The sequence below is a fragment of the Corvus cornix genome, chromosome 2 (genome assembly GCF_000738735.6).
Source record: "Corvus cornix cornix isolate S_Up_H32 chromosome 2, ASM73873v5, whole genome shotgun sequence".
Taxonomy (NCBI): Eukaryota; Metazoa; Chordata; class Aves; order Passeriformes; family Corvidae; genus Corvus; species Corvus cornix.
In genome coordinates this window covers 93,848,836-93,958,189 of record NC_046333.1, presented here as the reverse complement: position 1 = coordinate 93,958,189, position 109,354 = coordinate 93,848,836, and the positions used below count along the sequence as shown (strand labels likewise).

General features: G+C 39.4%; 1 protein-coding gene across 2 annotated transcripts; it reads right to left on the bottom strand.

The window, feature by feature from the left end:
- Positions 1-1,462: 1,462 nt before the first annotated feature.
- LOC104685804 (myelin basic protein) lies at positions 1,463-85,491 on the bottom strand. Of its 2 annotated transcripts, XM_010393828.4 has the most exons (8): positions 85,411-85,491; positions 54,253-54,343; positions 20,153-20,583; positions 7,965-8,072; positions 7,460-7,495; positions 6,855-6,887; positions 5,763-5,885; positions 1,463-3,260 (listed from the first exon to the last, which is right to left on the bottom strand). In XM_010393828.4, exons 1-8 carry the CDS (start codon positions 85,459-85,461, stop codon positions 3,204-3,206), a joined length of 930 nt encoding a protein of 309 aa, XP_010392130.1. In that variant the 5' UTR covers positions 85,462-85,491; the 3' UTR covers positions 1,463-3,203. The 2 variants fall into 2 exon arrangements, with proteins under 2 accessions (XP_010392130.1, XP_010392131.1); XM_010393829.3 differs by lacking the exon at positions 6,855-6,887 and having other exon boundaries at positions 85,411-85,480.
- Positions 85,492-109,354: the final 23,863 nt, after the last annotated feature.

Genomic DNA, 109,354 nt, shown 5'->3' with positions numbered 1-109,354 from the left:
TTGCTTGTACCATGTATGAAGTATTTTCCCTGCTATTTCAGGGAATACTTTATAAATGCACAAAGGGCTTGGAACTACGAGATCTTTAAGGTCCCTTCCAACCCTGTGATACTCAGTAAGCACAACCTAAAAGCTGATCTTGTGAGTAAAATATGCCATTTTTAAAGGGTCACTTCTCAAAGCGTTATGCCTTGGTTAGAGGCAGTGAATCTGTAGCAAGTCTTGGAAGTGTTAAATAAACAGTGTAAGTTATGGCATCAGCTGACATTTTTCCTGGATTCAGTTTGCTACTCCTTCAGCACTCGGAAATCCTGTCAGTTACAATAATAGACATTTTAAAAAATTCTTTTTAACATTGTATTTTATTTGCTTCCCTGCATCCTCTTCCCCCATGAACTTCAAGTGTCCTGACAGAGGTTTTTATAGCCTTGGTAAGATTGAGTTGGAGCTTTTCAAAGCAGTGTGTGTGTTGATGTTCAGTACAAATACAGACACGGTAACCAATATGTTGATATTTTCGAAAGCAGTGTTTAAGTAGGTGCATTATTTAAGGAAGCAGAAGAACTCTTGTTCTGAGGAGTACTTGGAGAGCCATGTTATATAGTGGGTAAGTGGACAGTGCTTAGAACAGCCTCTCTTCTTCCTGGTTTGATGCAGTAGTAGGCTTGTGCTAGCCTTGGGCTTTTTGGCTTGTGTCTGCTCACAATTTCTTTCAGTTTATGTCCATTCCTTCAGTACATTAAATTACCCACTCCTAGTATTGGTTGTGCATTCCTGTTTCAGGAAAAATCCTTTGCTTACAAATCAAATGGCCATTTAAACTGCTGGTTTTCATCAAAACTACTAGTGAGTAACTAAAAGAATAAATTTCAGGCTAAGTTTTAATCTCCTTTTGTGTTGGTAAAGCAATGCTTTCAAATACTGTACCTATTCCTCTAAAGGAAGTAAATCCAAAAAAGCCACTTCCACCCTCTGGGAAGGATGACTGAGGGGGAAAAAGAGTGATGAAGGCAAGAAAGAAGTTTTGGATAAATTCTGTTGCTCTACAGTGTAGTATTTTGAAAGACATATTTCTCTGGGTTTTTTCTTCAAATATTCTTTCACATTTTTGAGGGCTGTTTGCACCTCAGCTGTTCATGAGGGGGGCAGGTTTTCATTGCCTGTTCATAGACATTTTAGGCCTTGCAATATCCCTCTAACCTGTAGCTACCACTCCATAGACACTGGCATTCCATAATTCTTGTGTCCTGCTGTCAGCCTTCTGGGCCATGCAATGTCACTAGAAGCCTGTGTGCAGGGTCCCAAAGTGTCATTTTCTAGTATCAAAACATTATTCATAAACTCTGTATGTGTGTGGGGGGAAATAAACCAAACAGACCTAAATATATATGTATATACATAAATATAAATATATATATATATATGTGGCCTTTTACTATGTAAAAAACAAAACTGGCCCAAGTTTCGTTTCAAGTTGATTACTTTATTTCAATAATGACTATTTTTAAAAGCTGTGTTCCTATAAGAACAACACGTGTTCAAATTAAATTAACCATTATGTTGCAGAGTATACATCTGAATGAAGCTACAATAGAAAAATACACATAGCAACCAACAAAGGTAATAGATGTAATATGTGTGTGTATGCTTAATAATTTTGGCAGTTTTGTTTTCTTTAGTCTCTGTATTTTCTCTATGTATCTCATCTTCCATTGCTTCATATTAATGGACACTGATTTAAACCTACAGTAGTTTTAGATGTGAAATGCAATTAACATACATATTCATAGGTAACTTTCACTGGGCACTTATTAGGAGTGCAGTTTCAACCTAGGAAGCACTAACTGTAATCTACAGTGCATAGGCTAAAACTAAAAAAATAAAATAATTAATCATGACAGACACTTATATGACAGTTTGAAGAAATGGTAAGTTTAAGTAATAAAACAGTGCAATTCAGAAGAGCCTTTTATTTTCCTAAGTGTGGTTGGAAATACCGTCTCCACACATTCATTTTAGTAATTTGTGAACAATTAATATCTAACTCTAACTGAGCTATAATTTTATTTCTACAAGGCAACTACAATACAACAGTTAAATGTTCACAGTAGTTTACTAAGAGTTTGCTTTGGTGCACGGCCCTTAATAGGCATCCAGGTGTTACTCAGGCAAAAGATGAGCCAATCAAATACAACACTGCTGCAATACCGAGAGAAAGGTTTGACATTCTAATGTGAGATGTGCAGGACAATCTGAGATTCCAGTACTGAAGGGCTTTCTTTCAGAAATTAGACTTTTTTGTTTATATGCTTATTTACTTACTGTACTGCAAAGTTAACGCTGTTGCAGCAGAGTTTATGTGAAGCACCAGTGACGTCCACTGGTCACTTGTGCAATCTTAGATGTTTCTCTGGGAATATCCCTTATTTTGTAACATTAGTCTAACTCAAATTTGAAATCCTCTTTCTCTCCCTCATCTACTCTTTATTCTAATGGTTTGGATGCAATGAGCAATTTTTAGTATGGAAAGAATTTCCTTATTGCTATTGCTCCACATCGTATTGATTCTACAACATCTGCCCCCTCCCACACTTCACATACCTTGAACTCCCAATGTTTGTTAAACCTTTCCATGACTGCCTAATCCTGTTATGAAAATAAATTATTCTGTGAGTGAGAGAAGGAAGATTAAAACAAAACAAAACAAAACCAAAAAGAAAATTTGGATAAACAGTCCTTACAACTTCTGCACATGTTGGGGTTTTTTTTTGTTTTTAACAGCAGTATCTCAAAAATTCATTAACAGCAGTGCTCAGTATCCAAGACATTATAGCTCTTTATTTGTAATTCTGATGTTCACTAAAACGAAACCAGAGGAGTTGAGCTTAAATTAGGTGCTTGGGAGAAATAAAGGAGTCCAGCATACAGTTAGGGCATCCTGAAGAAGAACGGGTAAAGTCAGAGATCTTGTTACTTCACATAAAATAAGGAAAACATCTAGTAAAGCTACTTTTTGTGTTCCTTTCATTCAACTGTTGCTCAGGGATTGCCAATAGAAGTTTGTATAATCTACTGCATGCAGAACCTAATTGGCATTAAGTAATGGATTGCATCTATCTAGGTAATTGTGGCAGCTGTTACTAATTTTAAGGCAGTTACATTATGAAGCAGAGTACATGATCCTTGGATGGCATCTTGGAGCTTCAGCGCCTAGCAATGGGTGAACCAGACCGCGATCCAGGTCGGGACCCAGAGCCTCCCTGTGAAAGGAAGAACAGAGTTGTATTAATTAGAAATTAATATGTTAATTAATATGGGGCTGTGCATTGAAAAACATCAATCTGTAGTGAGTGTGACAGAATTTAAATACTATCTAATGAAGATGGCCTGCAGTTGCCTCTAGTACATCACTAAATATTACTGGGACTTTCACTTCAAAAAGATGATTGATTTTCCTATATTCTCACATAGGATTAATTTACTCTCATTAAATCTTCCACACAGGACGGTGTCTCTCATTAATTACTTCTAAGTGCATGTTCTTACTCAGGCCTTCCTAATGAAAACTATTTATTTGCTTGGACATAATGGAAAATTTCATTTTTATATACCCTGTACTGTGTGTATGCTTCAGAAAAACAAACAAACAAAATCTCCAAACCTTGCATATGAGGTGTAATAGTCTCACATCTGAAAGAACTGAAAGTTAATAGTTTCATTCTGCAGTAAATTCTCAGTGTTTTATCAACATGAGTCTTGTATGGAAAGCTCAGATGCAAATACAGGGGAAAGCTAAGAGAAGATGAAAGGGCTGAAACCTGCCCTATTCTTAGAAATAATAAGAAAGTGTCAAACTAGGAGGAAAAAACTGTGACAGTTCATAAATCTGCACTTGAGAAAATAAGCAGTTTTATAGCAAAGATGATCCAAGCTGCAATTTTGACATTTCATTTTTTTGAATTTAAGATTAGGCTGACTTGACATCATGTTCCCATAGCTTTAGCAACTCTTCTATAGGAAAATCTTGAAAAAGTACAGTTATGACCACAAATGTGAGATGGTGTGGTAATTGTTATGTTACTCTAATCAGGTGATGACTGAAATGTTTAGTTAAAAAAAAACCACGTGTGTACTTTGAGACTTAATGTTCTTTATTTATATTCTTCTCATCTATCAGTGCTGCCTCCTTAGTTTTATAGAACTGTTTCAAGGAAAATTCAGGCTAATTCATTAGGCAATAGGCTTTTTTCTTCCAAAAATATCTTAAAGAATGGATAACTATTTTACGAGACTGTACAACGATATAAAGAAATAGTAATTTCTGTAAACAATGGGGCTAAATCAAATGGGCCTGAATAAAACTCATATCAAAGTTCCAGAAATTATAATGGCTGGCAAAAGGCTATCTAAAAAGTAGAACTGGTGTATGTATCTCTCAGATATATATAAATCTAAGCTAAAATAGGTGTGATGATTATGCAGAAAAGGGAATGTTCAATTTCATGGAAGGTCATTAATGAGTATTTTCAGATGCTGAAATGATGAAATTTTACAAATAATATCAGTACGTAGCCATGGAATAGTTGATGTATCTGAACCCCACTAAAAACTACCAAGTGCATAATGTGAAAATAAGACTTGAAATGTGTTTGATTTTTACCTGGGCCTCTGAAGAGATCATTCATTTTCTTAAATTGCAACATAAGAATTCCTACTACTTCCTTGAAGTTTTTGTGCTGTCACTCACTGCTGCATATATTTGGAAAACAACTGTACAATGGGAGATATGTAACCTAAACTGTGTAAGAGACAAAAATGTGGATTTTGCTACAGATGAAGGCACTGTTACATCTCCTGTTGCAGGGAGGAATAGTAAGAATCTGAAATAATCAGCTCTGCTAAGGATCTCAGACCTTCTGACTTGAAGTTATGATGACTGCTTATTGCATCCTCATGTGCAAATAGTGCACCGGGTGATTTGTTATGAGTGAATTCACTGCCTTCTTTGCCTTTGAGGGAAAATACGGTGTTCCTTAAAGTATCTGCCAGCAGATACAGTCTGCTTTTTCATGTGTCTGTTTCCTGGCATAGAATATGAAAAATCCTCACCACTGACCTTTTTTTTCCTGTTCTGTTTTTGTTTATTGCCTGTGTTGCTGTGGCTGTGCTGTGCCTTGAAATGGGGAATTGAACCAGGCTAAAGATAATCTGACCAAATGTTTATTTCTAATATGACGGTTTTCTGATTTGCCTCACTTTCTAGTGTCGTAACTTGCGATACTGACATACTGTAGGAGTTCTCCCACCTGGGGTGGGAGCAACACGGACTTCTGGAGTTGTTACTGCATCCAAATACGTGTCCAGCACTTCCCTGTCTACCCTGCTGCAGTTTATCAGTTCTGTTTCATTTTCACTATCCTAAATAATTCAGCAGCAACAAGCTGTGTCATCTCTTTTGTCTTCTGTATTCCAGATCATTTTTGCATTCAGTAACAACACTGATCCTGGTGCAGGTCTTTGTGAGACCTTGTGGACTTACCTTCTTTCCTTATGGCCTCTAACTGTGTATTTTTACCTTTGTTTCCTATCATGTAAGTAGTCCCTAAGCCACAAAATAACCTTCTGGTTTATCCATGCAAATCTAGTTCCATCAGAAGCTTTAAGGGAATGTGGTTGTTTCAAACAAGGCAGGTTCTGGAGAGGTTTGGCTTCTCTTTTTCCCAGTTCAATTCTTTTGTACTTAAAATTCAGTTGTACATTACCAGTTTAAAGATTCTTGAAAGAGTGCCCTGGCCCTCATGATAGGATCCCTTGTGTCCCTTGTGAGCAGATTTATGCTCATAGAATTTTCCACTTCCATATCCTGGCTTGTGTCCTTCACCACCCTGCAAAGAAAGATTTTCATGTTTATTGCAAATTATCACATTCAAATTAACATATGCGTGTTGTAGTCTTTTTTTTGTGATCACTGAAATGTAATACTTAAATGTGGAATTTGGAGGTTGTTGGAATAAAACAATCTTTTATGTGATAAACAAGAATGAAGGAAAATGTTAGGAAATTATCTGAATACATTCAAATCTGAGGGAAGCATCAATCTGTAAAAAATGATTTATTAAATACTCAGAAGGTTAACCTGTGTGACAAAACTTAAAATGTTTTAATTTCATGAGTTCTAAGATGTCAAACACATCAGCTAATCTGTGGTGTTCTGATAGTGAAAGAAATGCTTAACAGCTTGAAGGCTTTGATATTTTGTCTTAAAGTGCCAGTAATTTACATGCCATCTCATATAAAATCAAACCTGTGGTAGAGAAGTAGAATTTAATTAGTTGTGAGAGAACTGTGGGAAGAACTTGTCTAGGAATTGCTTAGGCAGATCACTTCTAACTGACAGGAAAGGTGGGACAAAATACTGAGGTTAGTGACAGCATTAGTTTTGCAGACTTTGCTGTGTAAAAGCAGTTGGAAAAGTGGAGTAAGCACCTATCTCATCCCAGACCTCCCTCCCATTTTTGGTCCATCCCAGGAGGAGAAAAATGCAGCAGATGAGTCTTCCAGGAGCCTTTAAGGGAAGAGAGCTTTGCCATGCAGTGGATTTTGCTCCCTTCGTGCTGAAGCAAAAGAAATAATTGCTGCAAGGGCTGTCAAATTGCAGGATAAGAGCAAGCAACACAATTACCATCTTAAAGTGCTGTGGAAGGAGGGAGGAAGGTGGAACAGGAAAAGCAAAATAGCAAAACTGAGACAAAACAAAATTATCATGTTGCTGTGGCAGCTTGAGGCAATGGAGCAAGATATGCTTTGGCCTGGTAAATAAAAGGGCTGTTACCAAAAGCACATTCATCACCTACCCAGCTAAATCTGGTGAGGGATAATCCTCTTCCCTGTACATGCAAGAAATAGAAACAATGACATGATGATCACTATGGAACACAGCATCTGGGTCTGCCATACACAGAAGATGATGAAAAGACAGCCAAGATTATGAAATAATGACCAGGTAATGAGGCAGGCAGGAGTTGAAAACAACAATCTGTACAGTCATTTCATGAAGCAAAAAAAGGCAAGATTGTTTATTGTAATTACTAGAACTGACTTCACTAGCCATGGTTTGTCAGTATTATATATTTCAGAAGCCAGCTGAGTAAATGGAAGGACAGCTCCTGGTTGGAGAGGCTTGTTTGAAAGCATTACCTATTGTTAGTTCATTACATAAAGCAATCACAGCATAAATTGAATATAAAAATCCTTGCAAGTGGCTTCAATTAGTCATGCATGAAGTCAGGAGCTGTGTGAGGAAGAGAACCATGGCTTCTATGTCTTAGGCTCATACTTTAAATTGTTCCCAATGATACCTGTAGTCTTTACTTAGTGCCGTTAGAGACAATGAATCAGGCTCGCAGTTAAATTAGTGTGAATTAGCCCGTAAATGCCTTGAGCCCCTGAAACTGCTTACCTTTGCTTGCATTGGGGGAGGTGTACGGGGTGAGACCTAAAAACCAACACAAGGAGTTGTCAAACGAAGACAAAAATAAATGTCAGAAATCATCAGGCCTTTTGCACATTATCCATGAGCTAAAAATGGTAATTGCACTGAGAAGCTTCTCTGCTGTCTTAGGCTTTGCCTGGAAGACACTGGATTTATGTCTATCTTGAAACAGTAATAATTTCTGAATACTGCCAGTGTTGAAGACACAAGGACTAAACATGTATATGGTGAAGCTGTATAACTGACATGGTTAGCATTTGACTATGGTAATGGAGGTTTACATGCTTTTTTTGGTAGCATTTCAGTATTGTTTGTCTTCTATGTAAAAATTATTTTTGGCATTTAATGGCATAATGAGCTCAAGGGCACAGTACAATTTGGGGCTCAAAGGGTAATGATTGGTTAGTGTTTGTTACTGATGGATTCTAAAGAAAATATTTAATTTTGGTGCATAAGAGGAGGGGAGACTTACAATGTTCTTGAAGAAGTGGACTACAGGGTTGTCATCAACAGGCCGGCCATGCTGAGATCTCTGGGGGATGGACCCGACGTGGTGGCTGACCCTGGCTGCATGTATGTCCTGAAAAGCAGAACAGGCACGTGGCCCAGTCAGCTGGGAAGGACAGCTTATCAGCCATGGCATGGAGAGTCATTTTCACCAGGGGTGAAGAGAGGAGAAAAATGCCTTGGAAATCTACAGAGATTGCCCCCTATAGCTGTCAGTGCTGTGAAACGGCAAATACGCAGTATGTATATGCACATATGGTGTGCATATGCTTTTAACATTACAGCCCAGTGTGGAATTAAGCCTCTTGTTGGAAAGTTCAGGCAACAGAAACCTTGTAATTTTCCTTAAATAGGAATTTTTTCTCAAGTAGGATCTTAGGCTGTGATTTTAGAAATTAAACCAAAATGGAGAAAAAACTTAAAATTATGTTGGATCATTCTGCATGGGAAAGCAGGAATAGATCGTGTATCATTTTTAGTTCCCAAAGACTGTGTAACACTCATGAGCTGCAAGAGCAATGGGGTTTTTTTAAGAATGAGGGAATCAAGTGAGGCTGACAATTTCTATTCCAGTAGAGCTTTCTATTTTCAGTAGGGCTTCCTGAGCAATAGTCCAAATGAAGTCAGATATATGGTTTATGACACTGACTTCCATTGGAAAAGAAAAATAATCAATGCAAAGAAGTTCAGCTGGTTTTCATCATGGTTGTTTTTTTGCATGCTGAAGTGGACACTTACTGTTTTAAAAACTTGAAATTTATTGGATCTGTGAAATCTCCATAATGTCACGCAGTCAGTCCTGCCTAAACTTCTGCAGCAGTTTCTACTTGGTCGCTAGTTCCAGTGATGCCAAAATATCCTCTGCTGTCGTGATTAGGAAGAGAGAGCCAGTAGTATTCAGAGCACTTCGGCCATGTTTTTGTCTTCTTAATCTACATTCAAATCACCCAGTGCTTTGCCTTTGAAACCTGCTGACTGCCTTGTCTTTAGGATAAGTAATGTGATAAATACCATGGTGTTGCAGATCTGACGGGCTATGGATTGCCGCAGAAATGGAGAGAAACTGGAATAAGGTTTTAGAATCTAGATCGGGTTGAGTTTCTTGGTTTTGGCGTTCTGACCAATTATTAGGTTGAATTAGCACAATTATTAGGTGCTAATAACTTGGCTTATTGAAAAGGTTATTGTGCTGTAAATACAAAGTTTCTTCTGCCTGCAGTGCCAAATGTCATCACAGGCTTTGATTGTCCCTCCCTTTTAATGTGTAGAAAGCAGTAGAAAATCTGAAGTAATTTTTAATGACTGTTCTGGGTGAGTTTCCTGGTGTTTAAAATAAAGTGCTTTCCATTCATATTATCATCAGCAAACTTCACCTTTGAATGAAAAGGTCTTCAGAATCTTTGATATTATTCTTTATTTGTGACAGGTAATTCACATTTCCCTTCAATTCATTGTTGGAATTACTCTTTCACCTCTGGTTTGTTCTTTCAGTTTTTGGACTCCTAGGGGCAGAGAGCAAAATCCAGTGGTGTTTTTCGGAGACTGCCTATGTTTGTGCAATAACTGGTATCTGTAGGTGTTAAAAGGTAAAGTCTAATGGAATTGAAATGAAAAGAGAAATCTGATTTATACTGCTACGATGGACTAATGAGATGGTGTGATATGAGTGGACTTTTTTGAAGGAACTCAGTTTAACAGTTATCATGTGTTTCATTAATGCATTCAGATCATCACCATTTATCTGTAAGTATGTTTTAAGTGCTTGGCTTTAAATAATATTCTTGTTAAAACCTAATAGGAATAGAGAAGAGCAACTGTGTTTTAGGAAGGGGTGTAATATACTTCTTATTTCTTTGTGTTACTGGTCTCTTGTGCCCAGGGACTGCAGTGAACTCTCCCCATACCTCTAGCAATGTTGCTAGGAATTTCAGTCTTGAGAGTAGGGCCAATAAAAGGCATCCTTGGCTTCTATAACTATGTATTTTGAAATGTACTTGCCAAGTATGAGCCTGAATTCAGAGCCCTTGGGTATTGTTGGTGAAGTTTAAAATGGAGGTGCCTCTGTTTGTGCCCTTAAAGAAAGTTTAAACACACAATAATTCTTCAGTAACTGAAGAGGAGAGAACAGTCAGCTTTTCCTGTTCCCAGTTAACATTAATGAAATGTTTGACCTCAGTTAAGGATCTGAACTAACTCTGCTGCACATTCAAAAAAGCCAAGAAGAACCCTAAAGCTAAATAATACTAATAAAAAGGATTTGCCCGTGCTGGAAATTTAAGCAGTAACTGGGAGAACTGATTACAAAAACACAGTTTGCAACTTCACTTTGAAATCAATAGTTTTAAGGTTTAATAATCTAAATAAAAATTCTTAAAAAAATACCCCCAGTTATTCTGTAATGGGGAGTGATTTTTCTTGAAACAGTTTGTGGTTCTTTCTGGTGATGCACAGGAAAGTTGCACTGTTTCACTGTGTGTCACCTACCTTAGGTATGTTGGCCACTAAGACAAAAAAAAAGAGTAACTGTGAATGCAGTGCAAAGGAAACATGCAGGTATTTTAGTCTCAACATTAGCTATGTTTGGAATTGCGTTCCCTGTGTTAGCCATGTACTTCCACACCAGACTAATTGCATTTACTGGCACAACCCATATTAATATATCTTGAAAGAGCTGTTAATTAAAAAAAAATTAAAATTGCCACTTCTCTAACAGTATGGGCTCCTTCTGGGGTTTTGTGCAAGGTTATTACATTTCCAGTTGACCTGAAGATACCCAGGTGTGTGTTTGTGTGTGTGTGTAGATAGATATATATGCATACACACACACACACGTGTATATATATATGCATGCTTTTCAGTGTTGTGCAACAACTCACTCTGGGTATAAAATGTATAAAAACTGCAGTTAAGCAGTTACAGGCCTTTTTTTCAGTCTTGATATCCCATGAAATCCATCCCTGACTTTGCTTGCTGTAAACAGGATATGTCACATCTCGCAACTCATACGCATTAGGGGGGACTTTAAATGCATATTATAATCTGTCTCTGAGGGCTCTCATCCTCCACAAGAGGATTGCTTATAGCTGAAGACACCGTATGCATGTAAATAGCTCTAACTCCTAATCAGTCTGTGATACACATTTGTGACAATAACAGTATTAAGATGTTTTGAATACTTGAATTTTCAGCTTTTTACAGTTCCTTTCAGTATCATTATTATGTGGTTTTGTTGCCTACTTGGGGATGTGAGATGAAAGTCTAAAGTACATGCCATGTTGTTTTTCTACTGGCAAAATCCAAATACATATGAAATACAGAAATAGCTGATACCAAATGCAGTCAAACCAGGTAAAGATGAGAAACAATGGGCTTTTTCACGGGTTCAATGGGTTTCATGGTTTCCAATGGCTTTTCTTCACAAGATACCTAATGAGTTGCTGTGCATGAATTTAAAAGATATCCTACAAAATCAACACATTTCAAATTCACATGGACATGAAAATTGCATTTAGATTGCCTTAGAAAATCAAACTGTCCCACAACTTGCAGGTTGTCTGTAATGCTTAACCACCCCACTAGGACATTTGCAACTGCACTGGTAGACTAAAATTATTCTTTAAGCATTAGGTGATGAACAATTTGCTGTTCAGTGGGAAGAAAATGCTGCAAGTTCAACAGGCAAATTTTAAGCCACTCAGCTGATTCTGTGTTAGTCCTTGAAATGGACTCTGAATCCAAACTCTAATGACATTTCTATCCAGGTTCAAACGTACGTAGTCAGTATGGTTTCTAAATAGGTATGCCAAAGAGGAGTTGAGATGCATCCTTTCAGTTAATAGATATGTTTTGGGTTTTTTTTTTTTAATAACATGGAAATCTATTATATAGTTTAACGAAAAATCTGACAGGCACTTGAATACAGAAATTGCATCATCTTGGGATTTGGAGGGGCTTTGTCCATGGGGCTTTGTGTTCTGGGCATGGCTGACGCTTCGTCAGAACCTTCCAGTGCTGCTGCCCAGGCTCTCACCAGGCAGCGACAGAATACACAGCCCATGTGTCATGTGGGGATGTATTTTTCCATGCTTATTCTAGTAGTAATACAACTTCTGTGAGCATGCACTGCTAAACCAGAGCTGTGTTGTACTGGTGGTGTTGGTTCCATCTTCGTTCACATACAACCCAGGTAGCAGTTTGCTCTTGGTGGTGGTGTTTGTCCCAGGCTGTTCACGACTTGCTGATCTGTTGCCAAAAGTAATGGGAATGCTGACGTCTTCCCCACTGGCTGATCTGGTGATGACATTATAGCTAATTACCTAATTCAGCAGGCTTTTTTAATCACTTTAGAATGGATGAGCCACACATCCTTGTAATGGTCCTGTTAATTTTTACTAATGTGGAAGACAGAAATTAAATTACTTGCTCAAAGGTATAGAGGAGAATTGGCAGGAAGAGGGATGTATAGTACAGGAGATTCTGTCTTTCAGTGTTGTGCTGAGATCAATCTTTGTCTAGAAATAGGTGATGAACAAAAAGAGGAAGAATTCTTAGCAGAACGACAGGAATAACAAAAATGGCAGTAAAGAGCAGAGATGACTGAAAAGTAAGAAATGCAAGGAAGAAGAAGGAAACAACAGAGAACACTCCCCATCAAGAGAGGTGCCAATTGATAATCCAGAACCACATTTCTCCATAACCCTTTTACACCTTAGTGCCTTGATGATTAGTGTTCACAAATTAGCAGGTAAAAGAATTACTGGGGAAAAAAGAAGAATGGGGGCAGTTTTTCAGGATAGTTCTGTTTTATGATGGGACTCAAATCAGAGACCAGTGCCATTGTACCCTCTGGGTTTTTTCCCTGTGTCCAGTTTATTCCATTGTTGTGACGCTTGATAAATGGTTTCAGAGGCAAAACCCGATACTTCAATTTGACTTTGCTTTTTGAAGCACTTTTTCTGCCTAGCATCAATAATTTTATTCAAATATTCTTCATTATAGAAGTTCTTCATCTACTTGAACACAGTCTCTCATGCATACTCAGTATTGTTCTCTCTGTTACTTTATCAAGTTGGTATCAATGACGTAAATTAAACTTTGTTGAAATAATCCATGGTTTGGGTGGGGGTTTTCTTGGCTGGTTTTGTTTTTGATTTTGTTTGACAATAATCATTCCAGCAAAAAAAGGATTTTGCCTAGTAGGTATTCTCTGAGTAGCTTCTGCTACCAGCAAACTTCACAGCCTGAAGGATTTAACTGTACATGGGCAAGAGATGGAAGGCATCCTGCACTGGTATTCACCATGAGCAGTTTACTGATGGCCTGCGTATTTGGTGGAGATGCAACTGTTTGCTGCTGCTACAGCAGAAGAATTTAATGTTGTGGGTATGGCCATTGGTAAGAAAGCAGAGATTTATACAATTTTTACAAGTCCTGTTCCCTAGTATTTCAGTCATGAAGGTCACGCAATAAACAAGATGGGAATTATTTGGAAAACAAAGCTATAAATACCAGGCATACACTATCACTTTACAGCTGCTGGCCAGAAGAATGTTACTACAACCTTGATTTCTGAAAATCTCAGATTGCACACGCTCACCCACCCACCCACAAAATATTTGATCATCTTTGAAGGGATTGGCCCAATTCTATTTCTTTTCTGCCTTGCATAGGCAAGCAAGTGACAAGCTAAACCCTTGTACAGGTTGCTAAAAGCACTCCTGCTGGTATCAGCATAACTTGTGGAGAGAGCCTAATAGCAAGGTGAGTTTACTATTATGGAATAATTAGATATGGCATGGTTAACAGCATATTTCTTTGAAACAAATACTGTGGTAAAATTTCCAATAATATAAGTGGGGAAAATGGACCACTCCAAACCTGAGGCTTGTACAGTTTCCAAGGCACATTAATTGTATGATGTATCAGAAATGGAGAAGTAGATGCATCATAAGCAAAAGGTGAAAGAGAGCTAAGGCTCATCTTGGGTCTGCAGAAGTAATTCTTTTACAGACATTTTTTAAATTGTTTTGTAAAAAATTCAGTAAAATCACCTGAAAATGGCAGTGGATGATTTCTTGTACAGCTCAGAAATGAAACCAAGTAACTTGAAGAGTGTCATGAGTAACTGAACACAACTAACTGGAGACCATTTCAGGAACAAGGTGACATATTTTGCATCAGTACAGAAGCTGAAAGCCAGCAACTGTCACTAATGGTACGTGATGACAGAGGTAAAGAACAAGGTCAGGGAAAAAAAAAGTATTAACTTCTACTGCAGTTTTCTATTTGGCAGAATTTACCATTGTGTAATCTGAGAACAGCTGAAGAACAGTTATTTATTTTGGCATTCTAGGACAGAAAGTGCTAAGGATAATGCAATTCTTCATTTGCAAGGAATGTGATAGAAAAACCAATATAGCAGATTTTAATATAAAGCAATTTCTTACTTACCAAACTGATTAATCTGCAGAGAATAAACAGATTGTTTTCAGGCAGAGAAAATCCTTGTGCTAAATTTTTCATAGACCTATTTGACCATCTGTAAGTTTTGGGGTCCCTGCTGGCCCCTTGCACAGACACCTCCCTCTGGTATATGGTATTAAAATTAAATCCAGACCTTACTCTCAGCTGGGCTGTGGTGCCATGCAGGTGAACAAGAGAAGACTGGCTGAGAACAGAAGAGGCCAGTTCCCACTAAAAGACCCCAAAGCTGCCATCACTGCCCCACCAGAAGCTGTGCCATCCGGCTCAGGCCCAGCCAAAGGGCACCAGCAAGCCTTGAATTTCACCAAGTGCTCAAAAGAATCCTTGGAGCTCTTCTGCAGCTCCCACTTAAACATACTACTATTATTTTTATATCATACTAGTGACTAGAAGACTCCAGAAATAATCAAGTAGAGACTGAACTGAAAGATCATGTTTGAAGTTTAATGAAAGGGGGAAACCTTTTGTTGTGGAGTGATTAGAAACAGAGATCCTTCAAATGCTTCAGTTGATTAATTTGTATTTTAGCCTGAACATGTTACTAATACATTTCGGAATTTAAGAGGCAAAAACAACCATATAAAAGACAGTTAAAGCAGAGAAGCACATTGGCATTCTGCCCAGTCATGATCTCCTCTTAACCTGAAATACAAATCAGTGAGCCCTGAATACTTTGTCCCATTTCTGAACAATCCTTGCATGCAGCTGCTGTCAGGTGAGCACAAAGCACCACTAATACTTCACCAGCATTTAGTGCTTGCACTTCTAAGTAGCACAGAGCATTAAACCTAGTCCAATTCCCACATTCCTCTAGTAGCTTGTAATAATTGCTTCAAGCAGTAACTTCCATGAAAATGCAAGTTCCAGTGCATTAAATAATGTGTTAATTATTAGGCACAAATAACATGTATATGGTCATACCTGTGTTAAATGAACATGTCACAATCAATCCCATGTAATGTTGGCTCCTAAGCCTTTCACTTCTCACATGCTGTGTGTACTCACCATTTGATACTTTGTTTTGTACAGGTGGTATTTTTAAAACCAGGCAGATACAAAGTACTCTGAGGTTCTACCACTGCACAACCTCAATGAGCTTCAGACCGGCAGTTCTGATACACTGATTCGTTTTTGGGTATTCATCATTCCTTACTAGTGCTACAAAGGAGAGGCCAGATTCAGTTCCCATTATCATTAATTGAGAACATCAGATTCAGGAGCTTTGGTTATTCAAAGCCTCTCCTTTCCTTCCAGAAGGCAACCTCTGTTCCCCTGCATCCCATGCACTGTTCTAGCTGAATTTTGCAGAAGGACACGCAGCCTCTTAGTGAACCCGTCACATATGAGTAGTAGTAGTTTGTTGCAACTGCTGTTAATGGATTAAAGCATTTAAAACAAATTAAATCATTAGTACACTGGTTTTTGTGATGTAAACAGTTTAATGAATACATAAAGCACATAAAAAGCCAAAGATTAAAACAAAATTATTGTTACAACCACCATAAATTCTATAATTTTTTTTTACAAGCATACTGCTTGCACAGCAGGTTTTACAAAACAGTGTAAAGCTAAGACTTGGAAATTAAAATCACAGTAAGTATTTACTTAAATCACATCATATACTAGTCAGACTAGCACTGATTTAACTACTTTTCAAATTCTTCATGGTGCTGTAGTATACATTAAAGCTTCCACAGGAAATGCAAATAGAGTTCAAGTGCAAAAAAAAGAAAAAAAGATTCTGATTAATTTATCCCTCCATGGCATTATTTAAAACTGTGGTTCTTAAACTTTTTGCCTCTGCATGGCTATTGCAACCATTTTTGTGGATCCCCACTCTAGCAACTGCTTAGCTCAAGAGTGGGTTTGGAACGGCTGATTCTGAAATGCTGATCCCAAACCCTGATTCTGCTCAAATTGAGAAGAACTTCAGCCCAGTGATGCTCCTGCCTTGTATCTATCTGTAGGACAGGGAAGCCCCATCTCTACCTTCTGTATTTCTTGCACCCAAGCATATAGAAATTGGGAAGGAAATACAGGAGCAAGGCTTCATACAGGCAACAGGAGCATGTTACAAGATTGCATACAAAACTGAAGCAAAATGTAAAAGAGAAAGTGATAGAACCTTCCACTCAGCCTTGCCTCACCTACTGTTTACTGTCACATATTTTGGTTTGTTTCATCTGTGTCACAAATGTAGTTTAAAGTTTAGTACGTTAATGCAAAATGTTAAACCAGGACAGAAAAGTTCTTGTTTCACAATCCAAACTTTAGTAGAAAAAAAAAAAAAATCATAAACAAAAGGATTACAAAAGCATGAACAACTGCATCAAAGAAACAAAACAGCAGTCAGTACATACTGAAGTTGAATACAGGCTAGAATCTAGGAGGTGCAAAGAACATTTGATTGTTTTAACAAACTTGCTTCGACCAATATGCTACAAAGATTAGAAAGGAAACAATTTATTGTTATGCTACTCTCTCTTGCATGCTATTTAAAATGTCTGCACCACAGTTTCCTTCTGTCACCATTTTAAATTCTTTCTCAATACGATTAAATTTGAGCTGTGCACAACAACAGTTTTGTTTCAAATATTCTACCTTAAGAAGAACTTTTAGAAGTTCAAGCTGGTTTTGACTGAGTTTCAGCTATCCATAATCTTGATGGGGTTGGGGGAAAAATGGCAAATGCACTTGCTGCCCCTTAGAGGAGAAGGAGTACTTTTGTACACTCCAGTATTTCTATTTTTAACAACTCCCGTGAAACTCCCATGCACTCTTAATTTAACTTCAGAATTGCAGGGCAAGGGAGAACCTGCTCCACATGAGAAAAGGAGGCCATGAAACAGTCCCAGCATTGTTCCTACTCCACCTTTCTGGACACAATAGTGCATATTATTCATTAATGTACTTCTTAGCAATGGATGCAAGAAGAAAATGCCTCCACAAAGAATTTATAATATGTTTTGCTTGAATGTCAGCCCTAAATTTGTACAAAGAGCAAGTGTTGTCTTCGCATTCCAGTGCTTGCTGGTGTGGGTAGTTGAGATGCTCCCACTGAGGCATGGGCTGGTTGAAAAAGGAAGACTGCAAGAAAGGCAGCAGCAGAATTGCTTTGAAATGCTTCAAAATAAATAAAGAAAAAAGTGCAAGCAAATAAACAGTGCAGCTCTAGGAACTTTTCCTTTTCAAGCCTTTGAAATTCATCCTTTAAGGTGCTTTTAGTGGTATCTTATTTGCCAAAGACCTGTTTACTTAGTGGAGTCTGGAAAACTGCCAAGGGACTTCATTCTATTTTGGCTTGTTCATTAACACCTTCATCATCTATCAGTGATACTCTACAAAATTCAGCAAATGGCAACAACTATTTAGGGTTTAAGCACAAATTAACCATCTAGATTTCCTCTGTCTACACTTGTATAAATAAATGACACCACAAGCCTTTCTTGATACAAGAAACCAAAAGGCATTGTTTCAGAGGCTAAATAAATAATAGCTGAAATGACTGTCTGTGCCACTTGCTCAGTCCTTTCCACACTGAAGCCCTTCCACAAGAGAGCTTCCTAGGAATGTTTCCTAGGACATAAATCAATATTATCATTGTGTGGAAGAGTGCTAGAGATCCTTTGGCACGGGAAGTCGTACTGTGACTGACTTTGCCAAAATAATTCGACTTTTCTGTGCTTCCAGCTCAGATCTGCAAATCAGGACTCTCTAGCACTGTGAGTAGTCATTCTTACAGGAAAAAAAACCCCAAACAACTATTTCTGCTGGGTAAAAAGAGTCAGAGTTGTCCATAATTCTGTACTGTTTTGCAGACACTTAAGTTCTTCAGAATAGCAGTTTACTGAAGAGCAGAGATAAAAGAGATGATGTCCTGTCCTCTCATACATAATGACATAGAAATCTCTAGAGAATCATTGCAATTGTGTTCGCGCCAAAAGATAAAATACAGAATTTGTACAGCTTGCAGACATTTTTTAGTCATTACTCCTAAAAACTGAGTTGATTGGTTTGATTTATTGCCAAGCAGGAATGCACATACCTCTGTATATTCTGTATGCAGAATCTAACTTTTTGGTATTGTTTCCTTGGTGTACAAAGAACATTTCATATGCTATTTTTCATCGAGTAACACAGTACACGAACAAAACAGCAAGAGTTGAGCTGGCCAACCAGGTTCCAGAAAAGAGCAGCTGGGAACAGTCTCTGCTATTTGCAGTAACAGCAAGAAAAACACTTCTCTTCATGCTCACAGCAACTGCTTTTTGCATTTATGAACATTACACACAGGAACAATACTACAGAAACAACTGCCTGGCTGCTAAATCTTTTTCAATAGCATTACAGGCCCCAGTTTGTAAAGGTGAGAAATAAAAAGAACAAAACACCCAGCTTGCTTAGTACAGCCTACCAAGCATGAGAAGCTTCTGGTTTTAAGTTTCTAGAGTATTTTTCATCCAGAGGTCTCTACACTACAATGACTCTTGAGGGAAGGGCTATTATACATTGTGCTTCCAGATGTGGAGCTGTGACGGACACTGACAGCCACAGCTGTGGGACCACCACAGATTGGTTTTACACCACAGGGCAGCTCGTGTCCCGTCCCAGTGCAGCACTAAGAGACGGCACAGATCACAGGCTGGAACACTGAATAGACCTCAAAGGTTGTCAGAGGTTATCCAAAAATTTGGGCCCAGCCGGTAACTACGAATACTGCTTTTTGCTTTTGCAACACACAACTTGAGCAACTACAATAAATTCAGCTAAAAGAAAGGTTTTACAGCCCTACAGCAGTTCCATTCGAATGCTTATGTAGTGTGTGGACACACGAACACAAGACTCCACTTATCATTTACATGGCAAAGGGTACAGCGAAAATATGTTAAACTTTGCCACTTGAATAATAGTGAACTAATATGCCAGCTGCATAATTTATCAGAGGAGGCAGATTAATCCTGGAAAAGGAAAGAATTCAATTAACAACCTTTCACTGATACCTTGTTTCTGAATTCATAGTGTAGAAATGGTTTGTTATGCAGTTTCTAATATGAAATGCCTGGAACAAATCTCAACTTCTTATCAGAACAAAGCAGCTGGACTATTTTGTACACCTGGGATTCAGGATAATAACTGTCAAGCCATCTCCCTGGCAATGCTGTCAACTGACCTTAAACTTACTCTTGCACAAGCAGGCTGAGAATTTGGCCACAGTTCCTTTTCCAACATCTATTTCCAAGTTTGTTTAGTGCCAAGATACGAAGAGATTGTCTTGCATTTAGTGCTCTCATCCAGGTCCCTTATGCAAATATTTAAGAACAACACACAAAAGCAGACTGAAGTTTCTCTAAATGGCACAGCATACAAATGCATACAATGCACTACATTAAATGCTCATAAAAATTCCTCTTGGTAATGTTTCTAGAGCCCCCTGGATTTCTAATACTCCTTGTTACTACCCAGAGTAGCTCCTCTTGTTTCCCAGATCTTTGCTTTTTTTGTTGTTGCTGTTTTCAGTTTAAAGCCAAGCATTATATTACAAGTACCGTCCTGCTGGCTAGGTCAACTCTTGCATTATAGCAGCGAGACCTTTCTTTCAGACCCACCCTTCCTCTTTCATTGTACTGTATTTTGCTGTAGCCTCGCAGTTCTCTATTCCTCAGAGCTCACCTTGCCAGAGCCCCGCCGGGGAACGTGTCTTTCACCTCCAAAGAATCTGCCCAGCGAGTCAAGTAGACCCGAGTCTCTGTGCCGTGGGGATCCATGTCTGGCATGGTCTATAGTGCTCGCAGATGCCATTTTTGATCCGTGCCGGAAAGAGGAGCGTTTTTGTGAAGCCATCAAATCCGAATTCTCTGAAGCTGCTGCACTGTCCTCTTGGATGGTCTGTAGCTCGTCTGACTCTGAGGGCCGATCTTTGAAGGTGTTGTCTTCTCTTCCTGGGGCATCTCGGGAAAAGAGGCGGATCAAGTGGGGGCGACCAGTCCTGTCAGCTGGGTTGGCCTCAGGCCAGGCATTCTTCGGGTCTGCTGTGCCTTTGGAGTCTGTCACCGCTGGGCTCTTCGTGGAGGTCCCATTGTTCTGGTTCACATCTGCCTCTCCTGCAAACAACAAGGATGAGATATGAATACAGGCCTGTGAAAAACAGCCCTGGAACAATGCTGCTTTCTTTCCCTTGCCTTGAGATGCTCATTTCATACAAAACCCGTAATATGTGCAGTTGTAATGAAACTATGTTCTCTTCCAGCCTTAAAGAACATTAAGTTATCTTGGAACTGAAACCAGAATGATGTTCTCACACAAATTTGCAGTAGTTCTAGGTAGTTTTTTGCTGTGGGTTTTTTTTTCTTTTTTTAAATTTAACACATTTATAAATACATCGATAGATTACTTGAAGCATAACTAACTTTATTTACATGGAAGTTTTGGGGATGAGGAGGCTTTCAGTGAGTAATCAGAATTCCTGTACTTTCCCTTGAGAACTGCAACTCTAACTATGCCGTCTTTGTCCAAAACGGGGAAAAAATAAATAATTACAGTGACATTGCAGATCTGTGCCTTCACAAGTGCACATTCCCTCTCCACAATGCCAGAGCGTTTGGCCTCATTTGGAATCCCTTGCTGTAACTTCAGTATGGATCAAACATGCATAATGAGGGGAGGGGTTCCTTTTCCCCACTATTGAAATTGTCCTCACTTCAAAAAAGACAGCGAGCACTGAACTGCAATTTCTGCTTGGCCTCTCATGACAGTTTTTCTCCACGTAGGATGATCCTGGCACTCCAGGTACAATGTCCTAGCACTGATGCTGAAGGCCTAAAGCAAAACTGTCCAATTTGCATTTAGTGCTTGTGAGAAGTGACAAAAACAATTATCAGCAACTGACAAGCTTTTTTTAAGCCAAGAAAGGTGTCAAGACAGACCCCTGTGGTAAGTGAAATGCCTGCTGCCTTCTCCACAGTTGTGTTCTGATGCTCCAAGTAAAGTATCTAAGAAGCATCAGCTGCAGCACACTTAGCCCTTCACCTACAGTAGCTCCTTCTATCAGTGACAAAAAGATTTATGGAGGTTTCTATGATCTATACCACGATTCCTACTGTTCTAAAGGAAATGGCACCCACTGAGGAGTATGACTTATCTCCAAGGAACACCAAAAGAGTATTAGTAGGTCATTGCCTGAGGAGCAACCTACAGCACAGACACCTCCCACACACTCACTCTGTGTCAGAAATGTCTTTTGGAGTTAAGGGGGCTCAGAATTTCAGAAGTAAGTTAGTCATGTGTTACCTTTAGGGTCTCCTAATTACCCTGTTACATCCTCATTTGATTTGGTCCTTATTGCCCTGGGAGGGATAGGATCTGGCAAATACTGCTGTGTTTTTGAAGTACTCTGGGCTCAAGCACTTTGCTAATTCAGCAGAGCAATTTTAGACTTGACACAGTCATTTCATAGGGTTTCACCCACTCACAGGGCACTAAAGAAACCTTTTCTCAGGCTGAGAACAATTCTGAAATAATTTTATGAATAACAACACAAGACAGTAATGATGGCTTCTGCAAAACCTGTGTGTAGGTTACAACTGGTTGTAATCAGTCTGCTACAGTTTTTCATATAAAAACATAAAGTGCAGTTTTGTTGGTTCAATTTTTTTATTTCTTTTGTGAAAACTACCTAGAAAATGTTGGGGAACTTCAAGAAAAATTTGTTTGGTTAAAACATCTGTAAGTGTCTCTCAGGAATACAATTATTTAATCAGTGACTATCTGTCACTGAAGACCTCATCAGTGGGGAAAATACTCGCTGGCAACTTTGGGATTTGAGTTTTCCTGAAAAAATACTTTCAAATTTATTAGAAACCCTTAACATACCCAAATGATTTTCTTAACAGAACAAAAGCAAAGTAACTAACGTGGATATGGGACACATTCTGAAACTGCAAAACATTTTAAACAGCAACTCTAAGCCTAGATTCTATACCATAATACAAATCCATTCAAAGGCAGAAAGAAAAGCAAACAAAAGAGTTATTGTATTTAATTAAATGCATTAACATAACACCAGAGCATCTGCATACTAATATCTTTTACAACAGTTGTTCTTTGTGTCACTGAATACGGGTATTGGTAAGCAACAAAGAAGGGTAATTGTGCCACAAAAGTAGCTTCTCCCAATGCATAGGCAGCGAGCTATAAAGTAGAAATCTTTCTGGAGGCTTTATTTCAGTAGTGAAAGCACACATTTAAGTTTGCCTCTAAATTTTCTTCATGCTTATGTCTTCTCTAATATATAAAAACATGTAAGAGAGATACTGTTAATATTTTTGCTAACTAATCAAAGACTTCCAGTGCATTTGGAGAGGCAGATCACTTTAATAATGTCCTAAGGACATCCAGAATTAATGGACTATATTAATATATGCTTATCTTTTCATTTAAAAACAAATATTTAGACTTTTATTAAAACCTATTGTAAATGCTGTGTATAGCTATTTTTAAAGTTGTTTTTCTTTGGAAAATGAAGCTCTTTCTTAAAACAGAGTACCCAGCCTGTACCACATCACCTATACAAGAGAAAGTTGCCCAGGAAGGAAGAGATCTTCGGCATTTTTTTACTAATCCTTGTAAAATGAAATGCGGCAGAATGCATTGCCACAGGCATTAACTAGAGGGCTATGGCAGTGTCTTCTATTAATACGTAAGTGAATGCAGTCCTTGAGAGCTGCACAAATGAGGGCACAAGAAAAGCACCTCCTCGCATTAGCCCAAAAGCAGCAGGAGGGAGCCAGACCGGAGCAGGGATGTGGCACCCCAGGTGGGGCCAAGGACCACTCCCAAGGGCAATGCCACCTCTCCACTTCCCCTCACCACACGGTGCTCTGAGCCTGCTGCTGGCACAATGTTCCCTGGGCATGTTGGTCACAGTGAGCAGAGCCATTTGTTCCCTGTACACACAGTGACTTCCAAAATGAGGAATATAGACGGACAAAAAATTCTTAACAGTCTGTTAAAGAAACCAAAGAGAAAGTCCAAAGGTGCTCTCACTGAGACAATAATAAATCCAATCCTTCATTGTCTTTAATAAGAGTTAGGTCCCATATGAGTATTTTCAAAACTACTGTGGCCTTAGTGTTTGATTAGACACTGATAGTTTATCCCATTTCTTGAGCTAAGCTTCTAATTTCCTGGGACCTCTTGGCCCAGTGCTTCAAACAACAACTCCTCTCAGGACCATGGAAATTTGTTCTATGCAAAGTACAATTTCCAATTTGGATACAAATATCCTTCTCATGGGGCACTTGGAAGGGTTGCTCTCTGATAGTCCCCCCTTGTGTGTGCAGCAGTCTGTAGTCTTCCATACAGAGGACAACCTGGAAAGGGGTTCTTATGCTAAGAGTTTTAAAAAAGATTACAAGTTTTTCATCTCCTCCTACTCCTTTCCAGTCTTGCTTTCTTGCAGATACTTTTAATTCCTCTCACATTCCTATCGCTGCTCCCTCTACAAATGCTGTAAAATAAATGAGGAAGATGAAGCTGATAAAAGCTGAAGTCCATTCCCTTACTTTGGGTTCTCAAGAGAGGCTTAGATCAACTGCCACAGCATATTGCAAATATTGATCATAATAATACATGACAGCACCTTAAATATTTGTATGAAATCTTAAGTACCATTTACTCGTTACAAATGCCAAAAAGTACATTAATCAACTTTGTAACACTGAATATTGAATATACTTTTTCATAACTACAGGCTACTGTGATCAATTACACTTCCTTTTTCTCAGCTTTCTTTTCTCAGAGTATGAAGATGGAAATTATCTCACTGATCTTTTAAATCAACTTTTCATGCTAGCTTAAGTAATTTAGAGATAAAAAGCACTGTTTTTCACTACATGAAATATAATCTGTATTTGCCCTTTTCTGCTTTTTAGATCCTCTCTCTTCGATAAGATGTCAGCTTATAGACAGTTAAATGCAATGCAGTATAGTCCTCAATTCTGAGCTAAGTTTATTTCAGTATGTTTCCCAAAATATTGACAATAAAATATTAACTAAAACATCTGACTTTTTGTATTGATTCACCTGTTCTTAGTCACTTGAGCAACAAAAGGTAACACCTAGAAATTAATCAGCTTTGTCACAGCTGAGATTTCAAGATCTCTGGTAAGCTAAAGCAGTAAGGCAAATGTATTAGTAATAGTTTGCTTTGCATTATTTAAGAGGCCGAGACCACTGTTTTGGAATGTGTGGCTTCTAATGACACTTGTGGTAATATCAGGCACTTGAAAGAATAAAAGGCCAGAGAAAACACATCCATCATCACTACATACATGCTGCAGCTGAGGATATCTGGGTTCCAACTCTGCTGAGATGATTTCCCAACAGTCCAACTACTGGTTTGGACTTTTACTGCAGCACAGCCCACAGCACCATAGAGTGCCCACAGCCATTAGGCTTCACTACAGAAGTTTTGGGGAGACAGAGGGGGAAGAATTATGTCTGCATTGTTAAATCTGAACTGCAAAAGCTTGATTCATCCTCATTATGCTAAGACACTGCAGGCAAAAAATGGCTCTTAGCCTAACTTCACTAATATGGTTAGAAGGCAATATGCCATCAGACATTTCAAATTAACAGACCTAATTACTGGGCTTGTCTGATGCTTGTCAAACAGTTGGGAATCAATTTTGGACAAATATTTCTGTTTGAAATGGATGGCATGCAGTGTAATTGTGAAACAAACACTTGGTCATACCTGTGAACACAACCAGAACGGATGTGCTGGTCTATTTAATCTTTACACAAACATTTTCCCCATTTTCTAGCAGACTGAATGCAGAGAGAAGTGCCCATGTGTCTCATGATATAGATTCACACAAGTTCAACATTCCTACTGCACTTAGCCAAGAGATCACTTCCATTACAGCTTGCTCTCCCCTCCCTCCCTCCTTGCCAAAGCTTATCACCTCCAGGGAAAAAAACTTCCACCCAAAGGCAAATTTTCTTTCTAGCTGCAGCATAACTGAAGGAATGATACTTTTTTACACAAGAAATTCAGTTTGTTCTATGGGCTAACCAAGCTGCACCACACAAACGAGAAACCACCTGCTAAGCATAACATGCACTCCGTTGACTTCCCTCCCTCGCTTCTTTCATTAGACATTTTACAGCATATAAAGCTCTTACCAGACTAGAATGAAAGTTGTGAGAGTGTTTCCATTTCACTGATGAGTTGAGTACATTTCTACGCTGATGAAGCAGTGAATAAGGAATCTGCTATGGCATAATTTTCCTTACAATGAAACTTAGTACTAAAAATACAGTAAAAACTGAAAAACCTCACTTGGTCCAGTATTTATTTCTATTGAACTAAACTAAAAAAAGACCAAGTTTAGTTCTATACTACATCTTGGGTCAGTAAGGATCACTGGCTGAGCCTGCTGAAAGTTACTGCACTTCATTTTATTTAAAAACAACTTTATTGTTGGTAAAGGCCAAACATAGGTTTAGACCTTTAGACTGCATTGCTGTGGCCGAGTGAATGAAACTTCCACTTAAAATTTTACAATAAGTGCCTGAAAACTGCTGCTTTTCCTGCATCCCTGATGCCTCATGGAATACCAGCTACCAGCTGTTCTCTGCAGAAAGCATTATGCCCCCTAAGAGCTAATGCCAGACGGAAAGTTAATAGGTCAAAAAGGATCTATTAGTCGCTGGACCTTTGCTAATACCCAAGCATTGGCACAGTTTCTTTCAGACTCATGAAAGATCTCATTTCTCCAAGCCCTCCCTGGTCTTTTCCTGCTGAAGAAAAGCTGCTGAGGTAGCAGAGCTTGGCCTTACAGCAAAGCTCACATGAAAACACATGAAGGAGAGACAATAGGAAAGTATCAGGAAATATGATTTCAACTGTCTTTGCTAGACTTCATCACCCCAAAGTGTTTAATATGTAACTGTGAACCGCTGCTTGTTACAAGAGTACCAGTTTTATGGCACATACATCCCTTAAGCACTGCTTTGCAGTAAAGCAAACAGTTTTTGGGAGAAGGATCCCTATAAGGTGGTAGTGGCACAGTGGGGAATTGTTGCTGTGGTGTCTTTTTTGGTAGGGTAACTATACTGATTTTTTCAACTTACCAGTAAAACCATAACGTAACCAATCAAGGACTAGGTGAAAACACACAGCAATGTGACATCCAGCTGGAATGGTGACTCTCTAATAAACATGCCTAAATCTTATTTTGTGAATCAGTAAACAGCACAAAATTTTTAGTTTTGCTGACAGCTCCATGATTTGAGAGGGTTGGTCCTGTGAAACTACTACAAAATAAAAATGAGAAATTAAAAATAAGCTGTATACTCATTACAGCTTATGTTCAGCATTATCATTCTACTGAACGCAATTATGTTTTATGGTATCAGTGTGTAAAAAGTAGCAATAGTCCCTGAGTCAGAGATTTTTGATATATCAGGAGTCCTCTTGCTGGAAAGCTTTTCTGTATTTTCACCAAGGCACATACAACTCCTAGGATCTGCACGTCAGAGATGTGGAAACACTTGCAAGTCTGTGCAGTAATAACCCGAAGTCCATGCCCAAGAAGCATGTGTGGTTACTGTGGGCTGAAATGCATTAACATCCCCCTGTGAGGGGCTGCACTCCAGGAGCCAGCTTTCAGACTTGATGGAGGAAAGAGAAGCGAGGTGGGGGTCGGCCTCTCCTCCCAGGCAACCAGCAACAGGATAAGAGGAAATGGCCTCAAGGGGAGGTTCAGGTTGGACATCAGGAGGGATTTCTTCACTGAAAGGGGGATTAAGCATTGAATCAGGCTGCCTAGGGGAGTGATGGAGTCACTATCCCTGGAAGTGTTCAAGCAAGAACTGGATGTAGCACTTAGTGCTGCGGTTTAGTTGATGTGGTGGTGTTCAGTCAAAGGTGGGACTTGACCTTTGAGGTCTTTTCCAACCTCAATGATTATATGATTCTATGAAAGAGAAAGTGGCTCAGGGCTGCTATGAGCCTCATGGGTGTGTGAAGGTACTGTTTGCTTGTGAGGTCAAGTAAAGAAACCTGCAAGTAAAAAGAGGCATTCCAAAAAGCTGGAAACATCCCCTGCGCAAGAGCGATTTTTGATCTCGAGATTGTAACTAAAACCCATCTACTTGATTGCAGAAACTGCCTTGCACTCTGCATGCTTTCACAGAGTTGGGCACTTGGTTATCCGTGCCTCTGGTTCACAATGAAGAGCTGAAACAAAGCCCACACGGTGGCCTACCATTGCAGAGGAATGCAGCAGTGTAGGCCTGGCTCGCACCCTCTCGCTCTTGTTTTCCAGAACTTCTGGCATTGCCTCTACTTGCTGAGGGTTACAAAGGCGAGTACAGAAAACAAAAGAGCCTGTGGTTGAAACCAGTGGGACTTGCTATGGCAGAAATTTGGAATCTATGAGAAGCATGTGGCAATTCTCCATAAAGCCTGCAGAGTTTTTTAAAAATCTAAACAAAGAATTTTATCCACCCACCAATTTTCAAAGAAAATTGTTCCTTTGTGTTACTAGAACATATAGGTTTGTTTTAATCTTGAATATCTCACAAAAGATCCTCCTACAGCAAAGCAAGCTGGAGCATCATTTGTAACAAACAATTTCATGTACTTACGGAGGAGAAATTAAATCACCTGCTGACCCATCAGCATTAGTATTCTTTAAAGATCGTGCAACTCACTAGTATTAGACAAAGATTGTTTGGTTATTCATATTTTCTGCTTCAGTTGCATCGAGTCTGAATAATCGTTAGGTTGCAAAACTTGGATATATCCCTCCCCACCAAAGTAACAGTATGACAAAATGAGCAGTGCTTCCATCAGACCTCACAACTTCCACTATCTTTTGTATTTTCCACATCAATTATGTTTTACTGGAAAATAACCTACTTCCATCAGTGCAACTCAGTACCCGATTACAGTTAAATTTCTTTCATAATAGCATAGAGAAACAGGGCCTTAAAAGCAGCAGAAAACGAAATGTTCGTGAAGTGAGTGAAGTGAGTACAGTGACTGAACCAGCTGGTTCAAAGAAGTTGCTCAGACCACGATAAGCAGCACCAAAAAACCCCTATCTGTAGAATATTTTCTGTTAAAACCCATCACGTAGCATCTCCAAAAGAGGGCCTGATAACACTACTGTGTTTTTCATGACCAGGATTTAAGTTTCTGAGTGGTATTTTATTATTTAGAAAGCATAAACTGCAGGATAAAATACACTTGTAGTAATTTAACCAAATAAGCTACCTTTAAAAAACATGGTTTGATTGTGACCACAGGGAAAATTCTTACAGCATGAGGCTATAAACTCCAATTTCTAAGAGCTGCATTTTAGTCCTACAGAATAACAGTGTTTATGTGTGTTAACTTTTCCTGAGACCAACTAACCCAACTAAACCCAACAAAACACTTCACAGTAGTGAACACAGCCCAAAGCACTGTAGAGGAGCTTTTCATATGTTAAAATAAAAAGCGAATATGAATGCTTCTAACTTTCCCCAAAATAATGCACTGATTTGCTGGTTTGAGGACATAACTTCAAAGTTTGTTTTCCAATAGGAAACATAGGGCAGGTCCAGGTAAAAAGCAAATTACAGGAGTATGGCAGAGTGACAAGTGCACAATGCAAGCTGGGTTTCTGGAAGCTGTGAATCACCTGCATGATGATGTGATCAATAAGCCTGGCATTTTTGTGCATCTTTCAGGTGTACATTGCCATATCTCTGGATTTCTCTATTTTGCCCTGTTAATGCATTCTGAACTGAAGCTTTTAATAGCAGAAGTGATCTCAGAGAGTCATGGTTACAGAATCTGCAGTGAGGGGAATTACACTGGTAGTTTTTAGAAGACCTTTTTTTCCAGAAAATTCTGCAATGCACCACAATGGTATAAATGACACATTTTGAGTATGACACACATATTTGCCAATATTTCTAAAAATACATGAAATACCTGGGCACAAATAAGCCTGTAGACCCTTTACCGTTGTGTTGCATTCTTGCATATGTAAAACAAAATTGGAGATCTGGCTCTTCAGAAGCTGACAAAACAGACCCCCTAAACAAACAAACACACACACAAGCCAAAAAAGATGGGTTAGGGTTGTTCAAGCCTGCCTAAACTGCAGTTCTTTACAATCACCACAAATCCACAGCCATGGGTTGCTGTCTGACATTACCTTCACTTTGGAACTGATTTTCACCTTACACCTATGGGGAGAGGTCAGAGGAGCAAAAGTGAGCAGGAGCTTCTTCCAGTTGCACAGAGCTTGTTCACAGAGCTTGTCACATCTCAGAAACTGATTAATTCCTCTAAGGTGATGCAAGCACCCCTGTGCCCTGTGGGAGGCAGAGCCCAGGAGGGCAGCTTCCTGCCCTGGGAGGGTGTAGGGGACCATGCTGTGACCTGCATATCCAGCAGTGCCCAGGAGGTAGAAGATGAGCCCCTCTGTGTCCTGGGGGAAGGCAATGACTCACACCTCCAGCTTAAACCAGACAGTGGAAGAAGTGGAAGAAGCTCACACCTCGGTGGGGACAAGAGCCACACCACCAGCTGCATCCATGAGGTGGAAGCACCTCTGTAACCCTTTGGGGAAGCAGAGGACCAGGTCCTGAGCTTCACCTCCAGTCCACAATGCTGCCATGTCTCTCATGAGCACTGTGTAGCAGCCATGTGCAGCTCCAGCTCTGCCTGGGGTACGGATGGTGAGAAAGTCATTCTGCCTACAAGACTGGCAGCCAACTGTCAATTTGAAAAACACAGTAAATACTTCACATATGTGTCACTTCAGGGATGTTCAACTCCAGATCTTAGTTTTAGTCTGCCTGGCAATGCTTATTCTAACCATATTTTAAAATGTTTTCATGTCATGAAACGGATTTTAGAAGATAACACTCAAGGTGATTGTGACATCCTCTGAGCTCTTGAGCATGAACCTAAAAGCCTGGTTTCTCAAAGGACAAATTCCACATACCATATCCAAAGTCAACACAAGAAATCACAGCTGAGCACATTTATGGCAGGGATGCTGCTGGGCACAGACTCGGGAGGCTGCATTTGGAATCTCTTGCAGTTTCAAGTCTCTCTGCAGGCCCTGGCACAGGAGCACAGCACTCGAGGATGTTGCATCCTGATCACTGCTGTGAACGGAGGGAATGGGATTTTTGCCACCATGCTCTGTCCTGCCTGTCAAAACAGCTTTGTCTGGAAGCTGCACAATGGAGAACGTCAGCACAGACCTAGGAGCAGAGCCACAGAATTGCTGTGCAGAATGAGTGGAGGGTAGGAAACATTGCAATACATGCAATGAAAGGTGGGTAGCTTGTTAAATGCTAGCAAAAATTATTTCAAGGCCTTTACACTTTTACCATCAATACAATAAAACCCCCAAGAGTTTTAGAGGTAGTTTGCATTAAACAGCAAAATAAACTGTTTAGAGATTTCTTAGTGAAGCAATTTCCTCAGTGAAGAAATTTGGTATCCAAAGAAATGTTTTTTAGAAGGGAACTCTAACATATGCCTGAACAATTAATATGAGATTTGATTAAAATATCTGCCTGCCTAGCAGACAGATTAAAAGAAAACCTTATTCCAGAACTTATCATAGGTTTTACAGGAGGCAGTATCTTCTTCACCATAGCCTCCAGAGAAGCCCAAAAACCAGAAAAGAAGAATACTTGAAACCAAGCAAATAAAACAACAAATCCAAAGGATTTGTTCAGCAGTATGCACTGACTGAACTGGCACAGGGTCTAACAGCAGAGATAGTATTCCATAGAAATATTGGCAGAAAGCTGAGAATAAGATGTTCAGAAAAAAGATACCAGGGGGAAAAAATAAAAAAGAGAGAGATGAGTGGTTTTTTTTGATGATGAGCTGAAGACGTTTAAAGCTGGATACAAATCACCTCGTCTGTCTATACTGAAAGCAATGACCGGCACTTACCAGGCAATAAAGAAACGTTACCAATAATCACATGGAAAGACTTTACACTCCAAGGTGAACCAGAGAATCCACAGTGTTACAAGTCTAGATGCAAGACTTCCAATCCTGGAGGATAGGACAGTATTTGCTCTGCTCACACTATTCTGCTGTTCTCTCCTGTCAAGCACTGTCTCCCTCTCTGGCCCCCAGCAGTTTCCAGTCCTTCCTCCCACCTTCCCTTCCCAAGGCTCCTGGTCCAAAGCTGCTGTCCAAACCACTCTGCTGTGTTGCGTATCAGGTTCCCACGAGCTTCACCTCCACAAAGATCATGATGCCTTGCCAAGCTGCTGCAGGACTTGGCAGGCTTCTTCTGGAACAAATTCCAAATTATCTCTGCACAGGAATTCACCTCTGGAATCTCTGTGTCCTAAAGCCTGCCTGCCCAATACCAGTCAGAGCTGTCAGAAGCTAGTAGAAGCAGACAACAAATACTCACTTCTAAATCAACTGCAAGAGTCAAAAGACTAAAGTGCTACCTCTCCTAACCTACTCTGTCAAAGGCTTAAAACCCATGCATGTCTTATGATGATAACACAAAACATCTAAATTCAAAGGGTCCCCACTTGGAAAATAAACACTGCATGGCCTTTTGCCCTTTCTCACATGGTTCTGCTGCTCTGGATTACTGACACTTGTCCACATTAGCTAAGAGCTTTCAAAGTCATGTCAGGATACATTTCACAAACACCTTTCCAGCAGCAACCCCCTACAGCTCTGCTAACGCAGCACTGCTGGATGAGTTCCCTTAAACCAGCATTAAGTGTTGTGTGGTTGGTGCCACAGATTGATCTGGTTTGCGGAGTTTGCCTTCTCTGCATTGAAAGAAGAAATACTTCATTCCTCACCCTTCCCAGTGAAATTTAAATGGCTGTACTAACACAAAGATCATACACTGCTGCCTGCTCTATGTTCCAATTACAAACAGGATTCTCCCCATTTCATGCTACAAGCTCATCTATACAGGTACTGCTTGAAAGAAAACAAAACATTTCTGTATTGGCAGAAGGAGGGAGCAAAATTACAAGACTTCCAAAGTAGCCTAGGCCATTGGTATGATTTGTACAGCAGGAAATCCCACATTTCTAAAATGTGTATTTACATGGTGTTTGGTAGACTGAGAGAAAATGTGATTTGCTCACACACCAATTTAAAATAATCTATTACTTCAGTGGGATTTTACCTGAGATACAGTATGCTCTTAGTCAGAAAAAAACCCCAAGGAAATTATTAGGGAATCCCAAAGCTGTTAATGTAAAACTAGATATAAAAGTCCATTTCTGCCTCTGAGCTAAGCATCTCTCAGAACAGCCTTATAGATACCTGCTCTAATATTTCTAACCTCAGCTATTCTAGGTCTTTAGAAACTCCATTCCACTCTCCATCATTATAAACCACATCATACACTCCTAAATATATTAATGATTCTGTTCTCACCTATACTAGGCCACATCAGATATATTTTCTACACACTAACAAATCAATGATACCAGATTACAAATAATTAAGAGGTTTTTTACATTAAAAAAACCCAACACTCTTTTCCCCATGCTGAACACTTGTGAGCTGTACCATAGTTCTAAATGTGACTCAATGCTATACGAAGAACAATGGTGACAAACTGTATAAAACCGCGGCAGTGATCGATGGTACTTTACACAATATCTGCTTTTCAGTAGCAGCATTCTGAGAGTGAAAAACTGCTTGCACAGTACCAAGCCTTGTACCAGTTCGTGGGAGTTACTACCATTAAAAAAAGAAAGAAAGAAAATACAAGAATTCACAAACTTTATTTTGCTATTTGAGTACGTATAAAGTCACTTCTCATGTGATGAAGAAAGCTTGGTCAGCAAAAAGAGCTGTTAGTTCTGAAGACTAAAATGGCAGTATGATTGAGCTACACAGTATTTCAACAAGCAAGAAAGGCTATAAACATGTTTTTCCCAAGTGTACTTAGGTACGTTTCTCTCAATCCACCCGGCAAGCATGAGAGTGAGTAAAACCACCACTTCTAGAAAAGTTTACAAAGAGCCTAAGAGCAACTCAGTGGGTTACACCAGAAGGACTGTCATAGGGCAGCACTGTATACAGAAGATGCACACAGCACACAGTCCTGGTTACCCTAACTTAGGATGCAGCCCTGGGGAGGCAGGTGATACCATGCCTGCTTTTTGCAGGCAGATTGCTCCACTGTGCCCAAGGCCGCCAGAAGTCACATTGGAGCCCTCAGCACCATGCTCACTCCAGCCACCAAACCTGACTAATGCCTGGCTTGGTGCTGCACTGACCTGGGACTGGCAGCCTCCAGCTGGCACTTTCCTGGGTGCAGCAGCCCTGTGTCTGCTGGCAAAAGGCTCAGCAATTCATGGTTCTGGGCCTGTGTGTGCAGGAGCACCATGCACAGGCCATTTCAGAAATAAACAAAACAACTCTGCCTTGGTTTTCTCAGCAGGAAGTTTTCATTTTTCTGCCTCCTAGGAAGCTGTGCAGACAACTGACAGAAGGTAGAAAGTGCTCCAAAGACAGGAAAAAAAGCTGTGTTAATCTTATCTCTGAAAATAAAAATTCATTTATTTCCCAGGTAAGTGCTGTAAGAGAATTTCTGCAGCCACAAATTGTGAGTGGCAAAATGAGAAGTCTTTCATATTCACAGTCTGTGGTATCCCAGAAAGTTACTCAGCATCCTTTGAAATAAGTAAATAATGCAATCTGTTTATAAAATCTTTGCAACTTGGTTCGGTTCTCAATATAGGATGCAATCCATTGTAGAGAACCATGGACTTAACTTATCCTGAGAAAACAGGATAACCAGGACAGTCTGACAAAGGGGTGCCACAGGCTGCAGAAGTCAAATGTGCTGGAAGTAGCAGGAAACTGCCTGTGCCTCCAGATTTGTGTTCATGCTCTACAAGGTTTTTTTTTTTTCTCCCCACTGAAAGCCTGAAGTACTGGAATCAGGGATAAAACAAAAATACAAAGGAGAAAAAAATCTAACTCCATCTATAGTAACTGTGAAGAACAGTAGGAAAAACACATGGCTCAAGGATACATTTCCAGGTCCCAAGTGCATGAGCAGGCTCTGCAGCCTCTTCCCACTCGTCTGTGACTTCCCTGTCCCTGTTCAAGGTCAGCTCTAGCCCAGGTTCAGACTGCCAGGAGACAGCTGGGATGAGAAAAAAGCCTGTGGGGATCCTCCCAGGTGGCTGGGCTTGTGTCTCCCCCACGGTGGGACCTGCCAGGACTGACAGCCCTCGCTGCTCCCCTTGCTGGGTGCCTGCCTGACCGGCCTTCCTCGCTGTCACCCTGGTCCCAGCTCATCCCCACGCTGGGCAGGCCACTCCTGTTGCTCCCCAACAGCATGAAAGCATCAAGCTGTGAGAAGCAAATGCACTTAATTTTGAACTCTCATTTATTATCTTTGGCCTATTACAGGAGGGATTGAACCTCCAGGGTATCTCCTTCAGCAGTAAAGAAAGCCCACTGCAGACAGTATTGCCTGAGAAACAGAAGCGAAACAAAAAAGAAAGAAAAAAACAAATGCATGCAGATTAACAGACCAAGATACATTTCATAAAAATAAGAAAATAAGTAGTTCATGATAGGACAAAAACTTGCACTTGCAAAAGTCTCAGCTCTGACTGCTTGCCTTTCAGAAAGTGTCATAAAGAGGCATTTACTGAAACAAATCCCCTTCTTCCCACCCACATCTCCTGACAATTCTTTCAGTGACAATAAATAAGACAGGTCTATCACTCAGCCCATTTTCGATTTCTTAATCTTCTATTCTGGCAAGGAAAATATTTCTCACATACCTGAAAGGAATAAAATTAAGGCCCATATTCTTTGCAGGGGGCTGACACAACTTAGTTGAAATCAGCAATTGACAAATTATCCTACACTTCTACTGATGGCACAAGCAACATGTTGCAATCCATATTAAAAAAAAAGAGAAAAAACAATAGAGGATAACTTGATGTGGAGCTAGACCATGACATTATCTGAGCATTTATTCTTTTTCATATACATCTAATTTGATACAGTCTGACTAGATGATTGCAAGTTGAAGTCATGCTGCTTACATCTTTCTCTCATTGCCGGGTCTGCCACACATAATAAAAAGTGTCAGGCTTTCCAAATACAGTAAAAGTTAACTGACAGAGTAGTTCACACTTAATTAGTGCATACTTTGTGCAGTCCTTAGAAGCTGCACGGGGCTAGCTAAATGATAACTACCATTATCATCATCACAACTAACCAGCAGATAAAACTGCATCATCTTCAGCTATTACTCTTCTGCTTGCACTGCAGTATAGACCTGCTTTTTAAAAAAAATTATTTTGACTGGTATTTAGGTCAGTGGGAGCCACTTGAACTTTCGTGAGTGGCAGGACACCCAGACCAGTTCACAGGAACTTTAGCATAATTGGGTGGATGTACAACCTGTGTACCAAAGATATATGTCCAAGATTATCCAAAAAAAAAGCATCTGTATAGCTCTAAGTCAGCATGGATTCACAGGCAAGTGAGACCTACTTAATGAACAAACTATTAAGTTTTGTAAGCAGAATCCTTTTGTTAGCACTATTCTGCATGCACACGTACAGATATCTGATGTAATTAGCAAAAGCCAGCTTAAGTGGTGACGGAATAAAGGCAATTCCCTCAATAAATATAAACCCTTAACAAATGAATAAATGTCAGGAAAAGGCAAGGGTGGATGTACTGCAATGCAGAGGCACCACACCCCTGGAGAGTGCACCAGGTTACCTTCTGACAGTGCGGTTTCGCATGTGGCCATACACAGTTTCTCCAGCAACATCTACACAAACATGAGCATTAGTAACTCTGAGGTACCAGCAGCATTAAGCCTGCAGAAGGGCTAGTAACTAGATCAAATATGCTTTAAATGGTAGCCAGAAGAGGAATTGACATGAAAATGAAATACATTTAGAAGGATCAGTGATTCCATGAAAGAAATTTATCCAGACTGTCTTTCATGTTTTGTAACACAAAACAGATCAAGCAAGGCTTTGCTTCTGAAAAACACAACATTCAATGAATACCATGGCACTTGAATGCTGACTGGAGAGATGTCAGTGATACCAGAGAAGCAGTGTCTTTTCTTCCTCCACCAAAACACTGTTTGCCCTACACAATAGCTAAAAAGTCTTTAAAAAATGGCTGAGTGGAACTCTTTTACCTCCTACCAAGGATATGTATCATGGACTATGTGCTTCATCTGCCTTACAGGAATTACACAGTATATCGATTCAGAACTATGCTGATCAACCCTTGGGAAACACTATCACATTGTCAAAGCATTCCTTAGCCCTTCCTGCATCTATTTTACACAAATTGAAAATCTGTGTAACACACAATCTCCGAAGAACTAAGAGGCAGCCTTAGCCGTACCCCAAATGGCCTGAAAAACAGTCTGTTCTTTTTGTTTGCTCATACCAGATGCATTCTAGTGGTATAGCTGTGCCCCTGCTATGTGTCAGGATGTGAATTATGACATCCTCTGTCACCCAGCCTGCTCAGAATGGTTTTTCTGTCACGGGAACATAGACACAAAGGTGTGGAAGGGGAAAGCAAAGGGACTGTAAGCACACGAATACAGGAAAAAGCCAGGACCTAGCCCTAGGAGAGATGGAAAATGTTGCTGGGTTATGTCGCAGCATACAATGGAATGTGTTCACCCAAAGCAATTTAAAAGTGAGTGGTCTCCAAAAGTGAAATTAAGTATCTTTGTTGTGTGGTTACTGCCCCAAAATACCTTCCTTTTTGAAGAAAACCTTTGTTGTCAAATTGCTTTTTAGGGCAAACAAATTACTAGGAAGACAAATTCAGCCTTGTCATGGGTATGACCAGGTTGTTTTGGCAGTTAAGTCTAATGGAAATCTAAAGCAAACAAGCCAAATGTGCAGCCACTCTACTTTGGAATTAGGCTTTGTTTGAAATGGGGTGGGGAAAGGAGGTGGCAATAAAGCAGTGGCTGTCAAATTCTGCTTTTGGACTATTACTGCAAATTTAACCAACCAATGCAAACAGATTACAATGAGCCCAAAAAGAATTTAAAAGCAGAAGCAAAAATCAAATTAGTGCTTAGCCAAGTGGAACTGGATGTTACAGACAGCTGCTGTTTAAGAATATGTGTCCATTTATCCATCTTGCTTGGCTGTCCCCCAGTGTGTTCTTACAAAACACACACAGCTAGGGGCACTACTGCCAGCCAAACTGGAAAGGTTCAGTGGTGTCAGTATTTTGCCTGTCAGGTTAAAGCTCACATGCAGTCTGGCATCGGGTATTTTGACCTTCAGCTCCTGCAAAAGAACCCCCAAACCCTGTCCAAACTTCCAAATGCCAACAGTTGTTTTACACTTCAGGGTTCCCAGAACATGGTATTGACAGTGTTCATTACTAACACTTGCATGGACCAGATTTTTCTAGTCCTTCCCTTCCATTTACAATTTTTCCTTTGAGACTGAGCTGTGAATGTGAAAATGCTTTAGGATATTCTGCAGAGCTCACCACTGTGCTTAGTGTTCTTTATTACTTACAATACACTCAGGTCATGATCTTTGTCATAATTTTTCCAGAGTATTTAAAATTCCCTTCAGGTATTTCAGAAAATCCACCCACAACGTGCAAATTGCCTGCTTAAGAATTTTATGTCTGCTTCTTGTTTTCTACCAGTTTCATACTCTTAATAGAGAGGGTAATATGCTATCAATTTATCATGCACATTCATCTGGTTTTTGTTTTGTTTTGCTTGGTTGTTTTTTAAATCTGAAGCAAGATACTAATCCATGGTACTCAAAATAATTAAGAGAAAGGAGAAAAGGTCAGCAGTAGATTCAGACATTCAAAATACTTGACTCCATAAACAAAATCTCAGTGGGACCCTGAGACAACTGGCTTTGCTAAATACCCTCTGCAAGATAAAACCAGAACAGCTTTCCCACCTTCCCGTTCTTCCCTGGGACCACAGCTGGAACATTCACTGATACTCAACATTTAAAAATCAAAAAAGAAAATATCTAAGTTACTTTAAATTGACCCTTAGCATATGGACCTTTTTTATGCAGCAATTTGTTGCTATCTAAATAACCACTTGCTTTTGGACTCATTATCATATACTTTCTGCTCCACCAGGAGAAAATAAGACGGCAAAGGGAGAAATGTGTGCATCTTTTACTCAGCAGGAATATCAAATCAAGTGTCAAATTTACACATTCCCATTTCCAGCCTCTGGCCCTCCAATGATGTAAAATCTAACAAACTGTGTGTGCTTCCTGATTATAAGCAGCTCAAAGCCAACCATCGCAGCCTATTCTACTGGGATGAGCTGAAAGCAGTAGGAAGAGCTCATGAGATTCTAGACACAGTAATTGGTCAGATCTGAAATCCAGGGCTAAGACTTCTTCCCTTTCCTAAAAAGTACAGACAAACCTGAAGTTATAGATGAATACTACAAATACAAAAGTAAAAATAAGTTTCTTATGCTGACAGCATTAAGCTAATTAGCAGGGAGAAAAGGGGAAAAAGAAACTCAGCAACAAACCAGTAGAACTCTATGATGAGACTATAAATATTACATTGAGGCCCACTTCAGTAGCTGAGAACTAGCAGTTTTGCTAAAGATCATATGTTTTTTCCCCTGAGATTTTAACAGGGCATGGGCACTGCACCAGCAAAACCATAAACACCAGATCTTAATTATAAATTAATGCAATTTATAATCTTCAACTTTTATTCTTCTTCATCTAGAATGAAAAGATTAGGTAATATGAACATCCCAGAGAACACAGAATATATGTATTTGTATTTTTTCTGCTGCTGTGCAACACTTGTGTGCCATACAAATACTTGTTTGCACACACACATGCACAACATAAGAAAACCTCAGCTTTGTTACTAGTTTTCAAATTCAAAGAAAAGACAAGACATCCTCTTGCTGAATATGTCTCAGTCTTGACTAGAATTTGTTATTACAGCAGAATGGCCTCAGCAGCCCTGAGCAATGCTATTATGCCAGGTCATCTCATCAGTATTCATTTGTGCAAGGCTGGAATATTCGCTGATATGTGGCTTGCAGTGTCCCACATTCAACACCTACAAATCAAAAAAGGAAACATCTAAATTACTTTAAATTGATCCTTTTTCATCCCCCTTTTTTCTTTTTCTGATGACCAGGGATGCAAGAAAACAGATAGACTGGCTAATATTGTTTAGAATATTTGCAGTAACATGCAGGTTAATCATCAAGAAGCTCACCAGAAGGAGAACTTTGTGTGTTTGTCAGTAGAGAAGCTGGTAGAAAGCAGCTGAAGGAGTGACTCCTGGTAGTAAAGGAGGACCATGAAGAGGAGAAGAGGAAAAGGAAGAAAAGGAATGAACCAGCCAGATGGAAGGATGCAAACGCAGCTAAAGGTCTGGCAGAAAGAAATGGATCAGCAGGTGAGAAGAAAATGTGGTGAGAAAAACACAGGGAAAAAAAGACTGGTGGTAAGCAGAAGCAGACAGCAGCAGTAAAATAGAGTAGTCACACAGGAGGAATCAGTCACAGTAAAAAGGAAGACCACTGGGCTGGAGAAATGACCTGGAGCATAAGGAAAGCACAGTCCATAGTACAAGTTCTGTTTACATCAGGAGGATCTTTAAACTGCTTTAAGGAAAAGCAAGAATGCCAGACGAGATTGGGGGGCAAGAGGGGGGGAAGTTTAAAAAAAAAAAAGCACCAGGCAGGCTAAAACACAAAAAAATTCTGAACATTTATTTCTGCACCACCCTATTCCACTAAAATCAGGGATCTGGCACAGATCAGGCTGCATTTCTTGACTGCCAAACCGGTTTAGTTTGAGATAGTAACAAGGTAACATAAACTCTCGACTTTCCTCCTCAGAAATCACGGCAACCAGTGATCCTATTGTGCTTTGTTATTGCATAATTGTTAAAGAAATGCTTTCCGATGCCCTGTGAGAGGGGGTACTATCTCGAAAGCTCAAAGGGATTGTTCATTTGATCACTAAGCACAGTGTTATTCCAACCACTCATGCACGCAGAGAATGCCTCTATTCTTATGCTCCCCTGAGAGCTGAGATCATCTGAGATATGTCGGCTACCACATATAAAGGCTGAGGTAGAACTGCTGGCAGGACATTTTAAGTGAAGTATTTTCACAGACCTGGAACTTCTCTTCTGCCTTTTCGGATGAACTCGCTGACCACTGGGCTAATCTAAAAGGTGTGAGGATACAAGCAATCCTTTACTTAAGAGTTCCAGGCTCGAGACCTTGTGTGCTGAATGGGGAAGCAGTTCTAAGAATGACAAAACAGATACAGATGTGTTTCTAATCCCCATTCCATCTGTCTCTCCCCAAAGCCGTTGGCAGAAACCTAAAAGTGCATTTGATCCAAGGTTCTTAGCACAAGCAGATACTAACATATGAGGAAAAAAAACCAAAACGCCCCCCCCAACCCCCCTCCCCAAAAACCTCCCAAAAAGCCACACTCCAAAGCACAAGGAAAACCCCTCCACTCAAAACCCAAACACTAGACTAAGCAGCTGTGCACAAAGATAATGTAATTAGGAAAGAATAAGGTTATTCCATTCTTCACTGTTCTACCATCTCCTATACAAGATTTATTTCTTATCTCTTAAATTTTGTTTTATAATATTTCATTCAAGCCACATCCTTGTGATGCACTTTCATGATTCCTGAATTGCTTTGTTGAAAACATTAAGTTGTTTACCAGTAATCTCAAAAATGAGATGCTCAGCCTCTTACCCACAGGTAAGTTAATAAAAAAATAAACCAAACCCCAAACAACAAAACAAACCACCTCTGATTCACACCACTTTTAGCACAAGCAGCATATAAGCAAGAACTCCAATTGGTACTATGTGCTAAAATCTACAGATAATTATACACTTTCCAGCTTACACTTCAGAGAGACAAGGAAATTGCCTTTGCATCTCCACTGTGTGCACAGTACTGTTCTCTGAATTAACACACAAACCAGCACAGGAATTAAACAGATGAATGTACAGAGCATGAAAGGACATAAATATGCTTTATCAAATTCCTCCCCCTAATCCAAGCTGCAATTTTATCTTCCCCTCTGTGGAAGACACAGCTTACTAGCATGGTTCCTAATTTTTGTGTATAAATAACGTCCTTAAAATAAATGCACTATTGCAACCACAACATTTTAAGGAGATCTGAAATGTTATAAAACCCTACACTCAATACAAATTAACTGCAATTTTCAGAAAGATGTGACCTCATTAGCAATTCTACAAAGAAGAAATGTTAGGATATTTCACTCAGATGAAAATGCCACTATTTGCACAGATTTTTTATTTAACATTATAGGTAACAAAAAAATACAACTTTCCATCATCCTGAGAACCTCCAGATCCCTTTTTATTCTCTAATTAAAATAGAAAATTAAACAACTAAATAAAAATACCAGAACTATCAAATATTTACATATTTCCTCAATGAAAATGAATCTGCTAAATTAGAGGGGTTATATTTTTATTTAAATCAGGATATTGAATTACGAATCTTGCCTTTAAAAAAATACATGTCTTTATATTGCAGTGTTGCATCACAATTATGTCAACACAAACAGACTAATAGAGAGGAAGGAGAAAAGGCTCTAATTCTAAATAGCTCCCTATGTCAAACTATCTTATATTCTGACTTTTCTCACAATTCATTCCTGATAAAGAACATGATTATAATACTCTGAAAATACACAGGGAGTTGACTAGAAAAGCTAGGTATTTGAACATGCCAGTAGTGGTGGGGTGACACAATGACTAGCCAAAGCAGTGGGTGATTTTAAATAACATGCTGGTTTCAAGACATTCACTTCTGTTTTCTTGAGGGGCCAGCTCCACAGCTTTCTTTTTCTTATTTTCTTTTTTATCTTGAAATTAATTTGCAGGAACATTTCAGTCTCAGAAATCCTCTAATAGGTACATTTAGGTAGAGCTAAAAAGGGTCCTTTTACACGAGAACTAAGAAAATACAGTAGAAAAGGTCTCATATTTTCACTGCAGGAGACATTTTTAATCAGCACATACGTTACACAAAAAAACTCTGTGGGTGGCAAAAGTGTAACTCAGAAACCAGAAAGATATTTGCCCTTCTTCATAATTATTCAAAACTGAACAACAAATTACAAGTCAATATAGAAAGATTGTTGGGCTGGAGAGAGGAATAATTTAAAGGCTTGCCTTCGGGGAGCAGTCACTAGCAGAGCTGTATTGCTACAAGTATGACTCTGCAGCTGTAACTCTGTCAAGAGCAGCAACAGCATTGAGAGAGGCTGCTAATGAAGCACACATCCCCACAGAATAATTGTGCTGTTGAGATTCTGCTACTGAGTTTACCCACGTAGAACAGGTTTCATTGTGAAACCGAAGTTTGTCTGCAAAATCTAGAGCAATTTGGTTCTTGTCTTACAGTTAAGAGCAAAATACTGCTTGGTGTAAAAGCAGTCTGACTGGCAAGGAAACACCTACTCTCAGAAACAGGAATTGGCAGTAACACATGCAGAGCAACCTTCTTATGGTCTGATGTTTATAGATCAATAGGCTCAGTGAGGTCCAGTCCTCGACTGGGTGCTCCTGCAGTATGAATTGTAACTGAAATAATGCTGGCAGTGAGTCTGCATTTGGACATTGGTACTTTAGTAACAGAGGGAAAAACACCCTGTGCACCATGAAAATAATGAGAGCAGCTGAAAAGGTAAAAGAAAAATCCCAAGCATGAATATATTTAGAAATCTCAACTCCCAGGCTTCTCACTTTCAGAAAATTGCTCAGTTCAATCTCACTGACCACTCCAATCCACATCCTGAAAACAGGCCACTATATATAAATTACTACAATCAGGTGAGCACTGATTTTAAGATAGATGCCAGATTTATTGTTGCTGGCATATGGAAACAGAAGTCACATCTCTCTGCTGGAGCCTGGGGGAATTTATCATCAAGGGAAAAGTCACAAACAGTTATTTTGCTCAGTCTTCTGATTCTCACTTTAAGCCCAGATCCACCAAAGTATCTTGGTCAAAATCTGGATAGTATTTCAAAATGTTAATGCATGTTCCTAATTCTGATGAAATTTAGTGAAGTTCCTCAATTAATTTTCACTTATTATTCTCCCTCTCTAGGCTATGCAGCTCATGATAATGTTGGCCAGCCACTGATCTGTCAAAGCAAGGGTGGAAAAATTTGGTGGAAAAGGAAGAGGGAAGCTCTTATTTTTCAGGGATCTCAACAGTTTGTGGTTTTGGTTTTTATTTCAAGCAAAATCATTCAGGAATCTTGAAACAAATTTGCCTTCAGATCTTCATATCAGAATTATATATTCCAAAACAGAGCAGTAAAATTATTTCAAGAAATTTTGGCAAATATATCAAAATAAATAAACGTTCAGAATTTATATTTAATGCTGACTAGGGCACTCAGGCTTGTTGTATAATTAGTATCCAGACATCTATTGCCTATTTTGTAGTAGATTTCCTATGCTGACAAATGCAGAAGGAAAGTGATACTACAGTAATAAAATCTGGAGACCAAACAAGAGGGTCTCGTGGTCATTTTAAGGATGGCCTGTTTAGATACAAGACTGAACATGATACACAAAACAAAGGACAGCCTGAAAGTAAGGGAACAGAGTAACACTACAGCCTGCTCCTGCCATAGCCTTACCTTAAAAAATGAAATACTTGCATATTTTACACCTGATGAATAGGTGAAGCAACAGGTGAAAAAAAGGGGACAAAAATTTACCATGTCTATAGCTAATCCTGCCCAAAAAGGCTTTCTAAAGAATTCAGTTCACTCATGACAATAAATGTCACAACTGCAATTAAAACTTGGCCCATTCACTTCAGAATAGAATTATCTACTCCTATTTGACTTTGGGCTGCACAACATCAGTAGATCAGAAAATGGAAATATGTGCCTGCCTGAAGCTGCCCCAGTGGCACGCTTGATGCCTGATGTGAAAGACAGCTACCTCAAACCTGCTGGCTGAGCTGACGACTTCAGGTACTACAGATCAGCATCTTCCTCAGTAGGAACTTGGGTATAACCATAATCTTGGTAGGAACTCAGGCATAACCACTGCATGGCTCCATTAAAATCAGCAGAGTTGCTGTGTTGAAGAAGCAGGAGGTCCCATCAAGGCAAACAGAGACACCACATCCTGAGAAACATTCAGGGAAGCAGGCCTATTTCAAAGGAATCATTTGTGAAATGTCAAGTATTTCTTTTAGAAGCATCAATATTTTAATTTTGTCTCCACTGAGTCCAATGAAATGAAGTCTATTTATTGTAACATAACATGGTGGCTTAGTTAAGTGTCCAAAACCTATCACTTTTGTTTCAAGAGCCCATTCATCTACTTTTCTACGAGCAAAGGTTAAAAGAAAATCCTATTACAGATACTTCAGAACACAAATGAGAACTGTTGTGGATTTCTTTTATATGTTGACTCTTTCTATTGAAGTCACTTGAGATAAACTTATTTAGAATTATTTCTTAACAGTCCAAGCATATGTTTAAGCAACTGAGTTTAGTCTTTAAAATTCTGATTTTTACTGCAGTCCTCCTGCAGTAGATTAATATGATGCACAGAAGAAATTTTAAGATGCTACAGAAAGAACCAAAAAGAAAAGAAGAATTCACAATGGATGACAACTACTAGAAGTCACTCAAACTAATTTAAAGTTGCTGTTTTGATGGAAATACTTTGTATCTAAAAATGGTTCCTTCTAATTAAGTGGGACTATTAAAGGGACTAGAAAAGGCCAAGCTTTTCATTGGCAACAGGGAAGGGAAGCATAGGGAAGGCTCTAGAGAGGGTGCCTGCTCTGAACAGCACTGGAAATAAAGAGCAGCATTATCATGGCTGTTCTCTGCTCCTTGCAAGGCTTGTGAGCGACTGCAGTCTTGTCGCCACCAGGATGTTTCTGTACAAGTACCAGTGTGTGCACACCAGTAAATACTAGTCCTTTTCACTTCTATTTTCCTCATCAAAAATGGATTATCTCAGATGTGAATTTCTGCTCTGTTCCTCCTTGTCAGCACTTAAAGGGCCACTGTCCCACCCCTGAAACTGAGCTATTGCACAAGTGCTGCTGAGCTATGTGTTTGAAGGAGTTAAGCCAAACCACAGGCAGCCTTCTCGAACAAATGCGTAACAGAAAGCCATAGGTTCAAGTACGGGTTGGATTTCCTGCCTGACAGGGTACTGGAGCCCTGGAGCTTCACAGAGCTCCAGAGTACAGCGATGGCAGTGCCAAGGGGAAACTGACACATGCCAAGCCCTGCAAATTTTCATTCACTTGTTCAAATGCTGTGCATTCCTTCTTGCTTTCACTCTCCACCACCAGCAGAGTCATTTTCAGTCTTGTGGACACAGTTGCAAATGCCACGCACGAGGCTGAAGCCCAATTCAGCACCGGAATAAAAATATTTTGTCAGGGTCACCACCAAAACAGCTTGCATAGCGTGTTTACAATAGCTGTCACTCTCTACTTTCATAATCCTTCACGGTGGGCTTCTTGCTGCTTGGCTTTCCTTCCAGAGCTACACCCACCGCACACCCAGGCTGATATTTTCACAGAACTGCTGCTGGACAAGAGGATGCAGCTACAGTGGCTCTCTCCCTGCCCTTCCATACTCTTTGGGCATCAACCTGAACATAAGAAAATCCACAGGTTTTTCCACACTCCAGCCTGATCCTTTAATATTGGAAGGACAAGTCAATGGATTTTTGATTTTTAAGCTCAATTCACTATCTTTATAGTTTTGGCAAAGTCAATAGAGCTTATCACAATATCATGAGTGAACATGACTTAAAGGGGGGCGTGAGTGGGAAGCGTCATTAAGAATCCAACCCAGAATTTCTTAGGCCCATCAGATCCTGGCAAGGAATTGGAATTTCACCTGTTTCACAGCACACTGGAGGGGAAGCATCAACTTAGCACTGACCTACAGTATTTATGAGGGCAAGATGTTTACCTCTGTATCCCCTTTTTACCTCGATTTCTGTCTTCTGCATTCAGATAAGAAAAAATCTGGGTTTGTATATGTCTTTCATGATGTGTGCTATGGGCAGCCTAATGGAGGCCAGACACACAACTAGAGGTAACTATGGGGTGCAGACCATCAGCAAAGAGCCTCTTTCAAACCGGGGTAACTGACTGCTTAAAGTCTGAGGAGAATCCATTGTTTTTGTACAATTTTTGCAACAGGACATTATTCTGGCTCAAATCAGGTATTATGGATTTTATCCAGGAATTACATAATGAAATTCCATAGTTTCTATTATGCAGGAAGCCAAAGTTGATGACTTTCGTATTACTTATTTTTTTAAAGACACAGAAGTGTTATCAATCTTAGCTGTTGTTTTCATATTCTCCTAACGTATGGACAAAAACTCCTTCTAGTTCTCTTCTAGCCACTGCATTAAAAAGTGAGTCATGTTGTAATTAAACTTTAACAACAACATCTGTTTCAGCTAACCCGACAGAAGAGCGGTTGGCCCACAGAGAACTATTCTGCTGCTTCTTTCACTCAAACCAGAACTGAGTGGTTATTCAGCCTCAACAAAATTGGAAACGGGACAACAGCAACATTTCAGCTCCTTTCCCCAAAATAAGGATCTTTCAGAAGCACTTTTAATTCATTTACAGATAAAATCCTGCCTTAACCCAACTGGATGGTACATAAGAATCAGTGACAGAGAACACTAAGGACTTCTGTGCACACAGAATACTCTCTTGGGCTGCAGCCTGCTAACAGGACAAAGATAATAAAACACACTGGGAAAGGAGTAATTTGTTTCATGGCTAGCTAATTAACCATAGGCCTCAAATCACCATCCAGCAACATGTGACATTAGACCACCCTTCTCCATCCTCACTTTTACAATTGGATACCATGCTTGTTCTGGGTAACAATAGGATGGTAAATGCCTATTGTGCTGCCCTCCATCTTGCATACAGACTCACTCTTACTGAATAAACAAGGGGGGAAAAAATCACCAGCTCCTGTACATTGTATAGCAAGCATTAAAATCATGAATAAGTCATTTATTGTTAATGTGCTGATTAATTACAGCAAGCACAGCCCACCACTGCTAAAAATGCAGCAGGCATTGCTGTCTCAACTCCACGCCTATGCTAACCACCCAAGTAACAAATCCAGTCCCTGTGATATTAGGAAAATCCAGACCTCTGTTTTACATGTTGCTTGCATGTGGTACACACAAGAAAAAAATAAGAAAAATCGTACCAAATCAGAGTTGTTAAAATGCCCTTAAGTGCTTGTGCACTAATTTTGCAGCAAACATCAATGGCATACTAAAGGTAATCTTGAAGACTTAGTTGATGCTACTGTAGGACATTACATTACTTAATTAAAGGCATATTAACTAATTAGGTGTCCAAGAGCTACTGTTACTGTTTAAAGCACCAGACTGCTGCCAGGAAATAAATAATGTTTGAATGCTACTGTTAAATAAAGAAAATCCATAAAAATGAGCCATAACCAAACCAATTACAGAACTAATAGAGAAGTTGCAAATATCTATACATTATAAAAAGCTTCAAACTTTAAAATAACAAAACATCCCACCAGTTGGCCAGCTGCTGCCTCTGGACTCCTATAGGTCTCTTTCCACCTCAGCACTTCTCCAATATTCATCTTCGCTTGCCCATATGCAAAAACTACACATTGTTTGCAAAAACCACTTTATGATATGTGAGATACACAAGTTTCAGCCCTTTCCCTAAAATAAAGATCTGCAGGTGGGCATAAAATACCACACCAAAAAGGGAAAGCTGTGAGCTGTACCTCTGAGACCCAACAATTGCATAAAAAATAGCAAGTGGGTTTTTTTATTAAAATGTAAATCTATTCTTTCCATCTCAGAAAGCTAATCCAGGGTTGCTGTTGTAATTTTGATAAACCAGTGGTCTCTGGATGAAAGCAGACAGGCCAAGTCTTGCAAGAAACCAGGAAAAGGAAAGAAGGCTAGGGAAAGTGGAAATAGGTGGATAGCTGGAAAACCAGAATCATTACTTAGCTTATAATGAAAACCGACAGGACACTAAATTCCCCCATTTGCCTCTCAGGCAAGAGGAGATAACTGCACCATGGTAATAACACCTATTTTAGGACCATTTGCTGTCCCACCAGATTGATTTTTTTTGTGTGTAAGCTTGCCATTATTTTGCATTAATGTCATAGCTTGTATTCCACAATTGATTGTGTTTACAATGAAAGAAGCTTCCCAGTAAGGTCACTGAACTGCAATAACCTTCAGCTTTTAGCCAGCTCTTGACAGGACTGCATCACCTCCTGATAAAGGCATTGTGCCTTCCAGCTCCTCCCTTCACATTCTGCCCCCTCTCTTTCTTAAGCAAGAATCAAAAAGCAAAAATAGGTACAAGAAGAGTGAAATCCTTACAGATGTAACATTCAAAAACATATATATTCCCACCTCTATAAGTATATTCTATAAGACCAGAATACAAATTCTCTCATTTTCCCAGACAAATTTTATAGACCATCAGTAAATCCTCAGATAAAGAAAAAAACTCAACCAGAACAACCCCACAACCAAAGAACCCAAACTGGCATTCAATACACAGCATCCAAAAGTTCCCATGTTTGGATGCAGTGGGACTATGTTAAGGCAGACCAACAGTGAGTGTGACTAGGTCTGTCAAACCACTACAGATGGAAGTCTCACAGAGAGAGGAGCTCTTCATCCCACGTGGGTTTACACAACTCCCAACAGGACATTCTGTGTGGGACACAGCAGCAGGCATCAGCATAAGCAAGAATTGGGGTGAGTCAGGGCCACCGTGGAATTGTGCTGAATGTACATTTTCTTGCTCTATCGCTGAGCTCTGCACACAAAAAGATACATCAAGAGGTACCCAGTACTGCAATTTGAAACAGCAGAATGGCAGATGGTGCTGAAAAAGCCCTACAACAGGATCTCTCCTCTTAGAGGGGAAAAAAAATGTGTTCATTTTGCCTCTTTTTAGTAAAAAAACCCAGAGAACAAACAAACCAAAAACCAAAGCCAACCAAACAAAAAACTCACACCAAAAACAAATAACCAAAGCACAAAACCCCACCACCAAACCCAAACAACAACAAAAACCCAACACCTCACAGTACAACTTTAGGCGCACAGCATGGATCCCTGGAAAGCTCTAAGCCAGAAGAAAAATGGCCACATCCAGATACGAGCTTAGACCTGATCGACAAGATAGAAAGAAAATGAAGCTTCCTGTTTGACAAGATCAAGTCTTACTCTATCTTCCTAAGGAAGATGTTTTTTTACTATGAGGGTGGTAAAACACTGGAGCAGGTTACTCACAGAGGTGGTGGATGCCCCATCCCTAGACACAGTCAAGCTGAGGTTGGACAGGGTTCTGAGCAACCTGATTTGGTTCAAGATGTCCCTGCCCATGGCAGGGGATTAGGACCACATGGCCTTCAAAGGTCCCTTCCAACTCAAAATATTCTATGATTCTATGACAAAAAGTTAGCACACTTGACTTTCTTTTCCATCAGAAAGGGGAATATATTGTTAATATACAACAGTCCTCCCAAGGAAAAATCTTGCTTGTAATTTTATGCTAGTTCAACCCTATGGAAAAAAAAGTATAAAGTGTAATTAAAAATCTGCATTTGTCATTTTCCAGGTTAATGTAATAGGGGCTAAACCAAAGAAAGAAAGATCCAGTCATCCCAGTGGTCAGAACGAAAGGCAGATTTCCCCCCTGCTTCTGCCTGACAGTTGTAGCGTAGCATTGGATCAAATAAACTTCAGAAAATAATCTCTGGAAGTAAGGTGAAGAGTCCCCTCCTGATCCATTGCCTTAAATGCATAGCACCATACCCAGCAATTTCCTTCTTTCCCCTGGACTGTAATTCACAATCCTTTTCTGACTACATACTGGTTGCAACAGAGACCATGTTGACTACGTGCAAGTTCAACAGAAGTTTGTAGCAAGCAAGACATTCTAGCTCCACATCACAGATGCATATTCAGTATATATCAGACAACAGAACTCTGTTGGATGCCACAAGAAAATCCTTTCAAAGGGCAAACAAAACTAACTCTTGTCAATTCAGAATTTCATAGTTGCAAATGCCATCACTGTGATGTCTTTTCTCTCCCATGCCCTTACCCTTCTGCTTCATTTCTCCATTCCATCTTCCTGTATAAAAAGTTCATTGCCTTTGAGAATTACCTGTCTGAAACACAAGACACACCTGACTCATTTGCTTGTTTCATAAAGCAGCTGGTACGATGTGGCTTCATTGTTCGCAAGGCCATTTCATTTATACCCCAGTAAAACCCCAAATATTAAAGAGAAATGCAAAAAAGCCTTCTGGAATGGTAATTCCCAAATCCAACCCACAGAGAGAAGAACAACAGGAAAAGTATGACATTTATGTGTGTTCACAAGTGGCCCTTTGCAGTAGTGGATCAAACCTTGCTTGAATCTACAAAGTATGCTACCAGGTCTAGCAGACTTGAAAGAGAACCCCACACTTGGCTCCTTACCACCGTGATGTTTTCAATCAATAATAACATGTTTGCCTCCAAAACTGGATCCAGCTGATAGGGACTGCAGAAACCACATTTACTCTGAAAGGAAGCATTTTCAAAAAAACCCTGACATATTCAAATGGTACAGCTTCACCAGGTATCTTCTGTATAACAATTCTTAGCAACTGCATCTATTCCATGCTGTCCACAGCAGAGAAAGTTCCCGTATCCTGAGAAGTCATTACTGTCACCTGGTGCACGCCAACACTAACCTCGGAGAGTGGGGAGACAAGCACAAATCAAGAGATTTCTGTCTCCTTTGCTGCAGAGCCTTGGACCTGGCAGTCCAGGCGCCCTGGTGGCTGCCAGGGCCTGGCAGCTGCTGCCACCGGGTGGCTCAGCGCAGAGGGACAGCCAGCGCTGTCGGGGGACACGGCTCGTCCCAGCGCCTGCTGCGCGCCCACGCACCAGGACAGAAAAGGCAGGCGGCTCTCAAGGGATGCTGCCCCGCTTCAAAGGGGGCTCAGAGGCTGTGTCAGGCTCCTCTGCTGCCTGTGCTAACCTTTCTGTAGGGGGTGGCACTGTCCAGAGAAAGCTGGGGGAAGGGATGTCTGGGGAAAATAGTAAATAAGTCACAGAAGATAGTAATCTCTGTGAAAAGGGAAGACACTGCACCTGCTCAAAGAGACTGGAGGCTATTAAAAATTCTTCAGAAGAGGGATTCTAGTCAAAGCTGGAGCTATGAATTAACCAACTATTGGTGCATACTTGATGCTTGGTATAATTAGCATCACTGGGGAAAAAGAAGAAAGAAATGAGGGATAGCTTGAAATAGATCAAGCCAGAGTGAGCAGGATCTCTAATCATTTAAGTCACAGAACAACAAATAACTCATCTAGGGAAAACTGCTTCAAGCTTATCCTTTATCCCTGTAAGACGTAATAGAGTATTTTAAGAAATTGTCCAGAACTGCAGGGAAAGGCACACACAGCAGTCATTCTCAAGACACAAAACTTGTATCTGTCAAAATATTCTCCCTGATCCTTACTACAGTGATTTCACTTGCACCTTCAGTCCACTTTGATTTCCTCATTTGACCAGGGTAAAAGAAGATTACAGACTCCATTTGCACCATACTTCCTCTTTTTTTCTCCCCCATTTTGACCTTATCTTAAAATCAAAAAAACCCACACCAGACTGTCATTTGCAAAGTGGTAGGAGGGTTGATATAAGATACTGCAGTCTGACTGTTTTGGGGTTGGAAAAAAATTTTCCTCCTTGTTATGTCGAGTTATCAAAGGTTGATCAGTGTCTTATCTCAGATAACCAGTTCAGTTCACAGATTTGGAACATGGAAATATTTAGCAGTTTGTTAGTAAATTATTAGCTTTAAAGACCATATAGCATACTGCATGTTGACTTTCTTCAATTAGTAAAAGAATGTGTTGATACAGAGTATGGATCATTGGATGTTGAGTTTAAACCTACCAACAGTGAATTCCACGGTTAATTCCCATCTCTAGACTCACAGTTCCCACGTGGACCACAGGCTTGACTAACTACTGGGTTATCTCACTGGTACATGGGAGCAGTGATCACAGTATACAAATGTTTAAATGCTTGAGATTTTGCTGGCAGAAAGAGGCAGATGGAGATCTCCTTGCTTTGCTGTCTCCATCATTCTTGCAGAAAGAAAACGAAAGCTCTGCTCTGAGAAAGGACACAGCTTGAGATGCACATTACACTGTGCCATGGGGCTTTCTAACCAGTAATACTGGATCTACTGCAAATAATTGGCAGAGCAAATAGCGAGGAAATGAGGTAATAGCCTCAGCACCCACTTAATAAAGCTGAAAGCTAGTTCTAAAGTCCACTGGTGGATTCATCAGACACTAGCACTATGTGATCAGTGTTGGAAACATTCATGCCAGGAATTCAGGCTCATGTGCCAATCACACTATATTATCTCACTGAGAAAAGATGAATTGAAACAAAACCAGTTTAAATGATTTCCATATATAGTGAAAAAGACTAATTATCCATGCTCCATTCCTTTTGTACTTTGAAAGAAAAAAAAATCGTTACTGTATTTAAAAATATTTCGCTCATCCAAAAGTTTTCAAGCTAGTCATCCTTAGTAACATCCACATGACCAGCCTTCCCCTAACCTCTCCTGCATTAATGTTAAGACTACTGCTTCTTTATTGGAGTTCTATTAGCATAAAATCAACCTAAAGTTGTAATAATAAAGTTTCCCTCATCAGGAAAACTTTCGTCGCCCAGCCGGTGTTTGGGCACAGGAACAGGTTCTGCAGGCAAGTGCTCATAGCAAGTGCTCAAGCCTGACAGAGTTCAAGAAGAGTCTGGACAATTCTCTTAGGCATATGGTGTGATTCTTGAGGTGTCCTGTGCAGGGCCAGGAGTTGGACTTAATAGTTCTGATGGATTCCTTCCAACTCAGCATATTCTATGATTCTAAGATTCCTGGTCTCTTTTCCAAAACTTAATGCAGAAGAAAAGGTCAAATGTGGCTTTCAGATTAAATAATAAAACTATCAGCAAAACCTCTATGGAGAGCAGGAAAGGGATTCACTGAAAAATACCAAGACAAGTTCATTTAAAACCTAGGCCTCCAAGAATTCTCAAAGGTCATCCAGTCTATCCTTCTGGCACAAGATGATTACATCAGCTTAGACAGTTACTTGTCTAACCTGTTTTTCAAGACCTGCAATGATGAATCTGCACACTTTCCAGATGATGTATCACAATGCTTTAGTATTTGTTTCTGTATTTCCCTTCCTGACATTTGATCACATCTTTCTTTTTGCAGTTTTAAGAATTCACTGCTTTTCCTGTCCATTATGGATGGAGAAAAGCTTATATTCCCTTACTGCATAAACCTTTAATTTTGCTGAACACTTGGATTCAATCTTTCTTCTCCTCAGAGATTATTTGTTTCAGACTGTTGATCGCTCTTTGTTTTCTTCTTGGTCCTCTCCTCCATCTTTCTTCCAGGTCTCTGTGGGACTGTACAGCCTGCACTCAAATACTGCACACCAACATTAAGTAGATCACTAGCACTTTGTGGGAATTCTCTTTGTACTAACACATCAAATAACATTTTCCACTTGTCCTAGTAACTCACCAAATACTTCATTATCCTCTGAAGACTGCTGTGTTAGTCTGGCTGCTTTTGGACTCTCCTTAGCTGCTTCCTCCACCTTGGTTTCAGCATTCTGTAAAACAAACATTTACTGAGATTAGTTCTCCTTTTATAGCTCTCAAACAGAAACACTCTTCAAACTTTTAAATTATATTCTTAATTACAGAATCATTAACACGGGTGGTTTTGTTATCTTTGCTACACGTAGGTGGGTTTGCAAAATAGTAAGGAAAAATACTCTCAGAAAACCTGGATTTTTTTTTTTGAGCCTGTTTTAATCTGACTAGACTACATAAACTGGAGAGTTAGAAAAGACATTTAAACAAGAGAGAGATCTTAAATCATAAAAGTCTTGTAAGTTTCCACCTTTCTGTTTCATATCTAATTTTATTTCTATTGACATATTCCATGTTGACTTAGTGAACCAAGAGATCAGAACATAGTACACAAATATTCCTCCTTACAGAGCAAAGGCAAGTGAGCTAGAGAGAGCTTATGAGCAGCCAGCTTCAAGTCTTTAACCAATTCATGTACTTGACTGTTTAAAGCACAAGTACTTTTCTATTTATGAAAGAAATCTGCCAATTAGCTATCTGGTACTAGACTGGGCCCAGAAATAAAGCAACAGCTTCAGCACTTAACTTGCCAGAAGTTAAAACATTTCATTCCCTAGCTAGAAAAGTCTGAGGAAAACATAAGCTGTGAAACACTGAGTTTTAAATATTTATATTACTACTAAAGAAAAAATAACTCATGTTTTAAAAATATTTTACTTTAGTACTCAAGAGAAACATCTAAACAAGCTTACAGCAATGCAGACAGTAAACTGCATAAGCAGTCAGTCATTGAATGATGGATATGAAATGACTGATACAATATGAAATATTACTGGAAAGAGTTGACTAAGAGTTGAGAAAGGAATAAAAGAGAAATGTTGTATGCCTATGCTTTTTAAAGGATACATATTGCTCTATTCAAGTACATGCTCATTTGGAAGACTCTGTGTGATGTTTTGGAAAAATACAATTTTTAAACTCTGATACATATTTGAAAATGCTGCTATACAATCTGTTCATGAAAATTACCATCTCTGCTCTCAGAAACATAGCACAGCTCCAAATTTCTCTTATTTCCCCTTATTAATAACAATAAGGAAGGTGTAAGAAGATAGGTAGATTAAGTTTGTTAACCTCCTTATAGAACAGGGGAGTGCAAACTTAAGGCACATAAACTCAAGAGACTTTGAAACAAGACAGCAAGAATTTTGAGAAAGAAATGAAAGATAGGCCTAGCAAGCTTACTGGTGTCACACAGCAGCTGACAAGAACTGGGAAAAGCAGAGACAGAGAAAGTGCTTCAGAGGAAACTGCAGGTCCTTCCTGAAGCAGGAAGCACATGCAGAAGTGAAAAGGTTCTGCACTCCCTCAAGGTACCAACCTGAGTGTGTCCCATGCAGAAAACCCATCAGCTTGGTACCTCTCAGAGCTGAGGAGGGAAGTCAGTTTTAGCAGATGCTCACTCAGTCTGGCTTAACTAGTGTCCCTTGGGAAGACGAAGGGACCCAGTCAGAAATCAGCAGTGGCTATACTGGGAGACAACTTGCTTAGGGTAAACAACTTCACGATCAGCACAAATAACTGAAGTCGTGGAGCCACCCAGTCTGCAATGCTGTCCACTCGGACAAGGGACTTAGGCTAAGGTCTGTACTTGTTGACAGGATCACCCATATTTAGAGGCCACTGATTCAGTAAGCTGCATATTGGATTTGGGTTCTCCAATCTATTTTAGTTGCTTTATAGGGAGCAGCAAATCAACTACATCTTTGTTGTACAGAGAGATCGAGAACAGCAGTCAACTCTGAAAAAAAGCAGAAGAGGACATCTGCTACAGGAGGGTAAGTCAATCCCAAAGGCAAAGAGAAACACTAAAAATTGTGTCATCATGCATGGGACAAAATGAATACATTTAGAAGATCAAAAGTTCAGGGCTTTCCCAAATGAAGGGGACAGCTGAACTCCTGATCAGAGCTATTGCTCTAGGCTTTGTAAAGGCAGTGCTTGTTAGCTCCATCTTTAATTGTATTTCATCATATGTAGTGTATGGTAGAGCTGGTGGTACAGGAGGAGAGGGATTGCTGTTCTTCATGCTCTTGTTCCCCTTGGGAAACTGCTGGAAGTCTGTAACCTGCTGCAAGGCATCAAGAGCAGTAGCAACAAAACACTATCCAGCAGACACTCAGCTGTGTCTGTGAAACGCATTGTCACTCCAAGCTCTTACCGGGGAGATGCTTGCATCCCTTACTTGGAAAACATGGTTTTGGCAGTCTCAGGGAAGCTAGAAAGAACTCTGAGACATTTTGGTTTGAGTTCAATCACTGGAAAGAACTACACAGCAGCTGTGCTGTCTGCTCCCTACATAAGGCACAATGTTGGTGTTGACAGAAGCCAGCTCCAAGATGTTGACAGCAAAGTTGTGTGATGTATCAGCCTAAAATGACAGTGTATGGTTGGATATAATTCTGCTTGGCATGCCTTCTTAACCAAAATGCAAACTTTCAAAAGACTTCTTTTGCTTTATTTTTTGCATGAAGGAATCTACCCAACACATTATTGCTGGCACATATAATGCTTATATTCCCAAAACCAATACAAGACAAATCACTGCAAAAGAACAATCAACGATCCAGACACTGCAAAACAGTCAAGGCTCGGTCAGTTGCTTGATTCTTTTTTTCTAGGGTCCTAAAAAATTTTAAGTGTCTCTGTCCTTGCAATCAATGAAGAGAAAAAGTGAGAACACATTCCCTTACACTGCCTGAGCTGTGCCAGAAGAGACTCTTTACCTACAGAAATAGTGTGCTTGTGGCTGGTTATAAAATAAAGGCCCTTTGTACATAACAGTGTAAACGTAACTCTACCTAGCCCCTTCAGGCTGAGTACTGAATGCAATTTCAGAAGTGATAGAGAAAATAGATTCATTTTACAGTATCAGTTCCCAGGAGAGTAGATATTACCTGATTTTAGTATGAAATAAATATTATATAGGCCTAAACTCACAAAAAACGTCTCCCTAAAAAGCACCTCCTTTGCCACTCATGTTCCAAAACACCATAAAATACCTAAGGAGCAAGTCAGCAGCTACTGCATAGGAACAGCTGGTGACAGACTAGAACCCCTTATATTATTTCTTAAAGCAGTTTCAAAATGAGATGTGCATACATACTGCAGTTCTATGTATGTGAGTATGTACATATACAACTGCTCTTGATTCAGACTGGATAAAAATTAGAATTGCCTTATAATCTGCCCCAGTTTTATAAGATATTTTTGGCCCAACTTTCCACTGTAGCTGTTCTCTGGTGCCTTACGACTCAGTTCACCTGTTTTCCCATTATCTACCATGTGCACACCATAGTCCCCATATTACACATTTTAAAACTTTGATAGGTAAATATACAAATAACCAGTAGCTATCAAAGTATTTTCAACAAATGAACAGCAATATCAAAAATGTTTTGGCTATATATACAGCCATTAGTGCAAGAAGAGGCTACTTGTATTTTGCTGCTATCAGTGCCTACTTAGATGATCTTTACTTATATGGGAAATATTAAGAAATACTGAGTTACAGTGAGCTGTATTCTGCAGGTACTACAGTATCAGGAGGGTTAAAAAGTGCAGTGAGGCACATTATATTTAGAGAAGCAGCTAAGTCCTCAAGGAATCATAGGCCTTGGAAATGGAAAGTTGTACTCTAGAGTATTCAAGGCAGCTTTTTAACTACCTTGCCATTTTTGTTACTAGTTAAGAAGGGCTTGTTTCTTTTCCTTTAACCACAAAGTTATGACTCAATGACTTCAATTTCTAAGTGATAAAACCACACAGAAAAGTTAAAATTTCTCATCAGAAATAAAATGACTATTCAAGAAGTGTTATGTCTTCATGAGAGTTAAAGAAATTCAGTGTGAAGCACAGATTCACATTGTCTGTGCTTTCATTCCTGCCTTTTACAACCTACTCCTTTTTCTTATTATATATATTCAGCTAGTATGTTTAGCTCCACTCCAGCGGCACAACTGAAAACAGCTAAAATTTCCTTTATTTTCAGAAAAGTGCCACAAGGGCATCAAAAGCTGCAGCAAGACAACAACAGACTGTGAGTGCATGAGCAGCTGCTTTGGCAGCACAGACATTTCTCCAGTTCCTTGTCTCATTCTTTCCTGTCCACAGCACATTACCTTCCCTCCACAAAGCCCAGCAGCACTGGGGGCATGGTTAAACACTTGATTCTCTCCCTGTGCTATATCTACAAAACTAAGATAAACAACAGACACCACCTCAAAAGACAGACAAGAGTTTCTAGTGGATAAAACCAGAACTGACTGGCAATAAACCTTCATTTTGAAATAACAGAAAAAGAGTAAGGCTGCAGGCAATAACGATCGGGATAATCTAACCCATATCTATAGCAGTAGATCATACTGTTCCATTCCTGCAAAACATTCCTGACTTTCCACTTCTGCAATGACATTCCCCTGAATTCTACCATGCAAGGCCACCTTTCATGTAATATTCATAAAATGTATGTATGATGTTCAGGCTATAGTATACCTTCAGGACAATCTCAGTCTTCCCAGAGATAACTGATTTTCCAAAGAGTTCCATGGGGAAAAAGTAGGAAAATTCTTTAAAACATGAATATGTGCTCCTTCAAAATTGTGACAGTAACAGGACTGAGAGATAAGTATCAGTAAGACTGTCAAATACACGGATGTTTCTCAAAACACCAAATACTGCTGCAATCAGCAGGGCAGGATGGAAGTCAATCTTAAGAGTTGTAATTTTCCTAGTAATTTTTATATTCTGCATCCCCATATTAAGTTTTAACAATGTTGCTTTCATAAAAGCTGGAGAAATTCCTTGTTACTTCTTATCAGAGACCTCAATCAGGATCAAAATTTTTAGCTCCTGTTCATTGAGAGGAATTTCTACACATACAGCTTAACACAGTGACACGGAGAAGATGCTGTGAACACTTATTAGCAGCAGGAATTCAGGGAATGGCAGCTGACCCTCTTCAGGTGAGCAGAGATCTCCTGGACCTGCATTAACAAGTATGTTCAAACATATTCTTGAATTCCACCACTAATTCTTCCTCAATGTGGAGATTTCCCAAACGCTTTTGTGTTGGTACAGAAACTCCCACACACACTAGCAAGCACCAGGCCTCTTGCACCGAAGGTGAATGGTCAATTTTAACAACATCATACTGGCAGATCTGTACTCCTCAAACAAGACTACTGCCCACATTCACAACAAGGTCATCCCAGGCTGAAGCCGGGCTCGTGCTATCTATACAGCTCCAAGCTCTTGAAAACATTCCAGGAACTCCCACATCAGTTTGTTCTTCAGTCCCCACCAGCCAAGAAAAGGATTCAAATTTTGCCATTAATTTTCAGTTAAATAAAATAACTCTTTTTAAACATCAAGCTAATCACAATCATTATCTCCAGCTTTCTATTATATCTTGTTTTCTCAGTTTAAGTTTAATTTCTACAGATTTTTTACATTCAGTTTCATTCATTTTAAAATGCAAGACTTACTATATCCTCTACTTCATAGCTTCCACAAAATTCTATATGTAATTATTTTTACACTCCTGTGCATGTGTCAAAATCTTATTTAAGGTCTAAGAAAGAAAAAAAATTGACAGGGTGATGGAAAAAGAGAAGGCTAGAGTTTTCCAAGGACAGTTTTCCTTTCCTCTCAACAGCACAGTGCTACTGCTGCTGTCACCAAAGGAGAACTTCAAAAGAAGTTGCAAACAAAAGGATTCTCATCACTAACCCCCAAGGCACTTCGAAAAAAGTCTGAGATGCCTCAAACACATTATCCAGGTCTTTGAAGAAACGAATTCAGTCTATTTTGAAATCTTAAAATACCAAGGGGTCGAAGTAAAACACACTGAATTCCAACTAAAAAATTTGCTACATTCCACATTACAGTTCCACGCTATTTTGCTATGTGTTTCCCTTCGTTCATGAAAGGCATTTAAAAACTACTTTTGTTCATGAAGCTTCACAGATTTCACAGAACATTCTGAGTTGAAAGGGACCCACGAGGACCATTGAGTCCAACTCAAGCCAATGGCTCATACTGGGATTGAACCCATGGCTTTGGTGTTATCAGCACTCTGCTCCATGTTCTTCCAAACTGGGTTAATACAGAGACTGTCTCACCTTTAAATGTTCCTGACCACACTGGGGTTCTCATATTTTATAACTGAGGTCTCTTCAGCTCAAAATGTAACAGATAAAGACAATTAATGGACCTACAGTGTGCTATTAGTCAGCTTTCACTAGTCCATACCGTATTCCATTATGCTGAAGAGGGAGTTTCAAGCATGCAATAAGAAGAAAATGAGGGATTACATTACTGTGTCCATACAACTGACAGAGGCTAAAGGCATTTGGGAGCAAGCTGTTAAAATGACAGTGTTCATCTGGGAAACAAAACTAAATAAAAAAACAGGTCAGACATCCCCGTGCAAGATTCAAGACTTCTGCACTAATACTGTGAACTGAAAAAAACCAATCTCAGATACCCTGGGCATAGGGGCAGAGAGAGAGGAAAAGCTTTGTGAGTGACCTTTTACTCTGTAGGTACTCTAAGATACTGCCAGAATCAGGAATCATCATAGAACAGCAAGGAATTTGCTGAACAAGTAAAGACAAGACACAAAAATCTGCTCTGGGTCAATATTTTCAATTTCATGCAAGTTTTTTAACTCTGTGCACATTAACCCTGAAACTGTACACAGGAAACCCGGATGTGAATCACGTAAAATCCAGACAAGTACAGACAGGGCTATGACTTCCTACTTCCTCTGCCAATCCCACCCTGGTCCTACAGAGCAGAGCAACCATCACCACACCAGCTGCACAAGCAGCGCAGTGGCGACATTCTATGACACTGTGAAGACCAATACAAGGACCTACACCCACACTTGAGAACACAGTGAGTGAGGCTCAACAGCCTCTGGAACACCTGACCTGGGCTAATGTTATTAAAGAACATGTGCTACCTGCTTTGAACTCAGGCAGGTTTTCTACAGCTCCACTGCAAACAGCATCTGGCAGGCACATTTATGGATGCAGCTCTTGACCTCATGAAACAAAGAGGAACCATAACAACACTCAAGGGACAAAATCAAAAACAGGTACTTTGTACATCAAGCACAAGAGCCCGTCTCTTTTACAAAAGGTATTCAAGCTGATTTCCAGAATAGTCTGAAAAGTGACAGCTGTCAATAGGGATGCCTTCACAGTCCACTCATCATCTTTATCTCATCTAAACTGAGTGCAAATTTACTGTCCTTTAAGCACTTATTTTAGCCACATGCTGAAACAAGTGCAAATATTTCACTCTTTTTTTTTTCCAAGAAAAGGATGTGGTTCAGATCATAAACACAGTCTTAATGCTGCAGCCTCAACCCTCGGTGTACCTCCTTAAAAGCTTCATAAATCCATCAAGCAATGTCTGTGTCTGACCCCAGCAGACTGGTAATTTTCAAATGCCACCACCTGAGGTCTTTCTGAAGGGTTTTAACAAAAGATTACAACAGAATCCTGTTTTCTTCACAGCTAATGAGATCCTGTTTTCTTCACAGCTAACTTCTATACTCTAGCGTATTGATAAAATCTGAATTAATATATATATATCCAATACACCAGAAAAAGATACTAAAAATCTGACTACTCTATCTATTGTAAAAGCACAACAGAGATGCAAAAACTAGCAACTAGGTACAGAATGATGCCCAGTAGTTAACAGGGAAAAAAAAAACCAAAGTAATTATAAAAAAAGTGCAAAATAACAATCCACTAACCAGGGAGAGAAGACTACAAATATTCTGGGCTTTTTTTCAGGTGAAAAATGCCTCTCAACCTCTTACATTGAACTTCTCATATCGGAATTCTCAGTTTGGCAGTTTGCAACAAATAAAAATCAAAAAGCATACATAATTAGAAACCCTCAGTCTTGAATCCTCCTCAGGAGCCTGTAGAGCGTGGCAGTAAATCGGTTGATTTGCAGCTTTTATCCACAGGAAGAGATGCAGAAGAGGCGGCAGCTGTCTGTGGGGAGTGGGCAGTGGCCCAGCAGGGCACTGGCTGGGAGCAGCACTGCGAGGGTTCCTGCAGGGTTCTGTGCTGTGCTGCACAATGCAGCACTGAGCAGCAAAGAAAGCAAAGGCACCCACAGCTCTTCTACACTTCCCTGCAGGCAACCTACAAACAGCTGGCCACAAAGGAGCACATCTGGGAGACTGCATCATTCCAAACCATGATTCAGTGCAGCAGTTTCCCAATGCCATGATATGCAGAGGAAAGGCTCTGGTCCTTTTCCAGAGTCCCACCAATCACTGGCTGTGTGAAGCTGCACTGCTGCATTTGCCTGATGCTTATGGTTGTTTAACAAAAGTGAAAAAAAATGAGAAATTATGCCTGAAACAATGTCCAAATCTGGCTCATCACACACAAGGATGTCTGCACTAACCCAGGAACTAGAGGATACTCAGAGTGTCTTAAATAAGTTAAAAAAAAAAAAAATTCCATTAAATCTTATTTTCCTGCTTTCATTATCTTGAAGGCATTTTGAGTGAAATATATTATAAAATAAAAGCTGTTACAGAGCATCTCAGAAATATTCACTGTAAAAGTGTCAAACCAAAGAACAGTAAACAACTATCAGAGATAAACCTTTCTGCTGCATTACCAGCAAAACATCTTCTCTCGGCTCCCAGGTGTGAAAACCTTCTGGCTTTTGCAGTGCTCCGATTGAGAGCGGACAGGTATTTTTGACAAAAACCCAACACAGTTGATATCCTGACTCTGCAGCCAATGTTACCGTTGTTAACAGAAAACACATGAGGTTTCCCTTGTCAACATAAATTGTTGACTCCATCGGTCTGCAGGAGCAAAGTGGAACATGTGACTGTGGGGGCTACAGAGAGCTGAAGCGCAACTTGCCAAATGAATACACACAGCAGGAACTCGGCACCCAACACAACAGGTTAGCTCTGCCCAGCTCCCCAGCAGCAAACCAGGCTGCAGGAAAGCCAGAATTTCACTTCTGGTATTTCATTCCTAATTCCATTACGTGCGTGAACCAGTCCTTCAGTATGCAAAATAATTACACGGAATATGTGTCTGGGTCATTTCCTCAACATGGTTGCAGGCTGGCTTGCTTGAGTAATAAAAATACCTTTTTAGTGCTTTCTCTGAGGTTACAAAAAGAAGCTAAAAACAGTAGACAACTTTAAAACACTTTCTCGCTGTTCCACTCACAGTGGGCAAGAGATACAACAGACTAATTCAAATTCCCTCTGAGCTTAATGAGTATAAAACACACTCTGAAACAATTGCCAGTGCACACCAAACATGAACTTTCAACTTCTTTAATTTTCAATTCCAAGTCTTTAGCTCATGAGGAAAGAAAGCTCAAAAGCAGCAATGTAAAAAGCACTTTAAATTCAAAATTACATCCCTTCAACTCCCTAAGAAGTACCAACACATTTTCAGCATTTAAAAAGCAAAATTCACTTTTATTTGCCAAGAATTAAAAGGAGAATTAAATTTAACATCAAGCAGTTAATTTTAGAAGGGAGTTTTTTCCAGCACACTGATACTGCTTTAGGTCACTTGGAAGTCTCTAGCCTCATGAAGTGTATTTCTAGGCCAAAGCTAAGAAAAACTGCACACACAAGTTTCCTGATACTAAAATACATTCTATTTACCTGCAAGATTTGTAGGTTCAAAGCAAATTCTGACCACAGTACAGATCAATGTTTCTGAACTGTGATAAAAGAAAATTAACAGATGTCTCTTAAATCTTGTACAAAAAGGGCTTAGGTTTTTTGGGGGGTGGTGGGTTGTTAAAAAGATGCTTTTGCCTTTCTAAAGTGGCAAGGTATTTTGAGCCAGACATTTCAGCTCCTCATTAGCATGAGCTCCTGCCAAGATCCCAACCGTGTCCCATCTCCATGGCACGTGTCCTCCCTCTTAACCAACCCGACACACTGGGCTGCTTCTAATGCTTTTTGGGCCCCCAAGGGGCGAAAGAGGGGCTAAAAATAATCCATCTTAGTAACATGAAGTGAGAGAAAGGGAGAAGACAGAACCAAACCAGCTCCTGGGTCCAAGCCATCACAGAGCCTCCCTTACTCCAGTCTGTATGGGAAAAGAAGGTTTGCTATGTAACGCTTGGTTAAGGGCAAAGCTGCCACCATAGAAAACGAGGCCTTCATGTGCATGTACCTGTCTATCCACCCAAGACAGAAAATTACTTTCCACTTCCCTGTTTGATTTAAATAGGCCAATGTTAAATGCATGATCTTGAAAGAAAATGAGTTTTATTGCTCCGTGCTCCCAGAATGAGCATAGGTCCTCTGTGTAGTGTAAATAAATGCACAAACACCACTTAGAAGAAAATATTTTCAAATGTCAAGATTTACAGGGTCAATATTTACACAATAATCAACACAACTGCCTTTTTCAAAATGTAAATAAAGATTTTTCTTCCGATAAGAGTTTTGAAATACAGTTGGCATGGAAGCAAGTTTTTTTTTTAGTTAAAGGAAACTGATAAAGGCACAAAACAGTTCGTATAAATGTAAAACAGTGGCATGACATCTTTTAACTCCCACTTAAGTACATTTTAAAAAACATCAAGCATATAATATGTGAAGATGTGAAGATAAGGAAAGACATTGATCATATTATCAAGGATCACTTTATCAATATAATACTGTGTCAAAAACAGTTCCTCTATAAGACTACATTAAAAGAAAAGAAAAAAGGAAAAAAAGAAAAAAAAACTAAAAAAATGCTACAAACATTAGATACAAAGTTTTATTGTAAAACTTAGAGTCGAATGCAGACTCACCAGGAATGTTAAGACACTAGGCAAAACTGAATATTTCCTTGATGGTTCACAGAACTAACCTCTGCCTTCAGCCCTGTTACATTTTTTCCAAGGTTCTTCTTGTCTGCTCATCCTGTGTCCTTTGTTTGTCAACCCATTCCATCCCTTCCTCACTTGTCTGTGGGTTGTCATCTCTCTCCCCCTTATTTTTCCCATATTTTTCTCCTCACCAGCTTGGCCAGCCTAGTGGCAAAGAAGCTTTTGCGTGACTTGGTCAGGTAGATTCAATCTCTTCTGAGCAGTCCTTGACCCTCAGAGAGGGTCTCCATGGTTGTAAAAGCCAAATGCCTGTTGTGCAACCAGCTGTTGACCTCCAGAATCCATTCACTTCTTTTCAAGCCCTACACCCTCACTGGGAACATCAGGGAGAAAACCTTGTCTCCTGTGCCCTTGTTCCTCAGACCCAGAGCCGTATGACCACTCTCAGGACCCCCCTAGCAGTATCAAGGGTGCCCATTTGGAAGAGCAGCAGTAGGGGGTAATAGTCCAAGGATTTCACAAACCCCACCAGCATCACCACAACACCGTGGACCCAAATCTCTCTCCTAAAAGAGAAGATACATGAGAGGGAAAGACAGCATGAACAGAACTGTCAGTTGCACCTTACATAATGACCTTGGGTATAAAAAGACAGGAAAGAGGGACCATTGTGAAGTATATGTTAGTTTTTAGAACCATATTAAAGCCTCCCAAGGAGTCTGTTTCTCAACATGCTTAAAAACCAGAAGTTACCTCCCTTTCCATACCTCACCAAAGACATTACAAGAAGTTTATCATCAGTATTAGTCACCTTGCAAATATTTTTTTAGATCATTTTAAGAGCTAGACCTTGCCCACAAATTCTCAGCAACTTCAATTCTCACACAAGTCAACCAGCAGGAAGCAACAGAATGATAAAAGCTAATTTTTGACTTTAAAATCACAGGAACAGCTACCTCTTCAGAAAGCCACAATACCATCCCAGGGATTTGTTCATCTGATGTCCAAGTATAGGCCCAAATCAAGCTGACCTTTCTTTCAGCAGGCCACTGTAAGCCTTTCAAGTAGAAATCAACTGCTAACTAACAGATAGCTGTCAATGGTACATAAATACAACTACTTACTAGAACACAGACAAATATCCTGAGAGATATTCCCTAAGAGACAAAGAATATACAATGAAATGTATGCAATACTTACCTGAATATTTTTTAAAGAGCAACTTCAGAACACCTATTAAAATTAATTTACAGTTTTGCTTAAGAGGCTTGAAGAAAGCACAATGAGGATCCCTTACTCATTTTTCCTAGTTACCTTAACAACCACAAAATGCAAAATCTAAAGAGGAGATTAACTGATTTCAGAAATATTCTAGCTGTCAGTCATTTTTCAAGAAACTGTCTAAACTGAACCAGAAAGACTGTCATAAAATAAACATCTCAAAACAATGCACCTAATTAACACTGAAGCAATAGAAGCCAAGTCAGGAGAATGTCAAAAAATCTAACCAAAACCAATCCACTCCAACAACAAGGAAGAAATTCCACAGCTACAGAACACAAACCCCTCAAATTTTCACAACACAAATAGAAACTGCTCCCATTCACTGCTTGCTTTGACTTCTGCATCCTTTATCAGGAACAGAGGAGCAGAACCCTTACTGGCATGGTCATTTCCCTCTCACAATGTTCATATGCACTAAACATGTGATTGAGCAGCTTTGGTGGGCACCGGGAGTCCAGCCAGGGTCAACCCACCACATTTTCTGAAAACAAACAAGGGAACAATGCTTCCCTCCATGCTTTAAGCCAACACAGAGGCACGCTCACAAAAACTACTGTGCAGAGTTACAATCACACCAATATTAGAAGAAAAATGGACCATTATAACACATATATGAAGTTGCATGCTGAAATACTAACCTACACATTCAACAGGTGAACTTTCCCATCTCAGAAGGGAATAACTAAGTCTCAGAGGCAAAATATTTGGGGAAAAAATACAACAAACCCAATTGTTTACCCAAACTTGCCAAGAGAGATGACATTTTAATAATTTATTTTCAGCCTGTTTAAAATGTCTAAATTAGCATTCAAAGTGTATTGACCACTGTGAGAGGGAAAACAACAACAAATCCTGAGTATCTGGATGTTAACCAACAGCAGAAGCCAATTTCATTTGTTGCCCCACAACTGGTACGTGAAGGTCCTCTAAAGCTAGAAGTAAGCTACAAGGAAACAGAGAATGCATTGTTTCAGTCAGAAGCAGTAATATCAGAATATTTATGCAGTTGTGAGGTAAGTACACTTTAATGAGCACCTACTGAAAACTCAGTCAGAGTACCTGATCACACTGCAGCTTCCAGACATTTTAAGGGCTGTCACTCAGAACATGACCTCATCGGGTTCTGGCTACCAGGCCACCCACTAGTTTGTTATACCAGTTGCACTAACACCTCCACATTTTGGTGCCCTCCTCTGGAGCATACTTACAGATTGTAACATGAAGATGTGGGCATATCAGACATGCAATGATTAATGTTTTTCCAAAATTCCATAAAACGATGTGGTGAGTTTCTAACAGATATTAGTGATTTCATATGCAAGGAGTACAGCTGAAATGTTACTTCCCCCCCATAAATCAGTAATTTAACATGTTCTTGCCTTTCAGAAATAGTCATCTTGAGTTAACTACTGCTGCTTACCACACTGAACTAGTGGTAAGACAAATCTTGAGAGCCCAAGGAAATGACTCACCCAGATCTCACACTCAGCGCTCCTTCAGCCCCAGGTGACACCTGATTCATCAGCCAATACCTACTATTACTCACCTGGAACTAGAGAAGGTTTTCCTGTGGAGTTAATTGCTGCCATTTCTGTACACCACAAAAAAAGGACTGCTGTCAGTAAGCATCTATCCAAAGTGTCTTCAGATGGCCAATATGATAAGATACATGCTCCAGAACATAAATGGCTCATAAGGCTGCTCTCATACCTTTTGAAAAGCATGAGCAGCTAGTCTAATAACTGAGTAAGAAGGACCCCATCTGCACTATACACAACCCTGTTTTTCGGGAACACTTCGAGTTTTGTTGTAGGGACAGTATTGTTTTAAACAGTTGTAGCTACCATTTTCCAAATAGACAAAGAAATATTTAAAGAATATATAAAGAAAATAAACCTGAAAAAGATCAAGCAATATAAATCTCCAACTGACTGTAAGATGAATGTCCATTTTCTCTAATACCAATGTAAATAAATATCAGAAGTGATGACATTGAAACACTTGTGCATGTACAAGCAGGAGAAATAAACAGTTTAAGACCAGAAGTACAATCTGAGCAGCCAGCTTATCACTCAGTGAGCCAAAAACCAAATAGAAACTGTCATTTTAATAGATCACAGAATCATTCAATATGCTGAGTTGGAAGGGACTCACAAAGATCATCCAACTCCTGGCCCTGCACAGGACCATCCCCCAGAATCAGACCATGTGCCTGAGACCACTGTCTAAACGCTCCTTGAACTCTGTCAGGCTGTGACCGCTTCCCTGGGGAGCCTGTTCCAGTGCCCAAACACCCTCTGGGTGAGGAACCTTTTTCTAAAATCCAACCTAAACCTCCCCTGCCACAACTTCAGACTGTTAGCTTGGGTCCTGTGACTGGTCACTACAGAGATGATTCAATTTACCAGAGTTTGATTCATTAGTGTGCTTCTGGTAAGAACTCTGCACATCTTCAGGAGAAGTATCGCATTGAAATTCAAGAGCTATGTTTTTTAAAAAAAAAAAAAAAAAAAGGGTGATTTAAATAAGTGCTACTTTGCACTATTTATAGTCATCATCTGTGCAAGCCCCAGGCTCTGGGGGGGAGCATGAAGCACTACCAGCAAGCACACCTATTCACTGCCTGGGAATGTCTCCAACTCCAGGCAGGAGCACTTGTCCTTTTCTTCAACTTCCACCTTTTCCTCCAGTGCCTAATTTTTAGATCTTTACTCTTTCATAGCTATTTAACAAAACAAAACAAAAAAAAAACAAAAAAAACCCCAAAAACCAAAAACTGAAAAAATCCCCACCAAACCCAAGACAACAACAAACAAATCAAACAAAAACCCAACTGACAGCTCAGCCAGACAGCATCGCCATTTATTCTGCGACCGCTCAACATGAACTCTGTACTGTTACAATATACAGGCTGCTATCAATCTGTCAAGACTTTGTAAATACGTGACAACGGTCCATCTTTCTAGAAAGGTTTCAAGAAATCAAGGAACATCATACAACTAGGAAGTGCACTTCACACCTCTTTTTTATGTGGATTTGTCCTGAAAGAAGAAGGCCTCAGTATTTTTTTTTCCAATAATTCAAAAGTGCAACACTTCAGTGAAGGATAAAAGACTGTCAAAGGTAGGTACATTCTGTACTCAACAGAAACCTCTGCGTTAACACCGAAGGGGTGATAACGCATTGGTAAAATGAGACATATACTTTATACACAGCATTTCAAATGCTTAGCTGTTTTTCTCTTTTTTATTAAAGGCAGATGACATAACAGTTTTAACAGTAATTCCTCTCCACGGATAGAAGGTGTGTGGGAACAGCCTGCTTGAATTTATCAAGGGCAAATGGTATCTGACTAACCCCCCGATAGTCTCCTGTGATGAAATGACTGGTTTTGGGGAGGAGGGAAAAAGTATGACATCATATCCCCTGACTTTAGCATGGCCTATGACACAGCCTCCCACTCCACCCTTCGAGTCAAACCAAGAAGATAAAGTCTGGGTAGGTGGAATACAAGGGGTGGGTAACTGGTTGGACCACCATGCTCAGAGGATGGCAATCAACGGCACAGAGTCCAGCTGTCAGTCAGTCAGCAGCAGCATCCCCCAGGGATCAACACTCAGGCCAGTATCATTTAATGTCTTTATTAAAAACCCAGGATATAATAAAGTGGGGGACTGGTCAGTACACAGAGGCGCTCTTCAGAGGGACCTTGGCAGGCTACAGAAGTAAACAGACAAGGATCTCATGAAGTCCAATAAAGGCACATGCAAAACTCTGCAGCTGAAATGGGTTACATCCATTCACTAGGATCGGCAGGGGCCAAATGGCCTGAAAGTCACTTTGCAGAAAAGGTTCCATTTATTTTTTGCATCCATTCTAGTTAAGTAACTATAAATGGTTGCATTACAGGTGTTTGGAACTGATGAGCAGCTCCTGAAGTACATGGCAAAGCCAGGAGCTATTGGCAAATAGGTTTAACTCCAGTTCTCCTGAACCTGGCCATATGAGAGAAAAGAAACACATGAGTCCCTATGGAGCAACAAGAAGAGGCTTTGGAAGAATAGCTATGTAAATTGTGTGACAATTTTTCTCCCCTTGTTCTGCTTTGCTTCTTCTGTAGACTCCAAAGATACTTTGCTCAGAGTCAGTACTCCCACCAGCAAGGACTGCTTCCTAAGAGAAAAGCTGTGGCTAATACATCAGTTTCAAACCACTTGAACAGCTGATGACAAAGAGTTACAGAAAAACAGGAGCTTGACTGAACAATGAAGAATTCAGGACCAATTTCTCTCCAGAGGGAAGGGTTTCTGGGCTCAAAACTAAAATGAGTGAACTGTATGAAAGACTACAGAAACCCTCAGATACTACACTCTCTCAAACATGGGCAAAAAATGAAGTCAGACAGTACTTGAGAATTATACCCCATCGAAAATGTGAAGAGACTGTACAATGCCAGGAGGAGAAATCAACACACACTTTTACAGAGATGGTATCACTAGGTTTGGTTTTTTCTTGGTTTGCTGGGGTATTTTTAAATTTTCATAGGAAGAACAAGAAAATAAACTAAAAAAACAATTTTCATAAGCGAATAAACCAAGAAATTTTGCACAGTTGACAAATTACGATACTATTCACATGACAGTGGCAATACCAGTTACTGAAGAGCCCAGATAAATAACTTAAGATCAACTCCAGGCCATAATTCATTTCTCACTGATAAACAAATAACATCCTTGGATTCAGCTAAAACATCATAAAAATCCAAGAAAATAATGACTAGATATGCCTGATAGATATTTATGGCACTTTTATAAAAGGACTGTGATAGTACTTCATTATAAAAAAATTATTTTTGCCCATCTTTTAGGTACTCTGACATAATGGTATCACTAACATAAGAACCTCACTGAAATTAAGATCTCCATAAGCCACAGTGAGTAAATCACACAGCCTAATAAGCTCATGTTACCTTCCCAGTGCAATAATTATTTACATACATGCACACTTCTCCCTATCCTCCATGTATTTTCAGACGAAAAGGAGCCTGGTAATAGAGAAATGAGTTAAAAGCTGTAGGACTTCATAAAAGTTCAACAAATCATCTTTATCAGCATATGAAGGTCTTCGATGAAAAGCCCTACTGCTAGGTCATATTAGGTGTGATTTAAAGGAAAGGTTGATCACTTAAGTAGAATCTTTTTCAATACAAAAGCTCATTTTCAAGGCTACACACATGACCTTTCCCAAGTAACATTTCTTGAAAATAATCCTTAGAAAAAACAAATCCTTTGATAGACCACGCAAAATTAGAAGCAAAGAGTTAAAAGAAGAGACACACTTGAGACACAGCTCAAGGGAAATTTCTCCTTGTATTATCAACACCCAATCTATCCCCAACTCTTTTTGTTTGTTTGACCCTCAACTTTCCTCCCCCTGAAGGAAGGTACACATGCAAAACAAACTGGTTACACATGGAATCCTTTTAATATCTAGGCAGATATAAATACAAATACACACAAAAATATCAAGCAAATATTAAAATACACAAAAATACACACAAATATTTAAAACAGAACCTCCAGAGTCCTGAACTGAAGGACCATGACTGCGAGAATTATAAACTCCCAGCCAACCTGAACCTGTAGGGGACTTGCTTCTTCAGCTGGATCCCTTCAAGTTTATGGAGCCTGATGGGATTCATGCCAGGATACTCAAGGAGCTGCCTGATGTCACCGTGAGACCTCCCACAATGATTCTTCAACTGTCTTGGGAATCTAGAAAGGTCCCAGTTGACAGAAAGCTGGCAAAGGAAGCAGACACTGATCTCTTCTCTCTGTTGATCAGTGACAGGACCCAAGAGAATGGCCTGAAGTTGTGTCAGGAGAGGTTTAGGCTGGGTATTAGGAGAAGGTTCTTCACATAGGTAGGTGGCTAGGCACTGGACAAACCAAGCCTGAGAGAGTTAAGAAATGTCTGGACAACACTTTCAGGCACATGGTGTGATATTCTTGGGCATATCCTGTGCAGGGCCAAGAGTTGGACTTGGTGGGTGCCTTCCAACTCAGGATATTCTATGATTCTATGAAATATATCAGGGTCCTTAATTATGGTATGGTATGGAGACGATGAGGTAGAAGGGCAAAAACTGGGTTTCACCTCCTGTCCACAAGGTCAGGCTGCAGAGACTACAACTCCTTGAACTACTCTGTTGTTTTTCCAAGGTTTTTCTCACACTGCCCACAGCAAATCCCATTACATTAATGAGCAAAATCTATGTTAATGCACTACTTGGCTGGCAATTTTAAGTGCACAGACGTCACACTGTTAAAGACTGCATTTCCCTCAGCAACTGTTACTTAGTAACCCCCTGCACATAAATAGAATTTTACATCACTGCATATGTTTTGTGAAGGCTAAAATCCATGCCTCAATTCTATAGGCAGGAAGGAATTAAAGGAGTCATGTGGGCAACTGTAAAACAAAGTTGCACCAACTACTGTCAGCTGCTTCTCTAGGCAGAGAATATAACTGGAGAGAAACCTGTGTGTAAACAAGAAGCTATTTCCACTGCCCTTCTCTTGCTGGTATTTCATCATAAAAAAGGAGCAGGTAGACTTGGGCAGATTTCCTGGTATTATTCACATGCTGTGCAATGGAGACTTCAGACATAAGGACAACAGACCACACAAAGCTCTTCACCTCCTCCCCTAGAGGTAGTATAACCCACAGGCTATGTAACTTCTGGGTAGAATTGGTACTGCCAGAGCCACAGCCAAAACAATACTAAAAAAAGCTGTGTGAATCAGATCCAGGACCGAACAAAACAGGTGGAGCATGATGGATAAAAAAAAAATCTTAAAATAAATGCAGATTAGAATCCATCAACTCTAAATACAAAAACTTAAATAGCTGTACTTTATTAACCTATATATTTGATTCTTTCCATATATAAGCTACTTGTGATTTGACTGACAGTCTAACTCAAGTAGTTTGAATCAACATGGGACTTCATAATCACTTTAGACCCAGAGATTGCCTTTTTAGCACTGAACAAAAGTGGTGGCCTGCTGGAAATACCTAGACATCTTTTTAATTCAATTTCCTACCATAGCAAATAACATATCATCATTAATCTGCTTAGGCCTACCCTTTGCCTCTAACACCCCACAGTTTTATCTTCTAAAATGATTTCCTGTAATAAAAGTGGATTATCTTGACAGAAAGCAACGGACTGAGTTACATATAACTTCATATAACTTCATATTCATATGAAGAGGTTACAGGTAAACTATATTTGCAGTTATTAAACCAAGCAAATAAGCATAAGCATATAGATAAGCAAACACACTTAATTTGCAATTCTTTTAGCAAGTTTACAAGCCCTAAAGCCTAGCACTTCCCCTTAAGTACAGCATTCACATAATGATTTCTTACTTCTTCCTAACAATGAAAAACAGTTATTCTAAAACAGGATTTTAAAACTTTAGGAAACCAAAATATTCCTCCTCTCAAAATTCCTCCCCTCAGCTAATGTCCTCGTAAGAGATAACTCAACAAGAGTTCCTCCTTGCAAAATCCCAGAGAATCAATCCTTTGAAATATGGGTTCCTACTTAAAGCTTTGTTTCTGTCACCTTGATCTTAATAACATTGTAACAAGCAAGATATCCCAGCTCAGATCAGAAATCTTTACTCCAGGAAAGCATCAAGCAACTTTTTTCTTTTAAGAAAACAACATTAGGCTATGAACCATTTTGAGGCTTGAAACTAACAACATTACATCGTGACTAAGAGAAGTCCAGGTGCTCAGAGTTGTCTCTGAAGTTCCCAATTTCTTAAAGCCACAAGACCCAGCTTGGCAGCGCAGCAGCAGAATTGAGAACTGAGCAGGAGACTCAGCCAAGTCTTACTCAGCGACTGAGACAATTAACTGGCCATCTGGCTCCTGCACAAAGACAGCAGCTCTGCACCTGTTCCACCAGCCCACGGTTTGCAGTCTAATTGGTTAAAGCAAGCCCATGGGGCAAAATCCAGAACAACCTGTCATCTGCTGAGACCAGATCTCAAAGCTGGGATGGAAGCCAAGGGCCCCTGCTCCTGGCGGAGCCAGCTCCCTCAGGGGCTACATTCAAGACATGTTCAGAGGGTCTCTCCTGTTCTTACATACAGCAGCAGGAGACATAATCAGAAATTATCAAAGACACCCAATTTAGTTGATACAAAGTCTATGTGTTGAGCCCTACGGGCTTCCAAAATCCCATAAACCTTTTATTCTCCCATAATTAGGTGATTCAACAGCTGAAGTACAGTATTATATTATGACAGTATTAACTACATTATGCTATGGCATTATGAACTCTGCAAAATCCCAGAGCAAAATCTGTTGCCTGGAAGATCTCAGCATCCCTTGTCAAAGGCAGAAATATCCCTTGCTCCACTCGTTATTCTTTGTACTTGAAGTCACTGGCCAGTCACCTGTACAATCTGTTGAGAAGGTATTAGAACCCAGAGCTCCCCATCCCAACTGAACACATCCAATGACAGGGATCTTGTGGCCTCCTTTCCCTCAGACTCCATAAAACTTTCATTTTTATATCATTTTAGCAATCCTTATAAAGACTATATAGCACAGCATAATATAATAATAATAAAAAAATAAAAAAAACAACAGATAAGATGCCACTGGAAAGGAAAAGAAGGCAACAGACAGAAAAGGTATATTGAAGAGATTCCTGAATGGAGTTCTATCCCTTCCCTTCCTGAGAAGACTTCAGGAAAGTAGAACACAAAACACTTAAGTCAAAACAAGAGGAAAAGGAGTAAAAGCTTAATTTTTATTAGGTATTTCACCTACTTTTTTCAAGATTTTTTTTTTTTTAAATATTGCATTGTAGAAACAAAATACCAACATTAAAATTAATTTTTCAAGTAAATGAATCTGCAAGAATCCTAATGCTGAACGTTCAGGACACATTGTCAGCACCTACAAACAAATATGCTTCATTTAAGCCAATCTGAATGTAATAGATTACAGTGGTTCAGATTCTCTCAAATAAAATATATAACATAGGTCTTCTCCTAACACAGATTTGATTCTGATGGAAATTAGCACCACAACATAGAAGACCTCCTCTCAGCAAGTATCTATCAGGCAAGTATCCTGCAGCACATGACAAGTTACTTATTTCAGCACAAATATATAACGTTATGCACAGCCTTGACCTAGAATCTCATCTCATGTGACCAAGCTCCAGAAGTAATGTCAATCATCCCAAACACACATCCCAAACAGTCTTCTGTGCAGTAGCGTACCAAAGACAAAACAGTTGTTACTTTGTGCAGGGGGTCTCACCTACTATGAGGTCTGAAGCCTCTTCTAAAACATGAAGATATCTTTATTTATACTAGTACTATATATTTGTTAAATATATTAAAGATATTTAATTTTAAATCTATATATAGTAAGTATTGAAATATATTCAATGTATTTTATGATATATAAATATTTCTCAACTGTTACAGGCACTGACTTGACATTCTGAGTCTCACATGCACCAATCTTTCATCTTCCAAGTCTCAAAACCCCAGAATTGTCTGGAATTTCAGACAAGAGTTTAAAAGAAAAAAATAGTACTGATTACTCAGGCTTTATCGCTGCGCACCATGAGGCAAGTTTCATTGGCTTTAACCACACTGAGAAAACATTTAGTCTGTAGTTCACAGGGAAGATCAGAATGAATAGTCAGACTCCCCAGGGTGAAAGGCTACCAGTCCTGCCTTTTGAGACTAATACAGCAAGCACATCTGCAGCCATACAGGGGCAGAAGCAGAGCATCAATACTTGAATATACACTTGCATTTATATAAAAATATTTTTTAAACCTACACTTGTACTTTTTTCAGTATGGACCTGTGCATGCTTACATAGACATGCATGAAAGAAACAGAAGTGGGATTTGAAGTTTTTGCACAGTTCCACTTCACACGGACAAATTCTAGCCACATTTCTCCCCAAGGAACACAGAAGTTCTTGCATTTGCTGCATAAAACAAATTCTTTAACAGGTAGAAGGTGAAAATACAAAAATCCAAAACAACTTCATGCCAAAACAGTATATAAGTGACAATGATAGTTGGTCATAAAAAAACCCAGAATATTACTTTGATCTTCAGCTTTCAAATCCTGACAATGGCACTATTGGTTTGCTTTGCAAAGCAATGTACTGTGGTAGGCTGTGAAGGTTGTAGAAAGTCATATTATAACATGAAGAGAAAGAACTGGCTTGAAGAGAAAGTAATTTTTGCAGTGGATATGTGTTGTCAGGAAAGTGCAAATTTTCTCTATTTTCTTCTATGGTGTTCACACCTTCCTGATCAGACTGCCTGTTAGCTGGCCATCTCTTCATTGTTCCTGAGCACTGTTAGCAACTAAATATTATTTCTAAGACCTCAGAAAAATCAAAGCAATGCATTTTGACTGCATCAGAGGTGCTGGCAGAAAGTAGCATGCAGGAAGAAACTGGGTGAAAGAAATAGAAGGAAGATAAAGGAAGGAGCTAGACGGATAAGTTAGCTATGACCACAAAACCAAAACTAGAAAAACCCCAGATGATTCAGATTTCAACATCAGAGTCTCTATTTTTTTGAATCAAAATGCCTCCAATGTACTGGTATTTCCATAATTCATCTGAAAATGTCTGCACCATCAGTGAAACCATTCCTGAAGCTCTCATACTGAACAGGTATAACTGAGGACCCAAAAATGGCGATGTTTTGATAAGCGCCTATTTGAAGATATGTCTCATTGGTCAAAGACTTGCTAAGATTTCTGGCTCTTGTGTCTTTTCAATGTTTTTTGAGCTGCCTAGAGTTCCGAGCAAGCTGAGTGCCCTCAGGCCTCCCTAAAATCAGCTTTCAATTCTAAGTCCCGCCAGACCAGCCTGACCATCACTCTGTGGCACTGTGACAAAAATGCAAGATTTCCATTATTGCCTCTTCTTGATTGCAACTGATGCTCAGAAGTCCCCCAAATGCTCCGAGGTAACTGGTATCTATCTTGTGGCTTTCAGCTCTATGCAAATTTTGCTATCTTTATGGCCACATCCACTGGATGCTGTGCTGAAAGATCAGATTGTTTTTAAGAGTGAACCTTATCTCAGCAATCAAGAGTAACATCATATTATTCTGCTTAAAAGTTTTTTTATTTCCTTTTACAAAAACCTTTTTTTCTCCCCCAGCAAATGCTACCAGAGTATTTCCATCAACTTAAAGCAGACGGCCTGAAAAAGTTAAATAAAAAGGAAAAGCATTCCATGACATTTCTGCTCAAAGTGGAAAAATCAATTTCTGAACTGTAGCTGCAGACAAGTTAAATTTATTCACTGTACAAATAGTTCCAATTACTCAAGAAATTTAACTTCTGAAGTGCAAAAAGAAGTTACTGTCAGCAATACTTTGCATGGGAAAGCCCTACAACTTTTTCCTTCTGATGTCCATTACACACTTGCTGAATTTACAATTGAGAGCAAAATTCAACTCAGCTTAATGTAGAAACCCTCTTTTCTCACGACAGAATATTTAGCATCAGATGTGAGCAGTGTTTTGACTCTGTACTGGTGCATAGTGTAAAACCATGTGTTACAACTACCCCATCTGCATGGTCAGTTACACTATCAGAAATACAACTGTGGGAAACTGAGAATTAAAATAAAACATGGTGCCAGAACTCTTCCTTATAGCTGCTGCCCAGGAGCATCAAACACAACAGAGTTAGCACTAGGAAGAAGAAGATGAGAACAAACTTTAAAACGCACTTTTTTACAGGGTTTAATGCTTTAGTAAGTGCTATGGGGCAGGTTTGCCAGTTGCTGTCTCAGACACTGGAGATTCCCCTGTGGTTTGACACCAGATACCCAAAGGTAAAGCTTGGGCATTTCTCTAAAAGGGCAAATACTTTTCACCACAACTTATTTTACAGCTATAACTGCATTTTAAGGTAGCACATTACTGCAGAAGATTTTTTAAGCTCTTCTCAAATATAACCAAGGTCAAAGTAACAGACTAGAATTTTCATCTCACGCAGTTTCAGAGCAGGTGATACAACATTACTGCCGCACCCAGATCATGACCGCCACCACAGTAAAAGCACAAAAGGTTATGTGAGGAAGGAAGATATTGCTCCCTTTCAGGATTGCCATGTCACTTACTGCTTCCTCAAAATTATAAATACGAACAACTTTCCCTTTGTTTTTATGACATGAAGGTGCCAAAACACTGAACAACATGTTCTCAGGCTGAAGTATGGGCTGATTTACTAGAAAAGTCATCTCAGCAGCTAGAACAGTTCACAGAGAGTTCACAAAGAATGCCTACTGCATTACACCCCTGTTCTTCCAGCTCCTTGCTAATTTAAGTGGCACTGGCATTAAACTCATTTGACAGGACATTTATCTAGTTCTGCATCAAAGCTAACAAGGAGGGAACTGCAGAAAACTACCACAAAAACATGGCATCTAAAGCACAAGACCTGAAAAAGCACAGACTGCACTTCCCTCATTTAGTGAGTTCTGCAGGCTGAGGGTGGGAGAACAAAGCCTAAGACCCTACCTCCTCCCCAGCCACAGCGACTGCACCTCTTCCTCTTACACCCATGCACGCTTAACCAGCTCAAGACCCAAATCAAGAAGCACCAGTACTTAGCCACTGTGTGCACAACAGAAAAACATACTTGCAATTTATTTTATGAAACCATTGCCTACACGTTTACTCATTTTTTCACTGGAACACAGATCTAGTCATATATTGCCATGGTTATAAAATTCAGGCAACTCCTTAAACATTAGCAGTGGGCACTGCAGCAGGACCAGAACTTGCTCCTCACTTGCACCAGCCTTGCCTCTCACCTGTAACTTTTCCACCCATTCCTTGCACAGCAGAACACTGTACCTTCAGCAGCCTTCACATGCAACAAAGGGAAACATGGAAGTGTAGGAGTATCAGCTTCAATTCAGGGACGATTTATGTTCCACACAAAATTACGACGAGCTTGCCATATTTTAGACATGAGAAAGATTAACTACTGCAGCTACAATTGACTATACTAATTTCAGCACCCTAGGAGTTTAATGAACAGTCAAGTATTAAAACACATTACTTTGATTTAGACACGTAAGTTGTTCCTTTTAACTTCATAGTAAAGCTATTTGCCCATTGAAACATTAACACAGACTTCTGATACCGTACTGAATGCTGGTGTTAAGGTTAATTTTTGAGGACAGATGTCATAGCTACTTCATGCTTGGCATTCTCAGAGGTTTCAAACAGTACAGTCATTTCTGTATTGCTGTGGTATCATCTCACCAGCAGAAGCACATTAGTGCCTGAAGGCTCCACTCAAGGTCTCCAAGCACTACTATTAATACAGAATGACACTGCATCTGTCCCAACAAACCATCCAGTTAGACAGCACGAAGGTTAAGAATGAAATAGGAAGACAGAGCCAGCACATGAGGATTTGCTCAAGGGCAAAGCTAGGTTGGTGGTAGAAATTGAGGAAAACAGGCATCTATCAAATTCAACTGGTATTGCTTAACCTGACTTCCCTTCACATCCTTAAAGAAGATTTGCCTCTTCCAAAAGCAGCACTTCCTTGTACCAGGCACCAACTTAACCAGACACCAGTTGGTCATAAGGATTCTACAGTGCATGTGTAACTTGTAAAACTGGTTGGTGAAAATCTCATCAAATCTCTCACAGAAAGCACTGGCGCTATCAACATTTTGAAGTTTTTTTCTTTTTTTCACTTGCCATCAGAAAAGATCAAGGGGGAGTGGTTTAATCAATACATCAAATTGCAAATACACCATAATAGTTCCTGCACTCTTTATTGCTTTACAGAAAAAGGTAAAACTCTGAGAAAAAAAAATTACACTGGAAAATAGAAACAGTGCAATACAACTTTGCTAGGGGAAAAAAAAAAAGTGAAAAGGCTTCATGATTAATTTTGTATGGTAATACGACTATTCTTTTTGTTTGTTTACTTTTTACAGAAAAGCATACCCTGAACTTCAAAATCCATACAATCTGTATGTCATGTATCTCTCAAACTGCATGTACGAAAAAAATAATAAACTTTTATCTTTTGAAAATAACATTTCAGAGCAGCTAACTAAGCAAGTAAAAAATATTTCATCTGTTGGTTTTTTCCTTTTTTGATAACTTATGATGCATACCAAGAGGAAGCACCTGGCAAAAACCACACACACAGCTCAGGTCTGTAAGCAGCCTAAGCCATGAGAGGTAGTGAAAGCTTTTATGCTTGCAGATCATTGAGCATATATGAGGTGAACAGTACAACTACCATCATGTGCCATGTTAAGAATTTCAATTCCCTCTCACCAGGAAGAGACAGAAAATTTCCTGCCAGTGTTACTGGACTGCAGCCTTAGTCAGGGTGCAGATTTCGGAACATTAGCAAGGCAATGGGGGGGGAAAAAGAGGAGACAAAATAGAATCTCCTCTAAAGCAGCACAGAACCCATCTGATTTACTGATACGTGCTTACTGAAGCAATTTAGCTTGAACTAGTTATGCTGAGCTCTCCTCAAATGTCACAGTATCCCACAGGGTAGGAGAAGAGAGATCCAGCAGGCAGGAATTGCGCAGCAAGATTGATTTATTTTACAACTCTTTTATAGCCTTTTTTCTTCATAGTCTAATTGGTCAAAGGATCAGCCACCCCTTGGGGTGATTGGCTAAAATCCTAAAACATCCATTGTCAAAATATTTTTCTACTGGACTATAAACAAAGGTTTGCAAGGTCGCAGGTGTTCAGAGTTTATAGAACTCTACTAATATCTTCTGTGAGAGGGAAAAGTATCTCACGGGACTGGAAAGAAGCAAGAGAAATTCTTGCTAGCACCATATTTGTATCCACACTCAAACACTGAGTACCAGTCACTTTATTCAAGTTCTCAAATCGACCACCTCAAAACACATTATAGAATCTAGGTACATAACACAGGGCAATTAAAGGTAAGATTTTTTGTAAGTTCGCTATCCAGCAAGACTTGGTCATTATTAACAGATTATTTTTAGTTCAAATAAAACATTAAATTGCAGACTAAAGACCTTATCAGCACTATGTCTGTTTTCAGTTTTTGCCTGCAATTGCATTTCCCAAGGTTTTTCAGACCTAGGTACCAGAAGTGGCAGTTGGGTTTGATTCCTTGGTGTTTATTTACAGCACACCCCAATTACACAAAGGACATGAACTAGGTAGATAATCCAGCATTTCCAATAATCTAACACATCCCAGGCCTGGATAAATTTCTTAAGCAATCCCTTGACATGGCAGTGCAGTGGGTTTTGATCTTTCATATAGGTCACAAGTTTTGTTTCCAGCTCCCCACTGTACTATGTGACCAAGGAAACCAGGCTACTTGGACTAGGTGCATTTGGTAGTTGCTGTGGAGTAAGCGGGACAATGCTGGAAACCTTCCTTCCAAACCCCTCTTCCTGAACAATCAATGAAATTAAGGGCCAGTTTTCACAGGTAGCAAGAAAGTTCAAAGATTTTGGGATGGTAAGAATGTGCTGTGCAGAATTCTCTAATGAGGAGTAGCAGAGAACTGTGCTGTTGTAACACAGGCAGCTTTAGTCACTGCAAAAGAGATTGTGGCACTTTGTAGCATAATGATGACAAATTATCACAGACAACTAAAACTGAACAAAAACCAGAAAAATCTTCAGTGTCTACTCATCTACATTTAGGTCTATGAAAAGTTAAAGAAACTCATGGCAAGAAACTCTGCACAGCCCATTCTTTTTGTTATTGTTGTTCTTAGATTTATTTATGTCAAGTTCAAACCCAAGTATTAACGCTAAGAAGAAAGTAAACAAAATAAATACTTAGAACATCTACTAATGCATTAGGTAGATGCAGAGTCTAGTATCAATCAAAGTAAAAAGAAAAGAAAATGCTGGGTTCATTGAGCAATTTTTTTGTATCTTATGAAACTCTAAAAAATGCAGATCCATTAAACATACAAGAAAGATATCCCACAGAAATGAGGTGGTGTATGTTACTGCTGTGAGTAAAACAGAAGGGTTTTGTAAACACTCCTCCATATTATTCAGGTCAAACAGACCAATTATTTTTCAAAGCATTCACTTAATTTCACAGTATCTCATTATTTATTAAATAATCACTGTAGCTTGCCATATTTATATATCAAGAGGAGAACAATATTTTGAAAGAAGTGTCACAGCATGGGAAGCCATCTTAATGTCTTTTGCGAATTTCCTAATTTGAAAGCTTCTTAGCATCATCCTAGACGTTTCATAAAGTAATTGCTTTCCAGAAGTCCATTTCTAATTTTGTAATTCAAATACACAAATTTCCTAAATGTAAAGTGAAGCTAGATGTCAACTCAAAAAACCACCAAACAAACCTCACAGTAATCGCTGGATTAAAGGACACTTACTGGACAATCAAGAATTGTGATTGCTGCAGTTGGCAACAGTCTCTTTAATGTCACTACACATAAAACAGGTCTGAGGAGAAATGGTCTGCCAGTGCAGGAGCACTACAGTGGCTGCAAATCTGACCTCAAAGGTTCAAAGAAGCTGCCTAAAATTATGTTTTTCTTTGGTCCTAAAGTTTTAGGAAAGGACTTAAGAGTAAACAGCCTGGAGAGTGAAAGTAATGAAATTGAGGAAGACCCTTGATGAGATGTTCTCCTCTTTCATTTCAGTTCTATTACTATGAGTGAGGAGAGGCAGTTCAGCATTTCCACTGTAGTCTCTGTAGGCCTTCAGCAGGTCTCCCACAGCACACTAGAAGGTCAGTGGGAAAATACTTCTAATCTACAGCAATATTGAACAACAGAAAAACTTACTCTGACTTCAAAAAAAGAAGAAAAAACCAAAGCACACTGTGACATTTGGTTAATGCAACCACGAAGAAATTTAATGCTGCCTGAAAGAACTGAATCAAGAATGACTAACTATAGGGAATCCATAGTACTGCCTTAACCATACATTTCCTGATTTTAAATCTGTGGCCTTATAATTTCTTGTGGCATGACTGCTGTTTTAGATAAAGGGATATTATGCACATTTCTGTGCATAAAGGGAGATTTTGATCAAGCACTACCAACTTGGAAGTTTAGGGGTTTGGTGTTTTGGTTTTTTGACTCTCTAGGAGGACGAGTGAAGGACAGAAGATATTACTACAGTAGTAAGTTCCTGCTTCACAAAACAGTTTTGGTAAATGAACTTTATTTTGACAGCAGAATCAAGTATTCTCCATGAACTAATTAGGAAAAAGAAGGAATTTTAAAGAATTGCAGCAATCCATTTCTCTGTTGATCTGTCCTGTACAACTGCAGTCTCATGGTCACCTGACTCTTGCTCACCACCACAGAATTTGCACCTCTTGCACAGGCTGTTACAATTTGAAGAATTTTTAGCTTTTTGAAGCCAGATGCGCCCCACAACTCACCCTCCTGCCATCCAGATGCATCAAACACATGTGATCCCACAGCAGGAAAGAAGATACAATGTGTTTTTCTAACCAAATTTTATCCTCAAAGACCAAAGCAGGGGGTATTTGGCGCACTACAGTCCATCAAGCTTTGTAAACTTAATGTATCACACCTGCTGGATCTCACATGCTTACTCAGAAAGAATCAAAGTATTTGGCTAAATGCATCTGTTTGGTGCATTTGACTTTGCTGCACAACAGAGTTTTCAAAAGGGCATGTCTGCAAGACCAGTCACCACAAGACAACTTGGGATTCATACTATTGTTTGTACTCAAACTGCAACTTCGGGCCACAAAAGCGTTTTGCAAAATACTGCAGCAACCCAAACCAAAACCATATGTAGCCAGTTGTCCTCTCTTCGTGCTGCTTTCTCCCTATTCCTTCCAGTGTGCTTATGTATTTTCCTAAAGGAGATGGCAAGGAACTAAACAACTGTGTGAGTTCTAGTTTGTATACTTTTTGGGGATAGCTGCTTATCTGCCACGGCAAAGCAAAATACCCACATTCCTCCAGAAAAAGTACAGAACTATCTGTTTATATCATATGTCCAGTGCAAAGGGCAATAGCTTTATACAGTGTGGGCTTAGACTGTAAACTGTTATTTTTGGATGAGGATGTGTGGAGGGAAGATAGCAATAGCTAGCAACAAGCAGTGGGGTTTTTTTTACATATAAATATATATATAGAAAGATGTCCTGTTTTAAGATATGTGAAACCTCTTCTGGTACTACACAGAAAAACAAATAAACAAGATATTATCACAAGGCAAACAGAACACCGCATTATGTGTAGAAAACACAACAGTGTCAGCAGATGCTTAGGAATCAAATAGTAACTTTTAATGAACATGTTGACAGTTTTCTTTTTTTTTTTTTTTTTTTTCCCTCTTAGGGAGGAGATTTTTAAAGCTGTGTATCTCCTTGGACTGACAGTCTTGTCCTCTAAAATCCTCTTATTTTACCTATTTTTACATAGTTTCTTTCTTACGGATAAAGCCAACGATTGCCCAAATGAAAAACTGTCAACACACAGAACATAACTCTGCTCACTGACTCTTAAAAAACTTCTACAATATCATGCTTCTAAGTCTCTTTCATTCATTTCCACCGTGACTGAGAATCTAATCAGCTGTGGATCTGACTTCAAATCTCTCATTAAATCCAGCACAACAAAATCTTCATTTGGCCACATCTCATAGGACACTCCTTAAAACATGGTCATTTTACAGTATCAACTACAAAACAGTAATGATAACAGTGATCTGGTAAACAACTACTGTCCTAAAAATCCCCTGTATTTCACAGAATACATATTTCCCAAGTGGCCCTCTATCTTCAGTTTTCTACACTCACCTTGGCTGACTTCTCAGTGCTATGCTCTCGTTTTCCTGCATGGTTCCCCATGATGGATCACCAAAACTTTAAATTCTGAAAAGATAAAAACAAAACAACATTTTTGAAACCAATACCTTTGTACAGAAATATAAATTAACTTTGAATCTGATACATAGGAAAGAAATTGTTCTCATACAGTAAGAATTTCTACAATCCAAGGTAACATCTGTGAAAGATCCTAAGGAAAAACCCATGCTTATCTGGTCTATTTTGCAAGTTTAAGCAGTGTCAGAAAGCTTTCCTACTTCTGTTAAAAAAAAAACCCAAAAATCAACATGTAAAAGGGAAGGAAATGTTCTTTTTGAAATTTCGACATGAAACAAAACTAGATTAGAAATTAGGTAGAAGCCCTGTCTTTCGATATTATGTTTATGATAACAAACAGTGTAGTATGCATCAAATAACTTACAACTACAAACTTCCATACAAGCTCAAGTAAGTTCTTCTGAATTCACATTTACCATTATATAAACAGCAATTAGTGAAAAAAGCACCACACTTAAACTGCTAACAATTTGCTGGGGAGGTTAGAATATGTGAGTTGTTTACAGCTCCCACTTTCGTGATGAGCCCACAAGAAAGTAATGCCAACTCTTTCTTTGTGTTTTCTGGCTCATCCTGTTGTATCTCAGCTCTAACAGAGCTTATGTAGGTTAAACCACAACACTCAAATTTCAGCTTTTAGAGCACACTTGCGGTTGTGCTACATATTCTCACAGAAGCACGTTTGTACAGGATCTTACAGCTGCTGCCTTCAGCTGATTTGAATGCAGTGCATCATAGCATTTGAAGTCATGAAACATTAAATTACATGCATGAAGTAAAACAATAGGCTATATACACTCATATATTGTTATAACCTGAGCTACATGCACTGATGTGTGTACAAAAGGATTCTAAAGACAGAAACTGTGCTTTTGACAAAGTACACATGTCTGTGATGGACAGTCATAAGTAATCAATCTTATTTTGTATCTCTACTTCAACTTTTGGAGAGACTGATAGATTTATTTACACACACACTTCACCACTCCACCCAACACCCCAGTGATAAATTTCAAATTTTGAGGGTCTACAGTGCTCATTTGACAATCCACTGAACTCAATTTGCTCTAAAATCTAAGTGCCAAGCCAATTAAATAGTTCCTCACAAAAATCCATTTCTAAGATATCACAAAATAAAAACTAAAAAACCATCCAAACTCAGTGAATACTCATGATAGAATTTATTGGTAAATTGGAAACATTTTTTTTTTGAACAGCACTATCTATTGCCTACAAGATGAAAAAAAAAACCAAACAACCCTATCCTTTCAAATTGTGAGATCAGCACAACCAACCCACATATTTTTTGTGGTTCTGAAAATTTTCAAGGAAAAATACAAATAAATTCATATACACTGAGTTTCAGAGCTGAACTTCCTCAAACTGGTCGTTGCTCTACAAATTGTGAGGAGCAGCTCACCCCTCATCACTTACTTCCCAACATAAGGAAAGCAAAATGGAATACAAAACTGTTGAGAGATGTCTACAGCAGAATAAAAAGGCAAATGTTCTATGTGTTATTCTTCCACTCATTTATCAAAAAATTAACAATCAAATCTGACCTATAACACACATGTATCTAAGTACACAGATGATGAAGCCAACATAACACTTGCAAATCAGATCTGTGATCCTGTCCCCCTTAGTCTCCCTCATGTCTTTGGAGTAACGCTCCAGGAACAATTACCTTGTATCCATAAAACATTCACAACTGGATTTTATCTTTTTTTCATGCATAAATGAATGCAGATGCTTAAACTGAAGAGAAGTTAGCTACAGGTAACTGCTATTAATTCCTCACATAGCAATAAAACTACTTTTCAGCCAAAGGGACAAAAGCAACCAGGCACTAGCAAGGTATCCCAAATGCTACAAATTTTTTCATGCTACCTATTAAACAGAGAATTTAAGTAATGCTTTGGCAAAGAAAGGCTTCCAAGAATCTGACATGAATTATGAAAGAAATTGTATAGTGCCAACTGTTCTGTAGATATCTGATGAGGAAGTAAAACCTTACATACATGCAAGCCTATAAACATTTAAACATTTACAGCAACAAAGACTTAATTTTTCACTTCAGCCTCAAGCTGAAATCTGCCTTACTTGACTAAAAACTGAGCCCACAGGTCATTTACACCTCAGGATGAAAGTACACCCTGCAGCACTAAGAATTAAACACTGACTTTGGTTCTTACTGTCCTGAGGGAGGCCATACTGCATAGTTTCTACCTACGCCAATTTTTATGCAATGAGTTGAGTCACTGTCTTCAATGGGATTACTCAGTTTACCACCTTTGTAGGAACTTGCAGCCAACTATTCCAAACATCTCATCTAGAAAAAGATTCATATTTTCTTTTTAGTCACCTTCCTAACGTACAGGTTGCCAGACTAAGCAGCTCTGTATGAAGTGAAGAAACAGCTTCTTACACTTCCCAACAATGTCCATCAGCTGATCAACACTCTCCTTTGCAGAGAAATCCATGAATGATTTAGCACTGATGAACAGCCACAACAACAGTCATGGTGCTCCAAGCAATGGAGAAACAAACAAACAGAGGTACTCTGGAAATGCAGCACCTTCTTTGAATCTAACATGAATCACATCTAACAATTAGCTGCCAAAACAGGCCTGCATATGAGATCAAGCTTATGACCATAACAGCATTTGCGAAAAACCTTCCTGGTGAAACTCTTCAAGTTTCGTGAATCCTGTGAGATGACAGATTTTGCACATGAGCGTGAGTCACAAAATGAGAGAGGACACTGCACCCCTGCAGTGAATGGAGTTATATCAACAGCTCCCCTATAAAACTCCCCATCAAGAGTTGCTGGTTTCATATTAAAACCATCTGAGAGGCCCAGAAAATAACAGGCCACATGAGTAAACTATTTAACAGGACTAAAAGTTGAAAACACTTCTCCTATCTAAAAACTCTTTAGGTGAAGTGAGTGAATTGGGGCAGGAAGTTGTGAACCACCACTGCAGGTGCCACTAGCAAAGTCATCCAGCTGCCTCAGCACTATGCCACAACCACCTACTGAGCTGAATCAGCTCTGCTGCCATGACCTGGCACTTCCCAATCCATGACTGATACAGCAATAACTCCACCTATGCCAGCTGCTTTAAGTAATTCCGAAAACAGCCAAGGGATTTTGCCTGGGGAAGTGAAATAAAGTGTCTCCTCCCATCAATTCACCTTCTTACGGAGTTAGTCTACCAGGTAACCTGATGGAAGCCTAGACCAAGCAGCTCTCCCACTTTCTTCACAATAGGAACCCGAATTCCAACTAGCAACCACTACAGAATTGCCAGTGCCTTACCCAAGACAGAAACTTCTACTTCCAAAACTAAAAATAAAAAAAGGCGATGGAAAAACTCTGTCCTACACAACACATACCTATAAAAATACACTTATGTTGGGATCATGTAATTTATCTTCATCTGAATAGTTGATTAAAAATAGCAGTTTAGAAACATACATCATTGTAGCACTTTTTTAGCCCATTCTAGTCTACCTGTCGATATTTGTAGCTAAACAAGTGGTTCTAATCATCTTCCCATACACACCCACTGGCCTATAAAGACCTTTATGATTTAGAATTTTCACTGAAAACACTTCTCCAAACCTTCTGAATATACCAAGAAATTCAATGGCATCACTTTCTGCAGGTTATGCAGTTTTAACTGCAAAATAGCATTTTCTTACTCATGGGAGCTTGAAAAAAGTTTATCCATGTAGTCACCAGATTTTAAATAAGTGATACTCTATTTCAGCAGCCAAAACAGTCTGTAAACCAATCCACAAAGAGCACTTTTATTGAACATTAATGGTTACTTCAAAGCATAAACTACTGAATATGTATCACAGGATGCTGAAAATGGATTGCTAAATATGATCTTACCTCTTCCCACACATTAATTATGACTCAACAGAACAACACGTAATAATAAAGGTATACAAGGACTTACATATTTACAAGTATCAGAACATAATTACTACCTTGTCTAGGAATATGCATTCATCACAGACTGATGTTGTGGGGTAATAGTGCAGAGCTACAAGTGCTCCTAGCCTTACTCACACATGGGAAGGGTAACCACAGAATATAAAGATATTTGAGGAATTCACTTAAAACTTCCTGCTAAATCCATAACTATAGTATTAAAGATGACATTTTAATACTATACACAGATCTTATTAGAAATAAAAAGTGTAATTCCTTTTAAGAAATGTGCAAATTCTCTCTAATTTTGGTAGCCCTCTAATGTAAACTCTTAATTACAAACACCCAAGTTTTTGTGGGTTGTTTTGGGGTTTTTTTGGTTGGTGGCTTTTTTTTTTTGTGTGTGTGTGGTTGGTTGGTTGGGTTTTTGTTTGTTTTTGGTAGTATCAGGTCCTGGTTCCACAGCTTCCTGCGAAGCAAGCTCACACATCACACAGCACTGGCTGCCAGCTAGATGGAAATCTTTGAGTGGTTTTTTTAGGCTCTCAGTGTGATACGCATCTTTGCAAGGAAGCCTTTCACTTCATCTTCTTTCCAAACAAGACTGAGACACTGGGCACGCCTCATCTGTTTCTTCAGAATTCCCTCATCATGGTAACCTAATATCCCAACTCACCAAGAAAGAAAACCTCCAGCAGGCACAAATGAGTGACCTGTAGCTAAATCCATCAGCCACCACAGTCACATGCTTCATAGGCAGATGTGAGCAACCATGTAACAAAAGTAACCTGCCTCATGGACAAACTGCTCCCCAGGAATCCCACCCTCTTAATTCGACTGTTAAATTATTTCATAAAATATAGTGCCTTATATCCCTTACGAGTTTGTTATTTAACGCAGATTTAATTTCTCATTATTGTGAAAGCGCGCAATACTTCCTAAATCAAACTTTATTTCACTTTGACTTCCACAATTATATTTCTCCGAGGAATTCTTCTGAAAGAAAAACACATTATTCCAGACATAGTTCCACCATGAATTATTAAAGCCAAGATTTCAGTGGCAGGCATGACCTATAAATCAGAGAAATCAAAAGGAGTTTAGTACTTACAGATGCATTTGACTTGTACAGTGCCTTGCATATCACAGTCCTGGCCTATCTAGATATTACAGTAATTTCCCTGTTTATAGATAACTGCACGCATCTTAGCAAGGACCCTAGGCCACTGAAAATCTCCCCTTTGAGAGCTGAGCCAAGTACTGCAACACAATTTACCTGAGAAAGTACTCCCCAGTGCTAGCACAGCTGCTCAGTAATTTACATGCACTTCATATATCATTGCAAAGGACACCAAAATTACTTAATTTTCTCTAAAATTTTCTGCAACACTACAGCACATGAGAAAGGCTACAACAGTGAGAGAGAATATATTCTGTGAAAAAACGTTGTTGCAAACTATTTCCTAAAATTGGCATGGGGTAAACAGCACCCAAGGTTTAAGATGTTACCTGACTGCTTTGATTACCATTTTCTTATATTGCCAACAAGAAGGGTATTGCACATTATTTTTTGTAAAAGCATGTGATTTCCAGGAATCTCACCTCAGCACAGCTGAATATAGTCCAAACTTGATTCTAGACAACCGTGAAATCACAATGAAATTGCTAAGCCACATATATTTATTTTTTGTAGCATAGGCTTCTCTAGCTTTTCTCTCCTTTCTTCCGTCAACGCACTCCGCTCTCCTTGCTAGAACACCACCAGCCCCGTCCCACCCATTAAGAAAAAAAAAGATACAATTTTAAAATAAATTTCTTAACAAGGCTTTCCTGCTTCCCAAATGGAAAAAGTCTCCCCTAAGGTCATGTAGCACTTGCTGGGATCTCTACTGCCTTACGCAAACAGAAACCATTGATGGCAGTAATCATTTGGCATTAGCCACAAGTTTACTGTTTGTCTTAAAACATCAAGATCAGCAGAGCCCTGTGAACTCTACGCCAATCCACCTGCAGGGTTATAAGGAAATTTCCCTAATCACCTCCAGTGCATCTGAGGAGGGAGCCAGGTGGGATCCCAAAGGCCTGGGGCCAGGTACAGATGCACCCAGCACGTCCAAGCTCCATCCCTTCTGCTTGCTGCACTTCTACCACTGTACCTACAACTGAATCTTTACTAAACATGGATTTCCTTAAAGTCCTCTATGACTTTGCTGAGATACTTGTGACTCTCAGGTGTTCCCAGTCTAGGGAACAGGGAGGGCCACACATACCCCTCCCTTGAATGTATATATCAAAAGGAAAATGGTGCTCTCCTACAAAATTAAGACTAATTTGTCTATTTTTATCTCAGTCACCAATATCAACAGGTTCATTTAATTTGCTACATACTGTCTTTTATGCAGAACACCACAACAAAATAGGCTGGGAGTTATTTATTTTTTTCATATAGGTTTAGGTCTGCGTGGCACACAAAACTTTGGAGCAAGGACCAATTTTTCCCAGCTCTCCAAAAAGGATCACACACAATCATCACTTATTTTTTTCAGCACCTGTATGCTCCAGAGACAAAATAATTTGATACTACAGTAAAATAAATTATCTAATGAAAAAAAAGAAAAAAAAAGGGACTGAGAAAGATATAAAGTTTAAGAACAAAGACATATCATAGCCTCATTCTAGGTATCTGTAGATCTAGATATGCAGTAGACTCCCAAGACCAGTGCTTTCCACCACTTTTAACCAGTAGGGATATACTTCCACAGCTGTGAACTTCAACTTTCTGCCTCAATGAGTTAACAACTAAAAGTTAGAAATTTTTCCTAAATTCTTAAGTAGTTTTGAAAAATATGAAACACCACACAAGAATATATAACCCAAGAGCAGTATTAACCAGGAAAATGAAAAAAGAACAAAATTCAAATTCAAATCATAGAGAATTTCAGGCCAAAGTAATAATCTTAACAGTACCAGAGGGCAAAAAAATCAGCTGAGAAATGATACAGACAATTATAATTGTTTGTTACTTGAAGACATTCAGTTTCTAAGATTAAGGTATTCGGAAAACAGACAAGACCTATTACCTATTTTTACATAAAAATGTAAAAATGCCAAGAGAATAAAACCAAGATATATTCGATAACTCACTTTTTTCCCCCCGCTCTCTGCTTAGAAAAACAAGCCCTCTCCAAATGGTGAGTGGTATTTTCTCCCTTTCAAAGTGAAGTAGGTCACCTCAGCTTCCCAGAGAACACAGGCACTTTGATGATTTGTATTTCATTAACACTCTGTAGAGACTGATGACAAAATGCACACCTGCAGTTCTAAACACACATGAATTAAAGGCACTGTATGCCCGCTCTTCTCATATTCAACAGACCAACAGATGGGACAAGGAGATGATTCACCCTCTTCAGACAGCATTAACTGTGCTGTGAGATAACACTGAATCACTATATCCTTCTCAATTAAAAAAAAAAAAAAAAGTATATCTCTCTCCCCGATCTTTGTCTCTCTCTCTTCTGACTTCATATATGTTATCTATACTGCAAACATATCAACCAACAGATGGATTTCCCCAAGATTCTCCTCTGTAACATTTGGCATATTGCTATTGCAAAAGGGTCTGACTTTCACCACACTCTGAGTTGACTCCCTTTGGCCCAATCTACTTCTCTACAGCCATGTCCCTCCCCTCCTTCCCATAAACACACTGCCCAAAGAAGCACAAAACCCAATGTTTCTTTTCTGACACAGAAAAATGCATCCTTCACTATATGTTTGTATTTCTGTCCTCTTGTGCATTGTGTTTCTCACTTCTTTTGCCTAACCTTATTGTCTGAGCGTTCATACATGAAATTATGCTCTTAGAGTACTTTTTAAAGTAATTTGATGAAGACTCAATCTTCAGTATTTTAATTTGTAAGTGTGCTGAAGACATGCAAGAATGTTCAAAGTTCATGTGGCAGCCTCCTAACAGCTTAACATTATCCACAGTCCATTAACACAAACACGACAGTTCTCCAGTCAGAAATTGTTTGCTATTCAAGTTCCAAGTGACACCTCATGAGGCTGAAGTAAAGATTTGAAAACTCCTCCAAAATCGGTAAATTAAGTGTAAGAACAAAGTAACTTAGAAAGCTGTAGAGGAGCAATTTTTCTGGCCTCAGAAATTCCTATCTGGAAACACAGATACTATGATCCCAGTTTGGGATTTTCTCTGGTGATGATACACAGATTTTCTTTCCCTTCTGAGGAGAGAAAGCAAAATAAATTTTTTGCTAAGGATAATTGTATAGCTGAGAAGTAAATAAATCAATTTATCTTCTCTTCAAATGGAAAATCCAGATGTTTTGGCTTTAATTGTTTAGGTCAGAGGCTCAGCAGGTTACAGTCACTCAGATGTGAGTTGTTGCACTTGGAATTTTAAATAATTAATGAGTAACAGCAGCTGAAATCTGCATGAGAAACATCACCCTGACATAATTATTGTACTTGTGTGCTTCTTCAAATATGCTTTCAAGAACTCGTGCCTCATACTTGAACATTGTCTCATTTTATCTAAATCTTAAATGTCATGTGCTGATGTTGTTTTCCCAATCTTTATCAGGGGTACATTCAAAGCCAATACAGAAAGAGTCATTACTTAGAGTAACTATTGAAGAGAACAATGACAGACCCAGGGGAAAATTTCCATTTGAACATGAGAATGTTTTAAATGTACACAAGACCATTATCTTCCCTTCTTTCATTAAAAAGAAAACCAGATTGTTTATTTCATATTAAAAGGAAGACAAAAGCACGCGACAGGCCAAACACTCATTTTTTCAGCATGGTTTTGCAATGCAGTTCACCATTTATCAGTGTACAAAAGAAAAAGACAACAAAGTCTGCCAACATATCAAAATAAAGGAGTAAAAAGCATGTTTCAATAAGGAGACAAGTAGTGTATTCACTTTCAATCATGATTACCAAAATATATCTCAAATCCACTATATGATTAAAAGTTAAGTAAGGTTGTATATAATATTTGCAGCACCCACCACAAGAATATCTTATTCTTGAACAAGTTGCACTTGTAAACTATTTTATTGTTAACTAAATATTTTTTTAAAAGAAGAAAATGTTTCAAATGCCATCATTTGTGACAGGGTCCACAGCCTCCAGCCAAGAGCAGATTTCCAGACAGTATGCAAAGATAGTGAGGAAGTTCCTTCCCTAAAGGTCTTGCAACATAAGTAGACAAAACACATGACTAGAAGATAAACCTTTCTCCCATATTACACACATAGAGCAAAAGCAGAGATAGGGTAAGGACAATACATAAAAAATTACTTACAGCCCACGTGAGAAGCTTTGGCAGACATTAGAAAATTAAATCCAGAGTTGTAATTATGAAAACCCGTTTTCAGCTACAACATAATGCCAGGGGTTTGTAATCACAACACACACCTCCTTTCTCATTTTACAAGTGCTTCATGGACTTCAACTTCTGCCATCCATCATGCAAAATAACACTCCAGCTACAATGATACAGCCCAGCAGCATCACATGATTTTACACCAGAACCCCATCAATATACAATGAGGTTATTTCTCTGACATCCTAGGTCTTCATTCAGCCAACTTTGTCTCAAACACAGAAAATGTGAACTATCAGGCTCAAGATTATCACAAGACAGAGTGGAAACCACTGCAAGAACCCACTCCCCGCCTTTTTTTTTTTTTTTTCTAAACAGCTATAGCAGAAGGTCACCCATACTATGAGGTAATAAGCTTGTGATTAGCACACTCACACAGGATGTGGGAAACCAGGGATCGTTTTGGATGATACGGAAGGGCAAGATCAGTCTGGCTTGATCACAGGGTAACTGTGAGTCACCAGTGTGATCTGGCAAGGGGAAAATAGATTAAAAAGAGACAGACAAACAGACCTACATTGTATCATGAGGGAATATTTCCAGCTAAGACAAGGAAGAATTAAAGTCATCACACAAGCCACTAGCATAACACCAGCTGAATAGAAGGTACAATTCTGGTCAGCCGTATTTAACAACATGAATTTTTTACTAGAACAGATGAAGATGAGGGGAGCAACAGGAATCTATTAGACAGAGATAAGACTAAAAGCTCATGACGTGTCCTGCCTAAGTAAACCAAAGCTAAATGAGCGTTGGAGGAGGAGAAAATACACACTGCCCACATATAAATCTAAACTAAAAGTCATAGCATTTCTAAACATCAGGTGAGCAGGGCTTTGGGAGAACCAGAGGAGAGAGAAAACCTGGCTGTGTTCAAGATAGAAAGCAAGAGTTTGACCACTGTATTTCAGGGGCTGCATGAATGGTGTGGCTCTTACCACGGCAGAACAGCCACAAATGACACAGGCCACTTCTTTTGCCTGGGGATATTTCAATCCGTATTTCTAAACAATGTACCTGGAACACTGGGGTGGGAAGGCAGAAGCAGCAGAGAGGGCCTACCTTTTTCTGAATCTGTCCATACACTGACAACTGACTTTAAAAAAGGATAAAATAATCAAAGCCCCAAACAAGACAAAATCACAAAACCAGCAATAGTCTGGAAAGGGGGAACAGAAAAGAAATATGATAGCTTTTAGCCAGCTGGATTTTACTGCAATGTAAGATACTAGACAAACAGACTTTACTCCCTACTCTGAGCTCTCTCACTTTATCCTGTAAGGGATCGGTGTGAGTATGGGAAAACTGTAGCTCTCGCTGCACAAAGACATGCATTTACTGAAGAAAGAGAGCATGACTCCTGCTCAACAGCCTCTACCTTGGCAGCCTGCTCCTTGAAGCAGGAAACACAGGTCGGAACCCTTTAGGAAAGAGCTGATCTCCATCCCAACAACAGCACGGCAGGATCTTGGCTAACCAGCTCTTCTGTAAGTTTGTGAGCACTGGCCCTCAGGAAATAGTTGTGAGACACACACAAAATCCACCTCTGCCCTTCTGCAGCTCCAGGAACTGGAACAGCAGTGAAACACACTTTGTTTGGATGGATACTGACTTTCAGGAGCCTTTGCTCATTGACTACATTGGGTACTATTCTGAGACACCTAATTCTCAGCATTAGATAGATTAGGGGCTTCATACAAGGCTCTTTAAGTCTCTTTCACCCCTATTTCCCAAATAACTTACAAACCAACTGCTCTGTTCATTACATTCCTCTAAGACTACATTCCAAAGGAGTCCTTAAATTCCCCTCCTCAAACACTCTGCAGTAAATACTTCTCCATGGAAACACAATAATGAGCAATATTTCCACAGTCTATGACCGAAACTTGATATCACCTAGGCATAGAACAAACTATGTAACAAACTCTTGCAGCAATCTGTGTGTGCATCACATCATTGACTCAATTGATAATGGTGCTTCTCATCCCACATATTAAGAGAATTAAAACCTTTCAGAAGTGAGATATTGAGCTGCTGGTTTGGCTGAATTCTTTACTTCTCACTTCAAACAATATCTCTACCCAACCTACTACGATCCAACTCTTAATTCACCCACAGCAATTTCAAACAACTACTCATGGTATAAACACAGTTATCAATACGAGTCATCAATACCTGTTGCAGCGGGGATTACTGCAACAAGTATATTTCAAACCAGGAGTCCCGTGGAAACAAAGTATATATGGACAGATTCATGATAGATGTTTCAGAGATGTTTATTTCTCCAGCCTCATGGCCGGGGCTCAGCTCAGGAACTCCACAGTCACGGGACCCAAGGGTCCTTGGCCATACCGGGGAACCCAAACCAACCAATGAGGAATGAGACTGACCAGGGGCAGGGAGACCCCGTGTCTCCCCCCCCAGGGCCCCTCTCCCAGGGCTCCATGGCAGGGGGGGGGGAGACCCCAACATCTCACCTGTTTTATTTTAATAAAAGGAGAATGAAAACAACTGGATAACAAGAACAGTTTCAAGACAAAACAAGCCACCCTCCTGAGCCTTTAAATGTCCAAACAGATTCTCTGGAACATCTTAAGGCTGACAGAAGGGAGACAGAACTCTCTGAGCATGCTTTGTGGGGAAACTGAGGCAGGAGAGGGTTTAATTTCTTCCCTCCCTCTTTTCATCCCCCCCTCGGCATCGGAGAGGAATTGTAGGGAAAGGGAATTGTATAGGGAAGCCATGGGGTGAAAAACGGATTAGGAATAAACTGGGGATAGGGTAAACTTAGGAAGGGGTTCATGTTGGGTATAGGGTAAAAGGGGGAAGTAGGCTGTGGGTAGGGAAATTGCTGGGATGGATATTGTTTATAATTTTGTGCATAACGGCTGCCTTTGACGGGAATACCTCCAGGCCCAGTAACATTTGCTGCTTGTAAACCCTTCTTTCCTTGCACTATATCAAATTGTACAACTTCCCCATCTCTTACACTTTGCAGGTAACTTTTAGGGTTATTCCTTTTAATGGCAGTTCTATGGATGAATAGATCTTCCCCTGTATCATCTCGTGTTATAAATCCATAGTTGTTTTTTACATTGTACCATTTCACAGTTCCTGTGACTTTCATGGCTATAACTCCTCCTATCATGTGCTTGTGTGTTCGTCGTGGCCGCCGCCTCGCCGACTCCGACGTCTCGGCTGGGCCCCCGCGTTGCGGCTGCTCCGCACTCTCTGAGCGGCGCTGCTCCGGCGCATGTCTGGGCTCTGCGCGGCCCCGCGTTGCCATCGCCACTGGCCCCGTGCCCTGTCAGCGGTTCCGCTCCGCCAACTCCACGCTGCTTTGAGTGCGGCCCTGTTTCGGCTCGGTGCTGCGCTGCGTGGCTTCTCGTGTCGCTGTGGAAACCGCCGCTTCTCCATCCGCAGGGCTCTCCGAGCCGTGTGCTCAGAGCGGGCTTCCATGCCGATGCCCGGTTCCTGGCTGCTCATGGCCCACAGCACCCACGGCATCGCTCCCTCACTTGCAGTCGCATGGCCGGGGACCCCGAGACAGGGATGGGGTCCGCGATAAGGCGCGTGCTCCCGAGGGGGCAGGGCACATCCAGCACAGGCACCTCCGCTGGCACGGCTGCAGTCATGTGCTCCCGGGATGGCGGCCGCGCGGCCTCGGCCACAGGATAAGTATGATCCTCTGCTTTAGGGGTAATGGGACCATACAAATGCTCCTCAAGAGCTTCCCTGATTATAAGGGATGCACGGAAAGCTTCTCTTTGATCCCATACTTTATCCCATATCTCGTCCCAGAAACACCCCTCACAAGATACAGGAGGTTCGATATCAAAAAGTAAGTCTCGAGAAATATAGGAGAAATTTTTGAAAAGCCAGATGAAGAAATGTTCTAGATCTCCCGGTTGCATTACTTTTTTGTTTTGTTGTTCAAGGATTCCTTTTACTTCTAGATACATTTTTCTCTGTGGCTCAGAGAGCCCCATTTCCCACGATTCTTCCATAGTCCAGAGAGAATACCCAAACCAAGATGAGAAGAGAGAGGTCTAGAGTGATTATTTTACTCACAAATCTTCCTCAGGGATCGGTGTCTTGCCCGCATTCCTCCACCAGTTTGTTGCAGCGGGGATTACTGCAACAAGCATATTTCAAACCAGGAGTCCCGTGGAAACGAAGTATATATGGACAGATTCGTGGTAGATGTTTCAGAGATGTTTATTTCTCCAGCCGCATGGCCGGGGCTCAGCTCAGGAACTCCGCAGTCACGGGACCCGAGGGTCCTCGGCCACACCGGGGAACCCAAACCAACCAATGGGGAATGAGACTGACCAGGGGCAGGGAAACCCCGTGTCTCCCCCCCAGGGCCCCTCTCCCAGGGCTCCATGGCAGGGGGGAGACCCCAACAAACACCCAAATCAAAACCTGTCATTTAACACTCACATGAGTTAGCTATGAGTGAAAGCAATGGGACTTTTATTTAAAGTACCATCATACTTAAACCACCTTTTACTGAATTGCAAGCAGTTAAGTTATACCAACAGGTTTTAGCTAATTTATAATAAGTTAAGTGGAAATTCAGCTATTTAAGTTAGCAGTTGTGATAGGTTTGAGATGTTACAGCTGGAGTCTTTCACTCCCAAATGAATAATCCCTTCTTTACTTCAACATTGCCCCACTGTGGTTCCTAATATTTAGTCTGTGGCACTTTAAGACCTAAAAATAATTCTGAATTACCAAACTCACATTTACTAAGCTTATGCTACTGTTTTCATCACTACTTTCTTTTGGTGCATCCAGTAACACTAATGCATCACTGTTTATAGGTAAGTATCTGTTAGTAAATCCATTCCCAGTTTGGTATCTGAGCATCTGCCAAAATTAATGCCAATGTCCACAACAAAAATTCAGCAATGCTAGGGGGAAAAAAAAAAAAAAAAAGAAAAAAAAAAGAAAAAGGTGTTTTCCCCATTCACTATCTTGAAGCACACAATGTTCACTCAGAAAAAAACACCCTGATCAAAAACACAGCTCCACCCCCAAAACCACAGGCTTCATAGTATCTAGCAAGGATGTTTAAAAACACAAGCTAAAGGCACTCCAGATTCTGTATGTTTGAAGCTAAGCAAAGTGCAAAGCAATTATCACCAGAACTGTTTTGGGGTTTTTTTTAACACAGTTGTATGTAAACATTTCATCTGTTTGGATATGTCAGAGTGCACTTTTTTCACTCTTAAATTCAATTAGTAATGCACACAAGTTTCCCTTATCTTGCCAACTACATAATATAAACATCCAGTCCTAAAGCACTGAAAATGTCACCAGATATTGGTGGTCTGCTAAAATGGAAGAGGTTTGCAGATCATATCACAAATGTTCTCTCAAATCCCACATGGGGAAAAGGTGTAAGCAGATGATAACAGAATCAGATGCACAGTGATGCCAGGTCCAGTGGGACTGGAACATGCACAAGTTGATGAACAAGTGGTGTCACAACATCACAGAAACAAGGGCACCTAATAATTTTGGGGCCGATTTTGGTACTATTTTGCTCATTTCACGTCATGACACTCCAGCAATACAATTATCTTGCCCATCACTTACTTACCATCTGCCCAGTGCAAATTGTCCATATCCAAACATAATCCAGAATACATAATTTTTCACAAAGGGATTTTTTTCATGCTCCGCTCCCACAACCTGCCTGATCTTATATTGTAAATACAGAATTTGCAAACAGAAGGAAATCTTCTCTCTTGGCCAGAAACTCCCTGTGTATGTCCCTCAGCAATGCTACTCAGCATTCTCTGCAGTCTAAACTATAATTCCTTGTCTCAGTTTCCACCAGAGTTTTTATTTTCTGTTTCATATGAACCGATACTACTCTTGTGACTTGGCTACTTCTTGCTCTTTGCTATGAACTTCTCTTAGGACAGCAGTCACAAGAATCTCTCTAATGAGGAGTTAGTGTTGCTCTTTATGATGGGTTGAAGTGAAAAATTTAAGTATATCTTTTAGTTTCTAATGACAGCTTAATTTTTACGATAATTGTGTGATACCAGACCACATAAACATTGGTATTCTGTGTAAAGTCAGACCACTAGGTCATAAACCATTACTATAAAAGTATGGTCTCTTAAGAGTGGCAATTTTTAGTTACAAGGATTAAAATCTGTTTAGTAACTTCAAAGCACAGGGTTCCCAACAAAATACAAATAACTTCAAACATTTCTGAATTGCAGAAATCTTTAAATATAGAAAACTTAGAATGCTTAAGAAACTATATGACAGGCAACTTATTTAACTGACACTACAAGAGTTTTTATACAAACAAAATGTAATTATAAGCTGGAATTGAGCCAACATACTCTAAGTCAATGCCTCTCTCACTCAATAAAAAAAAAATCACAAAATTACTCAATACCACAAAAGGACACATACAGAATAACTTTTTTATCTGCTTATTATCTACTTAAAATCAGTGTTCTACCAAACCTTAATGTATTGAAATCTTGCTTTCATTTGACCTTACTTATTTAGGTGGTCTTTACAAAAAAGCCCACTGAAGATCATCGTATTCGTTTGTATCAGGAAGACACAGCAAAACCAGTTTTTATGCTTGTGTGTGCCAGTATTGCTGTAATGCATGAATGATTATGAAATCACTTAACTGCCTTCTTTCCAAAGGCCTGGTTACTCCCCTCAGGTTAAAGTACAGAGCTGGCTGATTGTGAAATACATTTAATCATTTGTCTATCTCCAAATGTAATATTCTACAAATACTGTATTTGCATGTTAATCTTTTATTTGCAAAAATAAAATATTTACTAAACTGAGTGAGAGGAAAATGTGATTTTACACTTCACATGTAAAGCATAAAACCAGATTCCTAAAATGTGAAAGACAGACATTACAGATAAAAGTAAGAACTTAGGTATATAAAATTTACTATAGAGGTACTATTTATCTTTTAGCATTTGACTTTTTCCCCTACATATATTTTTCAGTCTCAGTTTAGAAAAGGCCAATATGATTTTGGAATCCAGGTAAGACTGAGTTAAAATACTGACAATGATTTGCCAACTATTACAATCTTTTTCCTGAAGTATTAAAGTCTTACTGCAATTCATTAATTAATTTCTTACTGGAAGCATTAAAATAATGAGCTAATTATACATGCCATTCAAAATATTTTATGAAAGCTGTATTTCTGATTAATTCACTGCTGATGGGATGGTTACTAGAACATTTCCAAATTGTAGAATGCAGCTCTTACAATCAGTTCAGCTACTGCTCCTGTAGAAATGTTTCATTAAATATATTCATAACCTTACTCTGAAGGGGTTTTCAGATCCTAAAAAATAATGTAGCTAATAAAAATGAATATCTAAATATATAATTCTAGACAGGACAAAACTAAGGACTAATATCATCACATGACAAAATCATTTTGATACATGATGAACTAAGCAGAGTAATAACTGTTTATCAATAAGAGAAGCTGGAAAATTAAACACCTGAACCAGTAAGGCAAGTGGTGCTAATGATAAGATCCGAGAAACACTGAATTCCCCAGTAAGTGATTGTGAGCTCACTATTCAGCATCATATAATCAGGTTAAATTTCTTTGCTTCTTACTATGTGCAAATCAAGCCAGTCTCAGTTTTACTGTGGATCTTACTGCATTTGACAGTTTCTGGTGTTTTCTAAAGACCATCTAAAATTATGAGTAATAAGGGAACATCAAAATAGTGATTAGCAGAAAAAAAGCCATGGCATAATTAGAGAAGTTGTAAAAGCAGAATAACAGTAGCAACAAAACAAAAAAAAAAGCAAACAACTCCCAAAAAAAGAAGCTTTAAATGCATATCAGAAGGCAAATATAGATTTTTCACACAGCCCCACTGACACCTGCATATGCATTACTTGTTACTGTCAAGCTAATGGCAAGATTATGGAACCAAATCAATATAAAAGAGAATCCAGGGCAAAGCCCACTGGCTATAAGCAGAACATCAGTATAATCATTAACATGCATTAGATCAAGCCAATATAATTATTAAACTTACTGTCACTTTTGCTTTCACCTTCTTATCTTGTGCATTCCTCACACACACACTCAGGGGGCAAGAATCACTCTAGAAGCAACATCCTGTTCCTAACAAACTTGTTCCCCCAGGTCACATGAAGTCCTAGCTTATTCATCACCAGACTCCCAAGATGCAGGTGCTCCATCCTGTGACCAGCAGGCACTCATCACCTACACATGGACAGCAACTGGGCATCCACAAAAGAAGAGCAGGAGAGGGATTATGCACAGGTTATCAGTTACCAAGTCTGAGGGGTCACTAGGAAAGAAAGCATCACAGTCCGGCCTATTTTCATTGTTCGTTAGTCTACTTCCACAAAATGTTTAGGTATGTGCCTACCTGGATGTCATTTCTGGCATACGAAGGAGAAGATGTTGATTGGGAATCACCAGGATGGATGTACAGAGCTTAGATCATGCCTGACCAACATGATTGCCTTCTGTCACAAAATGACAGGATTTGTGGATGAGAGATCATTGGTGTCATCCACCTTGATTTTAGGAATACTCAGCAATCTCTCACGCAGCATCTTTGCACCTAACCTGATCTAACTTACAGTGTGGGTGGGTAAACTACTAACTGATTAAAAAACCCAAATATCTCTTATCACTAGGCTCAAACAGCAGCTCTTAATGGTTCACAGTCTGCCCATGGTTACAAGTGAATAGGTTAGGGACCCAGTCCTGTTTAATTTCTTTTACAGTGACCTGGCAGAGCACACAGTGCACTCAGTAAGTCCACAAACACTACACTTACAGGTGTAGAAGACACTCTGGAGGGCAGGATTGCCATTCAGAATAACTTAGATACGGCCAACACAAATGGCATGAGAGCACAGCCTAAAGACCAACTTACTGGGGAACAGCTCCCCTGAAAAGAAGTTGGAGGTCCTGGCGAGACAGGAATCAGCCCTCCACCTGGCAACAAGGAGAGCTAACAGCTTCCCAGGCTTTGGAAACTGAAGCACAGGCAGTGGACTGAGGGAAGCAATTGTTCTGCATCATGCACAATCCATTACTCCGGTATCTGCACTACCAGGTCTGCTTTTGGATCCACATTATGAAGTGTCAACAGAAGCAAGTTCAGTGGAAGGCCACAAAGACAGCTGTCAGCTCTCTCACGTCCTGTGAGGAGAGGCTGAACACACTGGGATTGTTCTGCCTGGAGAAAGCTTTGGAGCACTTAGTATCAAATCTTCTATATCTAAAACTAAATCATAAAAATTATGAAGCCATGCTCTTCAACAAGGTGCATGGAGGCAGAGCAACATCAACTGTGATCTAGGAAGCTGTAAATAAGTATTAGATAAGGGGAAAGAAACACAGTCCCTAATAGTAAAACATAAACTGCAGTTAAGAATTCTGAACATGATGCTACTCAGTGCTTTACCACATAACTCCATTAAGACAAGGAGCACACTTTTGTTGTTGCTATATGCTGTTTGTGGCCTCGCTAAAGCCTAATGGACAAAATATTACTCACAGGGATGAAACATGCAAACCATTTATAATAAAAGGCCAATTATGTTGCAAAGTAGTTTTCATTACTTCTTTCTCACTCTTTCCAGGGGCACAAAAAATTATTACTCATGGCTATAATTTCAGCCTTCAGTTGGAACTAAATATCTTCCTATGGCGCTTTCATTAATAAAGAAGGTTGTGGCATTCAGGAGTTAGAATTAAGAAGGGGAAAAAAAAACAACCGACCAAAAAAAACCCCAAACCCAATAACCAAACCACATACAATGTTTTTTACCACTGGAGGAGGAGAAGAATAGAATATTTCACAACCCACTCTACAAGTTGGCCAAAGTTCAAGATTAGTTTTTCAACACCAACAGCCCTGCACTCAGTTGAAAAGCACCTACTAAAATTTCCATTAAAGCAACAATTTTTCCATGTGAGCCTATCAGGGGTTATTTCCCATTTGACAAGAGTATCTTTCCAAAGAACAAGAACAAAGCCAAATTACTGCCTATCTTCCAGGTGAACAGTGCTGAGTCAGACTATGCTGATGAAAGCTGCACAGAAACTTATGTGCATCTCTTCTCAAGGAACAAGTCAGGGCAAAGTAATAGTACAGATAAAAACACAAAATACAAGTCAGGGAGTTTCTACTTGTAGAAGCTATGCACTTTAGTGAGAAGTCCCTCATTACAGTAACTTCCAACATTTGAGGAAAGAATCTAATAGTAAAGGACTCAACAAGAGCCAAAGAACAAGATAATTGCAATTGCCCTCCTTTAAGTCAGTTCCAATTATTTGGGCACATATATTAAGCTAAAAACAACTATGAAAAAAACCTACTTTCTACTTTAAGAAAAATAAAAGGAGAGTTAACACCAAGGCTGACTTAAGAAATGTGGAAAGGTTCTACTCATATCACCAATATTGTTAATATATGAAGCACAACAGGCAACCATTTTCAAAAAAGTTTGCCACTGTCTTTTAGTCAAGCATTGTGGTTTTTTCTTCTAAACTAAGCAACATAGAGATGAAAATGCCTGGAATCAAATTGCTGACTGTTTTTCAGTGACCACTTCATGGAAGAAACAAATTAAAATGGGATGACTGTGTAACTTGACAGTGGATTTTAGTGATTCGTGGGATTGAGTTTTACTCCAATTTTAGCCCTCTAGAATGGTGTGAGCTATCAAAACATTATAAATGCAACACAGTAGGGGTCAGAAAGTTTCCTGTTACAATTATTATATCATTCTTTATAGATAAAGCTCTGAGGCACATGCTAATCCCCAAAGTTACTGTTTTGTATTGTTTCATCAGTATTTTATCCCATACCACAGAACTACTGGAAACATCAGCCAGTTATTTTCCTTTGTTTGGTTTCAGCCTTTGCTGTCATAACTTTCAGTTTAACAGGCTCTTTCTGGACACAAACTGGTACAGCCATCCTCCACAAAAAAAATCACAGTGTATGCACGAATCTGCCATAATTTCTTCTGTACCTTCTTAACACTCTAAGGGACAAGTATAGTATTTTATTTTCATCACTGTACGTTCTGTCAGATAATACTCAACACTACTTTTCATCCAGAGAACTAACAAGATCTGACAAGAGAGTTTAACTAAGGACTCATGTTTTTAGAATTAGAAGAGAAGAGCCATGCTGACATCCAGGAAACAACAATGTTGGAGAAGGATAATTGAAAAGCATTACAGTATGTTAGACAACATCATAAAGCAATGTTTTGCTGTTAATCATGAGATGATGTGGATGATATGGAACTGCCACTCCAGAATATGATGAGTCTTTTCCAAGATTAACTGGAAGTCTAGGTTAATTAAGGAATTTTTCACAAACTGCAGGAACACTTCTTGGGAGTGGGTACTGTAGGAAGCCAATAGAAGTTCTAAATATATACATATATTATTATATATATTAATCAGAAGAAAATGGCAATGAGTTAGGGGATATGTTGATGCCACTCAGGTGTAGGTACAGATTTGAAGGGCATAGGACAGTAACAGCTGTCACTGGGATCTGCAGAATTGCTGCACTAAAAACAGAAGAAAAGGAAAAATAAAGGCTTTATCTTCAAGGCATTAACCCAGTCTGAAGAATGAGAGATTTGGCCAGCTGTGTGGACAAGGTGAAAGTGAGGTGAAATAAGGCTGGTGAGGAAGAAGATCTGAGGAGACAGCAAAGACCACCTCTACCACTTTATCCACCCAAACAGCATTATCAACCTGAAGTCACCCTACCTCACTTCAGTTTGTCCACCTGAAATCTATCAAGGAAAAACAGGAATGTCAACAGTAACCAGAAATTACAGGACAACTGTTCTTAGGGCTCCAAGGCAATTGTTAATATTAGAATCTATGATTTTACTGGAGCCGTTTTGCCAGTGAAACACATTCTGTCCAAAGACGAACAAACCTCATGATTGGCTTCTTACCACCATACCACAGTTTGTCAAGACCATGGCCAGAAGAGATGAAGCAAGAGATGTACACTGTCCTCCAAAAGATCCTTGGATAATCAGAATACACAACTGCCTTCTAATCTGGAAACTGTCGTGGCACAATTTGTAACTGAAAAGGAAAAAATGCAAAATTGGCAGGGCACTGACAACTACAGAAAAGCTATATTTCAGAGCTTTTCCAATTTTTGGAGGACAAATATAGTCCCTTTGAGATGACAGGCTGCAGCTGCACTATACAAGTCCTTGATCTAACCTAATCCTTTACATATAACCATTATTTTTCATGGTCTTTCATGTACTCACAAGATCAATCAGAAGAACTGATTCCAAAATGCAGCCAGAACAGCTTTATGTGCGTCTGGTAGTAACGATCTCTCACACTGCCAAACCTCTTTTATAAGTGTATGAATTCCAGGGATAGCTATGAATTGTCCAACTGCATTGTTTTAATTGAACTTTGTGACTTCCAAGTAAGAAGTAAGCGAATAACAAACAGATTTTCACTTGTGATCCAGCGATTTCAACTCTTCAGCAGTCCCTCTCACTTTCCAATCATAATAGTTAGACACTAGATCCCCTCCGTTGTCAACTTCACCAATCTGGAAAGATCTGAATTTAAACATTCACAAATGTTTAAACTTTCCCACATTCACAAATGTTTAAACTTTCCCAAGTGTTTAAAAAAATAAATACTGTGCGGGTTCTCAACCCCAACATGTCCTCCCCGGATGGGGGAGAAAGTCCTTGCCAGGAGTCAGAGATGAACGGGACTTTTGGATCTTCTTGGTCTTCAGATTGTTTATTATATCCTATCAGTAATTTACATGCTGCCAACATAGCATGAAGCAGAGCAAGTAGCAAAAGACAAAATGCAGGAAACTCAAGGCGCTTTTAAAGATAAATCACCCAATTGTCACCAAGAACGTACATTATTTTGACTTTTCTACCAATGCCTAATGAACTATCCATTCACGTAGCCCTGTACTGTGGCATTTCCTAACCAATCATTCTGTGCTACCAACACTGCAGAAAATGGAGGAAGTGAAGAAGGAAGAGACCTGAAAAACGACAGGAGTCCTCCATCTTGTCTTCATCTACTTACCATACTAATAAACCTAAACTTTAAATTTTTCACCCTGTAACAAGCTGTATATTGTACTATCACCTCACTCACACTCTTGTAGATTCTAATTCATCCCAAAGCCTTGGCAGCCCTCTCCATGCACAAAGGTTAAAAACAGTGTTTCCTTGGGGGGATGGGCCCCTCAGGACAGGCAGAGAAACATTCCCTGCATTCTGGGTTCCAACAAATACTAAGAATTTCAATCACACACTAAGAAATTTTACAAGTGTTAGAACAAAATACAAAAAAGTCAGATTTAAAAAACAGCCTTCCTTCCAATGTGCAAAATAAACCTAGTACAGCTGATACGTTGATCAAAAACTGCTCAGATTTTAAGAAAAAATAATGTAAAACCCACTATTTTATCTTCAGTCATTGTATATTTAAAAAAAACCAACAACTGATTTGATCAGTCTTTTCAGATTTATGAACTTCCTTGTTTCTCCCCTTTGAAAGGCCTTCCAAAAGCTCCAGGGGAGGAAAAAAGTGAAATAAAAAGCAATATATAAGTAAACATTTAGAAGACTAACTTCCTCACTGAGTTATTTCAAAATCACTTCAAGACAGAAGCAAAAAAAAAAAAAAAAACTGTCTGAAAAATTCCATGTTGTTTCTTGGTTTTCTCTCACGTGCCTTTTGTGTGGGCTTTCCTGGGTTATGTCCAAGATTTACTGCTATTCCAAGCAACAGAACTGGGATTTCACAGTTACTGCAACTGATGCAAGAAGCCTCACAGGAATGATCTCACTCTATACTAACCAAAGAGTTCGCTACTTATTTTTAACAGAGCATTTTGAGAAGCACAAAGCTTCTTTCAGAATATGAAAGCCCAAAAATGTTAAAATCTGAATACTGTTGTCAGGAACGGTTTAAGTGTCTCCTATTTAGACATTCTTTAGCTACTAATAAATGTCCACAATAGATTCTGAATTTCCTTTAAAGAAAATAGTAGTAAGCTCTGTGTGAATCTCTACAAAAACCAGTTAAACCCAGGATGATCAACCTTTTACAGAAGAGTCAGTCTCTGCAAATGTCTCAAGTAAGAAGATGAGGTGTAGAAAATTGATGAGATTGACTGATATATTTCCTGAATATCTAGAAAAAGTGTTTTAAAAACCCACAGGCCAAACTCTGAAAACAGCTGGCAAAGAAAGAAAACATGAGTATAATTTGTTATTTAAAGAAGTTAATAAGATTGTTAACCGTAAACATAACTAACATCAAAATTGTTTACTACTATGCCCAAAAGCCAATGTGACATGAGAATTCAAGCAGGAGTACATTTGATATGTGTGGTGATTAGATTGAAGAAGACATTTCTTCATGTGCTACTAATAAA

Coding starts and splice junctions, on each gene's coding strand:
- LOC104685804 (XM_010393828.4), bottom strand. CDS start 85,461: ATGGGGAACCATGCAGGAAAACGAGAGCATAGCACTGAGAAGTCAGCC. Junction 54,344..85,410: donor GCACTGAGAAGTCAGCCAAG/GTGAGTGTAGAA, acceptor TTTGTTTTACAG/AATGCTGAAACCAAGGTGGA. Junction 6,888..7,459: donor CTCCCCCAATGCAAGCAAAG/GTAAGCAGTTTC, acceptor TTGCATGTACAG/GGAAGAGGATTATCCCTCAC.